The sequence below is a fragment of the Lepidothrix coronata genome, unplaced genomic scaffold, assembly GCF_001604755.1.
Source record: "Lepidothrix coronata isolate B3197 unplaced genomic scaffold, Lepidothrix_coronata-1.0 Scaffold12, whole genome shotgun sequence".
In the NCBI taxonomy this organism is placed as follows: Eukaryota; Metazoa; Chordata; class Aves; order Passeriformes; family Pipridae; genus Lepidothrix; species Lepidothrix coronata.
Genome location: NW_016690192.1, coordinates 6,148,805 through 6,290,768, shown reverse-complemented (window position 1 = coordinate 6,290,768; position 141,964 = coordinate 6,148,805). Strand labels below are relative to the sequence as shown.

General features: G+C 44.9%; 5 protein-coding genes across 18 annotated transcripts; 1 reads left to right on the top strand and 4 right to left on the bottom strand.

Moving 5' to 3' along the window:
• Positions 1-26,038: 26,038 nt before the first annotated feature.
• On the bottom strand, positions 26,039-46,950 carry PGM1 (phosphoglucomutase 1). 2 transcript variants are annotated; one of them, XM_017805351.1, is made up of 11 exons: positions 46,590-46,950; positions 35,783-35,945; positions 35,409-35,555; positions 34,259-34,384; positions 33,288-33,478; positions 32,761-32,915; positions 32,219-32,334; positions 28,843-28,978; positions 27,151-27,334; positions 26,674-26,808; positions 26,039-26,285 (listed from the first exon to the last, which is right to left on the bottom strand). In XM_017805351.1, exons 1-11 carry the CDS (start codon positions 46,833-46,835, stop codon positions 26,196-26,198), a joined length of 1,689 nt encoding a protein of 562 aa, XP_017660840.1. In that variant the 5' UTR covers positions 46,836-46,950; the 3' UTR covers positions 26,039-26,195. The 2 variants fall into 2 exon arrangements, with proteins under 2 accessions (XP_017660840.1, XP_017660841.1); XM_017805352.1 differs by lacking the exon at positions 46,590-46,950 and adding an exon at positions 38,326-38,936.
• Positions 46,951-47,208: 258 nt separating this feature from the next.
• Positions 47,209-67,835, bottom strand: EFCAB7 (EF-hand calcium binding domain 7). Of its 4 annotated transcripts, XM_017805355.1 has the most exons (18): positions 67,797-67,834; positions 67,477-67,551; positions 65,244-65,431; positions 62,607-62,818; positions 62,404-62,490; positions 61,730-61,919; positions 60,954-61,078; positions 57,719-57,860; positions 56,611-56,720; positions 55,757-55,914; positions 55,419-55,552; positions 53,820-53,968; positions 51,870-52,079; positions 50,687-50,794; positions 49,597-49,662; positions 48,802-48,870; positions 47,345-48,168; positions 47,209-47,309 (listed from the first exon to the last, which is right to left on the bottom strand). In XM_017805355.1, the coding sequence occupies exons 3-16, from the start codon at positions 65,428-65,430 to the stop codon at positions 48,862-48,864; spliced, it is 1,887 nt and encodes a 628-aa protein (XP_017660844.1). In that variant the 5' UTR covers position 65,431; positions 67,477-67,551; positions 67,797-67,834; the 3' UTR covers positions 47,209-47,309; positions 47,345-48,168; positions 48,802-48,861. The 4 variants fall into 4 exon arrangements, with proteins under 4 accessions (XP_017660844.1, XP_017660843.1, XP_017660842.1 ...); XM_017805354.1 differs by lacking the exon at positions 47,209-47,309 and having other exon boundaries at positions 47,329-48,168; positions 49,366-49,662; XM_017805353.1 differs by lacking the exons at positions 47,209-47,309; positions 47,345-48,168; positions 48,802-48,870 and having other exon boundaries at positions 48,927-49,662.
• A 52-nt stretch (positions 67,836-67,887) lies between these two features.
• Positions 67,888-91,118, top strand: ITGB3BP (integrin subunit beta 3 binding protein). Of its 4 annotated transcripts, none has more exons than XM_017805365.1 (9): positions 67,888-67,992; positions 71,895-71,937; positions 74,469-74,607; positions 77,301-77,370; positions 78,634-78,712; positions 79,474-79,567; positions 81,151-81,210; positions 87,714-87,849; positions 88,981-91,118. In XM_017805365.1, the coding sequence occupies exons 1-8, from the start codon at positions 67,988-67,990 to the stop codon at positions 87,836-87,838; spliced, it is 615 nt and encodes a 204-aa protein (XP_017660854.1). In that variant the 5' UTR covers positions 67,888-67,987; the 3' UTR covers positions 87,839-87,849; positions 88,981-91,118. The 4 variants fall into 4 exon arrangements, with proteins under 4 accessions (XP_017660854.1, XP_017660853.1, XP_017660855.1 ...); XM_017805364.1 differs by having other exon boundaries at positions 77,298-77,370; XM_017805367.1 differs by lacking the exon at positions 67,888-67,992 and adding an exon at positions 68,884-69,025 and having other exon boundaries at positions 77,298-77,370.
• Positions 91,119-91,285: 167 nt separating this feature from the next.
• On the bottom strand, positions 91,286-109,237 carry ALG6 (ALG6, alpha-1,3-glucosyltransferase). Of its 7 annotated transcripts, none has more exons than XR_001873209.1 (16): positions 109,149-109,237; positions 106,942-107,053; positions 104,671-104,755; positions 102,807-102,896; positions 102,034-102,122; positions 100,183-100,265; positions 99,456-99,520; positions 97,394-97,579; positions 97,021-97,156; positions 94,928-95,013; positions 94,449-94,533; positions 93,294-93,364; positions 92,936-93,004; positions 92,341-92,539; positions 91,785-92,189; positions 91,286-91,442 (listed from the first exon to the last, which is right to left on the bottom strand). XR_001873209.1 is itself a non-coding variant. In XM_017805361.1 (16 exons), the coding sequence occupies exons 3-16, from the start codon at positions 107,021-107,023 to the stop codon at positions 91,992-91,994; spliced, it is 1,524 nt and encodes a 507-aa protein (XP_017660850.1). In that variant the 5' UTR covers positions 107,024-107,053; positions 108,453-108,502; positions 109,149-109,177; the 3' UTR covers positions 91,695-91,991. The 7 variants fall into 7 exon arrangements, 6 of the variants coding, with proteins under 6 accessions (XP_017660850.1, XP_017660846.1, XP_017660852.1 ...); XM_017805361.1 differs by lacking the exon at positions 91,286-91,442 and adding an exon at positions 108,453-108,502 and having other exon boundaries at positions 91,695-92,189; positions 109,149-109,177; XM_017805357.1 differs by lacking the exon at positions 91,286-91,442 and having other exon boundaries at positions 91,695-92,189.
• Positions 109,238-117,127: 7,890 nt separating this feature from the next.
• On the bottom strand, positions 117,128-118,339 carry FOXD3 (forkhead box D3). The gene has a single exon (XM_017805319.1). It carries the CDS (start codon positions 118,337-118,339, stop codon positions 117,128-117,130), a length of 1,212 nt encoding a protein of 403 aa, XP_017660808.1.
• Positions 118,340-141,964: the final 23,625 nt, after the last annotated feature.

Here is a 141,964-nt window from a genome sequence, read left to right as displayed (position 1 = left end):
GTCAAGAAATGTGGACTCTTGCTGAACCAAAGGAACTAGAAGCTTTCAAATCATGGGCTCTCCAACAATTTATTACCAGCATCAGGCACGGGATGCATTTATTCTGCATTTCCATCAGCGTAAGGAAGAACAGGTTTGCTCAAAATATCTGCCTGGGACTTCAAAGCCCCAGTTAAGCAAAGTCCCAAAATTAAAGGGATGTTAACAGAAACCTTCAGAGCAGTTGTTGGCTGACACAAGAATACACTGAAACCCAAACAACCCCTCAGGACTTGGAGCTGCCAATAGGAATGATCCATCAGAGCAGATCCACAGTCCCAAGTGTGCTCTGCAACTCCTGAAAGAATGTGAGTGGAAAAGCAGCTGCACTGTGGGAAGATGCTTTCAAATCTCTCCATATTTCTGATTGTGTAACTCTCAAAGTCCAGTGTAGGTCGTTTGGCCTCCCAGTCTTAAACAATCCCGTTCCACAGAGGGCAAGTTCATCACTAAAACACGAGAAAATAACAAAAATCCACCCTGGCAAGCAGCACTAGCATTGAATTCCCAAATATTTAGCGTTTGTGCTCTGCAGGGGTGACCCTCCTGTATCCTGCATCTTCAGACACACCAGTATCCAGAAATGCCATGGAAACCAAGACATATCTTAGATTAAACTGGCCCAAGACAGAACCTGTTGGTGCAGATCAGAAAAGGGTTGTCAGAGGCTCCCCTGCCAGGTGCACCCCTTTTCCAGCACATTTTCACTGGGCTTATATCCAAAATAAACCATTGAAGTCCCAAATCCCAAACATCAAAGATGAATGAACACAAAGTATCCAAAATGTTTCCCAGTTTGGCTCAAACCAGTAAATTCTGCCGAGCTCAAGCAAGGATCAGACTTTGGGCGAGGGGAAAGAGACACTTGAAGTTGTTTTCCGTTTCGCTTCATCTGAATAAATGTTTGATAGATTCAGGTAAAACAGAAAAATCCTGAAGATTATAAAATCCTTTTCCTACATAGACAAAAATCAGTCACTGCAGAACTCTATACAGTGACAAGAAAACTAATAAAAGCCAAAAAGCCACATAAGAGACTAAACCAGGAGTGGTTTCCCAACCAAGAGAGCTGATTTAAATGCATAGCATTAACCACTTCCTTTTTTTATCTCTTTATATTCCTCCAAAATGTGAAAAGTTCCTGCTCAGAGAACTATTATCTCCTTGAATTGCACATGCAGTTATTAAATATGGGCCTCAGGAACAAATATTGTTTCAAACAGCAACAAGTTTTATCAAATACTGTAAATGTTTTCCTGACGTACAAATGGACTTAAAATTTGGAATTTATTTCAAGTCCCACATTCAGTCTGAGAAATATTTCTCATAGAAACAAGCAGTATCTTTTCATTAGGATTTGACTGAATTCTATACAAAAGGCAGATGAGATGCCTTTTAATTTCCCAGTATAGATTTTTTTTTAGGAAAAAAGAGAGAGATTATGGATTAGGTTGGTGGATGGCACAAGAACAAATATGGAACAACAAGTGCAACCATTTGACTGGTCATTTTAACTCTATTATGGTATGAAAGTCATGCAAATAATATTTTGTTTGGAGAAATCCAATCCCCTCTGAGCAGTTACTTTTCCTGCATGCCAAGCACTGTTTTTCTCCGTGGAAGAACAGCTCGCATGGCCTGTGCTGGAAGTGACACTTGTCTTTCATCCCTGGAAACTGAGCCAGCCACACACCACAGCAGGGATCAAAGCCATCCCTCCTCCCATGGCACCTGAGGCAGGAAGCAAAGGCAACACTAGATCCTGCTTGAAGACAAAATCCCAAGTATTCCAATTTCACACGTTCTGCAGCAGATATTTCCCATCTCTGGGACGTGAACTCCAAGCTGGCCCCATTTGCCAATTTTCCCACATAAAAAACCCATCTCCATGGTACCACCAGACATTTGGAAGGTCTTTAAAGCCCCACGTGTCCTTTGAGTCCCAGCAAAGTCAAAGGGAAGAACTGCACTGCCCTGTTCTGCAGAATAAGATATTCCAGGACACTGCACTGTAAAGGGACTCCCCTGGCTCACTACTGGACAAAGTGTGTCCGGAAACAAAGCAGCAAAAGCAGTTTCTATGGGAAAAGGTGGATTTGGTTTCAAAAATAAGGAGCAAATACCATCATTAGCAGGAATGAGTTCATACTTTGAGTTCTTTTAGAGCAATAATATCCCACACGAGGGGTGGGCACGTCATCACTTTCACGTGGAAAGTGGCTCTGTTTTACCCACAAGTCCTAAGAAAACTTATAGAGTGATTCTACTCAGGCCAAAATTAAGACAGACGAGGCTTTTTTTAAAGGGTAAGTAACTCACCTTTACCTCTTATTTAAATAAAACAGATATGCTGACTAGCTTCAGACACCTGGATTACTTATTATGCTACAGTTTGGAAGAAACAACTTGGAACCCAGGAATACTACAGAACAAATACAAATCCAGTGCTGGTCACACAAAACACTGATCATAAGAAAAAAGATATTTGTAAGGAGAAGATGCCATGAATCCAGCCTGTTATTTCCGACAGGGCAGAGCCTCCCATCCCCAGTCCAGCGGAGCAGGGATCCCTTTACACAGGAAATATTGCAGCTGACTGAAAGCAACTGACCATTACATTTACTAAAAGATTCATTACATGTATTTTCAAAGGACCCAAGCAGAAAATCTGCCAGGTTCTGCTGCTCAGATTATATTAATCAGCATTAGTGAATGACTGAGCCCATAACCACTTGTAGGATCTTCAAGAGAACAAAGCAAGTAGATCAAAAATTAGTATTTCCTTCCTGCACCTCAGTCACTGTAATCCCCAACCATCTCTGGTGGCAGTAATTTACAGTAAGAGCAGAGTTACAAATAGCAGGATAATATCAAGCCTTAATACCTGATGAAATGAAAGCTAAATTAGCACAATAATCCTTCAAGAACATAAGTGCCTTCTCAAGGAGCCTGACACCAGCTTATACAGGCAAGGGGAGAAAAAAGTGTATTAAATCAGCTTCAGTGGGATAATGCAACAAAAGCTGAAGAAAGTTGAGCCTCCTATCACCACATATCTATCCTTTGCAACATTTCAAGTGATTTTACAGTTCTTCTGACAGATGTTACAGAGACACCTCTCACAAATTACACAGAACATATACACACCTAATCCCCTTCTTGCAACACCGAGACAGAATTCTTGCCCTCGGGCCCTTTCAGTTATTACAATTAGTCCATGTGAAGTTACCCTTGATAATCTCGGGAGATAATAACTGGCAGGAGGAATAGGATAACAGAACATCCGACAATTACAGGGTTTGGGGAGGGAATTTCTGTAGAGCTGACAAAAAAATAAACACCACCTAATGCAGGAACCTCTGCAGAACCCTAAACTGGGGTATTCCCAAAGCATTGCTGTCCCTGCTGTGACCCTGCTGAATGGTCTGGGATTCCTGAGGCAACAGCTTCACTCATCTACTGGAAGAACAACTAGTTAAGACTTTGGTGCTGCATTCAGCCAAAATCTTCCTGAAAAAGGGGATTGCTCTTGGAGCTACCTCTGGATTTTTAAAGCTGGATGGGACCATTATACCAGAGGTACTTCATGATAAATATGCCAGAGACCAAAAAATTCACCCAGTGCTTCAGAGTCTTCAGAACGGCCTGGGATGATAGAACTGAACATGCCCCACAAATGACAACAGAGCAGCCTTTGATGTTTGGGTTCCCAAAAATCCTTGTAGAGGTCCCATGTTTACAGAAGCCACTTCCACCATGAGATTCTGTCACCCACCAAGGGCTTATGGCAAGGAAAAGCAGTGAGTTTGCAGGTGGTCTCTGCTCCTTTATCGAGTGAGTTCACTGAAAATTCACTGTACCTGCTGTCGACACTGAGAAGACCATTTCCTCCTCCCCCCAGTACCAGCTATCAACTTTTTAAATTTGCAAGACAGATCAAACAACTAAAATTATTAGGATCTACAGAACCACAGAGACACAAGTGTGATCAGTGATAAATGTGGCTCCCCATTAAAATCAGTTCAGGGAGGAAGGAATGGGCCAGTTGCTTAATGTCCAGCCTAATCTGTCTCACCCTGAATAGCTCAGCCAACAAAATAAACCAAATCAGTCTGACTTTGACATTCCCTGGAGATTTTCAGCCTGAAATGAGAAGGGTTGATCACAGAGCTCCTCGTATCAGGACCACATTTGCTGCTATGAAAGTAAGAGATCACGGATTTTAAGAGAAAAGTCCATATGGAATGTCCAAGTTCGGCACATAAAATACTCCCAAGTTTTGTGAACCTTTTACTGCTGCTCAGGGTTCACTACAGCACCAGTTGTAAGTTAGAAATACTCACTGGAATTTAAAAAAAGACTGTTTGAAAAAAAAATCACAGAGAATGCGAGAACATAAATCACATCCTACAAACAGACTCTCCGAGGAAAAATGGCAAATCAGATATCATTTCTCCCTGTGTAATGCAAGAAAAGCAGGAGAACATCTTCTTTTAGTCCCTGATGAAATAGAATTTTGCTAATTACTAGATTCCTCTATAGTGAGAGGATTCTTTTACAGATTCTTCTCTTGCCTGGGCCTCTTTTTGGAGAATTTACATAGCAGTGAGGACTAAAAGCAGCAAAACCCCTCCAACAGTTTTTAGCTGGGTGTTCAAAGGCCTTCCTAAAGCCTTTTGCTGTTCTAAAAGCCTACTTCATACACATGTAAGATGCTACTGTTCTTACTGGCATGAAGAACACGCGTTTTCAACACAGAGCAACAAATCATACACAGAAAGGGTAACAACAACATCCAACTCATGGCCTGGCAGGGGAATGACCCAGAACCTGGGAGAAAGGAGTGTAGAGCTCCAGTGGTCCTCCACTGCTGCATCCACTAGAATGCAGCCTGTTAGCCCACACCAGGTTTCAATTATTCATCTCTTAATCAACTTCAGACTCACTTATTTAAAAGGATACAATTTTAACAATAAATCTCAAGGACAGTGTTAATTAAAAGCTAAATCTTGCCCTGAGCTGGACTTCCAAGGTCTATGAGAATGTTCACAGCCCATTTATTTATTCCAGCATTGTGTCAGTTATTAAATTACAGTAAATTAAAAACACAGTGACAGAGCAATAGCTAAAATAAGTGAGGCTTGTTGCATCTCACTTACAAAGGTTGCCAGACTTGTGCTCTGACAGGCTGCCAAGAAAAGTGAATGTAAAAGTCAGGGGCCCTCAGTTCAAAAACGTCCCATCGTGAGCGTGAAGTGTTTCAGGCTCAGAGATGCCAGCAAAGATCCACCTACTGATATTCCCTGGCCTCCTGAAAGCATTTAATGATATAAATCCATCTTCCTGACAATCAACTGGGAATTAAATGACCTCTTGTCATTTTAGGTGAAACACACTGAAAGCAGAGCTCAACGTGGTGCTCTCTCCACTCAGCACGTTCTGGAGAAAAAGGGATGTCTCCATCATGCTACAGATTTGCAGGAAATTCACAGAGAGATGATGTGCTTTAGAAAGAAAAATCAAAACATATGGAATGAATAATTAACATATACAAAAAAAATCCTAAAATGAAAATGCATAGAACGCTTGTTACTTATACAGCACATCAACTGCTTCAGAGTAAACAAAACAATTACAAAGACACCTCCTTTTATCTGAAGCCAAGTTAATTTTGGAGAAGAGATGTTCACCCATGATAACTCACCTACTACAGGAAAAACTGGGAGAGGCAACATCCCTTGTAATACAGTGTAGACTCCACAGTGCTCAGATATACATGAACTCTATAGAGGTGTCACAGGTGACTGATATTCCCCGCACAAGGAGGATGATCCCTCTCCATGAAGAGAGGTGAGGTAACAGAAGCTTTGCAGAGAGAACTTCACTTGATTAAAAATGAATCTAGTCTTAGTTCTAATGTTGATTTTAATTTTTTTTTATCATTTGGCCAAACTTCTGTTTTCTCTTAGAGGCTGCTCTGTTCACAGTGACACTTCTCTTGGAAGGCAGAATTACTGAAACCGACTTCAACAGGAAGAAAAAAAATTTCATCTCCAAGTTCCACATTCCACAAACACGGACATAAACATGGTAAGAGCTAAAGGTCCTCATGAGTTTTGAAACTAAGGCCACACAAACCCAAATCCCTCCTTTTCCAGCATGTTTCTCACACTGAGGCAGTTTCCCTGAAGGAGTAGCCCCGGTGGTCTGTACTGACCAGCCACACTGTGGACACTCTCAGACAGCTCATCACACTTACACCATCCGTCCTTTAAAGCTTGGCTTAACATCTTCAGGAGGGACTGGGCCACCTCCTTCAGAGGGGGACACAACAGCTGTCTTTGAAGAGGAATGTTCACACTGTGAATGTGGAAGTGCATATTCCTTCCATAGATAATCTCAAATTCTGAGGGTAAGAAAAGCATATTCCCAGTCTGCGGAGGGAATGTGTGAGGAGGTTATAAAGATGCCGAACGTTTTTCCGTGCTTATCTCCGATCTTCCCATTTCCCATGGCCTGCTGCTGTGCTCTGACAGAGCTCCACCATTCCAGCTCTTCCCGGATCCACAGATGTTCAGAGCTCTGCTGCAGACAGACAGAGCATCTGGGAACGGGACAGAAGGACACACAAGGGACACCCCTTGGAGGAAAGGAGCACAAGGTCACAGGAAGCCCTCGTGCAGTATCGGTTTCAACATGTGACCTGAGCAGATTGAAAAAAAGCTTTTAATAAAATGCAGGCTTCCCCTGGAGCCTCCACTAACTTTTCTCAAAAACTCATCTAGTTATGAAACTTCCCCATTGAATGTTGGGATGGCAAAGCCTGAACATAAAGCTGGGCCCAAATATCTGTTAGTGAGTGAAAGCACAGCTTTGCAAGGCCAGATCAGGGCATCAGCAGAGCTTATAAAAACCATGCAACATCTGCACAAAGTTATCAGCACTTCTGCTCCAGCTCTTTGGGAGTGTGCCTTGCCTCCACATACAAGGACTTGCCTTTTTTTTTGTTTTGTTTTGTTTTTTTAACTTTCCCTGACCAGGCCAGACAGATCTCCTTTGCCTTCAATGTTCCCAAAATACCACAAATATGTTCAGGATCCCTGTCTCCAATGTGACATCACAGGATGATAAAATATCCTGAGTTGGAAGGGGCCCATCAGGATCATCAGTCCAGCTCCTGGCCCTGCACAGACACCCCAGCAATCCCCTCCGCCCCTGAGAGCATTGTCCAAACGCTCCTTGAGCTCTGGTAGCCTTGGTGCTGTGACCAGTGTCCTGGGGAGCCTGTTCAGTGCCCAACCACCATGAGGGGGAAGAATCTTTTCCTGATATCCAACCTAAACCTCTCCCAGCTCAGCTCCATGCCATTCCCTCGAGTCCTGTCACTGGTCACAGGAGTGAAGAGACCAGAAGTCTCAGAAAGGCCCGGCTGGGTTAAGCTGTGCCTGGACCAGCAGCACCAAAGTGGCCTGTCCCAGCCACAGGGCCACACTGCCCAGTCCCTGCTGACAGCAGTGACACAGGACACTGTCTGCAGGAGACCCTGCTTTGCTGTTCTTGCCCTCCTGTGAAGGTGCTCTGTAGCACACTCTGACCACACAGGCACAGCCTCCACACAGCTCTCCAAAGGGCTTTGTTAGAGCAGGATCTCAAACACAATTACTCTGTGAAACTCAAAAGATGTAACAAAGCAGACTTGACCTGAGCTTTCTTCTGCCTCTGCCTTGGGCAGGAACTCCAGGTAATGACTTGTTGAAACACAGTAGAAAGAGCCCAGCTCTGTACACAGCCCTGCTGGAACAGGGCCCTGGCCCCACAGCTCATTTGTACCTGTCAGCTCCTCCCCCAGGGCAGTGCCTGCCTCTCTGTCCCTGTTGGTGACCACTCTGCTTTATTTCTTCAGAAATCCTATCTAATAATGAGCCTCCAAATCTGCCTCCATCCCACCAACACGCGCCACAGGACTCCCTTCACGAGCCACCAGCCATTTCCTTTCATGTAGTGCTGTGCAGATTTACTTGGAAACAGTGGCACTCCAATGTCTCCACTTCAGGAGGAGATCCTGGAAAGCAATCTTCCTCACGACGGGATGCTGGCATGGAAGTATGCTGAGGAGTCTGCCTTATTGCTTTCCCTCACTAAAGGGTTCCTTTCCCAAGCTACTTCTTTTTCCCAAGCTGCCTGACTTTGGCAGAGCATCATTTTCAATATCACATCGCATTAGATTCCAAATATCTGCAAGTTCTTTTATTTTACATTATATTCCCAGGGAGACCTAAAAGAACTTTACTATTGAATACTAGTAATATTTAGAGTTTTATTATTATATAACACACCAGTGGTATCTGTTTAAGCTGAAATTATTCTATTTTTCCACCTTAGCAAACTCCATAGCCCTCCTGTGCATCGTCCTTTCAGGCCAATTAAATGACCTTAAACGTGTCCAAGCCTCTCACATGCCACACTCCTGGCAGGGACAGCAGTAACTCTGCTTGTAAACACATAGAAAAAATGGTAACTTCTCCTACAGCACCTGACCAAATGAAATTTTACACCAAATGTAAAATTTCAGGTATTTTACACCATTTCTTTCACCACAAAGTGTGTAAAACTGCAATCACCAAACCTACAGAAGCATCCTTCAGCTAACACCAGGATTTTGTTATTCTTTCCAAAGAATCACAGACAACTGCTCTCACATTCATTTCACTATTGTTCCATTTAAAAACGGATTGACTCCTTGACTTTCAATATCTCCACAATTAGAATGAAGAAGAAACCAGGATGGAAGAAGCCCTACAAAGTCACTTAACTATTCAACTGTTTGGAGCTGTCCCAGCCCCAAATTAATTTCTTTAAGCTCAGCTTTAGCGAGTTGGTTTAAGACACAGCCCCCACTTTGCTGATTTTTAAGAGCAGAAACTTGGATCAAAATCAGCATCTTAACAATAAAATAACTTCATCTGATATTCATTTAAGTGTTCCAAGGCGTAGGAGTCACTGTCAAAACTCAAGCTGGGTTATCCCTGTCACACCTCCACCTCCACAAGGCTGGGTGTGAGACTCTCCAGCTGTGCCAGGGCTGCCCAAATTCCTTTGGTTCAGGGAGCAATTTCCCCTGTGAAGCACCGGCACAGATTACCTGGATATCCACAGCAAGGTGAGAACATCACTCTGACACAGCAGATAAACCTCAGGGCTTTGCAGCAGAAAATAACTCCAGCTCAAGAGTCAGCCAGAGTCCTAAAAATTGTTCCTTAGGATACAACATTTCAAAACACGCACAACTGTGAACATCAAATTCGCAATTGAGGATGACCGAGGGGGTTTTTTACAGGGCTTGGGGAAGAAAAGGTTTACACTTTTTCTTTTGTGCGAGTTAACTTTCTGCATATTTCTGGCTTGCAAGACAATCGCTGTGTGCAAAGCAGCTGCATTTAGTTAGAGACGTTTTAAAAGAGTTTTCAATTCTGAGGTGCTCTTTTCAGTCTCGGAAGACTTCTGCATTTCTACATCTGTTTCCAAAGAGTGGGATCCAGTGTCACACCTCAGGGAAACTCTTTTTCCCCCCCTCTCTTTGCTTACTTAAATCCAAACACAAGCTTTAAAACACTCCCCTGCCCAGCTCTCATTTGCAGTGCTTTAAATCCCTGTGAGTACATAATTAACACAGCAGTTGCAGTAGATGTTAATTACAGAAACAAAGAAATGGTGTCCTGAAGATAATTTGCTGATACTTCAAGTCACTTTTGTCAAAAAATACCAGACTACAAGCTCAAACAGTGACATCTACTCTCATCCTCTAAGAGGCTTAAGGCAACAAAAGCATTTTGTTTGTTTGTAAACTCGTTCCTGGATTGTGGCTGAACCAGCAGCCTGTGACCCAGGGATGAAACAATTAACCACAGGGACTAATCAAGAGCTGGGGAACTTTATCTCACAAGTTTCAGGGAAATCAGCAGTACTTATAATCTAAAACATGATCTAGAGATCTGTGGGTTTACTACACGCTTTTAAAATGCTTTTATACTATTAATGATTCTTCCATTGTGACTCCTCACAAAGTTACATGATCTGGAATAATAATAATAAAGCTGAACTGGGAATATCCAGAGTCACATACTGCAAAAAACATCCAAGTGGAGAGTTCCTGTTGCTTATATTGACATTACCTTTGTGCTTTAATTCAGAACACTTGGGCCAGCCCATGAGCACCTTGGGAAGAGCATTAAAGACAGTGGGAATGCACAAGGGAAAATGTGCTTTTCGGGTTGTTTTGCTCATGGACAAAAAGGGAGCACCAGCAGACAGTGGTCCACATTCTGTTTTTTTAAATATCAGTCTTAAAAGGCAGGGACTGAAGGGTTCTGTATGTCTGCTGCAGAATCTGTTTACCCAACCATTCTAGTTACCTTAAAGAAATTTGTAAGAAGTTTTATGATAGCTTTCTCTTTCTTTGTTTTTTTAATTAGTGTTAGATGTTCAGCTTCCCTTATTCTTCCACAAAACGCAGATCTTTAACAAGTTTGGGGGAAAACACAGTGTGTGGTTGCAACATGGGATAGATGTCTATCTATAAAAAAAATAAATAAATCACTTGATCTGCCCATGAATCAACACTGTAAGCATTTGCCAGAGATATTACTTAAAATATAGGAAATACTTCAGTGTGGAAAGTAACTGTACATAGTCACAGATCACAGTCCAGGTTGGAAGGGAACTGGAAAGATCACCTTGTCCAACCTCATGTGGGAAAGGGAGCCCAGCTGAGATTATCCAGTCTCATCTTGGAAATCTTTCATATGTTGAGCTGAAACCCCTCTTGGTGCAACTTGTACTATAATGACTATATTAAGTCACACATAAAGATGAATTCATACAGTGAAAGATGTTTCCCAGCAGAATTCACAGTAAGTAAGAAATGGCCAGTTCTGGACCCAATGAGATCAGTTGCTTTATTGTTCATGGGGTTTTTTTCTCTTTCAGACTCTCAGAAACCCACAAAAATTCATATTATGACCCTAAGGTTTTGAAATTATCTGAAAAACGGGGGGGGAAAGGACTTTTTTTTTCCCTTTAAAAAATATAGCTATTTGTTAAGCACACATAGCATTCCCTGGGGACACTAGAAAACAACTTTTGAAAACTTTCCCATTGAGATGCCATGAAGAATTCCTACGCTAAGCCAGAACTCATCCAGCCATTGAATCTGCAGCAGGAGACTGGAATATCGGGAAGTCATTCAAACATCCACTCCTAACACACAGTCCCAGGTAATGGCATCATTAGGGACACCCTGAAACACCGAAATTCAGGCACAGGGATCCGACAAGGGTTGTATCCGTCAGCTACGACCAACTTTTAAAGGCAGTTATCCCACTATATCTGCAATATCCCTTGGCTTAAATTTTGGCTTTTTTCAGTTCTGAACTGAAACTCAATCAGCTTTATCTCTTTAGCATTCACTTTTTCGCCTTCTGAAATACTAAATACAACCATATTATCACCCAGGACTTCTCAGAAGTGGCTCGTGATTTAAGTACCCACCATAAAACACTTTTAAGAAGCCGGAGTTCACGAACATCCAACTCTTACTGAAATTCTCATGCAGGCGTCCAAAAACACTGCTCACTTTTTACTGACTTGGCCCCGAGGACTCAGTCCTTGCCCAATTCCAGCTATCCCAACGCCGAGGTCCCTTCATCCATGTGCTACGCTACCCTCTACACGTAAATCCCTGGCAAAAAAAGGCTGAAACCAGAACCCCGATAAAACAGAGGGATCGCGGGATAAGTATCAGTCGTTAAAACCAAACAGAAGAGGCTGTTGGTAAAAATAAATAAATAGATAAATAAACAGATATACATTTTGGAAGGATACAAGGGGAGCGAGATGGCAAAACATCCCCCCCCGAACTGGATCTAAAGCACAAGTCACAAGTGTGATAACACACCTCGGGCACCATCAATCACGGACCGCAAAGCGGGACCGCCTGGGAATAGTTACGCCGGGAATAGTTACCGGCCCGAACACTTGGAAAGAGCTTTTTTACGAAGCAATTAAATCCAGACCGAGTATAAGCCCCCGAGTTCGTTAACGGGAGGCGGCGGGGCCGCCGGGCTGCGCTGCCCTCGCCCCTCAGCACCGCGGGCTCGGCGCCGCTCGGCACATCCCGCCCCGGGATCCCCGCCGTGCCCCCTTACCTTGCGTGGCGTCCCCGGGCTCGGCGCGGCTGCCCGCGCGCAGCAGCAGGAGCAGCGGGAGCAGCAGCGGGAGGCTCCGGTCCGCGCCGCCCGGCTGCTGCATTCCTGAGCCGGCGCTGCTCCCGCATCCACCGCGGGGCCGCCGCTCCTCCGTCCCGCGCTGTGCCGGCGGGCGGGGAAGGGAGCGCGGGCGGGGAAGGCAGCGCGGAGCCGCCACCTCCGCCTCCCTCAGCCCCTTCCCGCTGTCACCGCCCGCCCGCCCCACGCTGCCCGGGCCCGCAGCGCCCCCTCCTGTCCCGCGCCGCTCGGCCGCCGCCGCCATTTTGTCCCCCCTCAGAGCGGCGGGGCCAGGGCGCCATGCAGGGGCCGCCCGTCCTCGGAGCCGAGCTTGGAAGGCGGCACTTGGGGATATCATCCCTTCCCAAGGGGCTGCTCCGCAGATGGTAACTGCAGTCCGTGAGATTGTTGCACTTGCGGGGGAAACGCTTTTCACAGAATCACGGAATCACTGAGGTTGGAAAAGCCCTCCAGGATCGAGTCCAGCCTGTGCTCGATCCCCACCGTGACGCCCAGCCCAGGGCACTGAGTGCCACGTCCAGTCGTTCCTTGGACACCTCCAGGGATGGGGACCCCACCACCTCCCTGGGCAGCCCCAGGGATACTTAACGACCCTTTCCATGAAGAAATTCTCCTAGTGTCCGACAAATCTAAACTTTTCCAGGCAGACTCCATCCAGTTTTGTTCCATCCTGGAAGGGGCATCACTCACTGCCCAGATACAGCCATGGCTATGGGGAGGGCAGATGATCAGTCTTACATGATATAAGTTTATCCCACTGAGATCCATGGATGTGTTCTACTTTTTAGAGTCTTCCCATTGAAACAGGCAAAGAAACTGAGAGCCAGCAGTACGGAAAAATGATTTCTCCACTGTTCTTCATACATGAGTTGATAGTTAAAAGCTTCTAATTTTCCCCTCGCAACATTTCAGATTTACTGGATATCTCCTATTTTTACAGTCAGTCAGGAACTCATAAGTCTAGGAACACCTTCCACTATCCCAGGTTGCTCCAAGCCCTGCCCAACCTTGCCTTGGATGCTTCCAGGGATGAGGCAGCCACAGCTTCACTGGGCAACCTGTGCTAGGGTCTCACCACCCTCACAGCCAATATCCCACCTAACCCTGCCCTCTGGCAGTGGGAAGCCATTCCCCCTTGTCCTGTCCCTGCAGGCCCTTGTCCAAAGTCCCTCTCCAGCTCTCTTGGAGCCCCTTTAGGCACTGGAAGAGGCTCCAAGGTCTCCCTGGAGCCTTCTCTTCTCCAGGTGAACACCCTCAGCTCTCCCAGGCTGTCTCCAGAGCAGAGGTGGAATTTCGCCTAAGTGAAATCAATATTGAATAGACTGATTTCTCCTAACCCTTCCTGAAAAAGAGACAGGGCACTGCCAAAGCTCATTGAAGCTCCAGGAGTGATAACTACTTTCCATTCAGGAGAATGATCACATTCCCGGGATGCTTAGATTAGGTTTAAGATTTCAAAAGTCAGCAACTGTTTAATAAAAAGCTCATAAGCAGAGTGGAAACAAGGACAAGATTAAAGGAATTTCCTTCTCACTTCCTGCTAGATCAGATCCCTTAGGCTTGCCTTGTGCCATATGAATCTTGTATTTCTTGTCAGACACTTAATAGAGTTTCAAGAGGAGGAAGAAACCCAGATAAGCATCTGGCTGCATGTTGGGGAAGGAGATTGAGGTCTGGAACTACCTTCTCCTCACACATACACATATTCCTCCTCACACCAGGGAGGGTAAGGACAAGAGATTATCCACTTCCTCGTGAAAGCTCACCAATACACAGACATGAACTAAATGGAAGAGGTAAGCCAAACTGGATACTGTTCTAGGATCTGATATGACACCTGGAAGGGACTATCAGCTGCTGGTGCCTGTGTTTCTGCCAATTTAGGTCCTTAAACCACTACTCCTAGCTGAGGGGAACAAGGCAGGCCTGGGTCCAGCCAAGAGTCTGGATCATCAGGCAAGGTCTGACATCACGCTGAGAAGTCAGCTACAGGTCAGGGCCCACTCCTCACAATCCATTCCAGCAGGTCTGCAGGGATAAGGCAGGTCTGAGGTCAAGCAGGGAAGTCCATGCACACCTCAGTATCCAGCCCAGTAGGGTCCATAGCCAGGCACAGGGATGAGGGAGTGACAGACTTCCCCTCCTAGGCAGGAGCTAAGGGGGGTCAGAGCTGAGCTTAAAGAGAGCCTCTGGGCAAGGGTGGGGTTGGAGGCCCCAGCTGAGGGTGGTCAGTCATTAAGAGCAATGAGAGCCCTCAGGGTCCTGACACTTATCATGTAGACAGGGAATACCGGAGCTGGTGCCAGTGGGAAGGTCAGGCTGTGCAGCTGGGGTTGGATTGCTGCAGCACCAGCCCAGGCTTGCCTGCCCTGACCCTCTGAAGTGACATTTCGCGTTACTTCTGACTGATCTAACAGCGAGGAAAAATCTCTTTTGTTTCCTGTATGTTCACCCAGGCAAGGCCATTCAACTAAACCTGTGATGAGAGAAAATAGGAGCGATGTTCCTCCAGATGAGCCAGCTGGGTCAGTTCCCCACAGCTGCTGGAGTGCTGGAGCCAGCAAAGGCAAGTGGGACCCTTCTCCAGGGCCTTCAGTTATCCTTTTGGCAGCAACCTGCTGTTACACTTCTTCAGCTGCAACACAAAAGTGTTTCCTTCACCTCTCTGTTTGTTGTGCAATGAAGTGAAATGTCCATGAGATCCAGATCCCTCTGAGTTGGGCACTCCTGGCCTAATGATACCAAAAAATGCTGTGGCAGATGGAGAAACTAAAAGCAGATTCTCCAAGTTTTCATTTAGCTACATGCAGTGTGAGAGGATAAATCATTTATAATTAAAAAACAAACCACTTATTTTTAGCTGCAAATCTACCAAAGTCCATGCAATTAGCAAATCTAAATCACTTCCTGGCTCAGACTGTTCAGCACAGCACAGAAATGAAAGTTAAACCATACGTTTGGGGAGCGCATGGTACATCTGCTCTCAATCTGCAGCCTTTGGAAATCAATACAAATATTCTCCCTGCTTTAACATGCTGCAGTCTGTCAGCCCACAGTGGAAGGGCTAAAAATATATTGAACAAAGGAGTAGAGTGGACACAGCCTGAACACCAAAAAATGGATAGCACAGAGAATCCTTAGTGATGGCAAAAAGTAGCCAAGGTAAGGACAAGCACTGGCTTGGGAGGACAAATTAGGGTTTCTCCTACGTGGCTTTGGAGATGGAGTGCACAGATAAAGCTCTAGAAGGTGACTCTGGGGAGAAGAATCAACCATTTGGTCCATGTCCACATATTTTAAAACAACGAAAGGCCTGTAGTCAATATCTTTGTGGAATTAGTTCCCGCAGGGAAAATGTATTACACACAAAACTTTTTTATTCTTTTTTTTTTTGTTTAATGAAAAGATAGCAAAGAAGCTGTCTGGGAATGATTTGTAAGTACAATAAACCTCACAAGAGGATGATAAGCAAAGTATTGTAAGAGAATCGTGTCAGAAGTACAGCAAAATAAAAGAGAAACATTTCGCATTTGTAGTTACTGACAATGTGTGTTCTTAAGTATCATGTCACATTATAAAAGAATCCTTGTTTTCCTTTCCGTCTTTCACTAATATTCCTATTAATCTATTCCAGATTTCTTGATTCCAGCATTTGAAGCCGTATCAGTCATCCTTCGCCCACTTGAAATTCAACTGGAATTACACCAGTGTGTCCAGGGTTCCAGAGTGGAACCTGAAGTGAGGTTTGAGCTTCCCATGGATTACTAGAATCTGTGCATCCATGAAAAGACCACGTGTAAATCTGATTTCACTGTAGATATTTAAATTATAAGATGGAGAACAATTGCTGTTACTTTTAAAAGATGGAAGATTTAGACATATCTTACACTCAGTTCTTTAGAAAAGGGATTCTCTCTAACTTAGGTGAGGACTTATCCACTTGATGTGTTTTTCATTTTCTAGTGGAATTAATAACATGTTTCTTTAAAATGAACAGGAGATACGAGCATAAATCTGAATTCCCTAAAAGAAATTAGCCACGGCATAGAGAACAGGCACATACAAGACAGACATGCCTTGTGCTGTGTGATAGGTGTCCTGTAAAAGTCAGCTTAAGAAATACAGATATTGGCCAATGTGCATGTGAAAAATTTTACACTATCCTGTAGCAAAAAAAAAGATAATTTTTCTTTTGTTCACAGGTCCATGAAAAATGGTTGATATGACAGGACACCATGAACAATTAAGGCTGGTTTCAGTGTTTGTGTTTGCAGCAGGACTAAGAAAAGACACCAAGGACAGGGAGATAATGGATGGTGCTCGATGGGATGATTTAGTTGAGTTAAATCCAGTGCTGGTCCGTGGCTTTCCCTGCTGGAATCAGGCAGGTCATTGTGGAGTGGCCCAAGGTATGTCCATAGGTAGTGGGATACACATCCCCTTCCAGGGGCAACAGGTTAGACCAGTGCATTTGTGCCAGTCTTTGCAACAGCTCCGTCTCTTTCTCAGGCTGCATTTTTCCTTTGCCTTAAGAGGAAAGCAAAGGATCAGGGAGCCTTAGGGAACGTGGCAGAGAGCACTGCTGGAGGCAGGAATGACACAGGGAGCACCAGGAGGTGCAGGTCAGCCTTGTTCAGATCATCTACTTCAGTCTGTGGTCTGGGAGTACTTTGAAAATTGGCAGGAGAGTGTGGAAAATATAAAAGGAAAAGCCTTGAAACAGACCACAATTCTTTCATATGTGTATTACACTGGAATTATTTATATATATATATATATATGTATATGTATATGTATAAACACTGGGAGGACTCTGTTCTTTACATCCTTAAATTACAGACCTTCATAACACGTAATGTCACCCTTCTGGAAAAATGAGGGTGATAGAATGGGACACAAACACCAGCAACTACTTAATAGCACATGCAAATATTGGCACGCTTGTTATGCCTTATTTTTGTTGTTGTTATTACTTTATTTTTGGAACTGTGTGTTGGCACTCCAGCATTTCCTTACATTTGAGCTCCACTGTGCACTTTGAAGGCCTTAATTTAACGAGCAGACGTGGTGCAGTCAGAGGGAGAAGTGTGTAAGTCACACAGTGTGGGTATTTACACTTCACATGCTGAGCTTTGTAGTCATCCTTTGGGAGGAAAGAGTTACAGTTATTTTATCTCTGTCTTTCTCATTAGCTCCAGAGGGAAGTCTTGGAAAGAAGGCAATGGATTTACGGCTCAGTTCGGGTTGGTTGTCCTTTTGCAGAACGTCTCAGGTAATTTCAGGTGAAACTCCTCCTTAACTTCAAAGTTCCTCACACAGAGTTTGTTTGCTTTTTCCAAAAGGAATCAACTAACCCAATCCTCACAAAACCTGACTCAGGGAGGAGGCTATTAAGGCAATAGTTTAGAAAACTGAACAATAGTCCACTCAATAATCCATGATCACACCACCTGCAGGTAGCCCCGGCCCAAGTGGGAGTAAATAGTCCTGCAGGGAAGGGCTAAGGCACCGTCAGGATGAACACGGGAGATTTCACCACCCTCCTAAACGTTCTCATCCTTGTGGCCAGGCACGTGAAGCAGTAAAATCCTTCAGTTGTTAGAGGAAGGAGAACATCAAGTTTTGCAGGAGAACAACAGATCCAAGATTGGTGCTTTAACAGGTTCACAAGGTGGGCTCTGCATCTGCCTTTACACTGTATTTACTTACCAGTCTACCCAGGGATTTTGTGAAGGATTTGGCATCTTAAACAGCTTTTTATTCCAACAACATTTCAATTCACCCTTAAGACTCTCAGTTAAGACAAACTGAACCGGGGATCCCTGGGTGGAATTTGCATGGAAGTTATGGGGTTTGGGTATCGGGTTTATAGCCTGATATTGTACTATCTCCCATCTCGTATTTTCCACTCATTTTGCATGTAAAACTTTTACTGCTATCAGCATGAGTTTAGGGGGCCACTAAAACTGAGACTATGCCCCCAGGACCCAACATGATGTAAGGGACCCCCTTTACTTAGAACCATTTGGCTGCACTAAATCTTGATGTTGAATGTTTGGGTTAGTTCCCCCATAAACCTCGTCTGCTGGATTTATATATTTGGCTCCTTTTATTTTGACTCTGGTGGCTAAATTTGCAATGGGCTTTGAATGAATGCAATTCCACTCACACCAGCAGCACAGTGGGTATTTCTGGTTGTGTAAATACAGGGATGTATAAATACAGTCTGGGAGGATGCTGAGGGGACCCACTTGGTGGGGTTTCGGTGAGATCCGAGACTGCTCAGCACCTCCAGGGAGAAATTCCAACCCTTCCAACCTCCCCACAGTGTCTGTGGTCCCTTTCTATAGCCTTTTGTCCCAATCACAGCACACAGTGCATTTGCTTATCACCTTTTTAATCACAAACTCTGAAATATTTATTTTCCTGTGTTCTAAAAGCACACTTCTATATGCAACAAAGAATTATGTCAATTAGGAGGATGATGGAGATGTATTTTTCCCTCTACAGCTCTGTGACATTTAGCTTTTTCTCACATGGGTGTGGGGTTTTTAAATAAAGCAGTATTTCACTAATGGCTTCAGTGGGATTTTTTAATTCTTTTCCTCTATTTAGAGTTGGTGGGTTTTTTTAAATCCATTTCAATTCCAGTGAAAATGCCTCTGATCTGATAAAGGAGATGAAGTCACTGCATAGGCTTACTATTTTATTTCCATAAGGTTTGAAAGTTTTGTTCCCTGCAGTGTTTTGGAGCCCAGGAGTATTCATCTGTTTTGTAAAAGGAAAGTTCTACGGAACAACATTTGGTCACTGTTGTCTGAATTTCATTATTCTGTTCTCCAGACTAGCAGAGGGGAAAAGTGCAAGTTAGCTGGGTCACAGTCTGAAATGTGAGAGCAGTCAACTTTTTCTGAAGTTTATGGGAATGAAAGGAAATTTAATACTGCTCAAAAGCAAGATTTAAAGTTGCATCATGTGAAAACAATTGGAGAAGTTTAATCCCGAGGTCTTGGGTTATTTGGTAACTTACATGACCATTTGTCAGCCTGCAAAAGATGGAGTTGGCTTTGCCTCTGTTAACAGTTGGCCTCTGTTTTGGAGTGGTTAGGGAACAAACACAAGTTATATTGGGTTTATAGACCCTACTAGTTCTATTCTTCTTTGTCCTTTCAGCCCCTGACATGTCTGCTTGTCTCCAGTGTGGATCTCCCACCGATCTGGGCAACACGTGCTGACAAGCCTTTCATGTGAGAGGGGCTGCGGGGCCTGACAGCTTCTCAGCCTTCTGAAAAGCTGAATACATATCCATAATTTAACCTTTACCTCTCAGGCCTCATACATCTCATTGTATGTGGAATAAAAGCCATGGGACCCCGGGATGTAACTGAATACTTCACGTTTTGTAATGTTTCCAGTGCATCGTTTATGCTAAAAGAGGTTGCTGAAACATTCTTTACATTTATAGCAGTTTCTATGGAGTGAATTAAGGTGAAAATCTACAGAGCTTTAAATGCATAAAAATTAGAGATGTCTTCAAGAGTGCTCCAGCAAAAATTCCATCAAATAACTTTTAGCAAAGTCTCTTGCTGTTAGGAAAATTCCCTGGAATTTTCCTGCCTGTGTATTCTCCCGCCACGGATACATCCTCTCTGCTTTTGGCATCAGCACCTTCTGTGTTTGGCCGTCACTCACAGGCTCTCCACAGAGATTTAAAATAATGGTAATCATCATTAAAGTGAAAAAAATGGTGTCAAAACTTGTTTCTGAAGGACATTTCAAACGTTGTTTTGAGGGAGACTAACTTTTCAGAAGGTCTTTGGGGGGTGTGCAGGGTTGTGGCCATGGAGCTGCTGCACAACTGGACAAGTGAGGTTTAATCCATCCAGCTCACGATGGAGCCTCTCCCATTTTTTTTCTCTGTTTGAATCTGTTTGTTTCTCAGATTCATTTATAAGTTGCTTTTACCAGCTCTGAAAATTGGGGTTTATGGAGTTTCTTTTCCACCTGATTGTACAGTAACTCCTCGGACACCCAAACTGGAGCTCCACAAAGGCAATTTAATCAGTGCTGGAAGTAAGGACCAGAGGAGGGTTTGTAGGTGATGTTAAATATTGATCCTGAAGTCTTGAGTTCCCACAGTACTGCAGAAGAGAAAGGAAGTCTAGAGGGGAAACATATTGTGTACAGAGGTGGCAAGTTGGGAAACTGTGAAGGAGGCTGAAAAGGAGGAAAAGCTGGAAACAAAGAAGGGAAAAAGGAGAGAAGAAACTCCAGAAGTTCAGATGAAGGATCCCGTGCGCAAGCTGAGCTACAAACCATTGAGCACAATTGTGCAGGAATTAGTGCACAGTGAGAGGAATCTGTTGCATTTCCCTGCATCTGCAAAACCATTCCTATGAAACACCAAGCAGCAATTTGCTGTAATGGCAGAAGAAATCAGCACTATGTTATTTCTACAGGAGCTGAGCTATTGCTGTACCTTCTTCCACACACAGTAAGTTTCCCAGACATACATGGGGACATTCAGCTACTCTGGCTTTTCAAGGCCTGTACCTAAAATTGAAAAATGCAGCTCAGCTGCTTTTTATAAGATATCTACAAGAGCCAGTTCAAAGCTGAACATCCAAGAGCTGCTTAAAAACTGACTTTGATTCCCCCTGATAGAGAGCTCACCAGTGCAGCTGGGGAGCTGAAACCACTGATGTCTACTTTCACTGCTGCTGCTCTTTAATTTGAACTGATCTATTCCATCTCTTCTTATTTTGAGAAAGCAGAAAAATAAAATGTCTTACATTGCTCATACTGCCATAAATGTTATCAGCAGTAACTGCCTGAAATGCTGCCAGGAGCTGCACTGTCCCACCTGCTGCTGCGAGCGAGACACTGAGGAACAGCCCTGGACGTGGCACACGTTTCTGCTTTGCAATAAAGTAAAAGATAAAGGGCTTCAATTTACACTGAATTTCTCTATTCTCCATAAAACCTAACAATTCACCTTCCACTAAAGCAACAATTTTATCGGGAGGACACTCAAAGCTATAAACCAGTGAGTGTGGGGTGTGCTCTGACCTCTTGGAACTGGTGGGAGCTCAGGTGAAAAAGGCACTTAACTGGGCTATATTCATTTTAGCATTCCAATAAACTCCAATTTAGATATTTAAATAACACCTACATACTAATTAACTTCTTCAGCCTAAGCTGGAGCATATCACTGATGCTTTCATTTTGCTTTGGAGAAGGCTGTGCTTCACCCTGGGTGATGTAGGTACCCGGAACTAGGCAGGACCATCATTTAACTATATGTATATGTATTTCTTTCTCTGTCATTCCAGTGGCCAAACTCTCAAACAGTTGGAATTTCTTGCAAAGGGAGAAACACCTGAGCCAAATTAAACCACAGCATTGTTTAAAAATCACATTCTTTCATGTTGTGCCACGGACTGTAAGAGCTGAGCTGCTGATTCCTGCCCTCATAAAGCTTTTTCTTTGAGGCTGACTGTAATTATAGAGCATTTTAACACTTTTATCTTGGGGCTGCACAGGGACAGGACAGATTTGTAGACCCTGTCTCCAGTTTTCTACCCAGAGAGGCTCTTTGCAGGCAGGTGACCCCAGAGGAGAAGGCAAAGCTCCTCTGGGCAGCCCAGGAGCAACTGTCCAAGTCCTCCCTCATGGACGTGGTGGAGCTGATCATTCCCGAAGATCTCCCCTCCCCACCATGGGGGGTTAATGGCATTGTGAAGGGACACACATGACTGGGAATTTGTGCCAGAAACAACACAAGCACTCTGCTTGTGAACTTCCTAAACTCCTCCGCTTCCCTCCAGCTCCCCTCATCTCCCAGGAGCGCTGGATAAACACGGAGTCAAATGATTCAAAGCTCTGCACACTTGCTCACTGTGACACAGGGCCTTCTTTGCCTCTACAACTTACCTTCTTTCTTTTGTGCTGTGGATGCAAGAGGTTCACCAGGACTGGAAAGAGTGGAGGAGGGACCCTGGGGACAGGAAGGATTTTTTCACCAGCCTCTGCCTTGTAGTAGAAGGGGCCTTAAGACCCATCCAGTCCCACCCTCTGCCATGGGCAGGGACACCTTCCACTAGCCCAGGTTGCTCCAAGCACAGTCCAACCTGGTCTTGGACGCTTCCAGGGATGGGGCAGCCTCAGCTTCTCTGGGCAACCTGTGCCAGGGCCTCACCACCCTCACAGCCAAGAATTCCTTTTCAACATCCCATTTCATCCCAATGCCCTTTTAGGCACTGGAAGGGGCTCTAAGGTCTCCCCAAAGCCTTCTCTTCTCCAGGCTGAACACCCCCAGCTCTCTCATAGCAGAGGTTCTCCAGCCCTTGGAGCATCTCAGCATCATCACTCAGATGCCATATGAACCATCCCAACAGCTGCAGCCTTGGCTCCTCTCACACACAAGCCTGGATGAATTTCAGACCTGGACTGTTGCTCCTTGCTAGGATTCCTCATCCTAATTAACACTTAATTTGTTCCCTGCAATCAAGCTGTGCGTGTGTAGCTGAGTGTTCATCCACAGAGGAGAATGGGAGTTTCCAGAACTGAAGTGCAGGTGGGATGCTGTGAGCAGGTTCCGTGCTGATCTCTAAAGCCATTTCCCAGATTGGGGAATGGGGCTGTTATCCCTGTTAATTCTGGCTCGGAATCACAACCTGTGAAAACAAAGGCAGTAAAACCAAATCCCTCCCTGTTTTGGAGTTTTAATCCCTTTCAGTCTCCATACAGATCCCTCCCACTGCTCCCACCTCCATCCCAGCACCAGCTCCTGATCCCATCCTGTTCTTGCCAGGCTTCCCTAATCTGCTCCTTATCCAGATCCTGCTCCTTGCTGGTCCCACTTCACCATTTCTGGGATTTTTCCAGAGCCTCACAGAGGTGGGGAGTGCAGAGGAACACTAAGGGAAGGGATGAGAGCAGCTCTTCTGATGGTGGAGAAAGTGCAGAGACACTGGGTTGTGCTGATGGTCCCATGTTCCTGGTCAGCATGTGAAAACATGGAGGGAACAAATGAGAATTGGTTGACTGGATTTGGTAATTTGTTTAGCTCACCTGCAGCCACTGTCCCCACCTGAGCCTGGGCACAGCTCTCAGTGCTGTGATGGGAACATACCAAATAACACATTTTTTTCAGTGGAACCTGGAAATTTTGCCCCGAACTCGGCATGCTGCAGATCTGGGGATTAGACTTTGGATTTATGACATGGAATTACCCCACCAATAACAGTACTGTGCAGCATTTCCCTGAACTGTTTTAGCCAGTCTCAAAGTGACCCGTGGTTTACCAGGCTGGGTTTCAGCTTTGTGCTGTGGAGTCCACACTTAGGGCTCAGCTGGGCAGCCGGTGCACTCACCAAGGGCTTCAGAGATGCAGGAATTGTGACTGAATCCCTGGATTACTGGTGAAATCACACTGGAGTGAGGTGTGCCAAGACCCTGGCTCGGTTGGAGACAGCCTGGAGACTCTTTACCAATGCTGCCATCTAGAGAGAGAGAGTCTCTTCCAGGATGGAAGATCCTACAGACAATCAGGATTTAGAGCTTTTCTGCCTGGACCACAAGGTGCGTGTGCAGTAAAACCATCACCCCGTGTGCTGGGACACTCTGGTTCCTGCCAGCTCCACTGCTGGCCATGGCACCTCTGCGTGAACCCCTGGATGGGACAAGGAACCCCTGAGCTCTGCTCCAGGCTCAGCTGTGGCTGCTCTTCCCAGACAGCTCCTGTGATGGCTTTTCCTTTCTGTGTAGTGAAACTGCAGCCATGAGATCCTGCATTACGTAACCACGGGGTAAAGCTTAAAACATAGGCTGGACACACATCTGGATCTAATTGGGCTCCTCCGGGACAGGAGTCCTGTGCTTTGGCCTGGAGAGAAGCAAGGAAAGAGCAGCAGTAATTTTTCATGCAAATTTCCAGCTGCAGAGGGGTCTGTGCAAACCCTCTGTGGCCACAGCTTTGGCAAAGGTGGCCCATTAAGTGCTGCGTGGACTGACGGTGCTCCCGCTCCTGCAGTCACTGACTGGGAAGGGATCTGCTGGAAAAGTGGGTTTCCTGAGAAAATCAGGACTAACTGAAGCTCAGAAGTCTCCTGTACCCAAAGCTGCACTGTTTATCCTGAATCACCAGCCACTGTCCCTTCCTTTCTGTCTGGTCAGGGACTGCTGGCACTGGGGCAGCTGCCAAGAGCTACATCCTGCTCAGTGACCCCACAGGCAAATCCGCCCGGGCTACCCCAGGAGAGATCTCTGGCCTGCAGCCATGGAATCACAGAATCACCGAGGTTAGAAAAGCCCTCTAAGATCATGGGGTCTAACCATTAACCCTGCACTGCCAATGCCACCACTAACCCGTGTCCCCAAGTGCCACATCCACACGGCTTTTAAATCCCTCCAGGGATGGGCACTCCACCACTGCCCTGGACAGCCCCTTCCGGTGCCTGACCTCCCTTTCCATGAAGAAATTCCTCCTGATGTCCAACCTGAACCTCCCCTGGTGCTCTGCCTCTCGTTCTGAAGGTGCTGAAAGAAGTCAGGAGCCCCAGGAGAGGAGAGCTGGTGTCACCAGAGAGCTGTTAGCAGTAGTCAGCCCCAGTATGGGCAGAGAGCAGCTTTTAGCCCAGTTTGACTGAGCAGTGCTCATGGTTCCATTAGGAGGAGCCCAGGACTGACCTGCTTTAACAAGAGGCCAACCATAAACTCTGGGGTCACTTGTTCACCCAATGCTTAAAAGGCAAATTAGAGCAGCCAAATTGTTTCTCCCCCACTAATCCAGCTTTCTGCTTTAGTGCTCTGCACTGGGCTGTAGGGAAACCTCCGGGACACCATCCTGCCAAGGGAAGTGCTAGGCAGGCATGGAAAACACGGCTCTCCCAACCTCAGGCACAGGTTTTTCCCAGGTCCTACCTCAGCTTTTAGCCTTTATTAACACCTCCTTTTTTCTCTTTACCCCTAACCCTGATCTAGATCATTTTATGGAGCAGCTTTAGGGCACTAACAGAATTTACAAACTCCATTATTTGCAATTCCAGTTGTTCTTTATAATCAAATCAAATGCTCATTGGTGCAAATCTAAATTCTCTGGTCCCTCTGAGTGTTTAATAATCGCAGCTTTACATTGTTTTCACACAGCTAACATCAAACAGCTACACCTGTCTCCAAAGTGACCCTCTCTGTGCCCTTGGATAAGACATTGCACATTAATGCCTGCAAATCTGATTATTCCAAGGCTCTTACTGTCCACATTCAACCAAACAAGCTCATCAAAACCATCTATTCGGGAGCTGCGATGTGGGCAAATAAAAGAGCCCTGAGCAGTGACTGTGGCCCATCACTTTAATACCCTGCAATGCTCATTTCTGCATGGAGGGTTTCTCACACAGAAGGCAAATGGAGATTCATTTTCATAACTGGTGTTTAAAAGAGAAAATCCACCTGAGTGAAAAATACTCAGCTTTAATACACAGCCATGGCTGATTAAAAGACTGTGTATTATCAAAAAGTATTTGTGCTTCTTTTCCAGGAAAGTTTTCACTACAGGAAAAAAAACTCTGAATATTGAAAAATGTAGACTTTTTGTTATTCCTAGTGGCTTTTGTTTATGGAAAAGCCAAGAGTCCATGTGCTGACCCAAAGGTTGTCTAATGAGCACCACACACAACCCACAGGGACACAGAGAAGCAGCACAGCAACAGAACAAGGGGTGCTGAGGGCTGGGGTTTATTATTGTCTATCCTTAGCAGCAAAACAGTGTTCTTAATTACAAGAATAAAATGAACATTCCTCTCTCAGTGACAGGTGGGACAAGGGGAGGTGGGCTGACCTCCTTCCCTGCGTGCATCCAGCGGCGGTGCCGCTCTATGTGATGACGGTGGGCCCGGTGCGGCCGGTCCGCTCGTGGAGCTGGGAGAGCTTCAGTGCAATGGAGATGAGAGGGGCCAACATCACCTGCAGAGAGAAGAGAGATGGCTCAGAACTACTGCAGCACCTGGAGCTCTCACATGCCATGTCCAGCCTTCCCTTGTGGGCACCTGGGCTCAGCCCAGGACACCCAAAGCTGAGCTCTGCTGACCAAAGGACTAGTTTGGGCTCTGGCAGCCTTGGTGCTGTGACCACTGCCCTGGGGAGCCTGTTTAGTGCCCAACCACCCTGTGGGGGAAGAACCTTTTCCTGATATCCATCCTCAACCTAAATATAAGAGGAGGATTCTTTTCCTCCCGTGCCTACAAGAGCACAGCAGCGTTTTTAAGCTGCAAAGAACACATACTGAACTCACTACAGAACAGGTCAGTGCCACCTTAAGTACAGCTGCATCCAGCTGGGATTCCACACCCACCTGTGGATCCTGATGGATCTTCTGTGCGTCCTTCTCGTAGCTGTCGATGTAGAGCCGCACGGTGGCTCCCGCGCTGCCGGTGCCGCTCAGCCGGAAGATGATCCGGGAGCCATCGGAGAAGATGAGCCGCAAGCCCTGGGCAGGGAGGAGAGAGGGAAGAGCCTCTCAGCTCTTGGGTATCTGAGGTATTTTCCATGAGAGCCAGTGTGGCTATGCCCAACCTGCACCATCCCTGTGCTCCTCCTCTTCAGGGAGCCACAGAAGGCTCTTTTGTTACTCTCTCCCCATTCCCACAGGGATTACTGTCCCTCCTACCCCACGCTGGAGAACTTGCCAGAGCTCCTGAACACAAAGCATGTTGCTGCTGGGAGGTTCCTACCTCAGCACATGCCTGGAAACAAGAGCCGCCACACACAACATTCCCAACCCATTGCTATTCCATAAAAATAGACACAAAGAAAACACTCCTGTGCCCACCTGGTTTTTGGAGACACTTCCATCCACAGGGTCGTTGTACTCAAAGTTATCAGCCTTCTCCACCGTGTAGGCCTTGTCCCCACACGACAGCTTCTTCCCCACAAAGGAGCGGTCGAACATCACCGCCTCCAAATCCTTCATCATTTTGTTGGCTGCGTCTGCATCCACCTCCTCATAGTCATACCTGCACCAGGCACCAACACAGGTCAGGGAGGGGAGGGTGCAGTGGGCACTGGTGGTTTGGGATGCCCTTTTTGACTTCTGCCTTCTGCCCTGAGGATGTCCTCTGCTCCCACACTGCAGGGGAGCACGGGAAGAAAAGGCACATAAAAAGCACCAGAACAGGTTGCCCAGAGAAGCTGTGGCTGCCCCATCCCTGGAAGTGTCCAAGGCCAGGTTGGACGGGGCTTGGAGCAACCTGGTCTAGTGGAAGGTGTCCCTGCCCATGGCAGGGGGTGGAATGAGATGAGCTTTATGGTCTCTCCCAACCCAAACCAGTCTGGGATTCTATGAAAAGAGAGGAGGGTCTGTGTGCAGCACTACAGCTCCATCCAACACAGACTCCTGGGATACACTGCAGCAGCTGGTGTCAGGAGATGGAAGCACAAAGTGCTGTCTCACACTGGGTGTGTTACAGATCCAGGGCCAGGCTCCAACTCCTGCCAGGAATTTGCTGTAATTCTGCCGACAGCATCTCAGTAGGCCCCTCACGGACACAGCTGAACACCCTCGTCTGCATCTGCAACTGTGATTGCACCAGGACAACATCCCACTGCCAGCTTTGAGAGACAGCAGAGAGTGGCTGGAGCACAGAAGGGATCCTAGACTCTGTATTCCGAGTGCCAGTGGGATTTGTGCCACTTTATTTGCCGGCTGACCCGCCCACCCCTGCACTGAGTGTGCTCTGCAGACACCTCGAGTGCTAAAAGGCTGCCTTTTTATCCCAGACTTTGGCATTTCCCCCCAGGTCTCCATGCCTCAGGTGTGTGCTGCCTTTGTGGTGTGGGGAGAAAAAGAAGGAAGAAGAAAAAAATAAAAAGGCAAATTCTTTCATTTGGCAATTTGAGAGGGAATTTTCATGTAGGTCTTCCAAGCTGAAAGATTTCTGCCTAATGCTTTCACTCCAGGTGATATTCCCACCTCTGCTTGTGTGCAGGCTGGTTCTCACTCCTTCCCTTTCCATCTTCCATGTGTACTGCAGCTTAAATTAGAGTATTTTGGGACTGGACAGAAACTCATCCAGGTAAGTAACAGCCTGGGAGCTGGGCATTCCACAAGATACTGCTGTCACTGAGGGTATCAAAAATTTGCTGCTGATTTGGGCTCTCAAGAGCCCAGCATACTGAACTGATGGCAGAAAAGACTTGAAAGGAAAAAAAAATAATCAAAAAAAAAAGATTCTTTGCATGTATAAAATGTACAGCCTGGGCAGACTTTAATACCAGATTTATGTCTAGAATAACAACCCTAAGCTGGACACGGTGAAGGGTTCTGGTGAATCCCATTCCGTGTAACCCAGGTGTGTTACAAACTGCTCAGGGAGTTTTAAATTACTGTGAGAGAAGCAGTGAGTGCCCCGGGGCAGGAGCAGCCCCACAGTGACACACCAGTGCCATCAGTGCTTTGGCTCTGACCTGGAGGGTTGGACACGGGACAGAAGGAAGTGTGAGGTGTTGGAAGCACTTCTCCCACCTGGTAAAGTAGTTCCTGCCGTACTTCTGCCAGTGGTCCTTCATGATGTCCTCCACGCTCTGCTTGCGGGTGGCCAGGATGGACAGCCAGGCCAGCACAGCCCACAGCCCGTCCTTCTCCCGGATGTGGTCGGAGCCTGTGGAGGGAACAGCACAAACACAGCTCCCACTCCTTTCACCTACCTTGTCTCCTCTCCTGCATCCATCTGGCAGCGCTACAGGCTCCCAAATGGAAGGCATTCCCACAGCTCCATCCAGGCTGCATCATTAGAACGGGGCAGGATATCATCTGCTTTCAGCTACAGCCCAAGTAAAACATTCGGCCCCTTTCAACACACACACTCTCATTGTTCACAGATCCTCAACTCTGTTCCCAAGGAAGGAACGGGGAATGCACAGTAAAAAGGTCATCAAATAAAAAAAAAGGCAAATGCAGAGGAGCAGCTCAGGAAGAACATCAAGCTCCTGAGCAGCTGCCACGTTCTGTCTGCCAAGCAGCACACTGGGATCAGCACAAATCCTGGCCCAGCACCAGGACAAATGTCAGCCCTCCTGGGGAACCAAACCCCAGCAACTCTGGAATTAGCCCAGAATGGAGAGAGGAGCAGCAGGTCAGAGAGCACTGGCCATGGGGCTGGAAAACAGCAGGGCAAGGAGAGACTCCATCCACCTGTGGAGACCAGGAGAGCTCCCACACACCAGGCATGGAGAGGCTGGAAAACCCCTCTTTTGGATAGAGGAGGATTCACAGAACCACAGGACAGTTCAGGTTGGATGGGACCACAGTGGGTCATCTGGTTTGACCTCCCTGCTCCAGCAGGGTCACCCCAGAGCACATGGCACAGGGTTGCATCCAGGTTTTTCCACTGTCTCCAGTAAGGGAGACTGCACCTTCTCTGGACAACCTGTTCAGTGCTTGGTCACTACACAGGGAAGAAGTTCTCCCTCATGTCCAGGTGGAAGGTCCTGTGCCTGTTTGTGCCTGTTGCCTCTCATTCCTGATTCCACCAAAGCTGGCACTGCACAGAGAGCAGGAACCCACCGGAGCCCAGCTCAGCCTTGCCCTGGGAGCACAGCAGGGGGCTGGGAACACACAGGAAATCCGAGAGGGGCTGGACCTTACACAGCACCCTGAGCACCCAAATGAAATGGGATCAAATGGCCCAGAACACCCCCAACCCACCCTCAGGGCTCCTGCCTCGTCAGCTCATGCTATGCTCCACAGCTGCAAAGTTCTCGCCTTTCCACTCTGGAAAACATCCAAACAGGTATTAATGAATCCCAAGGAGCTAATGCAGAGAGCACTCCAGAGCTGCCATGTCACCCTCTCCAGGAGTGCCAGAGTGGGGATCCTCTGGGAAAGGGCTGGGGGCAGGGCACGGGTTAGGTGGAGCTTTGCACAAATCCCACTATTGTGGACGCAGCGATAAATTATCCCCATGGTCCCTGAGGGAGGAGAGAGCTGGGCAGAGGTGATGGAGAGGAATGCTAAATAAACACCAGTCCCATGTGATGTATCAGCTTATGGCTGGAATAAAATACCCAAGGAAGCAAGCAGGAATTCTGTCATGTTGCATTACTCTAATTGCTCCTGGACTCCAGTCCCACCAGGTCACAGTTTGTTTCAATTTTTACTGGATCTCTTTGGCTGCTCCTTCACCTCTCTCCCCTTCAACACTCACATTCTGTCCAGCTCCAAACAACTCCTCATTAACTTCCTATCAGCCAACCTTCCTCACCCCTTTTCATTCCTTTTTCATTCCTAAGTGCATTTGCCAGGTGGACAAACACCCTTTGCACTGTGGGGGGAGCCCAGCACTCTCAGGCCCTTTCTGTCCCCCCAAACTGCTGCAGCCCCCAGCCACTTGGATTTGATGCTGTCTGGCCAAAATCCCAAACCTCTCCCTCAGCCCCTGCTGCAAATGGAATCAGTCACTTTTATTTGGGATGGAGTCACTTCCCTGCTGGGGGATGGAGAGAAACTGGGAGCTTGTTGCTCATACAACAGTTTTAGAGAGCTGCTCATCCCAGACCATATCCCATCAGCAGCTCCAGGAAGGTGGAAAAGCATTTGCTGGTTTCTGGTGTGATTGATTTCCTGAAGCACCAGTACCCTCTCATTAGCCAAGGTCCAGGATATAAACTCAGCACATGCTGAAATCACTCAGGCACTCCAAAATCTTTACTCACAATTTCCTTCAATATTTCTTTACAGAGATACCACGTTTCCTGAAATTCCCCTTTCCTTCCAACCTGAGGCCAAATCCAGTGTATCAGAATAGCATATGATTGCAAAAATATTGCCACTGAGGACTGCTCAGCCCCACAGCCCCCTGTTTTCACCCAAAGCCTGGAATCCCCTTTCTCAGGCACAGGGAAGCTGGGGGAATCCTTTCCTGTCAAGCTGTGCACCCCAGCTCCACAAAGCACTTCACCTCAGGCATTTGGGGATTTAAGGCACCCATGCACAGGTTAAAAGGTGGTGGAATGAAAAACACACAAGGTTTGAGTGTGAAATCATCCACCCTAAATTCCCCCAAGACCCTGTGCCTTGCATATCCCACCAGAGGTCCTTAGAGAACAGGGAAAACAAGATCTCAAGAGAATTCAGACCAGGTAAAACTCAGCCTTTGTGGAGGAATTAGGTGCCTTTTCCACAGACAGGATGTTAACACCATGTGGTAGATGCCATGGGAGAGCTTAGAAACTGCTGAGGTCTCCCAGGAATTCTGAGTGTCCTGCACATGCTGCTCCAATGTGGAGCAAAACCTGCTCCCTTCAACTTCCCTGCACAAATAACAGTTGTGTGTCACGTGCACACCCCTAGAAATTCCTTGTGATGTTCACTTTGTTTCTCAGTAACCCAATAACTTGCTTAGACTGTTCAAAGGCAAGTGTTAATTTAAACTTTATAAATCATACCTTGTTTTCAGAACAGGAAAATGAGGGCCCTATTAAGCTCAGAGATTTAATAGTGACCTGAAACCTTCCCTAATAAAACTCCATGCTCCAAACCATATTTCTTTCCAGAAATGAAAACATTTAGAAGGCTTTCCTGGCCACCAAGAGTTGAAAAATACATTTAACATTGCACTTAATCCCCACAGACTCAATGACCGGACTAGTAAAGAGGCCCTCAAACTTCCTGCATATCTCCACGTGCCTTCCTGAAGGACTGAGGGAGAACTGGCTCCTGCCTCACAAAACCTTCAGCACTGTTTTTTTCCACACTGATTCTTCCAAGCCTTTTTTCATATTTTATTATTTTAGAAGCATTAACAACTACAGATGAAAGAGAAATCCCAAGCTATAAAGAATAAAGAACTAACAGGAGGAACTAACACCATCCTGGGTGATCCCAGGAATTGCTGACTTACCAGTTCCAAAACTTTCCTCTCCACACAGAGACAGTTTGTTTGCATCCATCAGGTTTCCAAAGAACTTCCAGCCTGTTGGAGTCTCATACAGAGCGATCTTTGTAGCCTGGGCCACCCTGCAAAGGTAAGAAGGCCAAGTCACATCCCAGCTGGATTCCTGGTGCTCCCATGTGAGATGCTGCAGTATCAGCCTCTCCCTTGGGGTGACACTGCAGGCAGGGAATGCCACTGCTTTGGGGGTATCCTCTATTTTATCCCAGTGTAACATTTGGAAAATGGGTGGGATGTGCATTTAAAGAACAGATACGAACACACAGCTCTTCTAAAGCAACTTTAAGTTATGAATCTCCAAACATTTAACAAATTAGCACTATAAAATTTAAGGAAAAAAAAAGGGTGGGAGGGTCATTTTTTTTGGACTTATCTGTAGAGAAGAGAAAGAGCCAAGAGCACAACCCAGCTCCGCTCCCCACTACAGAGATGTGTTAAACCCCAAGAAAGGGACAGGGATCCCTCCCCCCTCCCACCTGAACAGCTGGTACCTGTCGAGGGCCCCGCTGGTGGGCATGCTCCGGGCAAATCCACGGACTCCAGTCTGCTGGAAGTACGGGATGCAGAGAATGTTGGCAGCGATGACGGCCACGGAGTCGGAGGGGTTCACGAAGAAGCCGTGTTTTCCCAGGATCATGTTGCGATCCTGAGGAGGACAAGAGGGGAACAGCTCTGCTCCCTGCTCAGCACAAGAGCTGCTCATAAACCCAACAGCTCCCAGGGATTTTCTGACTGCACTGGAATAAAAGCAGAGCTTTGAAACACCTGGATAGTGTTTCACCTTCCTGCTGGTTTTTCACAGCCTTTAAAGTTATTTAAATGCAGTTTGGGTTTCTTTATTGACACAGTAGCCAACTATTGCCCAGGTGACAAAATGCAGCAAGTGGTTCACTTCCATTCAAGACTACAGAGGGAGAGAAAAGAGCTTTGCCTTCGTCCTCTGCTTAAAATCAGCTGAGCATCAGTCTCCCACAGCTGATTAGAAGGCCAAAAAGTGACCAGAGATCAGCTCATTTACCCCATCTCCATCAAAGGCAGCTCCGAAGTCATACTCTCCTGTCTTCATGGTCTGGACCAGGTCGGCAGCGTAGGTTAAGTTGGGGTCAGGGTGGTGGCCCCCAAAGTCCTCCAGTGGGGTGCAGTTCACAGCTGAGTTTGCTGGGGCTCCCAGCTCCTCACACAGGATCTTTTTCACGTAAGGGCCCACAACTGTCACAGCAAAACATGGAGAGAAACAAGTTGTCTCTGCCCTTGGTCAGCTTTGCACCAGCCACGTCACCACCCACCCCTGGGCTGCTCAGGCTGGGTCAGTTTGTGTGGGCTGGGGTCCTAAAGCACAGGAGCTCCCACAGGGTGGTCAGTTCATGTGGTTTATGGTACTGAAGCACAGGAGCTCCATAGATCTCGAGACAAGAGGAACAAGGTGCCAAGAAAGCCAGGGTGCTCCCAATGACATCTGTGAAAGGGACTCACAAGTCTGGTCGATATATTAAATTATATAAATCAGTCTAATGGTCTCATTTTTGTACTCAAACCTCTATGGGAACATCTTTGCCTAATTGCTGTGACCCCCATGGGACACTGACTGATGTGAAGTCAGGGCAGCTTTGATCACAGCTTCGTCCTCTGTCTCTCAAGTGCTGACTGACACATGTGAGCCCTACAGCACTCCCCAAACTCCACCAATACCTCTGCCCCGGGGCAATTCCCAAGGCCAGACATTTCACAGAACCCTAGAATGGTTTGTGTTGGAAGGGATCTCAAAGTTATCATTTCATTCCAACCCCCAAAACACAATATTTGACAAAAGAAAATAACGTAAGGCATAAAAAGTTTGCTTGCAAGAAGAAAAATCCAGGATGCTACAAAACAAAAATCAAACTTACAAGTGATGGATATAAATTCCAGTAAAATCTCTCTCTCTGAAGGAGGTGGGAAAGCCCCTGGGACACCCAGCTCCCTAAAATGCCCCAAGCCCACCCGGGGTACCTCCGTGCATGGCGTCGATGCGGATCTTGAGGTGGTTTTTCCCTGAAAGCAGCTCCTTTAATGCACTGAAGTCAAAGATACTCCTCAGCATGTTGGCATAAGCTTCCACAGAGTCCACAATTTCCACTGGAAAAGAAAAGGGAGCAGAGAGCAACTCTCAGAGTCTGAAATCTTCGTTACAAAGTCCTTGTTGCTGTGCTGAGCATCCTCAGAGCCCGGGCTCAGCACAAAGCCTTCCACATCCCACAGGATCAGCTGATAAAGATGGGAATAATGGTGTCAAATTAAGAATTTAATTACAGGTTCTCACTGCTAATCAGGTCACAGACAAATGGACCAACAAAATCCTTAAGGAAAATTCTGTTCCCAGCTATGACTCCCAAGAGGCTCAGTCCCACTTCTCTTGCCTGGAGAGAGGGATTAAGGGAAAAGGGAAATATATAGATATATATATATATAAAATCAGATCTTTAATTCCACCAAAGTCAATGGGAATTGTGAACTTAATAGTTCAAAAAAGCTGCACCTTTGCAGCCAACAGGCAATATAAAAACCCCATTAACATAAAAATCCCACTACATAAATGGGGACTGGGAGAAATACCAACTTTTATCATCTTTTATTTATTTTTTAATCAGCACAAGTCACCAGGAGATGGTAAAAAAATACTTGCAGTGTTTTTTCGAAAGTCTTTTTTTAATGCATTTTCATTTTTCACTGCTGACTGACAGAAATCACATATGAAATGTAACAGTTTTCCCACTCACGGGGAGAGCTTTTAATTGTGAAATCATGGAAAAAATCAGTTACAAGATTAAACACTATATTTTTAATTGAGAAAATGCACTGTAACTGCAGAGGTGTCTGTTTTCAAGTACAAGTTTGCTCTGCAGACAAAACAGCCTTTGATTTTAGAGAAGTTTGATGGATCGAGATTTTTCCACTGAAGTGGAAACTTTTGTAGGACAGAAACTGATCTACACAAGGTAAGATGCAGGGCAAACCAAAAAAATAAATAAATATCAGGATGCAGGAGCAATGTCTTTCTTGGATTATCCAGTGGATGAGAAGGAGGGATCAGAATGGCCATGTCTGTCCTCAGACAAACCAAATTTCCTCGTCCTTTCCAAAAGGAAGAAGACTTGTTTACCTGTAAAGGGTTTAAATTTGTTCTCCAAGTCAAACTGCTGCTTCCCAATGGTGCTCAAATCCACCTGGAGATCTGGGCAGATGGCATACTCCTCAATTTTCTTGCTGATTTGGAAAATTTTATCCGTGATGGCTTCAGGAGCAGGACCTGGGAGAGAAAATGGCCAAGGGGGAAGATGGTAAAACAGGGATGTACTTCAGGAGTTCAGGAAAGACCCAGGGCTGGGAATCCCAGAGTTTGAGCATCCAGGTTTAGGGAAACTCACTGCTCAGGGCACTGGATCTCTGTGATATTAAAGCAGAAATTGGGTTCCTTGGGGTCAACATGAGAAACAACCAAACAAATTAATCAAATAAGGGGCCAAGGGCCCTCACCTCCATTGGCAATGTTGAATTTGATGCCAAAGTCCCCGCTGGGCCCCCCAGGGTTGTGGCTGGCTGTCAGAATGATGCCCCCAATGGCCTTGATCTTCCGGATGATGCAGGACACGGCCGGGGTGGACAGGATCCCGTTCTGCCCGATGACCAAGCGCCCTATCTGGGGATAGAACAGCAAAACAAACTCCTGTGAGGCCCAAATCCCAAATGCCAAATCCACCAAACCCCAAATGCCAGCAACAGGTAAACCAGAGCCCTGAGGTGCATGGATGGCAGAGGCGCCCTTGTTCCTGGGAGGCCTCCAAGCTCTCCCTGGTGCATTCAACCCCACGCTGTTGTGCTTTTGGAGCGCTTTCCTTCAGGAATGCTGCAGCTCAGCTGGACATGGTGCACTGGAGGGCTGAGCTCTCCAGTTGTCCCTGTTTTTATGTTGTTTAGTTGTCTCTAAACAACACCAAAAACCAACCAACCCCTCTGGCCGTGGCCTCGAACTTTGGTTTCCAAACACACAATGGGACGGAGAGAAGCCAAAACAGCACAAAAATTGGACATCATGGCTGCTCCCATGGGACCAGCTGCAGGTTCTTCCAGTGAGTAACACACCTCCTTCCCATAAATTCAGTAACCTCACTGAGATTGCATCCAGAGCAATGTGCTGAGCAATACAATCAGAATCCAGTTGCTGGAGTCCACGCAATAAAGCAGAGGATGAACACACTCCTCAACACAGCCCCCAAATGAGGTGACAGAGATTTAAAAACACACCAGACTCTGCATCAGCTGAGATCAGAGAGAGAACAGAAAGAGAAAAGAGGAGGGATTCCATTCAAACACAAGATAAAGCAGGGATCAGGAGGAGTGTTCCCGACTGCAGGCCTGCGGTGGGAGCTGGGCCAAGGGCACGGGATGAGTGTGATTCCGGGCCCCTGGCACTGTCAGGTGCTAAGCCCCAGCCTCCTGCCCATCAGTTAGTGCATAGTACAGCTGTCAGAGACCAGCTGCTCAAAGATCTGCACCTCCAGCAAATAATGAGCACAAATATGAAACAGCAGTTTAGGACCCCAAGGTGAAGCCCTGCTCGTGGGGGGAGCTCATGGGACAGCAGCTCATGGTGGAGCCCTCCTGGGTTTTCATCTGAAGTGGCCCAACCTACACAGGGTTTGCTTTTCCCCATTCTCAGCCAAAGCCAGCGCTGCTTGATCTGTGCTTTAGTCACCAGCACACCTTGTCCTGTGCTTTATTCCAGCCTCCAAATTTTGCTCCTCCAGTTTCCCCAAAAATTCATGGGACCTCCAGGAAGCTCCTCTGCAAAACTTCACCTCTTGTTCCCCAGTTTCCCTTTGAGGGTCACATTCTGCAGCACCCCTGTGCTCTGCAGCAGCTCAAGGGATGCTGCAGAGGACTGGCAAAACAAGGGATTTTCCCTCCCACACCAGACAGGAGAGCTCCTGGTCCTCCCCATACACCTGAATTGCAGCTTTTCCTCCCCACAGTGAGGAAGAAAAGGAAGAAACACTTGTCTCCATATGAGCTGCTCTCTGATTTAGGGCCCCCCTTGGCTTCCAGAGGTTTTCAGCTGTCATTCCCCACCCATCCAATGCTCAATCCCTCATGGTAACCACTGGAAAAGGTTGCTCATGGCAACAATGTGCTGAAAAATTTATACTTAATCCTTTTGGATTCTCTGGAATTTCTTCTGAGAAAAACCTAAGACTGGAGAAACACCTTTCATGGAATTCTCAAAACAGACCCACTTGATGCAGCAATTTTGGGTTACAGCCCCTCAGAGCAATCCAGGCAACATTTCCACCCTGGTTTTACTGAGAGCCCACTAAGATGCACACAGGAAATAATGAACACCTAAAATTCCCAAGATCCAGGTCTCTCTGAATAACAAGAGATCCAGGACAGACAGCAGAGCCTTTTCTTCTTAAAAAGCATAAGAAAACAGATGCAAAACCCCAAAGCCCAAGAGCCTTGCAGTGCATAAATCATGATCCACCACAAACAGACAAGCCTGTCCTGCTTTCAAAACACAGAATTCCAGCACAACTGAGATCCACATAAAGGTTGCCACTCACTTCCTCACCCTCATCTCAATTTTCAAAGGCTCCTGGAGTATTTATCACAACTTATATATGGTGAGAAAGAAACAACCATGTTTTACCTTTTCCTTTGCCACTCTGGTGGCTCTCCTTGTAACTTCATTTCTGAACAATATCAGGGGTTTATATTCTCATGGAAAGGCTACAAAATCCAAGTGCCAGCAGCCTGGGGCTGTCAAACCCCAAACCAAGAACACACAAACACCAAGCAGTATTTATTTTCCATTCTCCAGGTGTATTCTCTACCCAACTGCATCTCTTAGAGTGAAGTCAGTCATTTCTGTACTACCAAACTGGTTTTCCATTAAAAACTTAACTCCTACAGTTGAATAAAGCCTTTGGGGAAATTAAATCTCAGAGTGACTAATTTATTAAGGCTTCCTGCATTTATCAGCCACACACCGACAGGAATTTAGGGATTTAACATTTACCAACCCCATTGGCAGCAGCCATTTGGACAATCAGTTCCACTGCAGACTTATTGAGGTACCTCCCATCACCTCCAACGACCAGAGAAGATCCCTGGCGGTCTCTCAGGTCTATGGAAAAAAAGATACTCTGGAAGAAGTTCTGCAAATAGTTCGTCTTGGATTCAAAATAAAAGGTCTTCTTCCGTAATCCGCTGGTTCCCGGTTTCTGGTCATTGTAAGGGGCTGTTGGCACAGTTAGCACGGGCAGAGGAGCGTCTTCCATGTTCTTTTTTCATACAAATGCATTTAAAAAGCAAAATATGCCAAAATTAGTCCCCAGCCTTGGCCCACCTATTAGACAGGAGTTCAGGGAAGCCGCTGGACACCCAAAAATAGCCCCTTGAACCTTGAGCTGCCGCTGGTTTCTGTAACTGAAGACGCTTTCCCGCACTTGCTGGGGTGGATCAATGTCCCAGAGAACACACAATTCTACGCTGCTGGGAAAGGGTTTCTGTCTTCTTTACCATCTGCTGGTTCCCACAGGCACAGCTCCTGGCCATTCCCGAGCCCAGCAGTGTCAATCCATGTGGTTCTCCCTCAGGGAAGGGACAACAGGGAGGCGGGAGCAGCTCAGCTCCCGCTCGGGTGTTTTTGCCAGCCCAGCAGATCCACAGGGCAGTGCCAGGCCAGGCCAGCAGGCTGGGTCCCTGGGAGGCAACGTTCCAGAGGGATCCTGCTGGAGTTATTTAGCAAAGTCTGGTGAGTTAAAGGTCACTCTTAAAATGGAAGGGAGCGGATCCGTTACCTCCCGTTTGCTCACGCAGCTCCTGCCCTGACAACCCAACTTCTCCCTCCTCAAACATAGAGATGTTATCCACCAGGAACAGTGGGAAAAACCTAGAGAAGCTGAAAAGCTACAGGAGCAATAGGTTCAGTTGAACACCCCCAGCAAATGTCAGCGAGATTAAAACCACAAAAAACCATCAAATGTTTTGGAAAACTGCATCCAGCAAAGATACTCATTTGGGAGCAGCTTAAACATGTCCAGGAGAGACTCAGACACCAAGAAACTTCTAAACTCCTCACCCCTGGAAGTGTCCAAGGCCAGGCTGGATGGGAAAGGAGCACCTTGGTCTAGTGGGAGGTGTCCCTGCCCATGGCAGGGGTGGGATAAGGTGGGCTTTAAGGTCCCTCCCAACCCGAACTACGCTATGATTCTAAATCAGACTTTCCTCCAAACCGCTTTAGTAACACTCAGAGGCCTCTGTCTGAGCTGCTGGAAACAATGTATGGATGTTACTGGAGCAGTTAAAGCACAGACACTTTGTAACAACTCCATCTGTCCCTTATGACTGCAGGGGACAGGAGGTGTGTACTCAGCTGAACAGGGAGAATTCACAAAGGTGCTCGGAGACTCTTTCCTGAGGTGCCGAGTCTGTCATTGCTCCAGCCATTGATATATTTTCTTCCAACGGGTAAAGGGATCATAGAATCATAGAGGTTGGAAAAGCCCTCTGAGATCACTGAGTCCAACCAGTCACCCAGCACTGCCACGGCCACCACTAACCCATGGCCCCCAGATCCTGTTTTATGCATCAGTACATTAAAATCCAGTTGCATAATTTGTATGAGCTGACACATCTTTTACACCCACAACGAGATTTCCTGGGATACAGAAACAACTGGGTTGTGTTTTATCCATCCTGAGACTCCCTTAATTCCTAGGCACAGGTTTCCCTCTAGTGGCACAGAAACCACAGTCCAGCTCCCAAAATTACACCTGGCAGCAAAAGGCCTAAGTGAGCTCTTTCCCTTCTTATTCTCAAGATAAACTTGGTGCCCTGTGAAATGTCGTGGCATTAAGTGACAGGAGGAGGCACGGGCCACCTCCCAGCTCCTGTGACTGCACTTGGAATTACTGGCAGGGAAAAGGCCTATGAAAGGTTGGAATTTGTGTGTGCAATAAAGTACATGTGGACTGGACAGAGGAATCAAATTAGATTAAGCTGGAGAGGAGGGTGTTGGCCATTAGTGAAATGTTTGTGTACATAAAGTAAAACACATTCTGTCAAATGAAATATAAAATAGTGCATAGAAAGCTTAGGGACAAGAACAGCATAACAACAACCCTGGTTTTGGGGCGCTCACTTGCTCCCAGGGCTTTCCTGAAACATCTGCATCACTGCTGGGATAATCTAAATCACCACTAACAGGCCAAGCAGGACTGGTCAGGGGTTGGGCATCATAGGCTGCCACAGGATTCAGAGGTGGAAAAGGTCACCAAAGGTTGATGCTGAGCACCTTTGGACTGAGGCAGGGTCATTAAATCCATGATCTGGGAGGCTTTGCTGGGATGACTGTGATCATTACAGATCACTCACAGCTGGAAAGGAATTCAGGAATTCAGCAGGTCATCAGCTCTCTCCCCAGAACTGGATCAAATACACCCCAAAAGTTGATATAACTTGTTCTTGAAATCTTTTTATCCAGGTAATGCCAGTGCATCACCAGCCTTGCAGCTGGAATTGTTTCCCTACAATCTGCTGGACATCTTCCTTGCAGTGGTTTAAGTCCTCCTGAGCTGACACAGCAAACAAATCATAATCCTCTTCCTGACAACTCCTCACACACTTGAAATCCTTTGGCTATAGACTCTGAGTGTCCTCTCTGCTACAGCAAACAACCCCAATCCCCTGGGCTTTTCCTTGTGGGCATGTTTCCTGGGTCTCTTGTTCCTGATGGAATTCAGAGGTTGGTGAGGGCATCTCCCCTTCCCACTGCAGGCCAGGACATTTGTTAGCTTGGGTCCTTTTCCTGACCTGCACTTCAGACACACAAGAACTGAGTGAAAATAAATAATTAACTGCCCCACTCAGAGGGCAGATAAAGCCCAGGTACCCTCTCTGGGGCTGTGTTCAGCTGCAATCCTTCTTTCCCAGCTTTGCAGGAATTTCTGACAACAACCAGCTGCTGACAGGCATCATCTCCTTACACCCTTTTTCTGTGCTTAGTCCAAAAGACACAGAGCACAAAATCCCAGGCAGCAAACGGAGTAAAATCACTTCACACTTATTTGGTGACTTTCCTTTAGGACAGAATCCCATTCCCCTGACTCCTGCCCTCTGAAAAGCACAGTTCCCTGCACTGTCCATGCACTTTGGCCATAAGAGGGTGCCAAGAGCCCTGAAAAACCCCATTGACCAGCTGCCAAAACCTGGCACTCTGTGCCCAAGGACAACTCTGGTCCAGGCAGCCACTGCTTTGACATTTGGCAATGCCAGGACAACTGGAGCCCAAGTCAAATAAACAGACTGCAAGCCTGTTAATCATACAAGGAGTGCTGCTCCAACCGCACTGCACTTTGTCTCTATCAAGAGTTAATTAAAAAGCCAGGTTTGGAAGTTGCTGCAGAGGTTATGGAGAGGCAAAAAACTATCTGGCACCATCTCCACAGCACATCCACATGATTCACTCCAGAATTAAGAGACACCGTTCTGTTCCTGCACTGCCTCCCAGTTAAAATGAGCAGACAAACTGGGTGGCACAGAAAGGGCCCAGCAGGGCTGGGAATGAAACCCCCATGTCAGTGTTTGTCCCAGGGAAGTCCACAGTAGTGACCAGGACTGAGAAACTTTGTGTTCAAAGGTCAGCCCTTCAAAGCACACCCAAAGCTGCATATTATCTCCAGTGTCCTGCCCCTGCACCAGGGAAAGGGCAGGGATTCCAGCTGGTTTGCCTCAAGTAGACCCAGGAATGCTCCAGGATTTCTGTCTCCAGCCTGCTGATTGACAGCACCTATCCCCGAATCCTCTTAAAAACCTGAACCCCAAAAAAATCCCCTTGGGCAGGGATGATCCTACACAAACCATTCTCCTTAAAGGTTTTCCCAGGCAGGGATTATTTGACCTTCCCAAGGCAACACACTCCTTTCCTTAGCCTTAAGCTTCCAAAATGCCTCTCAACATTTGACCTTATAATTCTTGCCCTGTCCCCACCAGGCCAGAAAATGATGTCACTTTGTTCCCTGCAGCCTCTCTGTGCTTCCCCATCCTTTGGCTCAGGTCATTCCCTCCTCACTGGCCCCACCTGTCCCTCCTCATAGAATCCCAGAATGGTTTGGGTTGGAAGGGACATTAAAGCTCATCTCGTTCCACCCCCTGCAATGGACAGGGACACTATCCCAGGTTGCATCCAACCTGGCTTTGGACACTTCCAGGGATGGGGCAGCCACAGCTTCTCTGGGCAACCTGTGCCAGGGCCTCACCACCCTCACAGGGAGAAACTCCTTCTCCCCAGAATGACCTCAGGCCATTCCTGTTGGTGTCTCCCCCAACCACACTGGATCCTCTCTGAGGGTGGTGCCCCAGGTCAGGACTTAAGTTCCTGCTGAGACTGTATTTCCTGGGTTTCACTTACGCAGCCTGACTTTAAAATCTAGAAATTATGTTTTTCTGGATAACTGGATGATCCTGCCACCAGTCTTTGTCCTCTGCTCATCAGATCTGCTGCTTAGTGTGTTACTCTGCATCTTGTGCTATGAATATATAGTATGTACATATTACATTTCTTAGGACTTCTGCCTTCTTCACACTTTTTACTGATATTTATGTTATTTATGTTTATTCTTAAAATATGTTCCAGCTCATCATTTGAAACATTAATCCATATATTGGCTAACTCAGACCCATGACAGGGTGGGCAGGACCCCCCACAGTGCATTCCTAGATCCCGATGAGCTTGGCCTTGGCATCACACACATGGAGAGCAGCTCTCCAGCTCAATTCCTATCCCAAACTTTGCCTTGACCAAGAGAAGGCTTTAGGCTCCATCCTGCTGCCCTGCCAGCCCAGCCACAGCTGAGGTGTCTGGTTATACAGAGTCGTTGTCCCAGAGATTACAGTTAAATCCCTGTAGGATGAATTTCAACTCTGCCTGCTGGATTTGCAGAGATTAACTGCAAAGCACCTTAGCTCTGTCTCTGAGCTGGAGTTTCATTAGTGTAGAGTTTAAAATTCCAAAGAGGCACTGAAACTGGACAACCTGACACTGCCTTAATCACCTTCCACTATAAACTGGCATAAGCCAATTAACTTTACAGGCAGAAAGAGGCTAAGCTGGTGTAACAGCAGCCTGCAACCTGTAAGAGCTGCTGCAGCATTGGCTGCCTCCTAAAATCCACCATCATCTGCAGCCAGGAAATATCTGCAGTTCATATTTATTTCCTTACTTCACATATCACACCTCAGTTTCCCCTTCTGCTTCTGAGAAAAACAGGAACATTAGAAAGCCCAGAAATTGAGGCTTTTCTTACCGGCTTGTAGGGTCCAGCATCACTGCATCTAGTTCTGGTACACAGGGATTGCTTTTTGGAATAACTTTCTGTATGATCACTTTATTTTGATATTTTTAACACCAGGAGCTGTAACTTGAAGGAAAGATCTCAATGGGAACTGATCTGCAGGCTATGGCAGAACAACACAAAGGGAGCTCCAAAAGTAGAGCAGTGGCAAGTAAAGAGCGTTTAAACACTTGGTTTCCCTGGATAACTGAGTGGGGGAAAAGGTAAAGAGCAGCCAAGCCAGGAAACCAAACTTCTTAGGGTAGAGAGCAGCATTTCTAATAAAATCCCTGTGTCCTGCAGCTGTAAAACAAAGCCAGGCAGTATTTAGCATGCAAAGCACTGCCTGGCATTCAAAACACCTTCCAGCTACTTTGCAGCACTTGGAAAACTGTTTAGTTAAGAAGGAACCAAGGGCAGAGTAAATTTGTGGAATAGCAGGTGACAATGTCAGTGAATCAGCCTGGTGCTGGTTATATGATCAGATCTGGATTTACAGCTTCAGTTCTGTCATTTTTGGTTGGTTTTGAAATAAAGCTGTTGCACTGCCATCATTCTACTGACATGTAATGCTCCAACAGGAGTTTTCAAGCTTTTATTCGTGTAATTAAGAGTCAGACTCACTATGTGGGAATCACATCCAGGGAACCTGGCACACAGACCAAAACAAAGCAGGGAGGCAACACTGGATGCCAAACCCAACAACCTCTGTTGCAGTTTATTTATATAAATGCAAACTTAAAAACAAGATAAACATTACTTAATTTTACAACTCCAAACTGAGTTGCCAGTAAAAAATAAGTACTTAGTTACATATTAACCACTCCAGTCAGAGACAAAACTAAAACTCAGTTTAGCATCCTTTCTTTTTACTTGTAAAACTAACAATCATCAACTGTGGCCCTCAGGTCTGTCCTGTGTTTCCAGAGGATCATTCAGCCAGGTCTTAAGACCACATGGTTTTAAAGTATCTGTCCAATCACCTCTTAATCCCTAGGACCAGAAATGTAGTTTTCCAGCACTCGTTTCCTCTGTATTTCTCAGCATTTCTCACACTGAGTCCTTCCCTGAGTCCTGGCCGCTGGAATCAGGAGATCTCCAAGAGCCCCAGCACTTGGACAAAACCAAAGGCTCCAGAAATGAGTCTCCCTGTTCTGTTGGACACTTTCTTACCATTTAACAGCAGTTGTCCAACCTTCTCTTTGAAGGGCTGGCAACTTCCAGTTACTTCACATTTACTATGAAGAAACAGGATTTTCATAGATTCTTCCTTAACTACACTGTGGTAACCACTAGGAACTAATATTTGCAATTACAGGGAAAAACCACAAAGCAACCATCCCTTAACCATTCCAAAACAGGAGGGCAAGCACAAAAAAGACGTATTAAAATTTTATTAAAAACTATTATTTTCAGTCACCTCATTTCCTGAGGTTTTGCCCTTCTTAAATTTGGCAATACTTGCACTGCCTTATACCAAATGTAGCCAATAACTGTACATCAAGTTTTCAGTAGCTCTTTACTCTGTAGATCACCCCTCTGGTTACTTATTCAGGCTTTACCTGCTGTCCCTTTATTAACCCACATATTTTTCCACACGTGTTCTTCCTCCACCTCCCATTTTCCCTGCCTTTTGAGCAAATTCTCTCCCAGCACTTTGAATTCATGTGGACAAAATGCTCCAAGGCAAACTGCTGTTGGCAAGGGCACCCCTTGGGACCCGCTGCAGCTCTGGCAGCAAGCTCAGCTCTGCACGTACGTGAGTGTCTGCACACCCTCCCAGAACACCTCCTCACAGCCCAGCATGGCTCTACCTCCAGGCCTTTCCTTACTCCTGGGATGGAGCTGAGGTGCAGATGATGGAGAACTCGGTGCTTGGAAAGCTGCCACATCCCGCCAGGCCCCGGGTGCACATCCAGAAACCTGCACAAACACTTCATCCCAGGGAACAAGTTTCCCATTCTGCTTATTCACAGTGATCCATAGGGATCCTGTCTGTGTGTGCTGTCGGGCATGAAAGCTGCATGTTCCAACTCCAACCCCTTCCTAGAACAGATAAATACACCAGTGTCTGCTGCTTTTCCACCAGGGAAGGCTGCACTATCCATCACTTCCAGAGGTGCACAGAGCAAGGCTGGTGCTGCTCAGGGATGCTGGAATAGGGAACCACACATCACAAAAAAGCAGATTTCTACATAGCTTAAAACCCTTCCAAATAAACCAGTTATTTGCTTTTTTTGTGCCCTAAGAAGGCAGAGATCTCAAATTGCTAATTCTTTTCGTAAGTAGTCAGATCTTTAAGGTCATTGAGGCACTGGGAAGCTGAAATAGGGAACTCTAAGGTTTTACCCTGTGTCCAACCCAGAGCACCAAACATCCTTAGCCCGCTCCCTCCTTTGTGGTCCATGAGGAAGAATGTTTGCTGCTGATGTTGGTGTCCCAAGAGAAGGGGATATTTTTCATTTGGAAAACACAAAATGTAGGAAAAAGCCTCTCTTTACAAACTCCAGTGCAGCTCTCCCTGCCAACATCCCGGTGCCCGCTGGGCTTCCCTCGGGCTGCCCAAGTGACAGGACCAAGATGAAGCAACAGGGATGAAACCCCAGCACGGAGACACATCCCAGTGTCGTGGAAGGGAACGCCGCTCCCCTCCCAAACCTCACCACCTGCACGCTGTGCACTGGTTTGTGTTTCAGCTGGAAAACCCCCCGACGGCCCGAAGGAAGAAAGAATATGAGGAAAGTGGTGTCTGCCTCCTCCCTGGCCAATGTCCGCTCGCTCCCGCACGTCCCGCAAGGGGGGAAAGGCTGCCGGGGGGGGTTCTCCTGCCTGCACCGCGAGCTGTGCCCACGGCAGCCTCGTCAGCTCATCTGTCACTCACCGAGTTACTTCCACGCCGCGGACACGCAAAGCGCCAGCGATTTCCGGGATCCCGGATCCCGGATCCTTACCCCGTTGGCGGCGGCGATGCGGACGATGAGCTGGATGGCGTCCCTCATGTAGAAGCGGCCGTCGCCCCCCACCACGAGCGTGGCTTCCTGGCGCTCTGCGGGCGGCACCGTGGCCAGGATGCTCTGGATGAAGTTCTCGGTGTAGTGGGCATTGCTCTGGAACACCGTGACCCGCTTGCGCAGCCCGCTGGTGCCCGGCTTCTGGTCGCCGTAGGGCTTGGTCTTCACGGTCTCGATCCGCACCATGGCCGGCGCCGGGAGAGTTCCGGGAGCCGGGGGGGCACCGGGCCGGACCGGCCCCGCCGCCAGCACCGCCCCGAGACCGCCCCTTAAAGGCACCACCCGCGCGGCCGCCTGGGCACCCAGCAGAGAGAAGACACAGCATCCTGCCCTGCCCTGCCCTGCTGTGTCCTGTCCTGCTCCCAGAGGGTGCGGGTGCCGCGCTGCCGAGCTCTGGGGGTGCAGAGAGGAGCACTGAGCTCCCCTGTCCTGCCACAGCACTGAGCACCTCCGTGGGCGGGTGCTCTGCTTGGGCCAGGTGTCATGAATCATGGAATGGTTTAGGTTGGAAAAGATCTCTAAGGTGATGGAGTTCAACTGTTCCCCCAGCACTGCCAAGGCCACCACTAACCCATGTCCCCAAGTGCCACATCCACAGGGTTTTTAAATCCCTCCAGGGATGGGCATTCCACCACGGCCCCAGGCAGCCCCTTCCAAAACCTGATCATCCTTTCCCAGGCAGCCCCTTCCAAAACCTGATCATCCTTTCCGTGAAGAAATTCTTCCTGATGTCCCACCTAACCCCCCCCAGCACAACTTGAGATCATTTCCTCTTGTCCTGTCCCTTGTTCCCTTAGAGCAGAGCCTGACTCTCACCTTGCTCCACCCTCCTCTCAGGGAGTTGCAGAGAGTGAGAAGGTCCCCCCTGAGCCTCCTTTTCTCCTGGCTGAGCCCCCCCAGCTGCTCCTGGTGCTCCAGACCCTCCATGTCCCTACAGCTACCAGCAGGATGTCACCACAGGCCCTACAGGCAGGCCCTGGCCTCAAGTGACCACCCCACGCAACCAGGGCCCCCCAAATACCCCCAGAAGGTTGGTCAGGGAAGGTCAGTGCTAGCAAACCCACGAAGAAGCTGAATTTTGTTATTATAGCACCAGTTCTCAAAAGTAAGGTAATTCCAGAAATTAAAATTACAGGTGTTACAGACACTTTTTCTCTCAAATGTCTCCCCTTGAAGAAAATAAGTTGGTACCTATGTTCAGCCTTGAAAAGAGAAGCTGGAATGTTTTTCTGTCTTAGTGGCACCTGGACTTGAAGCAAACTGGAAAATAATCTGTAGATTCTGAGATCTCTATTCTCATCTCCTCCAGGGCAGGAAAGGCAGAGCCTGCCATGGAGAGCTTGCTCATGTTCCCCCTTTAAAATCTGGGTAATTAAACCCTTCCTAGCAGCAAGAGGATCAGAACATAAATGAGGTTCCCCTGTTGCTGTGCCATGTTTTTTACCTGCAGCAAAACCAAGTCTTTCCTGGGCAGTGATTTCTCCACTAAGCTCTTCCTTCAGCCTTAACCATTCCTTTCCTAAAATGCAGAGAGAGTTGCATATGAATTCCTACCACATCTAAAAAGACTGATTTGACAAACAAGAGAAATGCAAATAATGGGCTGCTCACCTTCTAGTGTCTGTTCTACAGAAAATGTGTCTCATTATTTCCTAACTCCTCCTTAGACAGGTAGCTGGGAACTTCTGATTTACCCACACCTTGCCTGAGGCAGCATTTCAAGAGCTCAGGCAAAGCTAGAAATCACCAAATATTTGTGTGGCCTCAACTTCTACTTCTTTTAGACAGTTCTGAAAATGAAAACCACATCTACTGTACTCGCTATGGGGAAAAAATGGAAAACTAAAGGATTACCAGGAAACCTGCCCTAGCACCAAGTGTGTAAATCAGAGCCCAGCTCTCCTTTTGGCACTGACATTTACTTGCCCAGTGTAAGATTACAGCAGAGGAACAGCAGAGTGCAGGAGTTATGGCAGATAAAAATAGCTTTGCAACGCTCCTCGCTGCCCTTACACATGAGGTCACGTACATTTAATAGCTATTTTAAACTCAGACACTTTTTAAGCATCCAGTGGGCAGGGTCATCCTTTTTTTTCCCCACATTAACAGACATCTAGAGGAACCAGAAAAGTAAGATGAATATTTTTAGTACCTCAAAGGTGGTTTTCTTTGCTGTTGCAGCCTAAACTTGGTGCGCTTCAGTCTCCTTATTTCAGCTTCCCTGGAAATAATTAATTGTTGTTAACAGTCAAGAGCCCAAGACAAACCTTCATTTTCCTCAAATGCTAATATTTCTTTACTACATACAAAAAGGCAGACTTTATTTTACATAAAAGAGTATAAAATTAGGCAGTCATTACAGAAAAAGTGCAAGATGAGTATTATCAATGAGGGGAAAAAAGGAGAAAGAGGCAAAATAAAATCTTGAGCCTCATCCCTTTATCCTTCTCACACCAAAACCACATCAGTGTTTAATTAGGAACCCACCAGACTCATTCACCAAAGTCAGTTTTTCCTCAGTGAAGCAGTTCCAGCCTGTGATGGGACTACAGTACATGTTATAGAAAACTAGAGCATATTTAGGGAAACCAGCCTTTATAAAACACTATTACATTACAGCTGTCAGTTGTATTTCTACTGAACAGCACTAATTTTTATTGTGCCTCAGTGTTTTCATACCAATAATTTATTCTGTCAAAGGATTTTACATACTTACACTTATTCCATCCTAATCTATCACTGTACGTGTTTCTTCACAGCCTTTAGCAGAAATAAGTGATATCAGAAATATGTGATTCATTGGCTTTAACAAATCAAACTCTGCAGAGCACAAATGTATGGCAGCTTTTTGAGAAGGACAAGATTATAAATTGTCTGGAAGCTGCCAAAACCCACTCCTGGTTTGGTGTGAATGTTCCCAACTCTGTAACCAGAAGGTTTAACGTACAAGGGAGTGCACACAGCTATAAATCCACTCCTCCTGCTCGTTCAGGGGCACCACGTGCTGACAGACCTGGACAGGAGAGAGAAAACAGGTGAAACAGCTGGGTTTGGAGAACTGTCACCTCACGTGCTCTGTAAGCAAAATGAACTGTTTCAGCACTTGCACCACTAAATGATGAACATTCCTCATCCATATTGATGGCTGATAGGCAAAAATTACCACGGAATTTAATTACACAACAGCAAAACAGTCACAGGGGCACTGAACCCAGAACTGAATGAAGCCTAAATTACAACTAAAAAACACCTTAGAGGACCAACCTATGGATATCTAAAGTGTCAGCAGCAGTATTAGAATAGGCCCCAGCCCTGCCTGTGTCACGGGACCGTGCTGTTTACAATGGGTTTGAATCCACAGGGGAAAGCTGGGAAATATAAAATAGCTTGGAAGCCTCTTCTTTTAAACAGAGAGACTGTACTTTTAGAATAATAAACCCAGGATTTTATTCATAAATAAATGAAGAAAAACATCATCTGCATTTGTAATGCATTTTCACGTTCTATCCCTTAGAACTCTCATTTAGAATTTTCACTACAGCCTGCCCAGCTCTGCAACAAGGATCAGGAGATCAAAATGCCTCGTGGCTAAACATCCTTAAGCCAAGTTTAACAGAAGCAGCTGTCTGCAAATCACACTGTGCAGAAGGACTGCGATGCATTTATTGCTCTTTCTGGTTAGTGCATGCTTGGTCTGTCCCTCACAGGTATCAATGTGTCTGATTAAAATTTGCTAAAGTGAAAAATAAAAAGAAAATACAGCCTTAGAAAGGGATTATTAAAACTATTAGTAAATGGTAATGTATTGGATGGACAACTGAGATAGGCCCAAGTATGAAAAACTGAACTGTTATGGACTTTTATAACAAAACATCAAGAACTGCATCTGATCTGTACTGGTCACGAAGATGTCACTCTCCACATGCTCCTTCTCATGATAAAAGATCTACAAAAGAAAACTATAAAGATGTCATATGATTTTCTTATTGCTTAGATTTTAAGTTGGCTGAGCAATAAAAATTAAAAAAACCCCTTACCATCATGGATTTTGGTGCCACTTCTACAGCAAAAACTGTAAGTCCCCTGTTATTTAGGCAGTTCTTACTCTGCTCATTGTTGACATGAATAATCACTTTGTTTTCAGACTGTAAGTGAAAAAACATGAGGGAACCCATTAGTTTTTTGGTTAACTGTCTGTTCTTCCTGTAAGGACTACACATCCCTCTGGCCTCCTCTGACTTTGCTATTTTACAGGACAGAAATGCTTTAATGATACTCTTTGAAGAGTAACAGTTTCAAATGTAGCTTTGCACCAACAGAGCCCAGATCTACTGTCAGGAATTGAAGACTCACTGAAATACCAGAGAGCATCCAGCTGTCTGAGTGCAGACCTCACCTCCTTCTCTGACATATTCCCAAACATATAAATAACTCTGGAACAGCCACCCTAAAGGGCACATCTAAACCCAGAGTTCAGGGAGCCTAATATTAGTCCTCTAAGCCATTCCCTTTTGCATGTCTCTCCTTTTAAAAATATACTTCTTGCTGTGATCTTTTCAGATTTAAAGCATCTTAAGTTCAGCATCTTACTGAGCTGTGTTTATTGACTCACAGTTCCTGGTACAAATGAGACTGAGAAGGAACAGCAGGTTCATTATGTTCTATGCAGAAAGGTTTAAAATCTCTGCTTCTCACCAACCACTTCTGCTTGCATTTACAATTCTTAGCTTGGATTAGTAATAATCCTGTCGGACTAACCAATTAATAATTCATCCATAACACAATCAATACAAATCACTGCTCTTTGACTTTCTTGTGGACACTGAAAATGCTAAATAGTGTAAATGCTGTATTCTTTGAACTTTCTGTAATTTTATTTCCTGTTCTTAGTGTTTGTTTTCTCATATTATGATGATATTGTGTCGCCAATTATTATCAAAATACTGAAAAATTGGAATGTGAACACAAAAATATTCAGATTCTATATGATATTTAGAACTGGTTGCCTCATTTTAATAAACTGTCCTTTCTGACACTGATGTTTAGAAGTCCAAGTCATACGTCAAAAGGAACACATCAGGCACTGGGGTGTTTTTTTTATGAAATAGATACAAAAATGTGATATCAGAAAATATTTCTCAAATATGACAAACAGGAGGGAGGAAGAACTGTAGTAACAGACATTCCCACAAAGCACCCTACAGAGGTCTCATGCCATACCTTATTTTCAATAACAGAAGTGATTCTCCTGCCTGATTTGTAGGTGTGGACCACGATGTTCTCAGAGCCATCCAGTACTTTGGGCTCTCCTTTATTCACCACGGCCCTGCAAACAGCCCTGCTGAGCTGGGAGCCCCCTGCCTCCAGATACATGGCTTTAATTCGGGGTTTGCATCTCTCTGCATAGATGTCAATGACAAAGGGACAGGCCTGCAATGGAAAATATAGGGTTTATCATCACCTGAGCTGTAGCTTTTCCCCTCAGATTTTCATCCACAGCTCCTCAGTATTTTCATATCTGCTCTGAAGTACAATTACCCAAATACACCTATGTCCCTGAATATCAAATATGCCAAACCTGAGAGCCATGGCAATATTTTAGAGGACAAATGCCATTTTTCATGCCAGCCACAGTACACTCAATATCTAGTTTGGTGCATTCAGCTCCAACACAGGAAACCCTTCCTTGGACAGCAAAATGCACAGGAACTCGGATGAAGTACAAATGTATTCCAGTGTCTGAAATAACCCTGACTCCTTTCCCTGTCACACTGTTGCTATTTGTGCCACTTCCCACAGATTTAATACACCTGCCCTGTTGCATCAAGCAATGTTACTCCTGGTGTAACAACCAGGAGTTTGCATTTTTTCAGATACAGTAACAGCACCTCAGTTCCTTTCAAATGCCTCCTGGAATCCACCAGGATTTCTCAAGTTCTGCCTTTAATTTGTTAGAGGCTCAGTGCTCCCAAAACACCACTCTTGAATTGTTTGAAATCAAGGAATTAAAGTGTTAAGTGATAGACACAAGTTAACAGATGGAGATATTTAGATTAATGTTGTCCTTTGGAAAGCAAAGGCTGGAGCCATAAACCACAGCTGGTGTAAGGCACAAAACACCTGCCTGAAATTCCCAACTGGATAAAAACCTCCCCAAAATCCTCTTTCTTGGAGGACTGCTCCCTCTCGCGGCTGAAATGCAGAAAAACAGCTTTGCAGGGGCTCTGCCAACCACAACTTGGAGGAAAAGGAGAAACTGCTCATTGTGAAATCACTCACCAGGACGCCAAGATTTTCACTGAGAGCTGGTATCTCTCATACTGACTGTTTTGGGGTCTGCATATATTTATTTCACAGATATTTTATACAGTGACTACACTAACCTGTTTTACTTTAATAAGGTTAAAGGACATTATCAGACTATGATCCTAGAAGTCTTTTCTTGGGAATGAAACTTAAATATTTAATTATCTGTATATTTAATGTTTTCTTTAAGTTTTCATAAATTTTTTCCTCTTCATTAAAAAGATCCTCTTTCTTGAGCGAGAACTATTAACACCAAAATTATCTCTGTAAAAATAAATTTAAAAAACGAAATTAAATAATAAAATATCTAAGTGTATATACACGTTATAAAAAAATCCCTGGACCTGTAAGTAAACAGTGTGTCACTCAAAGCCTCTTCATTAAAATTTTATGTTGAACACATTCAACATATTGAACACGTTGTGAAAGGCAACAATAACAGAAATAGTCATGTCTGAAAATTGGGAATTCTGAATCATGTGGAAAAAAACGATCCATTTTTGTTGTGGTTTGGGCCAGGAAAGTGCTTTTTTAAGGAGAGCAAGTGCTGCATTTTCTGAGTTTGCTGAGTGGTCACAGTTTACCACCACTGTCTTATAACATCTCACCAGCAAGGGCAATGAACTCTTTCAATGGGTATAATCCAAAATTTCTTCCTCTACAACCCACAAAATCCTGTCTTTCTCTAAAGCAAAAAGAAAACTTCCTCTTTCAGCAATCCAAGTGCTCTCCTAGGAAACAGTGTAAATCCTGAATTCACCATGTTTGGAGTGGATCCCTGAGCTGCTGGAATCAGTTCACGGCAGACACAAACAGTGCTGCAGTTAAACATGAGCAGTTGGTTTTGCTTTGTGTCCCTCATACCTCGGTCATTTCTAAGGCCTTGTTGTAGCCCAGGGACAACAGAGTGACCCAGAGGTCACTGGGATCCCCTTCCCGGTCCATGGCTTCCATGAGATTCAAATCCAGAAATCCTTGTCTCGTGAGTTCATTCTTCTTCATCTCAAAATTCTCTGTTTAAAGGAAATAGAAAGTGGCCCTCAAAAGTCTGTTCTCTCTGCAAACACCCTTTATCCTTCCAAAGCCAGAGTTTAAAAGATGGAGCCATTTTGCAGCCTCGGGCTCTCCAATATTATTTGGGAAGGACTGTCCTTGACCAGGCACGTGCTCTTTGCAGAGCTTCCCTGTGGATTTTGGATAATACCTAGAAACAGCTGGTCCCTTGGATAACCCGAAAGAGGGTGAGATTTCAAAACACAAACAGTTCACATTGATTTTTTTTCTTTATGCTAAAACTTTGTGGTTGAGTTTTGCAGAAAGGGGTATTTTAGGAACGGGAAATGAAAGTCAGCTGGAACCAGCACCCTTAGTGATTGAGGTCCTTGATATAGAAATGATTTACTTAGTTCCTAAAAAGCAATAAAATTCCAGTAATCCTAACACCCCTCTCTAGGGAGAATATCATAGATATCACTCTAATGTCAGCAAACACATAATGGAAATGTCCTTGTGTCAGAGAGTTTTAAAAATGGTTTTCTCATCTTCATAACAATGCTAAATCTTTACTATATATTATTAAAAAGGGATTACCAATTTAATAAATCTATCCAAGGGTACAGCTGCTGTAATAAATGGCTTGAACTTTGGTATCAAGATTTATGATATTTGTCTGAACCCTTTCAACTGATTAATGACCTGGTAAAACATTCACCAGATTCTCCTCTTTCCTCCCTTATTTATTGACACATATTTACCCCTCCTACTTGTGTGGTGATAAGTGCAGAGGTATCACCTGACAGAGTCCAAGTGTGGAAAAGTACAGGGATGAAACAGAGGAGAAAGTTAGAGAAAAGGATTTTATATGAGTTTTCCATCAATTAGGAAAAAATCCAATACCTTGGAGTGTTTTGGGGAGAAATGATTAGAAGGATTTGCCAGATCTAAAGTATCTCAGCCAGCATGTCACAGCCTACAAAGGAATTATGTCAAACATGACGTGGGCTGATACACAGTGAGACACTGGCAATCCACAGCAACTCTGGATGCCATTTTATAGCACCACAGACACTACTGAAATGAACCTCTCAACCCTTTGTGAGATAGGAAAGCAGCCCCAGACTAATCTGCACAAAGGACAGGGATTAAACGAATACCTGTTACAGTTTCATTCCCCACGGGATCCAGGATTAGAAAACCTGTAGTTTTTGGCAGCTACAAAACAATTAGGAATGGGAAGAACTTTCTCAGCAGAAGGTCAGTGGCACACACACCAGAATGAAGCAAAACAAAGGACAGGAGACTGGAAAAGGAAAAAAAAAAGAAAACAAAAGGAGAAGAGAACAACATCCACATGTGTTCTTGGAAAAGGCTACAAAATACTCAGTTCTTCTATACTATACACGTACAACTTGGAAGTAGATCGATGGCCCTAATTAGTTTAATTAAGTACAGCAATGAACTTACCTTTACACACAGCCCATGCTTCCTCATCACACTTCTCTCCACTAGTTCTCAGCTCAAAGAAGTTGTATTCCTCCAGACTCAGGAGGCCATTCCCATCCAAATCTATTGTTTCAAATATATCCAATAAAGTAGCTCTGAAAGATTAAAAAAGGCAAAACTATTTCCAAAGGCTTCTGTTTGCTTTACTGGCTCATAATATTGTCAGGAACTGTTCAGTCCATTTGAGAATATCCTGTATAAAGAGTACTTTAGAAGATACAGCTTTCAAAAAGCTGCACTTTAGCTGGAGCACACCCTCTTACAAAGTTTGGGAATTCCTGTTTGGGAATATGGCTCACCTGAAGTCTTTGGTGAGGGCCAGCTCTCCATCTTCATCCTTATACACCAATTTTGCTTCTCCAGTAACTTGTGTTCTCCCCTTCCTCAGCCTGCAGCCTGTTGTGAACGGGAGCAGCCAGTAATTCCCAGATCCAAGCTCCCCTTTCCAGCCAAACATCTGCTCTTGGAGGAACACAGGCAAGTTTGTCACTCACTTCTCAAATTATGCCTTTCTTTATTACCAGTAATATCCAGACAAAAGTGATTAATCACAAGAAAACACTGGTAATGCTGGGTGCTTTCCTTAGAGATGCCATTTTAAAGATAAAAACACCTAGTGAATCTCTTACAATAAGATTTAAAGAAAACATACAGGACCAGAGATGAGGGGAGAAGGCAGAACTAAGTTAATGCTGCCATTTCTCCCTCCCTTATTTCTGTCAGAGGATAAGAATATCCTGTGCTCTGTGAAGTTCAAAATTACATGTGGAAGGAGAAAGAAAATTAGAGGAAATTTTAGCACATTTTGCCTTTGAAATTTTGGGTTTGAAGGCGCAGGAATAAAGTGAGTTTCTGAGAGTATCTGGAAATGCAACCAGCAACTCAGCAATACTTGCCAACATGTCCCACAATAACGTGGTTCTCACAAGAATTCCATTAAACTTCCATACATGTGGAATTGTGATTCTGTTACATCTTACTTTGCACAAGTGCTGTCAGTTTTGAAAGGGAACATGCATGGAAAATGTGCTGCTTCTCTCTAATCTGACTAGCACAGCTTGAATTCCTTCCAATCACATGGGACTCACCCATATAATATCAACATACACACTAAATAACAAACAATCAGAACTGGAACACAACAATATCTGACCTCTTTGTTTTGTACTTCAGTAAAGCTCACAAGCTGTAGATTCTCTTGGGTTTCATTCTCCTTCAGAATAAATAAAGCTGTATCCACTGACAACCAGTGACAAGATCTTCCTAAAAAGAAAAATATCCCACACATAAATGCTAAATGATGGCACAAAAGTGGTTTTCCCTGGACCTCAAAATAGATACATTCATGGTATTTATAATATTGATCCCTGTTAGTGTAAAATGGAAATTAAGAATCCATTATATGATATTGGGATTTCCTTCCTATTTAGGCCAATCAGAGAAATTGTTCCAAGCCTTGTGATTGTCTTACAGATAATTATTCCTATTAATAGTTCTATCATTAGGAAGTATTGACAGAATAGCTCTATCATTAAGAGTCAAGAATACCAAAGAGTGGTAACACACCACATAAATTTGTTCAAAATGTGAAGACATTTTTCTCCTAAAAAGGTCACTGCTCTGCTAACATGGATCCTTTCCTTACACACCAGCATTGTGCCTTCCTCTCCACAAGAAAACATGGAGATAGTTCTATACGCAGGACAATAATATTGGGCAACAGTAGAATGTTTTTATACAAAAGATGAGGGTTTTTTTGGTTACAGACAATGTCTGGACAATCCTGCAGCAGAACCATCTAAGGTACAGGTACAAAGGGTGCCATAAAAAACCCCAAAGTTCTGAGCAGAGCACCGAGACATCCTCAAATCTGTTAAATTACTCCAATCTGTCAGATTCAGATCCCTTTTTCTCACTGAAGTCTGTTGATCAGCTTCCCATTTCAGCCAGGCAGGAATTGGAAAACGACTATTTTCCATCAATTATTTGCAGTGAAGTTTTTATTACCAGCTTCAGTCAGAATCAATCACCAACCTGTAGCACAACAGATGAGTCTAAACCAACTTTGGAATCTCATGGCTCCTGTTTTACAGGATCAGAAAAGAAATAATCTTCTTGGAGAGAAAATAATTCCAATCCAGCAACAAGATGAAGCCCCTTAGTAAACCACAAAGTGTTTGGAAAGCACTGACTGATCCCAGGTGGATCTAATGGTGGGTTTCACTCTTTTGAAGAGGAAAATGAAATAAAAATACACTCACCTTCTACCTGGGGAACATTTAAAGGCTTGATGGTGACACAAACTGAGGACCTCTGAGGGAAGTGCACCCTGTACTTGTGACTGATGATTTCACCATCTTCTTCCAAGTAGAAGCAGCCTTTGGATTGTGCACACTGCCATTCCTGGGAACCGAGCGAGTATTAGATTTTATCTCTGATCAAGATAAAAGCACCTTCTCTGAAATATTGATTTGATTATTTAATAAATCCTGCACAAAATACACAAGATACAGCACTGATACCCTATTTTAAAAACAAGAATTATCTCAAATAGTCCTTTTTGTAGTCAATTTTTATTGCTTCGCTTGTGAAAATGCCTCAAAAGCAGATTCCCCCAATGCTCAAACAGACAAAATCAAATTTGAATTGCCAGTGAATTCATGAAATTCTCTGAACTGTGTGATTTACCACCAAAAGGCTGGAATTTTGCTACATCCCTCAGGCCAACCAAGCAAGGAACACAACTGATTAGCTGAGCAATGAGGGATTATTTGCTCAGACAAATCACAAACACAAGTACTGGTCAAATAATGTGAATTTTCTTGACTTCTGTCAAAGCTGTTGGAAAGGCAAACTGAAAAGTGCTGTGTTTGTGAATAATGTTTCAAGGGATACCATGATTTTGCTGAAACAGCCCTGTGCTTCAATTATTTATTTTTTCTGAACAGCAGCTCCCAATTTGCAATTTCAAATATCGTTAGAGTGATACTTCATTGGCAAAAAAAAGAAAAAAAAAGAGATAAAATAAATACAGACACACTGTATGCCTTGAGGAATGTGAGACATCCTTGATTTGCCTTCCCTGGTTTGGATTAATGGGTACTCAGGGACTCATGGATCTAAGAGCCTTAAGTTTTGCCACTGACTATGGTGGGAACAGGATCAGCTCCTCTATTCTAAACACTTGTCATTCAAACATTCATTTCACATAGCTGGAAACTATCTTAATCTCAAACTATTTATTGTTATGTTCCTCCAAGATGTTGATCTAAAGGCAACAATTATTTCATCCTTAAAACATGACACAGCTGAGATAAGTGGGTGTTTGCTCATTTAGTCTCCCAGTTTAATACCTGACAGAACTGCTGGACAAAAAGTTGATCAAAGCTTTAGGAAATCAAATCCTGAACTGTTATTCTTGCAGAGAGCATAAGGTGGTGCTAAGTGCCCTAAATTATCCATGTCAAATCACAAATAGGCAAATTTGGGAAGATAAAAGATGATTTTCTGGTTTGATTTTACTATGTCACTTCAAAGCATAACAGAAGTTGTCAAATAACAGCCAAAGTGGGAAATGTTTGTGTTAGAAATGTTTGATTGTACAGAAATTTAGGCACTACCTGCTGCTGGTCACTGCTACTGCAATTTAAGTTACTACTGAAATTGTCCACACACCGGTGCAGAATTCCAAATAAAAAACTGTGACAGGAATTGTTCCTGCAATTAAAGCAAAGAGCTCCATTTTTAGGACATGATCCACTTTCTTTTTTTCCTGATGTCTTTCAATCTTGACTAAAACCAACACCAAGAACACTCTGCAGAAATTTAACATCTCCATCAGTCTTTTCATGAACTGGGATTCAGCTGCAGTTGAAGCCCAACAGGTCAACACGATGTTTATGCACATCTGTAACTGGCTGGTTTTTTTCTCCCAAAATTTATTGATATGGCTTTGAACACATCCCAAAACTCCACTGAGAAAAAGAAAACACATGGAAGAATGCACTAGGAACACATTCCATGGTTTTTTAATTCAGCCATTTACCGTATTTTGACTTCCAGTGTTCTCTTCTATCAGAAATGTTACACTGGCTTTGGTCCAACTTCCTCATGGTAATATTTTCTTACTGCCCCAAACCCACAGGTGAAGAGCAGAGAAAAATAAATACATATTTCTGAATAGAAGATGACTAAGAAAAATTTTTGGGTGCTACATTCTGATCCACAGCACAAATGAATCCCTGGGTATTTATTTATTCACTGATTCTGACAGAGTTTGCATTGTGCAAACTAGAGTTTATAAAAATTAACAGTTCTAGTTCTACCTTTTCATGTTTATTGATTGACTGCAGGGTTTGTATGATGCTAATCAATACTAACTGATATCTGCAGCTGCTTTGGTTTTTTCAGTCAGTTCTTACTGGCTTGTGCAAAGAAAGCAGAATCCAATCTCAGCTAAGTGTGTGCTGCTTTTGTACACCACACATCAGGCTTGAACAAGGTGAAATTGCAGGTTAAATTGCATGGAGGTCCAGATACCAAAACAGACTGCAAAAAATTCCTCTGAGATGATGTTTTTAAATTTTCATATAGAACAAATGTCACTGTATAGCAATGTGGAAGATATAAAGGACTTCAGAGTTCAATAACAAATCCAGAGTTGTTATTTGAAACAAAAATGTAGCTCCTGAGAACAATCAGTTCAGTTTTCCAGCAGCAGTTACACTATGTGGTCATAACCATTTTTTCCCTTTTACACAGGAGTCTCAAGGTGCACATTTTTAATGTATCTGAGCAGTTTCCAGTTAATGCTTTATATTTCTGCAGCTATTATTTTCTGGTGAAAGAAAACTAGTAAAGGTTCAGTCAGGAAAGGGAAAACAAAGGAAAAAGATCAATATTAACACTCTACAAATATTGACTTAGCAAAGTGACTTTGTTGTCTCTCTCCCACAGGAATTTATATTGAATGAGTGATTTATTCAAAAGAAAATACTGATAGAACATATTAGTTTAACTAAAAATCAATATTTTCAGGCTATAGCATATATTTAGAAAGTAATGCCCAACAAACTGAATATGCTCCCAGATCTGTTATTTATTTCCAATTACCTTTCATGTAAAGGTTTATGATACACAATCTTTCAGACTACTTAAGCATTTAAAGTTCTCACCAACCTAATAAATTATTAAACTTTAAATTTCTCAAGAAGTCATTAAAACGTTTTCTCCAACAGTGGTTTCATTTATAAAAAAACACACTTGGTTCTATTAAACCTTCACACCTGAAAAATTATTTTCAATAACTAGATGTCAGCAAAACCAACAGTATATAAAAATGTTAATAATAACACATATCAAACTCTCAGTAGTTTATAGCTGCCCTTGACAAACTATTAATAAAACATAAGAAGCCATTTTTCTCTGATTTTTAGCTTATTTAAAATGCAATAACATGTGTGCCTAGAGGAAAACAGCATAATTTCAGTGTGATACCTTCATCGTGTCGGGCTCAATTAGCTTTGTGCTCCTGTTGCTGCTGGAACCCACACTGACAGCGGGGCAAGTGGAAGCTCTGCCACTTTGGGCTGATGAGGGCCTTGAAGGAGCTCTGCTGTCAGCTACAAACACAGATATTTCGTTACAATTACATTATTTCAACCCCCTCCTAGTGCTATTTATCATAAACCTTGTGTTTGTAAGCACACAGACAAACTGAGTCCCTTCATCACTGTTTTGTCAGAATGGTTTTTTGCCCAGAATTGATGCAACTGCAACCAGCACAAATTCCATGCAATATTCCACACACTGCACCTCTGCAGTCTGTGGTCTTTTTCCAGTTTGGGAAGGTTTTAAAGTATCTTTGTAACTCCAGGAAGAACATTAAACTCCCCTATTGATTGTGCTGGAAGAGCAGCCTCGATAATTGAAACAAACACACATTTTATTGATAAATGTTTAAGGTTTCATCTCTGATCTGGGAAGGAAATAAATAACTTGTCTATGTTGCAACATCCGAGCATTCATTTTCTCTCTTCCCTCTGGGCTGTGTCACATGACAGCCAACAGAATTCACTCAGGAATCTGAGAGCTTATTCTTAGCAATTTGAAAACATATTCTGCTGAGATATTTATGTGATTGTCACTGTTGAAATTACACTAATCAATAACATCCTCACTAATCTGAGAAAAATTCAACAAAAACTCAACTGCTCATTGACCCAGAGCTTCACCTCCAACAGAAGAAAACTCCCAGTGTGAAATACAAACACCTTTTGGTAGTTTGGGATCAGTTTTCTTGGAGATTCTGGGCGATGGTTTTGGCACTGGCAGTGGGATCCCTTCAGAGGAAGTTTCAGGTTGATTCCCAAACTGCTGCTGCCTCAACCTACTGTCAACTTCCAGCCTCTCCCGGGCAGTCCTGCAGCTCTGCTCCCTGGTGGTCAGGTACAACTCACAAAACTGCACGGAAAGAAAGGGAATCTGGTCAGTGAAACATTCTTTCTCATGGTTTCAAGGAGTAAAATTAACATCAATAAGGAAAGGACAGGTCAGCAGATGTGACGCATTTTCTATTCAAGCACAATTTTAATTTTCCTGAATCAGAACAACCACTCCAGTAACACAGTAAAGTGGAGCCATTCGACAAGGAGGTCCAAATATTGAATAAAAATTAAGTTTGACTTTCAACCCAACAGATGATTTATATTTCTTTCTAGAAATTTGAAGACAGAATCCTTTGTTAAAAATCATTTAGTTTTCCTCCTATGAAACTATACTTATGCACAAATCTTTGCGAGCTGTTTATCCAGTTCACAATTTAGTCACAGGCAGTTTGGGATCCTGGGTAAGATCTACCACACACATGGAGGTGGTAATATTGTGTTTGATCGAGTCAATAACACCAAGTCAGTAACACAAAACCAACTATCTCTGTTTGCCATACCTTGCTGTAATCAAGTTTGCCACTGCAGTTAAAATCAGCCTGTTTAGTAATTGCATTCACTTCATCCCAAGTCATTTTATCACCTCTCTGCAATAAAAAAACCAAACCAATCATTCTTATACTGTAGCATAGTTTTACCATCTCATTTCCAAAATCTCTACTAATGGTTAAAGATGGATAATTGAGTTTTCACTGCTACTTACTGTTGTAAGGATTTTATAGAGTTCATCATGTAAAATATATCCAGTTTTATCTGTGTCTATTTTTCCAAATGCTTCGAGCAGCTCAGTTTTTGTAACTGGCTTTTCTTGTTTTAAAATAGCACAAAAATCATCAAAATTCAGTGCAGTTGTTTGTGAAGTCCAATATTTATTAATGGTCTTCTGAGATGGATTTCTTCCAGCCTGTTGAAGTACTGAACAATATAACACAATATTAACTACATATTTCAGCTGTCAGTAAAGGAGTTTTCTCAAAACATTCTTGAATCATTTTCCATGTTCAGACTTTTTTTTTAAGCCAAATCACTCCAAGGGAAAAGTGGGTCTAAAGGACAGTCTTGGGTATAGTCTCAATCAAAATATCCACAAATTCAAAGACAAGTCTTCCCAAGTGACAAGTGTAAAATTCAGCCTATATCCTGTGCCTTAATATCAATAGCACATTATTTGTAAACCTGCACATTATTAGATCCTGTTTCTACTCAAATCTGTCTTTCCAACTTAGTTTGCCAAAAACTGAGATCTAGTGTAGAATTTATCTTAAACAATATTTTCTGTCACATCTACATATTCGAGCTTATCAATTCAAATGACACAACATGAAAGGAAAAATGATACCAACAGATACACATTAAAGCCAACAGCCAATCCCACACATGCAACCAGTGCCTTGGATCTCACACCTGGCATTCCTCAACATTAATTTCCCGGATCTAGTTTGCCTCTTCCAAGTCTTCACTGCAAACATCCTTTCATCAGTTCTCAGTGTGATGAAGGTATGATGTTAAATTGAAATTAAACTCAAATGAACAGTCTGTGTGAATCCAGAGGGATGCCCCTGTACCTTGCCATATAATCAAGTCTTTTAGGGAAGCACAAGAGATCCTTCATCTCCACCTGGGCTGACATTTGATTTTGAGCCAGCTGAGCACTGACCAGGCCTGTGCTGAGAACTGCCCAGGACCATCTGTGAAATGAGGTGGTGGCATCGTTACAATGCTCGGTGGGCAACTGTGTCACCATCAAAACAAACAAACAAAACCAGACACCTTTGTTGCTAATCTGCAGCTGAATGCCAAGGCCTAAATAAAGATTTCTGCCCTGTCACCTCTGCAGGCAGCGCCAGGAGGACACAGCACAGTTTATGTCTTCATCTGTGCCACGCTTGGGCACAAAGCAATTGTTTGGAGATTGCAGTGTCAAGGTCAGCCAAGGAAGGGCAGTTACTCTGTGTGGTTGTTTCTGTGGATAGCAGAGTTCCCTGGAATGTCAGCACAGCACAGTATTTACTTACATTTAACAGATTATCCTTCTAATGTACAACTCTGTGTTTCTATATATCCAGGGAGATCAGCACTTGCCATACCCTACCTGCCTCCCAAGTCTGCATTTGTGAAAATTCAATTAGCCTGCACCTTTTATTTATATTTCTTTATGGACTGATTCTGCTAAATAACCTCAGTACTATTACAATGCACAGGAAATGAAGCTACCATTTGTGAAGAAGCAAAACTCCTAGCAATAAAATGTCACAGGGCCAATCTCTAAGTTCAATACTTTACAGTTTAGAATATCAGTCAAACATCCTGTAGGCAAGAGATGTCTAAACATTAGCACATTTGAGAAATGCCAGAATTAAGATGCAATATAATTCTATAATTCTCAATGCTTACAAATTCTCACACAAGTTCTTAAATATTTCTGAAAAGACTGGGGGCCTGAGCGACTAATTGCCCTCTCAAAGTTAACCTTGAAACCAAAATGCCCAAACACTTGCTATGGAGCCGAGCAGCACGTGAATAGAGATGAAAGCCAAAGCATATATTAAAGAGATGACACTTGTTCACACCACCCCTATCTTAAAATCCAGATTATCCTAAACTATCATTAGGATGTTATAAAGGCACTTTTATTACAGCTGAGGAAGCCTGGAGAGCACTAAGTCACATGCTGTAAGAATGTGCCTGCTGATGGGTAGGATTTCATGTACTGCTGTAGGGAAAGAAGCTCCAACCAGTGTAACACAGAAGTACAGTCAGATTCTACCAACAGCTTTATTTAGTGCAGCTGAAGCAGCCAGAGAGATTTCTTTCCTGTTGTACTGCTGACAGAAACTACTTTGACACAAATACAGTTTGGATTAAAAAATGAAAACCTTTTATTTCATTCTGTGGAAGCATCCTAACTCAGTAGGAGTGGAAATACAGAGTAAGAATTCCTGTGGAATATCAGTTATGGTGATTTTCTGTGCCAGGGCAATTGCCCAACCCAAACTGAACTGAGAGCACTCACACTGGTGATTTACAGAGAAAAAGCTCTGATATTCCCACTTCCATGAGTCATCCAACACCCAGCAACAAAGATTAAGGATTTGAGGAAAATGAAAAACTTTGAGGAACGGCAGTTCCTATAAACTTCGAAAAATCACTATGTGATATTTTACAACAGGAAAATGTCTTCAAAGATATTAAAATCTGAACCTTATCCAAAACTACTGTGAATTCCTTAAAACTATTACTGAGCCTATGCACTGGGATACTCTCAGTGCTGAACTGCTTGTACACCACCCACTGTCCCCATCCCACACAACAGGTACAGGGAAAAGGATCAAATCATTACCTAGGCTGAGCTGTTCTCTGGATCTGATATTTTCCAAGCTGCTTTTCAGAACAGTCAGATAAGCTGCTCTGCAGTTCATGTAGAAGTTTGCTTCTTCTGTATGCTGGGACTTCTTCCCTTGGGAATATTCCGCCTGTGTGGCTTTCTGAACGGAGAGGGAAGCGTTATTCCTGGGACTGCTGGCCATCCTGTGAAGGGTACAATTACAGTTCGAATTTGTTACCATTTCCCTGCTTAATAATGGCTCTGTTTGTCCTGTGAAACACAGACTGGCACCAGTTATCCTAGCATTTAGATGATATCCTTCCCATTGCCTAATCTGGGATGGGAATAACTGTCTACACTTGTAGGTACCACCATGAGATCCACAAAAAAAAAAACAACCTTGAGCTCTACTTATTAACTCACAATTTATTCTTCACTGGTAGTAAAAAAGTTTAATTTTATGGTATTTTATTTTAATTTCAGACATTTGACATTACAATTATTATCTAATATATGTTAGATAATACAAATATTATATAATCATGTTTTTGAAAGCATAAAAACACCTTTTCATGTTATCTGTGAAACAAGCCATTGCTATCCATGCTTTCTCTTTTTGCAGTTGTAACTCAATAAAACATATGGATAAAAGCAAAACTGGCCAAAACCATCACCCTTAGTCTTTCAAATATGCCAAGCCAAGCACACAACTCTACTTCTAAGAGTTATCTAAATACAAATAATAAAAACAGATGTGCATAAAACTTTAAGAATATGCATAAAACTTCGAGCAACTTAGACTATATAATTGTTAATAAATTGAAAAAACCATGAAACTCGCTTTTTTCCTCAATTATTAAAACAGTTCCAAGCAGTAACTGATGCTGTTTGCTCACCAATGGCCAGTAAATGGTAACAGCAGCTTTCTGCTTTTTCCAAGGGTGATTAAGGTTTTTAGAAGGCCACCACAGAGGGCCACTAAATCCTGTTTTGCTGTTGCTCTAACAGCCTCTCGTATTATTTTACCCAATGTTGACTTCAGAAAATATATTCCAGTATAATAAATGGAATATCTCAAGTTCAGCAACAAGACAACGACATCAGAGGGTCCCCTTCAGGACTCATTGGATCTTGACTCGGGAGGCCTAAATCACTTGCACCTTGGTGAGTTATACAGGTCTTTTACACTTGGGAAAGGAAGATAATAATCTCTTCTCATGGATGAAGTACCCTATTTGTAATACCCAGCCTGCCTGCCTGACACTTTAATATTACACAGGCACTAGAAAGACCCCACAGGGACCCCCTGCCACAGTCTGGCTCCTGCAAACGGGTATCACTATAATAAAGCACCAGTGTTACACACACAAAATGGAACTGGGGGGAAAGTCAAGGAGGAAAAGAAGAATAAATGTTAATTTTCCAGTAACTAGTTTGTAAAATGTGAACTCCCGTTTGTGCTCCTTGGACTTCCCACTGCTGAGATATTTCCTGTGTGGGCCACAGTTCTGCCAAGAAGTGCTACCAATCCACTGAGGGAAATCCAGGGAGCAATGGCTCAGTGACAGCACTGCCAGCAGCCCCATGGCTTGCGCTGGGACATTTTTACTGGATAAATGACACTTTAGACAAAATAGGTGGAGGGGAGCATTCCAGGCCAGGCTTTTAAACTGGGAGAGAGTAGGTTTAGATGGGATATTGGGATGAAATTGTTCCCTGTGAGGGTAGTGAGGCCCTGGCACAGGTTGCCCAGAGAAGCTGTGGCTGCCCCATCCCTGGAAGTGTTCCAGGCCAGGTTGGATGGGGCTTGGAGCAACCTGGGGTAGTGGAAGGTGTCCCTGCCCATGGCAGGAGGTGGAATGGGATGGGTTTTAAGGTCCCTCCCAACCCAAACCAGTCTGTGATTCTATAGAGCAGGAAGATGACACAAGAACTACTACTTTTGATTTTTGGTCGTATGATTCTAACAGATAAAAAACATCTTCCAAACAGGAATTTAGTCACTGAATCACAGAATCCCAGAATCACTGAGATTCTTAAAGCTCTCCCAGCCGATCGAGTCCAACCTGTGCCCAATCCCCACCTTGTCACCCAGCCCAGAGCACTGAGTGCCACGTCCAGTCGTTCCTTGGACACCTCCAGGGATGGGGACTCCACCACCTCCCGGGGCAGCCCCTTCCAATGCCTGAACACCCTTTATGTGAAGAAATTATTTATACAAAGTCAGACCCCTCACGACAACACTGACCTTCAGGACCGAGGCTCATCCGTAGAGCATGCACGCCTGCACAGGGAAGCTTCGCCCTGCTCCGGCCTCGCCCACCTGAAACGAGGAAACTTTTACCTCATGGATCTCGTCACCTCCCTCACGGGTGGGCGCAGCCCCTTTCAAGGACTAAATTTACCCCCCACTGTAGAAAACATTACAGTCCCCTTCCCCCAGCGCATCTGAGGGGAACCAACAACCCTCCTTCCCTCCGCCCCCCCCAGGCAGCCTCTGAGGGGACCCCTGAGGTGCGTTTGGCCGCCCCGAACCTCCCGCCCGAAGCTCCCCGGCCCGGCTCGTACCGCGCACGGCGGGGCCCGACGAGCCCAACTCGGCCCCGGCCTGGGCCCCGCAGCCCTGAGGGGCTCCCCCGCCCTGCTCCGGCCCGGCCCGCCCTCGGCGTCGTTTCCAGCCGGCGGCGTTTGGCGGGAGCACGGCGGGAGCTGCGAGAAGGCGGCGGGAGCTGCGAGAAGGCGGCGGGAGCGGCGGCGGGATGTCGTGGGTATCGAGGGGCGAGCAGAGCCTTTCTGCTCCCCCTTCCGCTCCGCTTTCCTCCCTTTTCCCTCTGCTCTCCTTTTCTCCCCTCTTCCTCTTCTTCCCTCTCCCCTTTCCCTCCGCTCCCCTCACGGCGGCGGGGCGGCTCCCGAGGGCGGGAAGCCGTGAGGGGAGCGCGGCTCCCGCCGAGCGGCGGCTCCCGAGCCCCTTCCCAGAGGGGAAAAGTGCGCCGAGGGTCGTCTGGGAGAGGGGAGGAGCGGCGGGGAGAGGGCGGGATTTGTTTCCAGAGGAAAACAGGGAGCGGGGAATGCTTTCGATGGCGGTTCCCCTGGCGGGGTTGGGTGGGTGATGTTGCTGTGGGTGATACTCTCTGTGTTCTCTATTTCCGAAGGGGGCCGGGGTGACTCCTTTCAATGGTGCCCAGCGGCAGGACAAGGAGCAATGGTCTTAGACGAAAACACAGAGAGTTTCACCTCAACACGAGGAAGAACAACTTCGCACTGAGGGTGGCAGAGCACAGGAACAGCTGCCCAGGCAGGGCATTGGAATCTCCCTTTCTGGTGACATTCCAAACCCACCTGGACTCGTTCCTGTGTCACCTGCTCCAATTCTGGAATATCCCCAGTGAGGGAGACTCCACACCTTCTCTGGGCAATCCCAGTGCTCGGTTGCTGCACAAGAAAGAGTTTCTTCCACATTTTCAGGTGGAATTTCCTGGGCAGCAGTTTCTGCCCGTTGCCTCTTGTCCCATTGCTGGGCACCCCCGAACAGAGCCTGGTCCATCCTCTGACCCCTCCCTTGAAGGGATTGGCAAAAAGCAGGTTTTAATATGGATTTATGAAAGTGTGACTTTAACAGAGTTCAGCAGCAAGGTTCACTCTATTACTACATTGATGAAACGTCCACAAGAAGGTAGGATCAGAATCCCTTTAGGATGATTTACATGGAGACGGGATGCAGAAGGGTCAGGTGTGCAAAGGATTTGGATACAAAAGATACGGGTGCAGAAGGTGTTACCAACTCCAACAGCAGGAAGGTGAGGCCATAAGATCCGTGATGCCTCTATGTAGGCTTGGGATATTATCCCAGTTTATAACTCCTTATGGATTTCAAAGGTAAATGTTAGAGCTACCAGAGGTTCCAACCTCTGCCAGTCCTGACCATGGAATTTGTAGTAGTCATGGCAGGATACAAAGGAAATACAAAGGAAACTTAACAATACACAAATTTTGATTTTTGTTTGTTTGTTTGTTTAAGTCAGCTTCCCACTTGTCATACACCGAGTTTCACCACCATTTAAGCTGAACACAGGAAATTATAGGATTTTTTTCTGCTTTTCCAATTGAAAAGACATTTTCACTGGCACTTTTGAAGGTGGAGCAATATGTCAATAGCAGAGAGGTGCTTTGTTTTTTTCTCCAGTAAAAGTAGAACCTAAAGAGGAAACAAACTGAAGTGGCCTCAAAATGCACTACAATAACCTCTAGGGCATTTTTAATGAAATAATGTGATCAAATCCCTGATTCTCTATGTTTTTTTTGTGCATTAACCTTGGACATGGCTGTCGCTGTTGCATTCATTCATAAATTATAAAGGAGAGGAAGTGAAGTTCTTTAACCTGATAAATATTATGGGCAAAATAATCATTTCAGGTTGGACAGCTGGCTGGAAACACGTGCTATCATACTCTGCATGGTCAAGAAAATAAATTAAGTCTAGTCAGGCTACAATTCAAGGGTAGAAAACTCAGACTGATTTGTTAAATACTGTCACCTCATGTACCTCATCTTTCCATCTCCTTTTCTTGTTCACAGAAGAAATATTTGGTTCTACACTGGAGCCAAAGTGAGGCTTTTCCAGCCATATAAAAAAGATAACCCAAACTAGAACTGCTGCTCTTCGTGTTGTTCCCTAAAATACTTCAGCAATTTTGTTTGCATGTATTGGTTTCTCACCATTTGGAAGATCAGAGGGAAGACACTTTGGCCAACAGGGTTTTTGTTTTGGGTGTGGGGATGAATTTTGTTTCGGAGTCCAAGGCAGGGAGCACAAATTTTAAATGATTTTGATGTAACTTCACACATTATGGCATTGAAAAGACAAACATTAAAAACACAGCCACAAGCAAACGAGGCTGCTGTGTAGGATGGATTGGGAAACACAAGGAAAGGTTGTCTAAAGCTAAAATTGTGTCTTCCAATGTAATATTCCAGCCCTTTCCAATGTTTAAGTGCTTAGAATGAGGCTCCAGCTTTGCCCCCATAACCTGGGGAGTTTGCAGGGGTTTTGGAGAGAAATTTGGGCTTCTCTGTTCCTGTCCACAATATTTGACAGACTCCAAAGAACATACCGTTGATCAGTCCACAACTTTCCCCCTAAGAAATTTTTCTCAGTGTTTGTAATTTAATGGGATTTTCATTTAGTTTCTCATTTCTCTTCATCCTACAGCTGTGCTGAATCCAGATCCTGCTTTTTACTTTGCCTTTCAGTCATAAAATCTTCCATCATCACATGCCTTGATACAACATGCAAATGCACTGGCCCCCAGAGCATCCTCTCCATTAATAAATAGGATATTTCCCTGCTGCCATGGGCTGGAAGATGGAATGGAGTCAGGATTCCTTCAATATGGCTTTCTCTTTAAAAAAGAAATACACTGTAAAGAATTCCATCAAACTGTTACAGCTTTCACTGCCCCTTGGCCAGAATTTCATAGGCTTTTTTAATTTTAATGTTACCTGTTCCTTTGGCATTTTTAAGACAGAACATTCTCTTCCCCTTTTTGAAATGGAGGTGGTTGTAAAACAGTTTTCATATAAGACCCTTACCTGAGTTACATATCAAAGATGTGCTTCCATTCCTATTGTCTTTAATTTACAGCAGCATAAATTTAAAAAGGGTATGTTTGGAATGAGGTCATCTTAATTCCTTACAAGGCAAAATGTTCTTTTCCAAGATGAAAACTGAACCAAGTTCTTGAAATATGATGTGTATTGCAAAGCCTGTTTAATTCAATATAATATATACATTTCTTGGGGACTGTTCTTACACAGATTTTTTTGTTTCTTGTTGTTTTATATCGTGGTTTAGACCAAGATTTAGGAACGTGCTTAAAAACTTTCAGTTGTCTGTGGGAAAAATAGTCTTAATTTATGTTGACCTTTCTTTCCTTGGAGCATTTAGCCTGCATTCAATAAAATTTTGATGACTGCTCTTTAGCAGACAGCTGTACCATATAAAGTATTATAAATATTCAGCTTTCCCCTTCCAGTGTTGCCATTAACAGCTGGGCATCCAGTTCAGCAGAGCAGATTTTGCAGAGAGAGCTTGGCATGTTCCTGAATCAGGAGAAGGAAGAAGGGAAGCAAATAGTTTCTTATGGTTTGGGGACCTGTAAAGACATAGAGCATCTGTTCCCCTGTTAAGTCATAGTCTGGCAGCACTGAATCATGTTAAGAGCTAAAATGATGGGAAAAACTACTTTTTTCTCCTTGGCTGTACCTGTATTTTAAATGGCTTTATGCATTATTTCAACTAATGGCAAAATCCTTTCAACCCTTGCTCACAAGGTATGTAAAAGAATGGTTTTTTTGGTGTTTATATCTTGGGGAAAAAGCAAATATTCAGTGTGATTCCGCTTCAATGTCTTGATTTTTATCTCTATTATAAAATGGAGAATCAGGTTTTCTTATGCAAACACTTTATCCTTCTAAACAAGCAATGTTCTTGGTACACAGTATTTTAATCAGTTAATAGATTTGCTTTGGATGGATGACATTTGTTTTCCTGTGTAAATGTGAAACACAACAAAGGAAACTGTCTTTAAAAATATCAATTATAGATGTTTCTAAAAGAAATCTTTGTGTCTAGATACCATAAAACTTGTCCATATTTTTCTCTTGCAGAGTTAAGAGAGCATTAAAGTTGGACACTGTCAAAAAAGATAATGTAAGTATTTTTTGGTGTATGGAACCATCTGTTTATATGTATATATATATATATATTTATATTTATATATGTGTGTTTCTATAGGTGTGTATATATATTTATATGTGTATGTATCTGTGTGCAAAAATTATGTGTGTATAAATGTGCTATTTCATTAGAGCTGCATTTATATTGTTACAGATTGGCTGTTGTCTGGGAGAATCCTAAGGCACAAAATTACTGCTGACAAATATTACAGTATAAAACTGATAGTATTTCATTTGTCACAGAACTGCCTGGTGTTAAGTAATGTACCTCTGCATGAATCACTTGAAAAATATGCACATTGTTATTGCCATCACTATTTACCCAAGAGCTGAATGAGTTAAGATCCTTGGTGAAATAATTTATTAAAAATTAGCTCCATTATCCTGAGGAGCAAATGCTCTGCCCTGTAATTGTACATGGAACAATATGGAATTATGGCAATGCTGGAATCTGCATATTACAAACTGCAAAATTGAAATGAAAACATCAAAGGCATTTTCATGTCAGAGCTGTAATTACCTCCCTCAGCTAATCTGGCAGAATGAAACAATAAAGTACAAACAGTGCCATAAATTTCCCCACAGTTATCACAATGAAAATAAAATTGTACTGGTGCTATTATTTTTTGTAAATGCAGCTCCAGCGTCCTCCCAGTCCCAGCATGGTGGGACATATGTCGGTTTATTATCTCTCCTACCACGGTGGGTGTTGCTGCAGAGGATTTTGGGAGGATGGCAGGCTTTAAAGGAAGGAAAATTTGGGAAAAGTACAGGGGGAAATAACTGATCAGCAAACGAGCTCCCGGGAAATCTCCATCTCTGTGCCACTGTGAAGAGATTTGCTCCTATGCAGCACATCTTTGGAGGCCTCACTGCTGTTTAGCAAGGTAGAAATTCACAATTTTAAAAAATTCTTCTAGATTTTTTTTATAAATTTAAACAAAGGTGGCAAAATACCGCAGTGGCACTAAAAAAAAATCATTAGCAATTTAATTAGCAGCTTAGTGTACCATTACCCAACTTGTTCTGCTCACAGTGCAGCTGTGAGTGTCATTTTGCATCTGTTTCTTAGGCTCTGGTAACATTTTTGTAGGTGAGTGGTCCAGCTGAAATTCCATGGAATTCTTTTTCTGCCTTAAAGCAGATGAGCTAAAAGGAGTTATTTGATGGTTGCCTGCATTCAGGTTTTGTGTAGCAAAAAGCTTCACAAAAGCCCATCTGAGTGATCAAAACTTTCAGTGGGAGCTCAGTGATGTGGGTTTACACTGATTTTTAGTTCATACGGCGCCTCTAATGACATGTCAGAGATTTAAAGTGTGCCATAATTAAATAACTTCTTAGAAGGTAGGAAGGAACACAAAGTAGTAAACACACATTATTTGACTGAAGTATCTGTTTCATCTTTGCTGTTTCTACAGTTCATTCCCCATTTTTCAGGAGTCCGTCATTCCACCTCCTGGTCAAAATACCTATGAACTAAAGATCAAAAATCGGTAGTTTTAGATTTTGGAATGTTTGCATGATATCATTAAAAAATTGCATAACTGGAGGAGAAATTCTTACTGCCAAAGAAATACTGTCCTTGTAAGTACAACAGTAACTTCCTCCAGGTAGTTGCTCAGATGTGGATATGCTTATCCATATCCAGAGGTGGCTGCTGTTCAAGCAGGAAAAATATCCTGAAACCGTGAGCAGATTGGAGATTTGCTGACATGTAAGTGCCTAAATTGGCATTGATATTTAAATTAATATTTCATTTAAAGATCATTTGAAACATTTCTTTAACCTGCTTGGGTGTGGCAAAACAGTGGCAACAGACTGAGCGTTTCCATCAGGTGTTGTGTCAGTACTGACAGACAAGAGCATAGATGGCTGAGGTGAAATTATTTAGACTATTTGAGACTAAAACAAGACAGAGGTGAGTGGGCAGCAAACTAAACATTTCAAAATGTGGTGTAAGTCATATTACTAATGACTAATACCAGCACTGCTGGTATGATTTCACATATTGAAATCCTAAGCCAGACACAAAATTTGGGGTTTAAGGAACTTACTTGGGATTTTTTTAAATTAACATTTGTGTAGATAATCATTAGAAATAACTATCTTTTGATGCAATTAAAATCTAAAAATAGTTGCTTATAGTTCTTATGTGTCTTAAATTCTTAATACTGTAGGAAAAATAATATCAGGTTTAGGCTGCTTTAGAAAACCCCAACCAGCCAACCAGGTGATACCTAAATCTCTGGAAAACACAGACTTTTTCTTTGTGGAAAAAGGAGCTTTTATTTTTTTAGAGTAAAACTAATATTAATGAGGAGGGGGAGTGATAGAGCAGCTTGGTGGGCACAAGGTCAACCCACCACAACATACAACGTGGGCTTCCAGTTTATGGGAGCACATAAAGTTAGGAATTACTGAGGAGAACCTCTTACCAGATGGTAAATGTTCAGAGAGATTTTATCAATGTTAATCTAGATATTTTTGTATTTTGCTACATTTCAGCCATCTGATGCAACACCTCAGAAGGTCAGAAAGAAAAATCTGAGTTCTTACTCCCCAACAACAGGAACACGCCAGATGAGTCCCTTTTCATCCCCTGTGAGCCTCAAGGAACAAAATCCCAGGAACACCCCAGCAAAAGGTTAGTTGAACATTCCCTCTTTCTAAATATAATATTTTCCTGATTATTGGCTTGACCTAGTAACTTGTCTCTCGTGTGCTATGTTTGTTTCCTTTTTCACCTTAAAAATTATTAATGTCTTTTGGAAAAGCTGATGTTGACTTTTAAAGCTTGAATCTTTTCAGTCTAAATCTTGGGAGTGTTTATGAAACAACTTGTTTATGAGGCAAGTTTTGCTTTCTGTTGCTCAGTATTAAAAATGTTTGGCTTTGACTCAGTAAAAAGCTTCCACACTGGCATTTTTGTCAATAATTCCATTAATTCCCCTGCTTTGGCATGTTAGCAAAGTCCTTTTTTATTTTGTGTATTTTTTGACAATTATTTTTCATGGTAAGGCACTTCAAGGCAATTTTTAATGAACATAATACTGAATGTCATTAGCTTTCAGAAAATATATAATTTTTTTTTATAATTGTATTATTTCCAGTTCCCTTTAGGATTTACACCCCCTTAGTTCCACGGTCACAGTTTCTGGTGCAAGCTCCAAGTGCTCAAGAAGTGGATTTTCAGTGGCCTGACGTGCTTTTATGGCTCTGTAGGTTGTGGGGGTGATCTCTTTAAGTGTCAGGGAGCCACAGGGAAGAAGTGATTGTGTGTCTCAACCAGTCATGGAAACCTCATTTATTGAGAGGACAGTCTTGCTTCCACAAAACTGAAGATTTATCAGCTGATATGTGTTTTATTTTTGTGGCCTTTTAGGAACTGTGTTGGGATTTGCAGTGCAAGGCCTGCATTATGTACTTCCAGGTCTGGGATGGAGGCAGTAATCCTCTGTCTTTGTCACAGGGAGCAATTCCTCCTCTCAGACTAAGTGGCTTCTTCTTGATTCCTGAAAAGATGGTTATTTGGCATGGAGGGCATATCCATGCTCCCACTTCCTTCACATCCCAAAATCTTCAAGAGACATTTAATCAGCCCTTTAGGTACTGACCCCTGCCATCTTAAAAGACTCTAAGCAGTTTCTCTTTGGGATTATTTTCCTCTTCAACAAAGTTGCATTAAAGCTGTGTCTTAAATGTTTCCACAAATACTCCTGGTTATGTGTTGCATTTTTTTCTTGGAATCCAAACCCACTGGTTTCCAACTTTCTTCTTACTGTGAAAAGTAACTGTTCCAGTGAGCAGCTTCCTGACTCTGTTTATTAGGGAACTTATGTCCTTGGCATCTAAATTTATCTACTCTGTTTTCCTACAGAGAGAAAGGTGTTTTCAGATATTTCCCAGGTCAGATTTCTCTGTCAGTCCCTGCTTTTATCAGCAGAAGGGAAATTTTGTGTTTGAATGCTTTAACTTCTATATCAAGATTTGGTAGTACTTGGTGGTAAATATGAATCTCTTCACCCTGTACAAAGAAACCTTTCCACGAGAGGAGTTGCCAGTAGTTGTTCTCCTTACCTTTGCAAAAGCTTTTAAAATTGTATATAATGATAGCAGTTAAAATTAAAAATCTGTGGCTCTCTAGATATGTTCTCTTGACTATCCTTATTACCTGCTTTAATGAACTGTTAATTTTCATGAGGACACACAAATGTTTAAATTACTACAACTTTTCAAACTTTCCCAGCCTCTCTGCACTTGAATTAGCTAATGCCTTATCTCTCAGGTGAAAGTAGGACGGGGGCAAAATGTCTTGAATTAAAATGTATATTAGGATGTCAGTGGGAAAGGTGAACCTGCATTTCCATCCTGATATTAAGGATGGACATAGGGGAACATTCCTGTTGCCTATAAAAAGCCTGATCACATGAGCAGAGCTGACATTTAGATGGATAATTACTCAGTAATGTAGCACTAACCAGCTCTTTTTTTCCTGTGTTCATATAGGTACAAAATGGTGTTATACAATTATTAAATCACAGGTTTCAGGGTGTCCTTTTAAACCCACAATCTCTGTTCTCCTTCTGAAAAAACACTTTTATTTTAAGAGCTGCAGTGCTTTAATAGGTTCTGGATATCACCTTTGAGGTGTTACACTTTAATCAATATTCTGTTTTTCTGTGACCAGTATGTAAGAAAACAACAGAACAAAAATTACTACAAAATTAAGTTCAAGTTCTATTGACTACTTAGATTTCAAATTGAATCTTTGAGGGTCTTAACCTTCAGCTGCTGTATTGGAACAGCTTAAACTTGTATAGCACTTTGTCATTCTGAGATATTTCTAAGTGTTTTACAAAATAAAAATTAAGAGTTGATTCATCCTTGAGTGCTGATACTTGTGTGTAATAATTCAAATTTTATAAGAAACCAAAGTGTTTAATGCTTAGTGTGGCCTCCCTTTTTAAGTCTGATGTCAGGAGGATTTATTACAGAGAGATGTGAAAAGCACCTCCTTCCACAGGGTGGGATCTGGGATTGCCAGAATTATCCCAACTTCCAGTTATTAATACTCTAATCCCAAGGTTCCCAGGAATATAAATTTAAAGTGAGTTGAAGAGAGCTCAAATTACAAAAGTGTAAATTGTAGTGAATTTAGTGTGGTTCATTCCAGGGGATCTGTCCTGCTTTCCAAGTGAGTTTGGGGGTTTTTTTCCTCTTCCTAAAAGATCATTCTAAAATCAAGATTCACAGTAACACCTACTTCACGTGCTTCAAATAGAAAATACCTTATTTTTATCTTTATTGTTTCTTTTCTTCCTTGTGAACTCCGAGGAGGTGAGAGAGAGCAGAGCAATTCCCACACTGGATTATCCAGGAGAGGGCAGCCTCCAACAGAGCAGGATGGGTGAGTGCATCAAATGCGTTCACTTTGTCATGGGGGCAGTGATTTTTATTTCATATTTCACACAGAATTCAATTAATAGCCATTATTTTTAGTGCTTCTGGTTGCACAGGATTAGATATTCAAAGGCACTGAATGGTTGTAGGTGTAAATTAATGCAAAATCTTTTACAATTCTCGTCTTTTCTGCCACAATCTAATTTTAAGGTATAAATTTCCTGACATTAATGAACTTGGGGCAATCCCCAGTTAGTAAAGCACTTAAATAAATGTTTCAGGTGAGGTGTCTGATGGGCTGTTTTCCTAGATAGGCATTATTGAACTAAATGTCGTGTTTGAAGTTGTAGCTCTTCCTTTTGAGCTCTCAATTTGTCTGTTGGGCTTTTTCCTTGTCATGGATGTTTCCCCCACCATGAGCTTGAAATTCCTTCATTGTAGGACGGTGTTTTCTGAGTGATGGAGTTCGGCAGAATTGTTTGGGTGACGTGTTACATAGTGAAAAGTAAAATATTAAAATTATACCAGTGGCAAACTAAACTGACTAAAGGGCTTTTTTGGTGGTTCAGCAATTCCCCTGGGCAACTCATTTCTTGGTGACAGAACCCTGAACTACAGAACAATTGGAGTAATCAGAGCCTTCATTGACATGTAAATGTTTGCCTTCAGTAGTTCAGTATATTTTTAAAAGCTTTACAGAAGACCAGCAGTTACTGACCTGCCACTAAAAACATTTATAAACCAACACCTACACTTGATATTTATGTGAACTTCCAGACACTTGATTTTTACAGGTGGAAAATATATAGTCCAATACACTGCTATTATTGTTTTCTTTTCCCATATGGAAATGTAGTTTTCTACATTTCCATACTGTAGCTCTGTTCCTAAATTTGAGGGTTTTTATGAGGATAATTCTCCCTTCTGTGAGAGGAAACAGTAAATAGATTATTTGATTTGCATCTTTAAATGGTTCAAAGAGAAAATACCCTAAACTATCATGGCAGGAATTTTTTTAATGTGCAAATCCTGAAGAAAATCCTCTGATACTGCTGAACCTGAGTTCCTATCCTTAAAATTAGGATATAGGGGTTTTTTGCGGTTGGGATATGAATCCCAACCAAAGGCAGGTTGGTTTTGGTGTTACAGGTCACTGAGCTGCATCCAACCTGATTACATTGGGAAGAAACTCTGGGAAACATTGCAAACATGGAATTTCAGTGAGTGGTGATTAGAGTAATTGGAATTGTTTTACTTTTTCTGGACCCAGGTTCCTGAAACTGCAGTCCCAAGTGAGAAGTTCATTGGCCAGAATTCTGAAAATAAGAGCAAATCTCACGAGCCTCCAGGTCTGCTTTACACTGATTTATCTTTTATCTGCTTTTAATACAGGATTTGAAATCAAAATTAAAATTTTATATGCAGCATTTAAATTTTAGGGAAGAAAATAAAAGACTTGAAGCCAGGCAGGTTTGACTTGGAAATCCAGAAAATGCAAAAAACCTCAGAACTTAGAAAAGTTTTTTAAACTAGAAGAATTGCTTTTCCAAGTCCACCATTTTTAATTTGTATCACTCCTCCTTTCGTTCACAAATAAAAACATAGGTAGTTCTCAACTGTTATTTAGAACTTGAAATATGAATTATTACTACATAGATTTTTGTGTCCTTAAAAATGAAATATCCCTTTTTGATGAAGTGATGGTACTATTTAATTTACCACTAATATGCCATCATTTAATAGTTTGTTTAATGCATGTTAAAGTGCAAATCACTCTTCTGTTTTATTCCCATTTTGTTTCATTTTTAATAAATGTAGCAGAAGGTTCACTGCTCTATATCAATAGCTGGGAAATAATTCAGTGTACTCAGAGAACTGTAGTGATTTATTTTATATGATCTGACAAGGTTTTATTTACTAAAAAAAAGGTTTACATTAATTTAAAATATTAATTTATTTGTTAGAATTTATTTGAAATATTTTAATTGAAATGTTTATTTGTTAGCAATTTCCAAAAGTTCGTTCTTTCAGGTGTTTTTGATAAGTTGTAGACAACTAGTAGATAGTTTGGGAATGGGATTTACCAGTGTCTTTAATTGTTGTTTTCCAGGCTTTGGAGGGCAGCAGAGAGCTGGAAAATATCCTGGGTGTCTCAGACTCCTCTCGTGCCCTGAGTGCTGAAGTGCAGAAAACCCAAACACTGCGTAAGGGCGGTTTCCAATCTGTTTATCCCCTTTCTAACCACTGAACAAGGGTCGCTCCAGATGGTTCCCGGTGTTATAATGGAGTGTCACAGCCCAGGATTCTGTTTTGGTCAAGAAAAATGCTTTAAATCTCCTCGTGCATCCAACAGGGACATAAAAGACAGGCAGCCCCGTGTCCTGCTTTTCCAACTGAATGGGGAGGGAAAACTTGGAAAAGCAACACCTTTTCTCATGTAAATAGTTAGATACTTAGTGGGTACTTAGCTGGGAATTAGGATAAACGTTTGCACTTGGATTGCTTTGCTTGTGTTCTCTTCTTCCGAGGAAATTGGTTTGTTTGTTTGCCTGGCAGGAGGGATTAGCCTGATTGTAGATTTCCAGGCTTTAAAAATCGCTATTCATGTGTCTTTAAATGATGGACATTCCAAATGCTTATTGTGTTGGGATAAGGGCACTTCCCAGATGGCACATCTGTAATACTTTGCCAAAGGAACCCCAAAAGCTGAAGTTTTTTCGCTTATATGTGTCCATTTTTAGGAAACTCTTTATCCTTCCTCCAAGTCAGAGGTTCTGAAGTTCATTCCTCCTGCTCTTCCCAACCAGAAGGGGAGGATGTGATGGGGAAATAGTCTAATGAAAAAAAAAAAACAGTGTGGATATTTACAGGAGAAGACCAGAGATATTGGCTTCCAGGGATAAGAAATCAAGGTCACCTTTTCCAGGTCATTTACATTGTTCTTGGAGACTTTTCATGCCAGCCTCCAGCTGAGCAGGGAATATGAGCAATACCTGGATACAGCCAGTCCCTGTGTCCACTCTCCAGACAAACATGCAAAGGTGATAAAATAGTTTCTTAACGTGCACCAGAAATGCCAACAGACATCATTCTATAACCTGCCTCGTTGCTCTGTTTTCTGCCAAGTGTAAAAACACTGGAACCAGCTATAGGGAAGCAAAACCTGGAACTGCTCTGTTTGCAGTTGGAAGCAGGTGGACAGTAAAGCCGACAGGTGCTAGTGAATTCTTCTTCCCAGAGCATTGGAATTTATGCACGCAATTCCAGCAGCTGCTGTTGTTTAAATTACCATTTCTTTCCTGAGGTTTAAATTACCATTTCTTTCCTGAATACACCTCAGGAAAGAAATACACATCCTTTTGCATGTGTATACACTGCACTGTTCCCTCTGTAATGGCAGAGCCTTTCTTATACAGAAGGAAAATTCCTGGAAACAGTCTGTGTTCCCTTCCCTGCTCTGGATAGGACAGTCCAGCAGCCCAGAGGAGAGCTCAGAACTACTGCTGATAGTCTCTGTCTCTTCCACTCTTTCTGTCAGCTCCTTGGGAAGGAATCCTCTTTTCCCCAGCTCTCAATTAGGAACAAAGCACAGGAAACAATGGCAACAAAATGAGGCTGAAAGCACCACTTGTCAAAATTATCTGAATTTTGAAAACTTTTTGTTAATTTTTTAAAGCACAATTACATAGGTAAGGGCTTTTTTCCTTGAAATGCATTGAAAGTGAAGAAGGCAGGAGAGGGATCATTTCCTTTGAAATCTCTGATTTGGGATTTATTTCTTCACTAGTGAGTCAAGCAGAAGAGCTGCAGCTGTTGAAAGCAAACCACAGAAAACTCCCTGCCCCAGGTGAGAAACTGTGTAACTCCCATGTAACTCGTGTTTTGATTCCTTTTGGTTGATTCCTTCTTAGTTCTTTCCACTTGCAATAAGTTGGGTAACATGGAGTTATAAAAAATTATGAGAATCGAATGTGTTTCCTCTGAAAACTTCCACTACACAAATTTAGTATTTTCTGCTCTTTTCATTGTATTGGGTGTTTCTCCATGAAGTTGGTGGCATTTAATACCAGGTGGCCACTTTGGAGCCTTGGCAGGAAGGAGGGGACACACACAGGATTGGGGTTTTCTTTCACACACGGTAAAATCAACAACTTCCCCACTGATATTCTGATATTTCTGTTCTCTTCACACATTCTGTCTGAAAATACAGCAAAACCAGAATTAAAAGCAGTGGTGGCATCTCTGCTGCTTCTTTTGTTTGGATCTGCTCAGGCCTAAATTCCCTCTGCTGTGGGGAATTCTCTTAAAGGAAAGAAAACTGCTTAAACTTAGGTTTCCTGGGCTCCAGCAGATTATCTCCAAATGTAAAGGAGTGACAACCCTTTGGAAGGAATTTGGCTCATTTGTGCAGTCTGCTCTTTCTGATTTACAGCTCCCTGTGTCCTCCTGTTCCAATGATCCCAGTGATGGGAATGCCATGGGCCAGTGCAGATTTAAACACTCACTGCCTCCTTTGTGCCCTGCTCTTTAATACACATTTTTAGTTCCATCTTTGCTCTAAAAACCAGCCTCTAACGCCAAACACATACCCAGTCTTGTTAGAGGAGAAATACTTTATGAAAGTGGGGTGGAAAATAGAATTCTGACTTTAAGTTGACCAATTTTGATGTAGTTTCACTGTCAGTTTTGTTTTAACAAAGAATAAATTCAATTTTGCAATCTTGCAAATGCAGTTGTAGGAGAGGCAGAGAAGTGTGTGATCAAAGGAAAGCATTTGGATATGTTTTCCTTTGCCTTTTAGTTTTGGATGTGGTTTTTTCAGAATTATTTTTAATTAGTTATGGCAAGGCTGAGAACTTATGACTGTTCAGTGGGTTGGTACCCAGGGAATGTCACATTATCATCACATGGTGAGGCATGAAATTTATTTACTTTACATAAACAACCTCCTCTTAAAACAACTCCATCCAGAACATTCCTGGCTCAATGGGCAGCCTTGTGTGGAGCTCAGTTTATCATTTTGGGTGACCAGCAGGAAAAAAGGGCAGCATTGTCTGGCCATGACTGGAATTTACAGTAAACAAAATGTTTTGGAATAGAAAGTAAGCAAATGGTAAAACAACTGCCAAGAGATGAAATGGAGTTGGTGTGTCCCAGTCCCAACCACACCCTGTGTATGCTGGGAATGGCTGTGTAGGTTGGGCTGTGCATATTTTAAAGGAAAGTTTAATAAACTGGGAGATTCCAAGAGTGAAGATAAGATTCCAAACAGGAAAGCTCTTTGGTTGGTTGTTACAAACTACACTAATACTTTGCTTCCCAAAACCAGTGACATAAATCATATCCGTGACTCCATCTGCTGTCCACGTGGGAAACAAGGGAGTGTTAGAGCAGAGCAGATCTTGCAGTGTTGGGGAAAACTGTTTTCAGGCCACAATGAAATCCAAAATACTTTCTTTCCATGGTGTTGTTCATCCTGCCCAGCTCAGGGGGAAATACAGTCACCCCCCGAGTTTAGTTCTAAACATTCCCAACTTCCATCTTGGTTTTAGTACAAGGGACTGACTTTTGCACTCTTGGATCAGTAGTGGTGGCTTTCCAAGAGACTGGGTCAGGATCAACTGGATGGGTTTTCGTTTAATGCCACTTGGAGTCACTAATGAAAGCAAAGCTGGAGAGATCAGGGATGAAGTAAAGCTGAGTTCCCGTTCACCAATCCAGTTTTTTGAAGACTGGATAAATGGCAAAACATAAATTCCATAGCAGAACTGCAATATACAGAAGCCTCCTTAATAAGCAGAGTTCCTTCTCCAGCCAGATAAAAAGGTAAAAATACAATATTCCACTATTTGTCCCAATTCATGTCAGTTTGAGTTTGGGTATCCTAGGACTAAACCCCTTGGGTCTGCTCTGCTGGTGGGTTGAAGGCAGTGAGGGTAAGTCACATTTACAATTTATTTTTTACATCATTCTCACATAAAGTAAAACAAATTTGTTGCTCTTCAGACATACTTGGGGGTCTGTCCCACCTATCCTTCCTCCTCCTCCTCCTCCTCCTTTGGGATCTCCTGGGGAAAAGGGGAATACATCAGACTGCAGAGGTGAATTTTTCTGACTGTGAAACATTAACTTAAAAAACATGGTTATTTTTCTCAGCCCAACTTTGGACTCAATTGCAGGGAAGAAATGTCATTATCCCTTTGCTGGGAAAAGTAAGTCTTGGGAACTTAAGTGAACTGAGTAGATTCACAACTAAATTGATTCAGAAACTTGAGCTGCTTTCCAGTGTTCAAATTGTGATTCAGATGCACAACAGCTCTAAAAGGAACAAAAATGATGCTGAAGGACTTGTTTTCAAACAGATTATTAGATGGAGACTTAGAGCTGTGTTTGCAAACATTGTTCCTCAGTGCTTAGGCCAGGTTTGGTGTTTTGCCTCTCATCCCAAATGTCTGCCCTGAGTTCACGTCCCTGATGGTGCCATCGGTTCTCCTGACTTGTAATCCAGCCAGGAGATGAGTTGTCCTCTTGGCCTGGTCAGAAAGGTTCTGAAACTAAAATAGGAATTGAATTAAAAAGCAATATTTTCTGAAAAAACACACTCTAAAGCTTGATGTTCAGCTGAGTTCAGCGAGCCCAGCCCCAGCCAGGCTGTGTAGGCAGAGATTAGGGAGAGGCTCAGCACACATTCCAACTGGGAGATGATTCCTTGGAGCTGAAACCCTGTGAGTGTTGTGTCCTGTGTCTCTGGGACTCACCTCCAAGAAATCAGAGCTTTGTAGTGCTGGAGGGACGTGGCCTCATTCAGCTGCTCTTCCCTGGGGAAGGATATCCGAGTTTGTGCTCCTGAGGCTTTTCCACCATCAACACAGGGAGAAGTTCTCTCGGTTCCTCACAAGTGTGGGACTGCCCCCAGAGGAGTGGGCTGCTTTGTATCCTGGGGATGAGAAACTGGTGTTGCTCAGGCTGAATTTGGCTGCACCCGTGCCTTGGTCTGTGCAGGTGGGTCTGGTTTAGTCTGGGACCAAGCAAGTCCCTCCCAGTCTAGAAAGGTAACAAAACCCACTCACCCAGTACCCAAAATCTGCAGTGGCAGCGCTTTTCCTAAGACAAGGAGGAGTCTTGTCCTGACAGAGGAGCTGGGGTGAGGTTTCCACTGCTCCTTCCCAGCAGGATTGGGAGCTGTTGGGTGCCCCCACTCCATAACAGTCCATATTTTAGAGTTCAGCCCGAGGTTTGAGGAGTCTCTCTGGGTGTGAGGAGGAGCTTTGGGCTGGAAGGAAGGAGCGGGTTCCGAAGCTGCAGTGATGGAACACCCTGTACTATGCAGATAAAATATTAAGCCATTACCTGCTGTGGCAGATCCAGAAATGCACGTGAGACATATGAGTGTGGGCACATCCAGAACTGTCGCCCTGCATTTCAGATTTGGGTGGCAGCCCCATTTATTCAGAGATTTCCACTCATATTTACTCTCTATTTTCCTATTTGCCTTCTTAGAGACACAACAGCTATTAATTTTTAATTCTAGTGGATCTAGTTGAGAATATTAAGCTTAATGAAAAATTCAGAAGAATTGTAGTTCTTCCAACAGCTACATGTAGCAACTCCTACACGACAATAAATACTGCTTTGTCCCATGAATATAATTATTTTAAATAAAAAAGAAAAGAAACATTAGTTTGGACTCACTTAGTAGCAATTATATGTTTAAGAGGTGTAAATAACTTGCCATCCAGACATTACAAATATCCAGGTGCTCTGTATGTGCTGATGACAACAAAATTGAAAAGAAAGACTGTAATAATTCTGACTGGTTTTCTCTGCAGAAGATATTGATTATTTGTGTGTGGTGAGAGATTTGGAAAATTCAATTAAAGGAGTTGTGCAAAGGTTTCATAAATTTCCCGGGTACAGCGTGTACACAGACATTGCTGCCTATTAAATCAATGCAGCACTTCACAATATATTTTCTTTGAAACATAAAAATAAATAACATTTAAACAGTTCTGCTTACTACAGAAACAAATTTTATTTTCTGTGAAGCATTTAGTCATGTGCTATCACTGACTCATACACATTTGCCAGCTGTAACAAATTTTATAGACGTTTTCTCCAGAGACAGAGCTCATATACTATGAATTTTTAAATGAGCAAATGGTGAAGAAGGGATGTCAGCAATATAAAAATTGATCAGTTAAAAGATAAAAGCATAAGTAAAGAGATTTGTATGGTAGTCTTAATAGGTTTTATTAAATAAAAATACTATAAAAAGACAGTAATGAATAGACTGAAGGTTTTAACTGTGGTTGAGGTGGAGAAAAATTATTCTGGCACATTTAGTAGAAGATTGGTTTTATATCACCCGACAGGTGAACATTTTTTTTCTCTCTGCTTTTTAGATCTGTAAATGTTTTAGAGCAGTCAAACTTGGGGAAGAGTGGCAGGGGAACTAGGAGGGGGAAGGAAACTTGGGAAGATCCAGCCCTTTTAATGCTCTTGTGGGCCAGGAGGTGCCGTGTCCAAGGGCAGTGAGGGCTCTGCCAACCCTCCAGGAGCAGGGGTGGGGTGATTCCAGCTCCTGCCTTACCCTGGGAACCCTAAAATTGGAGCTGAGGAGAGGAACAAGCTGGGCCTGCACCAGCCACCTCTTCTGCTGCAGCCCAGGTGCCTTCTGGCCCCTTCCACACGTCCCTTTCCCAGCTGCTCTGCTCACATCCATCCTCATCCAGGAGTTTTGTGAGTGTTCTCTTTGGTTTTATGTAGTTTGACTTATTTAGAAGCTCTGCATAGAAAGATATCAAGAGAGAGGAGGGGTTGGGGGGGTTGTCTGTGTTGTTGGGGTTTTTAAGAACAGCTCACTCTGAGGTGAGGCAGAGTTAGATGGGATTTTGGGAAGGAATTCTTCCCTGTGAGAGTGGGGAGGCCCTGGCACAGGTTGCCCAGAGAAGCTGTGGCTGCCCCATCCCTGGAAGTGTTCCAGGCCAGGTTGGATGGGGCTTGGAGCAACCTGGTCTAGTGGAAGGTGTCCCTGTCCATGGCAGGGGGTGGAACTGGATGGCCTTTGAGGTCCCTTCCAACCCAACCCATTCTGGGATTCTGTGTTTGAAAAAAAGCTGAGTTCATGATGTTTTATGTGAATCTGGGCAGCTTGTATTTTTTAGGACAGCTCAGTGTGGTGGCTGTGGCATGTTTGGGTTCTCCACGTGCTGCACAGTCCAAATGCTGCAATCCATGGTTGAAGGGAAATCAGTTCCATAAAGACTGAGTTAGGAATTGCATTTAGTACAAGTAAACCAGCTCATAATTCAATCTGTTATTTTTTTCTGTTCCTTGTCATACAAGACTGGATAGTTTCCTGCTGGAAGCAATTGTGGTGTGTTTTTGTTGATAATTTGTGTGAACAAGTGGTGGTTATCAGGAATAATGCTGGAAGTGGGACCTGACGCCGAGTTGGATTGGATGCCTTTTTATGGAGTGTGAGACCTGGCTTAGGACAGAGCCTGGGCTTGGTCTGGGTCAGCTGCTGGTGACGTTGCCAGCACCTCAAATCTGATCCATGGGCAGGTCTTGGTGTTACATCAGGTCCTGGAACTGTGTGGGGAGAACTGAGGAGAACCTTCCCCAGCACCCCGTGGCTGGGGGGGTTTGGTGCCCCTCCCCAGCTGGGTTTCTGTTCACTGTAAGCTGCTCTGAACACCTGTCTGTTCTTCTTGGTGTGTTTATTACAGTTCTGAATTCTCTCCTCACCCTCGGTGGTGGTGGTGGAATCAAAGCTCCTCGTGACACTCGGGGTCCTGGGGGCAGAGCTGCTCATCTGCTGCAGGACCATTTGGCAGCCTTGGCACTCAGATGCACCTGCTTCCAGACCCTTTCCACGCATGTTCTCATTCCCTGAGTTCCTTTCTGCCCTTGCACTCTTCTCCTCTCCTTCTCCCAGCCACCTGCTCTGCCCTCATCCTGCCCTGCCCTCCTTGGCTGGGGGGCTCAGGTGCAGGGGCCTCCAGGGATGGTTGTTCCTCTCATGGAGTCCTTGGTTGGGTTCTGCTGAATATGGTCTTGATACATTTTTATTTATTCTTTTATTATTAATAGCAAAAAAGAAGCACCAGCTTCTAACACTTGTAGCACTGTTCTGCTTTGGTAATGTAACACTTGCACATCCACTCACAAGGGCAAGCTCTGAAATTACTGCTGAGACCCCATAACTGAGACTCCAAGGAAAAGGGCTCCTGGGTTTTAACCACTGCAGCAACTTATTTAACTTGTACTGGGGAGGGATTGTCACACATTCTGCCATAACACCCCTGTTTATCACACATCATGTTTGTATTTGTTTCTCCTCCTCAGGGTACATCCAGACTGTTGGGAGCACCGAGTTCCTGAACTCACTCCTGGAACAAAGCAAGGAGCCCCTGGGCCTGCTCCCTGCCCTCCCCAGTACCCAGGCACTGGCCCAGAGACCAGGAATGTGACCAGGATACAGGTACTTGTTGTAAAGCATTTCCAGAGGGCTCTGGGATGTCCTGCAGGCACAGCTCAAGAGCCCAAGGGGATCAGTTTGTTCCTCCTTTGGCTCCTTGTCCTCGTGAGGGAGGAAAAGCCCAGGTAGTGACAGACCTTGTCTGTCATCGTGTGTTACCTGAGCAGGAGAAAACTGGTTTCATGAAGTCTAAAGATGAGAATACCCACAGATGATCTCAATTCCTGAACAGTGTGAGAACATTTCTCTTTGGGAAGCTGAAGTCTAATTCCCATAACTGAGGAGCACGGAAGCGCTGTATGGCCATAGGGCAGGGCTGAGCTCACACACCTGCATCTGGCTCCTCAATGAAGGTTCCATTTTACTTTGTAATCAGCCGTAAGTAACTGAGTAGCAAAAAGCCTTCTAAACCCTGCTTGACCACAATCTACCATTACACTACTGCTTCCTGGCTGCTTATGCCAGACTTTTCTACTCCTTCCGAGCCAGTTCCCACTCCCAAGGCAGAGTCCTTGAGGGATGGCATCCCCAGCCCAGGAGAGCAGAGCCAGCATCCTCCTTTTTTCCAGTCAGCATAATTCCTGAGTCCTGCAGATGCAGAGTGGCCTTTCCATGGTACAGTAACACATTAAGTCTTACACTGGGTTATCAGCTTGTATTAAAGTCATGCTGGCAACTCCAAGGTTTCAGTTCACAGCTGGCTCAAAGTACTCAGGTCTACTGTGAGTTTATGTCCATGGACAGCAGTGTAGTCAGTGAGTATTTGCATAAGGCTTTGCACCTCGTGCCCAAAAAGTGACAATTTCCTGGTAGTTTTTATCCCTTCCATGAGTGACCAGCACTGTAAGGTCGTTTCTTATTGCTTAAAAAAAACACAGTTGTGGTGGCTAAATGATCTTTTAGCAATTATTCCTCAACTTTTTCTACAGAATGTCCTTAAACCATCCTAAAATGTTCCTGCAGTCCAGGGCAGACCAGCTGCTGCTCTGCATTGCATGGGGTTGTGTGTGTGTTTCTCACACAGTGAGGTTTGTCCTGGACATCAGACAGCCCTGAGCCTCCAAACACATCCCCTGAGTGATGATGCTGTTGTCTAATTGCTATTTATTTTAGCCATTCCTCATCTCCCCACAGGCATTATGTGAAAAATGCATTCCACATCACCCCAAACTTCTACATCTGCTGGACTGGACTTAAAAGGAGCGAAGAACTGAGTGTAAACCAATCTCCCCCAGTCCCGGTGCGGGAGCGTCGCTGGCCAGGCAGGTGCAGTCACATAACATTCCTGGCGTCCATTTAAACTGAACAATGTGCACAACCACATCATCCCAATGGAAATAATCCACCATGCTGGGAGCTGGGGCTGCTGCTGCCGCCTGGGAAATAAAACTGTAGGTTCTGCAGGTTCTTTTCTAACACGGGGTGGGCTCTAAAGCCAGAGGAAGCTTTGCAGTGCAAGGAATTGTTCCGTGTTTCAGCTGTTGAGAAACACTTTCCCTGTTGGTGCTGCCATACTTGGGGACGTTTGTCATCCACAACCAGGTTTCCTCTAAACTCAACCCAAGCCAAGGCCTCAGCTTCAAACCCAGCATTAACACACATGCTCTGGGAACATTTGCTTTTTAGGTCAACATTTTAGTTTAGTTTTGGTATTTAATGATATAAGAGCACAGTTGCTTTATATAAACCAGCTGCTTCTCTTTTTTCCACCCCTCCAGCCTAGGGAATCCCCAATATCCCAAATCCTTTCATTAGGTTGGAAGAGTGCAGTACAATGATCTATACTTTCTTAAGTTCAACATAAACACCCACTTGAATGTCCTTTTTACTCCTGCAAAGTCCAGCTCCTCAAATAAACTGATTTTTATGACTAAAACTCTGAGCACTAAAATGATGAACATGTTCCACACGCTCAAGCTTTGGGAGTTTTTAGTTAATAAAAATGGTTTTGCACCTCACTACCTGTGCAGTCCAACTGGGAAAAACATTAGTAAGTGGTGGAAGGGAACTGGGACAGTTTTTCTCCCTTCCACACCAGTCTCTGTCAGGCTCTCAGAGCTGTGGGTTGTTCTGTGTGTAAGGGGCACCAGCCCGTTGCTCTGTAGCAGGAGGGGAGGATACTGAACCAGCGAGAGTTTATGTAACCTGACTGTAACCTCTGGAGCTGGAAATTAAATAATTATTGATCTGAGAAGAGCCTGGAACTGACTGTGCTGGTCTAAATCAAGCTGTTATGGGCAGTCTTGGGAGAACATAAAACTTGTACAGGAAATACCAGAGAAGGTGGTGATGGGCAATGAGTTACAGCATAACTTACACCATGGCAATTACTAAATCTGGTATTTAGTCATTTTTTAGGGAAATAAAGCTGTACATGAAGACTGTGCTGCACATGCCCCGCTCACATGCCTCAGCTATTTAGGCAGTTACTGTGGCTCTGACCTCCTGCTGTACCAGCTCTTGCCTCTGAAACAGCTGGGGCTGTTAAGAACCATTTCCAGTTCCACACAAGGTGGATCGGGTGACTCTCACTTTATCACCCCCCGAGGCCACCTCAAGGACAAAGAAAAGGGATACACTCAAAACTAATGTTTGGCTATGGGGGGAAGGACAGGCCTGGGCTCCTGCTGGACACACAGACCAGGCTCATTAAACCCTGAACTGCTTCTGCTTCCCTCCACCTTCATTTTCCTTGTCACCTTAGAGACCTCCAAGGCTGACAAACTTCAGGCAGCCTTTCCCCCAGCCCTGCTGGGGGGGAGCATGGTGGGTTTGGGATTTCACAGCCTCTGGAGACAAAGATTCCTATTTTTGTGCCCTGATACGCATCAATGCCACCCGGCCTACACTTCCAAAAAGAAAGGCTGTGCTGTGAGTTGCAGTCACCCCCACAGAAAATTCTGAATACTTGTGAAAATATTGAAGTTTGTTGGTTTGTAAGAATTTGTTGAACTGTGCTCACCCCCCATATCATCAGAGTTACTACTCCAGAGCACCGTTTCCACTCTGTTGGAGCTGCCAGGAGCACAGTGTTGGCTCTGGGTACTTTTTCCACAACAAATAAGGCTGGAAAAACTGCATAAATACACTCAGCTCGGAGCCACTCCATTGACAGGGCTCATAACTGACACAGTTGGAAGTTCCCAGAACAGCTGATTCACACACTGACACTAATGGCAGTGACAGGCTGGAATGTGACAGCACAGCCAGGGCAGGGGGAAGCCTCTCAACAAGGATGGGGGGGCTTATTTTTAATATATATACATGCACAGATACAGAAGAAAAACATAGACTGATTTCTAATTAAACCATACAACCCTAAATTGCTTTATGATTTATTTTCTTCCTCCATGCTTTGTTATGTTTATAATTACTCAATCAATATGCATTCTCTGAATTATTGGCAGTGGAGGCCGTGCTGCACCCAGGGAGAAATTGCAGAGTTGAGTTCAGTTTACGTCTGCAAATTGCTGTGCAAGGAGGGGGGTTGTTGTGGGTTTGGGGTTTTTTTTTCCCCCCTCATACCTGGTTTCCAACTGCACTGCAGCACCTCAGCTTTTACTGCAGGAGAAGCAAGAGGGTTTGGCTTTTCAGTCCTGTTGAAGAGAGAGCAGTTGAGTCCTAAGACTGCAGAGGTGTTAAAACCACTTAAAGCAGAGCTGCTGACCAACAGTGAAGGAAGAAATGTCACAGTGGAGGAAAGTTTGCGTCACAAAACAATTCAGCAACACCAATTCAGAGCTGCCAGTCCAGTGTTTTGACTTTACCTGCATGACTTCCTTATGCTTTTTATGCTGGGAAAGGAACAAACTCAATGCTACTTTTGCTAATACAGCAAATACAGGGTATTTTAGCATTAATTCAAAATTTGGTCCTTTATTAGGCATTTTAGGTTTACAAATGGTAACAAAAGTATGACACCTCTGAAGAAAACTCACCAAATCATATTTCCAATGCTCTTCAACAGACTTCTCCTTTGAAACAGTCTTTGATTGTTTTGTGTTTGAATAGGCCAAACGTGTTTCCTGACTTTCCCTGGGTTCCAGTAGTCGTGTCCATCCCAAACAGGTTCCCCTGCAGCGCTGACAGCACTCACCAAACACACTCTGTCCTGCACAGTTCAGTCCTGGAGCTCCACAGGTAGATTAACTGATTTTCTTCTGGCTTTTGCTATTCTTGGAGTCCCAGAGTATCACAACATTAAAATACACCAGAAATAATAAGAAGTGTAAGCAGGAAACAATGGACACGGATATGGGGAATAAATCCGGGAGGCTCTGGGGAGGAGGCACTGCGGCACTCAGGAGAGACAGCACACCCATCAGGGACAGGGAAAGGAGGAACTGGAAGATAAGGAATGATGGATTAGGTGTTGGTGATGTAACACCTCAAACAGGTGAGCTGTTACTGCATTGTTTAGGTGCTCTGTTACAGCCCCCCCTCCACTGACACTTCTGTGCTGCAACTCAAAGTTACAGCAATTAAATCGCTTACCAGAATCCTGACAATCCTGGGAAAGGACTTAAACCAAGACACATAACCCTTCAGGGAAAGGGAGAATGCTTTGAGCTGCAGGTCCTCTGCTGAGGTCTTGTCCAGGATGGAGAAGGAGGCCAGGCAGGTGGCCAGGAATGCCGGTGTGGTCACGGCATAGGGCAGGAGCAGCCCGTCCCTCAGCAGGAGAGGCAACATGCTGGGAGCAGGATCATCCCAGCGTGAGGGCACGGATCCAGAGGTGTTCCAAAGAATGAGAAGAGGAAAACCAGTAAATACATTTACCCTTACAGGACTTGGGGAAGAACATGGTGTTCAGAGAATCATAGAATGGTTTAGGTTGGGAGGGACCTTAAAGCTCATCTTGTTCCACCCGCCTGCCACGGGCAGGGACACCTTCCACTATCCCAAGCTGCTTCAACCTGGCCTTGGACACTTCTCTGGGCAACCCATGCCAGGGCCTAACCACCCTCATAGGGAAGAATTTCTCCCCAGTATCCCATCTAACCCAAGTGGGAAGCCATTCCCCCTTGTCCTGTCCCTCCATCCCTTGTCCAAACTCCCTCTCCAACCATGTTAATAGTTTCCAACTCACCTGAAAGTTGATACGAGTAAAAACCACGTGGCCATAAAGGGGATTTCATTTATGATTAAGCAAACTGGGCTAGAACGAAAAGAGGAAAAACAGGGATCAGATCTTCCCTTGTCAAACACCCCTTCCAGGTCCATGTGGGACATGCACATGGAACAGCAGCACCGGTGACTGTCCCCTCAGCCAGAGTGACACAGGACAGACCAGCCAGGCTGTACTTCAAACCTTCATTTCCAGGTTATTCAGAAAAGCAGATGTGCAGAGTGTTTAAAATTCAACATATTTGTAGGTTAAAGAGCAGCATGCAATAAGAGCTCAAGGAAAAGATCAAAATATATCCCCAGGAATATAATTTACTTACACTGCCACCAGAAGAATGGATTTTTCGTGGACTTGAAAGGAGAACAGGAAAAATGACAGGGCACAACTAACCTTAGGAAAGGAGATCAGAGCTGGATTAGTGTGTGTGACTGCAATGCAAAGCTCTGCTTTAGTGTCTCTGGCACAGACTCCACATGGAGGCAGGAGCTCAATGATCTGAGTTTTCTAATTAACTGCTTTATTTCCTCCAGTGCCATTTACAGGCACCAGAGCAGCTCCTGGAACCACCCACACGTGGGTGAAAACACTTGGTTTGAAAGTTGACCAGGATTAGTCAGAAAGCACTTCCTGCAGAGCCCTCACTCCTGCTCAGCTTCACCAAGAACATCTCCACCAAGGAAACACAATGTTCACCCACACAGGCACTGGAAAACCTCAGTCATGGTAAGAATTACCCACCCTTTTGACATAAAATTTTGCTCCTCATCATGAACAGTTAATACACCGGAGGTAAATAAACTGGTTTGGATTTGTTTTTGCTCCCACCAAATAAAAAACACACTGCAAAACATCAACTAAATCTTAGAAAGTGTGACTTCTAGGCAGTGTTGTGATATACTCTCAAACATCGCTCACATAAATCAAAAACAGAAATTATCTTGTAACTCTCAAAACTTTAGCACCAGCTCCATATAATTTTTGATTTTTGCATAAGTCATGGCAATGTGCTTCAATTCAATGGTATGACTAAGGAAAGGCAAACATTTGGGATAATAGGATCATTTTATTTTCAAACCACTAATGAGCTCACAGTGTCCATTTGGGAACTTTTTAATTGAATTTTGCAGCTGATGCAATATGAAAAACTAACACTTTGGTAGCTAAACAAAAAGAGGAGAAATCCCAACTCTGTATGAGGCTTTAATGTGTATGGAATCTTCTGAAGGCTCTTCGGAGGAAGATGATAAAATACAACATTAAACAAAGAAAATTGAGGCTAAAGTAAAAAGTCTGGGTTTAAAAGACAGGTCAGACCCCCTGGACACATGAAAGTAAAGCCCTTTTTAAGCAATTCCTTCAGCATTTCATGGCACACACCCCTCTGTGCTCTGCAGCAACTGCTGTTGGAGTGCTGGTCACACCCCAGTGCTGAGGGGTGGATGAAAACAAGGAGCAATTACAAACAAACACTTACCAAAGCAAATTTAAACCCTCTGAGGGAAGGCTGGACAGTGAGTTTGATACAGGCAGGAAGCAGGCTCAGGAATGTCACAGCAAAACTGGAGAGTTTTGTAAGAAAAACAGTTTAAATACATGAGCAACTACATCCATTAGTACTTCACTCTGCAGGCCTAGACCTGAATTCTTCACTTAGTTGAGAAACAGACCTGTGAGCTCTGACTTCTAAGAGCACTAAAAGGGGTAATTCTTTGAATTTGCAAATTTTAACTGTTTTAACCAGGCAGCTTAAATCAGTATATGGACAAGCAGGGAATTTTTCAGTTCCTAACAGCACTTGGGGAAACCCTCATCACTTGGGAGAAAAGTACAGCATAGGAAAGAAAATGTATTTTCAATATTTTAAACACAACTTCTCATAGTTGAGAAAATTCACTCCTTTTGCAAAAAATAACGCAGATAAAAACTACCTAAAGCACTTAAGTTATGTCTTACCTGAGTTTGAGCTGAGTTTGAGGTGATACTACATTCTTTATCTTTATAAGGACACTTAGACTGCACCAAATATTGGCTACTTTATCCTGGAAGAAAATAAAAAGGTAATTAGTGATAATTATATTCATTTAAACTTATGTTTGTGACAACAGTGGGGCTTGGGAGGTGGGGATTGTTGGGTTTCTACTATGAGAGTGCAAAAAACACTTGCAGATGTACATCATATTCTTTCTTAGATGTACTTGAGCCTATTCTGAATGGAAGTTTCAAGAGACTCAATTAAAACATGCTCTAAAACAACTGAGAAATTGTTCTCCAGCACACGGGACAACTACTTAACTCATGAGGCCACATATTCTGTGAGAATATGGCTCTGACACCGTGTCCCTGAGCAAACAAACACTGGCACATGAGAGTCCCTTTCCAGGAGGACGCCGTGCTGGCCCATCTCATTCATGCCTGGCTGTGGCTGTGCTCAGTGCCCGCCAGCACTGACAGAGTTAACCCCTAATAAATCAAGGAGTCTAAAGACATTAGCAGTTGTGCTAGGATCACTTTCCAAATTAAATCTGTAAGCACAGCTCGTGAAACTCATCCCCAAGCAGCTGCTGGAGGCACAGCTGTGTGGACAGAACACCACGGAGGCACCAGCACCAACAACTGAGCCACCTCCCTCACGTGCTCGCCAGCAACACGGGATATGCCCAGGATTCCGAGGGGACACGGGTTTGGCAGCACCAGCAAACACCACTTCACAGCCAGCACCATTCTACAGCCTCAGCAAGTGTTACTGGGCTGCAAAGGGACACAAGTCAAAGAACCTGTCACACACGCCCCGGGCTGAGTTACTGGGCAGTGCTTACGTGGACAATTTCTCATTTTATCCGCATTAGCATCCAGCAAGTCACTGCCCTGAGCAGCCCAGGAAATATCTGGGCTAATATTAGACTAAAATCCTTCAGCTCTTTCGGACTCATTGGTTATTGTCATTTACAGGTTGTATTTTTAAACTTGGTACTGAATAAAAAGTGTGGTGACCCAAACTATTTCTTCATAAATTCCAAATACTCTCCAAGAAAAAGGGTCATTTTTTTGGGGGGAGGGGGGTGTCTGTGTGAGGAGGGGTCTTTTTTGGAGAGGTTGTTTGGTGTTTGTTTGTTGGGATTTTTAAATAAACTAGCAGAGAGCACATGAAGAACACTTCTGTACTGCTGCCTTTGGTACATCAACATTAACTTCTGAAGAAAAACATGCCAGCTGTGATATTATCTACATCTGAGAAAGACTGGAAGAATAATAAACATTAATTAAACTACATAAGTATTTGCTTTAATCCCTGTGACAACACAACCTGAAATTCAAAGCTTCATTTTATTGGTTAAGCTTGAAGGTGAGAATCTGCTGTATAAGAGTGTAATACTGACTCGTGCCCTAATTAAGCAAAAGAGCAGCAACAACTCCCTGTGAGTTGGGAAATGGGAACCCTTTCTTTCATCCCAAAACTCCTGTGGCATTGCCACTAGATAAGGGAGGAATTGCTTTACTGGATTAAGGCTGCAGTAGTACTCAGCACTTGCCAGCACGCAACTGTCCATAGCCTTAGGAAAAGCAGAACTGGCCTAAAACTTTTGGAAAACATTGTGGAAATTGGCACAAGGTGGGTCAAAAAGGAAGTTCTGGGCTGTACCCACAAAATTGTTTTAAATCCTTTTTTTTAAATAGTTAATCCCACTGAAAAGAGCTGAGAAGAACGAAAGACAGGCTGAAGCTGTTCACTTTCAAGGTTACATCTTCTGACACTGTCAATTACTATGGAATCTATTTCAATGGAAAAATGTATGGATTGAAGTATGGGTCTGATGATGGGATAAGTGTTGTCTACTGGTATAATATCCTGGAAGATGCCAGCTGAGCTGGGGTTAAACACTGGATTAAATAACTGGCAAGGACTGCCTGCTGAAGAAGCCTCTCGAATTACCCGTCCCGTGGTGTGTCTCCCCCATGAAATCCCTAAAGGTCACACTGAAGGTTTCTCAAGGGATCTAAGAATACAGGGCAGGGGCAGTGGGGTGGGGAGAAGAAAACATGCATGCCTCAAACAAGCCTCTGTCAATGGGAAAGAGTCTTCTGAGTACTTGCATGATTTGTTCCACGTCGGTGCCGAACGGGAGCCAGCAGGCAGCGAAGGACAGCACCACTGTCCCTGCCAGTTTGGTCAACAGCACCAACCTGGGCCCAAGAGAAGAAAAAAAGCTCTCACTTCAGGAAAAGCAACCCAGCAGAAATACCTGCCTTAGATCTCAGCAGCAAATACTCATTTTGCAGGAGAGGAAGACGTTACAAAAGTAATCTTCCCCTACAGCTGAATTGAGAAATGCCCACATGCAGATTAGGAGAATCCCACTCTCCATGCCAGGCTGCCCAGGCGTACTCCTGAGAAAGACAGAACAGTTTAAAGCCACTTACCCCTTTCCTTTCAGTCCCTTCTTGAAGCACTTCCCCAGTAAATAGCAAAAAAAGGGCAGGGAATGGTAGAGCTCCATTTGCTTGTAGTTTAAGGCCAAGCAAAAGGCCACCGAGCCCAGGAGGTCCCAGTCATGGGACAAACAAAGGACACCCCACAAGGCAAAGCCGAGGCTCACTGAGTTGTATATGGTTTTTTATGTCAAGGACAAGACACACATCTCAGTTCTGCAAGTCAGTAATTAATGCCCTGAGGGACAGGCATAAATAGTTTGGAAAATTAGTTTTTCCAAGTTAGTTTTAAAAACACATTACCAGTTGTGACTATTTCGTTCACAGAGAGAAATAATTTTACTTCCGTTTAAAATGTAATTTTTGTATTTCTAAGGCTTGATTCAGAGCTTGCACAGGCAAATATGAGGACAAATTATGTGTGTGTTAATTACATATATAAAGTACATTCAGTCAACCAAGCTTTTGGTGACAGTACTGTACAACATGCATCAGGGAAAACTTTCTTTCTGTATTTAGATAATTAAGGAAAACGCTTTCACAAGGTTCTCCTCCCAGCTTACAAAAGATATGTGCAGAATATTCAAATATATCAGGGTTTAAATTATATGTAATTTAGTTCAAGGACTTCTGAGGTTCTTGTGATTCTATTACACTCACAGTGCACCCTCATCCATGACCAGTTCCCTTAACTGCTAATACTGCACAAACAATGAATAATAGTTACTAAAAGCAATGTTGCTGCCTTATGACTTTGAAAACAGGTTCACAAGATCAGTAAATTTGGAAGAGACTAAGCTATGCTTACTATTAAATTGCAACAAAATATTAGCTTTGTCTTTTACTTGGTGTTCTTAAAAAAATGAGATAAACCAATAGGGCACAGAATCCCAGAATGGTTTGCTTTGGGGGGGACTTTGAAGCTCATCTTGTTTCACCCCTTGCCATGGGCAGGGACATCTTCCACTAGCCCAGGTTGCTCCAAGCCCCATCCAACCTGGCCTTGGACACTTCCAGGGATGGGGCAGCCACAGCTTCTCTGGGCAACCTGTGCCAGGGCCTCAGCACCCTCACAGGGAAGGATTTATCCCTGATATCTAATGTAACCCTGCCCTCTGGCAGTGGGAAGTCATTCCCCTTGTCCTGTCACTCCAGGCCTTTGTAAACAGTCCCTTGCATTTCTTGTATTGCCAGAAATGTCACAATACTTGGTTTCCCTCTGTCAGTGTAGGTATCTGTAGGACACATCCACATGGCCCATGTTGCTTTCAGCCCACTCCCACTTCCCACTCCCAGTCCTCAGGTGTATTTGACAGCTCATTGATTTCCCATCAGCAAACTCCCACCAAAAGGCCCTGATCTTGCAGCAGTTTAGATTAAGCAAATCTTTGCCTTCCTGGGAGGAGGGCACAGGGAGTGATGCTGTTCATGTAAGAGTGGCAGGGCTGGACCAGCCCACAGAGGCTCTGCAGGACATCTCTGCTTCCTCTGCATCCCCCCAACATGAGGTCAGCTGACAGCATTTGCTTGTTCATGTACAAACCCAGTACAAAACCAGAATTCTTATTAAAACAGATCCCCTGTGAAGGTGTCTGCACCAACAGGGACCAGTCAGCCCTGGATTCACTTCCCTGTGAAGCCAGGACAGAACAGCCCATTTTATAGAACTGAACATTTCCCACAGCTACTCCTGACACTCCTCAGCCACCCAAGCAGATCTGAGGTGATTCCCTCTCCAAACACAAATCACAGGAGCACAAGCCATCATTCTCTTCCCTGTCACAGCACCACTGGTGTTGTCTGCAATCAAGTGACTGACAGAAATACGAGCTGGAGGCACAGAAAGAATTATATTCATGTTTGGATTGATTTGTCCCAATATCAATAATTTTTATCTCAAATATGTCTCAGACTTACAGTTTCTTTGATATCTCTGCTTTGGGGTGGCAGAAGCCCCTCAGATGACTTTGTATGCAAGACCAGCCAAAAATAAAGTGCTAAAAACAGTGTTACTCCATAAACACAAATTCATCTCAGTGCAGAACAAGGATACTGGAAGTGTCCATGGTCAATAAGAATGAGGCCTGGATAAAGTAGGATACAGAGAGCACTGGAAACCTGGAAAGAAGGATCAAAAACGAGAGGGGACAAATGATTATTCCCAAATTAGACATCAGACAGAGGAACTTACACCTCTGCAGTACAAAAATATGTCCCTCCTTGGTGCACCCTATACGTAGGAATCTTATTCTCCACAAGTAATCATCTGTCAGTGACAATGTGAGGAATAAAAAAGGATAAAAATTTTCCATAAATGAGAAAATATTGAATATTGCCTGTCCTTTGCAAACAGCTCAAAGATCACCCACACCCATCTTAAACCTTAAACCACTCCAAAAACCAGGAGATTTATTATTCCAAAATGTATTGAATCTACTGTGAGGAGTGTTCAAGAAAAAGCAGTTCTCAGATGCCCCTGTGCCACACCATAATCTTGCTTTTACTGCTCAAGTAACAAATTCAGAAAGAAATATAATTCAGGAGTTCATGGCTACTAAACTTCAGAGCACCTTGTTATTGAAAGCATTAAAATAATTGCTGTAAGATAAAATAATGGCTTTTTTAATCTTTTTAACTGAAAAGCCTTTAATATGAGCTACACTGATTGTCAGCTTTACATGGGTTTTGGATGTTAATTAACTCAGTGTTACAGTCCTACCCTGTTGTAACAGTGTTTTCTTTGTTTAATTTACACATACACACACACACCAGGTACTTGCCTTCTTTTTAGCAGATGTTTCTTTCAAGGAAGAACAATATAAAATAACTGCAGGAATATAAACCAGCAAATCAGCAACAAACACTGCAAAATAAAGATTAACTTTACATTAGAATCCTCCTAGGAGAAGACAAGGACAACATACAGGCAAGTGAGCATTAAAATATCAGAAAGTTCTTCATCAGAATAAACTGGGCAGTTCCACTTCAAAGGACAAAAAGAAACAGGTCCACAGAATTTGATCTTGTTAATGTGTGTAAGGCTCATTTCTGATGTCCCAAAGCTGCTGCTTCCACGTGTTCAGCTGTCCTGGCTCCTGGCACAGCCTCAGTCACACAGGGAGCACACTCTAGTTCCTCACATGCCAAAACCAGGGAGGCATTTGGGAATGCCCCAAAGAAATCGGCTCTGACTGGATCCAGACAGGTTCTTTGATGGGACAGATACTCTGGGGGCACAACTAAGAAGCTCCAGATTGTAACAATCTCTGTGTGAATTAGTGATGTGGGTAAAGAGACTAAAACTAGTGATTTGGCTTTGATAACCTGCCTACAGCAAGTATTTGTAAGAGAGTTGACAAGAAAACAGAACCAGCAGGTTCCCCTGCCTGGGATTATGCCAAGCAGGTGAATTCTCCTTGAGCCTGAGAAAAACCTCAGATTATTTTTAAAAACCAGTTTCATAAAACGTGCAATGGTTCCAAAAGGGAAAGTGTACTTTGCCTCTTTTTAGCCAAGGTCTTTGGAAGAAAACGTTTCAATATCTCAGTTACCCAGTGATGAATTGTTTTGCCAGCTTAAGCCACAACTAAACAAATATACCCAAGGTGTTAGCAAAACAAATACACTGATGCTTCAAATAAAGCTGACATTGACCACTCTGAATTATTTTAATGCATTCTTCTAATGGCTACTGTTAAAGTGTTTATCAGCTCTCTAGATCCATCAGTGGTTTGTCAAGTCAGTTGATTTCAAAATTAATAAAGACCATTTCAAGGGTAATTAAGTTCTAGTGATTTTTATTTTTTTTTCAATTCGATCAATTACCAGAGACCAGACTGAGAGGTTTGTGAAGTACAGAAAAGCTATTGATGAACAACAAATTCTGCTGTTGCAATCAGAAAGCATTTTGTGGAACTTGAGTGTTAGAGAAAGCAACACAGACTTAAAATGAAGGAAAATAGAAACAGGATTAGAAGAGTTCATTGGAGACATTGTTTGCTGTTTTCCTGATACAGTTACCAAATCAAGTTATCGACACATTTTCTCTCTACTTGTTTCATCATTTTCTTTGTAGTGGCAGTTCAACACAACCAAAGAGTTAGGAGAGTGACTGCAGGAAAATGAAATTCAGAATAGATGTGGTAAAATAAATTTTTACTTTTTTGTTAACAGTAATAATACCAAATCTCTTTCCCTTTGAGATCAAGTATCTGCTCATAATAAAGATCTCTGAGACCTCAACTGGCTGTAAAGCCAGTGAATGCCAGTCTACATGTAATTTTAATATAAAAACCAAATTTGGCTAAAAATGAAAAGACTATTTATCAGAATGGAAGGGAAAATAAGAATATTATTTTCAAAATTAAAAAATTAGTCTATGCTACAAAAAGTAGCTTTGTTTCAGAGTTTTTAATGAATCAGTTGGGTTGGAAACTTGTTTTTGTATTTTATATTTATCACTATGGCAGAAGAGGAAAGAACACAGGACTTTGGTTCATAAATGGACCTGCAAAACCACCTCAGTTAAAGAACTGAGAATAAACCAGAAAAAACAGAGAAGCTGCATATCAAAGATGTTAAATGAGTGAGCCAAAGGTGCAGGACCATCCTAAGGAATGTGATTTCCCTACCTGTTGTCCGCATAAACAGCTTGTGTGGCTGACTCTCGTAGCCCCGGGAGCTGTGCAGGGCAACCCAGTCAGGATTTATTAACTTGGCACTGGAAAACAAAGTACAGACACATCAAAATGCAGACAGTTCTCATTTCCCTTTACACTCCTCTCAGCCAAAAAGATGACATGCACAGGAGCATATTCCAAGAGTCAAGATGAATGAGAAGAAATATTTCAAAGAGCAATAGTGATCAATGAGAGATCTTCCTCACCCCCAGATCAGTTTACACTATAAACTATTTCACAATTCAAAAAACCCAATCTTTGGAAAAAGTAAAAAGGGAGTACAATATTTATTAGAACAAGATAACCACCTTCAGTCTGGTTCCACTGACTTTTAAAAAAACAATTGTAAATACCTTTCATACTTAAGTATTAAATATAAACCATTTACAGTTCACATAGATGCCCCACATAACTCTGCCTGTGCACTTTAACCTACATTCTTATTCCATAAGTCTCATTCCAACGAGAGTAAAGCCCCTGTGGAAAAAGTATTCCAATAACAGAATTCTATTTACATGATATCCAGTCATCAAATGACACTGGGGCTCTCCACACATGAGAGCTTTCCCGAGCAATGCACCCAGTTCCTACAGCACTTTTTCCCTGGGCATCACTGATCCAGCAGTGGAAAGCTGGATATCCAAGCCACATCTAAAGCTGCTAAAATTTACAGACCTGGCAAAAAGGAGAATGTAACACAGAAGTATTTGAAATCCTGAACTTACATGTAAGCACACACAAAACTGTGATAGGCTGTGAGAGGTGGATAATCAAGGCCCCAGTACAGGAGGTTGTTATCGCTTGTGTTGAAGTACCTAGAAAAAATAAAATTAAATTTAAATAAGTATCTACATTTCCAGCTTGGTTTTGGCCCAAGGAAAAGGCTGAATGCTAAATGTATTCAAAATCTAAAACAGAAGCTAGCAACTTGTGTATCTGTTTAATTTTACTGCAAATAAAGAAAATCTCGAGCAACAAAGTAACAGTAACAGTGACTCAGAGTTCACATATTTGTGGCTGCAGAACAGGTTTAGAAAAGCTGCTAAAGTTCATTTATCTGGAGCAGGAAAATCCTAGTTCTCCCTCAGAACTCAGGTGGACCACGTGCAAGAAAGGAAAAGGATTTTCCCATTTGTGATCCCATTGTGTCAGTATTTCTATGGAAGGCTGGCAGCAGTTCAAATTGTCACCTCTTCCAAGTGAGAAACAGAGGGTTTTGTCCAAGGAAAAGTTACAACAGTAAGGCATCAGATCCTTTTTATCTCCCGGTGAAACACTGATTACTCTACTCCAGCTGCCACAGGGCAAGCTCTTGGCTTTTCCAGTTTCTCTCTTCAAATGCAGCCAATTTTTGACATTTATTATAGTAAATGATATTTCTTGAATTCTTTATGAGCTGCCTGAAGTGTCTTATGAGCTGATGATAAATCACATTTCTTTGAGTTGCATCTCTGCTTCTCATCCTACAATTCAAGACCGCTCACGCCAAGGCGGTGCAGATCCTTCGACAGAATGTAACAGTTTGCAACTTTTAGTGAACTTTACATTTTGGGGAGTTTATTTTTTTAATTTTACCTTACATAAACTCATAGTTTCAATAAAAAACCCCAACCCCATATCCAGTAATATTTATCAAGAAAGCCTTCAGAGTTTTAATTAGCAGTAGGATAAGAACGTTCTTAAAGCAGCCTTTAATAAATAATGTCAAGACTCTAAAGAACAACATAAATAAGAATTATTTAAGTTCTAGAATGTAATCCCTCGCATAGATGTGTTTTTCCCAATGCCCAAGATTGAATACGACTTTGCTATATTAGAGATTGAATTCCCAGACCAGAACCAATCAAAAAAACCCTCAAACTTCCATTAAAAATATAAAATTACATAAATGATAAAAACAGAGAGCAAATACACCAGGACCAAGATGCCCACCTGGCAGCCCATCAGCTAAACCCAGCCTGCAACAGTTTCACCTGGCCCCTGGGAACGCCTGGAAATAATGGCTGCTATAACTCCTAATTTTAAGTGGATATAGTTCAGTGTAGCAGAGTGGATCAAAGCTACCAACTCTATTATTATGGAATATCCCTTATCCCAGGTTTGGAGATGATAATACAGATACAACAGGATGATCTGAGGTCACTACACAGAGCCACCTGCAGATATTTACAGAAATACAATTGAATTAATATCCTATTCTGTCACATCAGTGTGTTCCCCAACAGCTGAGGAAAAATTACACCAGACAAACACCACCACTGTCCCTGCTGGAAGATGACCTGGAATTCCAATATATTCCAGTTTGTGTTGTATCATACACATGGACTAAATAATTTTTACTGTTCCATGCATGATCTAAGGAATAATAGCAATAATGTAAAAAGAAATAAAATATTTGGAATAATTTTCCTTCTGTTTTAAGTGGTCTGTACAAATTAAGGTCGCTATCCTTACATCTACATTCCAGGCACTCACATCTAAAAAATCTAACAGGAAATGGGTGGGAACAAAGGACTCAGAGGTGTAAAACACAACCAAAATTTCAGTACATTCACCCTTTGTAAGCTGAGCTCCACCAGCACCACCTACCACTGCCTGATGGGTAAATTGTAAGTAATTTCTTGCCAGTGCCTCTGAGCTTCATAGTCTCCATACATAGGTGGTTTTCCTGCACCTACAAAAATAGGATAAAGCAGTTAGGAATTATTTGGTTTATACAGATTGCTTTCCCCCAGTTATGTATTGCATATTAATATACTACTGATTTTATTCTCCATTGTATTGTAGAGCAAACAGACACTGCTATGCAGTCTCACAGGGAGGACAAAAAAGGTATGTGTTCTTTTGGCTTTCTGGATATTTCTGCAATAAGCATTTATCAAGGCACTGTGCGGTGAAGAACTGCTTCCTCATCTGACAAAAAAAATCATTTCCAAGTGTAGATGAAAAATGGGGCACTTTCACTGATTTTGTGTGAACTACTGCACTTCCTTAGACCATGTTCTCACCTGTGTTCCAGCCACGTTGTGGCACCTTACTATTAAAATCAACAACCAGCCTTTTTTCATGAGAAAAAAAGCTTTATCAATGCAAACACTTCAGTGTCTACTCAAATAGTTCCCTCAATGGAAGGTTAACTCTGATACTGGCAGCACGTTAAGCACCTTCACACAGTTTATTTACTTCTATTAACCTGCTTATTGAGAACAGAGACTGGCCTGATTGTACTCCCAGTGAAATACTGACATGAGCCAGACAGAGATTTAAGGGTTTCTTTAAAATATAGGAAAGCCATCTATATTTCTTCACATGATCTATGTTTGTGGGAGTCCCACAAGCTCAGATATGTAGTATTTATTCCCAGAAAGTGGAAAGGACATATTATCTCTGCTAATTTATTCCTGGATGGTAGAGAGAATAGATTATCTCCACTATATGACACATTCAACCTAAAGTTTCCTAAATAAGTGAGGTCACCGAGCAACAGGAGTTTTATCAGTGTCAGTTCTGGAGCTATAAATCTAGTGGAACATAGAATCTGCCATAGGATTTCTGAAATTCAAGATTTTAATCCAAAGTTTCATTATAAAAAGCCAAATACAGACTGGTCAGTTAATTTAAGAACACATATTTACCTTCCATCTACAGCAAGCACGGAGTATACAGACACACTGGGTTAAAAATTAATAAAAATAAAATATTTTATTTTAAAAGGGTTGTTCCTTTTCCTATTCCAAAAGGAGTTACATGATCATTGCGTAGGAAATCAGATTAAAAAAAATGTTCTAGTTTAGGTGTTATTTTAGACTATCTTTCAAAGTCTTGATAGATTTGAAATTAAATCAAGTTTTAAAAATCCTGTTAGCAGTGGAATTGTAAATACTTGAAGTGCAAGAGAAATTCAGTGTTGTGTGGCAAAAGATAGGGTGTTTTCTGCCTAGAGATGGGTAACAGAGCCTCAGTTACCTACAGATCTCTCAGAATGGCATTTTCAGAAAGCAAACTCAAACCAAAACAACTGGGCATGCAACTCAGGTTCAAGCAAATTCCCTCACTTGAATGAAGCCCAGCAGTTACCAGTTCAATCACCAGAACACTCCTGAACAGCTCCAACCACTCAGGGGACGAGGCTCCAACTGACTCAACAGAAAACCAGAGCTGGACTAAACTGAGCTTGTGATACTTTTAACTGATGAAGGTTGAAAATAATGGTTCGGTTTTTATTTTTTTCCTCAGTTTGCAGAGAGCAAGCTCAGAGCAAACTTATGCTAAATGGGAATGGCACTGAGAGGCTTGGAAAGAAACTTGCTAATTCTTTGCAAGTGTTCTGACATGGGGAGGAGAAAAACTCATCCATTAACAGGATACAGCTGCAGCTCAGGCTGTAAACAAGCTCAAGGAAGCACAGCTCCAAGGCAGAGTAATCCCTCACTCCACGTCACTTTTACACTGTCTTCATTAGCACTACTGTAGTTTTAAAACCATAATTCATATTTAGCTGTCTGATATCGAATTTAAAGGACAATAGTAAACAAATCTACAGTTGGACTGCAATATTCTGCACATAAAGGCACAGGGGAGAACAGCCAGATGTTCGACCTAAAACACTGCTGACCACCACCACCCCTCAAAAAAAAAGTTTTGGTGTTTTTTCCCCAGTGTTTTGTTCCAAGCAGCTGTGATGTTAATCACTGCACTCTTCAAAAAACAAGAACAAGGAATTCTGAGGGAAATCGAGACACACTAAAATACGATGATGCTTGAAATAACACATTGTTTCCTATTTATGATTTCACATAAATAAAAAGTTTATTTTCATTTACCCCGGGGTCCACAATTCAGCCTGTGAAGGTGCATTACCTGAGTAGGAGCCCAGTGACACAGCCCAGCGCACAGTAAGTGCCAGTAACACAGTAATTGTCATTAAGCTCCACTTCTCCATGGCTGGCCTTTGTAACAAGCCAAAAGGGACCTGAAAAAAGACCACAAACATTGCTACAATACCATCCATGGGGTTGTTCCTTGGGGATTACTGCTAGTCCTGGTTGAGGCCACTTAGTTTCTCAGTTAAGAGCACCACTGCCAAATTAGGCAGAGTGTAGATCTGGGATAGGCAGCACTGCTGGTTTGAAGGTATTACAGGTTATTTAAATGAGGGCTGATCTCCCAGCAAACTTACTTGACCACACTAAGGACCCAGTAACAATAAGAAACTGCCAAATCAGTAAAAATTAAAGGCCACATGCATCAAACTCAGAAAGCAAAAAACAGGAAAATAATTATGTTGCCCTATGTAAAAAGAAAAAAAAAACAAAACAAAACAAGCCACTAACTAACTATAGAATATGCAAACTTTGACCCAAAGAAACAAAAATATTTTAGTCTGAATTAGAAGAAAAGTGAGGAAGAAACTAGTCCAGCCTTGATAGTGAGAGATGGGATGAGCCTGGGTACAACTGGCACAGATTTTCCTTGCAGGAAAGGCATCATTTGGCTTAAGAGAGTTTAATATACTTGTTCATGAGCACAAAAAAAAAAGGCAACAACAACAACAAAACCACACAAAAAAAAACCAAAACAAAAAACCAACCTCCTCACAGCAGCAGTACTAAGCTGCTGTTTTAGTAACAGACAAGCAACATCCAAGGCATATTTAGGTGATTCTGCTCAAACTACATCCATATTTATTTCCAATTCACAGAAAGCTGTGACCCAGCACCACCAAGGGAAAAGTTAATTAATAATATAAATCTGTGGCAGCAGTAGATCACCATCTATCCATAGAAAGGTGAACACTGACATTTGCATGTTTTCAATGTGCCTAAACCACAGGGGAGGCACTTTTATCTAAATAAAAGATAATGGGGTCGACTTCATAGATCCTTTCACTCTAAGTGGACTCTTGTGCTTCCTAAATTTGGGTCTAATAGACCCAGGGTCCTATAAGAATTCCAAAATCAAGCATCACAAGCCCAGCCCTTCCCTTCTATAAAATACATCTGCCCTTCCCTTCCAGCTCATCAAAACATTTATTAATTAATTACACCTTTTTAATTTCCACATAACATCTACACACTCCCCATCTCTGTTCCTCTCATTTACTTCTGCCATTCCCTACTTTTGGAATAACTTGTTTTTCTGAGATACTGAATTTCTTTCTCTCCCCTCAAAAGTGGTTCTTGAAATAATTCTTTCCTACTTATTTTTCAGCTTTAGTAATTATCTCATACCTCCTGAAACAAAAAGCCACGCTTTTATTAGAATCTAGAGCACAAATCTCTAGTTTCTGCTATCCTGTGAGTAACAATATTAAACAAGGAAGAGGTTTCAGGGGATGATAAAGCTGGTTTGGTCAGTCCCAAACTTTTCACCTTCTGCCTCTGCACGTGTGACACTGACGGTCTCTATAGTGAGATGCCACCTGGAAGCATATGGTGAAAATCACTCAAAAATCCCACTATCCTTCCACACTGCCCACGACGAAGATAAATAACACCAACACAGACCACCCACTCCTGGCCACAGGGACGCTGACAGAACTCAGCCGGCGATGCACAGCCCTTAATACAATCTGCTTTTAAATCAGCACACGTCTCAACAGCGCCTTTCCCCTCCTCAGAAACGCGAACGCTGAATGAAGAACTTAATCTGTTGCAGCAATACCCGTCTGTGATCCTGCTGTTCCCCTCACCCTGGTCAGGAGGTGCTTTTACTCCTCCCAGTCCTTCATCCCCCTCATGACTCACTCACCCCGCTCTCAGATCCCACTCACACACCTCGCACCCCCTGGCCTCCTCAGAGACCCCCAGGATAAGCTGTCGCTGAGGGACTCACGGCCAGGGCTCCCTGCGAGTCCGCCCGCAGGGCGCTCCCACCCACCAGCGGACCCTGCTCCCCTCAGCCTCCAGCCCCCTTCACCCCTCAGCCTCCAGCCCCCTTCACCCCTCAGCCCCCGCAGTCCCTTCACCCCTCAGCCCCCCTCGCCTCCCTCAGCGCCCTCATGCCCCTCAGCCACCTCAGCCGTCCCAGCCGTGTCAGCCGCCCTGGCCTCCCTCAGCCCCGCTCACCGCCCAGCTCAGCCGGTCCCGTCCCGTCCGTTCCCGCCCTCGCTCCCTCACCGGCTCGGCCGCCACGCGCGCTTCCGCCTGTGAGGCGCCTTCCGGGCGGGCTGTGCGCATGCGCGGGGCGGAAGCCTGGGAATCCTTCATGGATCCGCGGGGGGATGGAGAACTTCAACTCTGGGAGAGCTGGGGGTGTTCCCCTGGAGAGGAGAAGGCTCCGGGGAGACCTTAGAGCCCCTTCCAGTGCCTAAAGGGGCTCCAGGAGAGCTGGAGAGGGACTTTGGACAAGGGGCTGGAGGGACAGGACAAGGGGGAATGGTTTCCCACTGCCAGAGGGTAGGGTTAGGTGGGATATTTGGGAAGGTATTCTTGGCTGTGAGAGTGGTGAGGAGCTGGGATGGAATTCCCAGAGAAGCTGTGGCTGCCCCATTCCTGGAAGTGTTCCAGGCCAGGTTGGATGGGACTTGGAGCAACCTGGTCTAGAGGAAGGTGTCCCTGCCCATGATGGGGGTGGGACTGGATAAGCTTTAAGGTCCCTTCTAACCCAAACCATTTCATGGCACATGTAGTGCTCACATCTCCACGGCAGCAGCTCAGGGAAGTGGGGGATGCGCTACTGGGCATTGCTGATGAAAAGCACAGTCCTGGCACATGGGAGGACCAGCTTTTTGTTGAGGCAATGAATCTCAGTGTGGGTTCATTTTCACAGAAGGAAGGGAGCGGCTGGAAGGCTTGTTCTTCAACACACCAGGTCACTGTGAAGAAGCTCCTCATCTCATCCCACCCCCTGCCTTGGGCAGGGACACCTTCCTCTAGACCAGGTTGCTCCAAGCCCGGTCCAACCTGGCCTTTCCTTCTGGCTGTGTGTCTGACTGAAACTGAATAGAAAACTGATTCTTTTTAAAACTAGCACCACATACTGAGGTTTTCGTGTCCAGACCTTCCACACGGGCTGCCAGCAGTGCTCTCCTTGAACTGGAATCCCAGGACTGAAAGTTGTGATGGGTTTAAATACAACTGCTACTGAATGAAAGTGTGGTGAAGAAGTGTCTGATTACTTGTAAATGAAATGTTAAGGTAACTAGAGATAGGAAACAAATGATTTTTTTTTTTTTAGAAGCACATGTTATTTTTTAAAAAAATAAGCACTATGAATATAGTATTCCATAACACCAGAGATGGGTTTTCTTTCTTTATGTTCTTCCACTGCAACAACATCTAGAATACTAATTTCCACTATCACAACCATTTTTGAGTGTAAATTGCTTGGACATCCTGGTCCCTCCGACACCTGCCATAATTTCTGTAACTTGTGGTGTTACCTCAGGTGAGACAGCATGAAGAGACTGAAAGTCTGAGGTCTTAAACTGATAAAGGCAAAAATCACACCTCTTTGCTGTTTTACCGTGGTGTTTAGAGCCATAATCCTGTGGAAAATGGCAGATTATGCCCATCAAATTTTACACAGTTTATCTAATCTGTTGTACTCCATCACTTATACTGCTGCTAAGTAAAATGCTTCTATTGCAGGACATTGGTAGGATTTTAAGGGTTGTCTGGAGATCACAACTCTGTAAAAGAAGCATAATCCTAAAAACTCATCAACCACAAAGTAACTTGGAATACAGAGTTACACGTCCTGAACCCACTGTGGCTGGAGCTGGTTTATGACACTGAAAACACGCGATGCAAAGTGAATTCCCAGCCTAAACCCGGTGAAGAATCACCAGGGCATATTCCTATTTCAGTCCTCCTCTCTTCTCTTTCTTTTCCTCTCCATTCCTTCTCTTCCCTCCAGGATTTTCCATGCCCGGAATTCCCCAAACGGCGAGGCCGGGGAGCACAGCAGCGCTCAGCCACCCCCAGTCCGTGATCGTTGCCTATGGGCTCCTACAGCAAAAAAAGGAAGAAGTTTTTCTGTTTTGTCTTGCAGGTTATTCCTAATTAGTTTCTGGAGCTGGAATAGGCGAGCAGGAGCCCATGGCCGCACATTCAAGTGCATTATTTCAATTAGCTGAGCGCTCTTTGTTGCAAGGTGAAATCATTCACTCCCCGGGAAAGCTTTTTTATTGAATGCTTTCTAAATACTTGCATTGGGCACGTCGCCTGGAATTGAGTCTCTGTCACTAGTGTTTCTGCGGTGACTTTGACCAGATCAATGACTGGAAAAGGCGTTAAGGACACATTGATACCGCGGGGTAGGAGACGAGCGGGATTTGGTGCTCAGGAGTAAAGAGAAACCGATAATGAGGAGATAAACGGCTTTTCTTAACCCTTGGCGTTCTCGGGAGGCTTCGGCAGCTGCGCTGCTATTTCTCCTCCACCCTAGCTCTCAGGCTTTATGTAAAGCCCAGCGGTGGCAAGGCAAATATCTCCCGGGTATTTCATAAATTTGGAGTGAAATGCGGTCAGGATAATAAGAAAGTCTTTCCTGGGGCAGACTGGGGGAAAAGCCTGCGGCCATAAAAAGTTCCAGCTCGTCAAGGATTTCGTTTCTGAGCGGAGCCGTGATGCAGGAGCGAGCGGGGAAACAAACTCTGGAGACGTTTTCAATTGCAGATTCACAATCTGACCTTTTATGCCGACACCAGAACATCGGCCGTGATTTAGCGGGCACAGAGCTGGGCGCTGGGAGCCACGCACCGACAGCCCGCTGGAGCCTCGGCTCTTTCCTATCCTTTTCCGAGCAAAAACAGGAATAAACATTTTTGAAACCACTGCCGGGGAGATGGATTTATTTTATTTTATTCCCCTGAAATACTAGGACTTAATAAAGTAACTAGAAATTATTGAGGGTTTGGGTGGTCTTCTTGAGTCCCTGCGATTCTCTGGGCGTTGGGGGACACGGAGCTTCCCCCGCCCGACCCGGGGACTCCCAGCCCGGGGGATGCTCCGAGCCCTCGGTAAAGCAGAGCAAGACTTTCCATCCCTTCATGGAGAGGAGAGATTGGGCCGTTTTCCTGTGTCCCGGCTTTTCCCATTTTGCTGAACCTCGAGAAACCCGGGGTTTTATTGCACCTGGAGTTCAAGGACGCTCCCTCTCACACTTCGCCGTCTTAATAAAGTCGCGCAGTGCCTGCTTCCTCAGCTTGCTTACCAAATCCTGGATTAATAAAGTTTACTTAGTTATTTAAATAGATTAAATGTCACATTTTAAATGGAAGGGGAAGGTTCTACCTTCCTGACCTATTTTTCATTTCTGATTTAGAAAAAGGCAAGATTAGCATGGATATTGCATTTTCAAGGACCTCGCCACTATTAAATAGACTGTTAAGTGCATTTTATGGCTGAAGAGTCTGTTCCCAGTTCAGTCTGGAAGACGTGCTAAGTTCATCTCTACCTGCTACATTGAACATTCACTGACTAAAATACTTCCTGTGGATGTAATACCTATGCTCTGCATCTTTTAAGTACATAACGCTTTATGTTTTAGCACTGGTAACACGTAATTCAATAAAAGCCCCCGAAATAGAAGTGTTGTCTCCCAAGAAAACTGCATGAGGGTGTTTGGCCAGTTGCAGCAGTTCCCGGCTCGTGGAAAAGGCACGGCGGTGGGAAGGGAGACTTCGAGGAGGGATGACAGGGATGCTCGCGGCTCCGGGCGGGGGTTTAAGCGGGAGCGCATCAGTCTCCGCCCCGGGGAATGCCCGTTCCCGTGCCCAGATCCGCGGGGATGGGCAGCGCAACTTGCGCGTGGAGCTCGCTGTGATTTGTCACCGGCTGCCTTCTAATACCAATAAAGTCCCCCTCGGAATGGCGAGGCTGTTTTTCCGCCTCCCGGGCCGAGTTGACCCCGCGGGGTCGGACCCCCGTGCGCCTCGGACGCGAGGAAGTGTCCACAAAACTGCCCGAGCTGCCCCAGGAGGCAAAATCCCATCGAATTCCCTCGGGAACTGCCCCCCTGCCCCGCACCCGCAGGCGGGAGAAAAAATCTTCACCCCCGCAAAAGCAAGTCCTTGTGTCTTTTCCGGAGCAGGAGACTCCCGAGAGCCCAAAGAAGGACGAGGAATGGCGCTTCCCAAAGCGAAATGTTGGCCCCCCTTCCTTTATTTCTGGCCCAGGAGAGCCCCATCCCCAGAGTCGGAGGGAGCGCTGGGAGTCTGCCAGCGCTGCGATATGCGGGGGGTGGGCGGTTAAATGCCCCCGGTACAGCCGGCGCGGACCCAAACCAGTAACCCTCGAGGAACAGGGAAGCGTATCCCAAAGGGGCTCGATGTCCCCAGTGGATGATTTTCTCCGGCCACCTCCCTGTGGGACAGACCGAGAAGGAAGGTGTCCGATGGGCATCCCTCCCTTGGTGCCCCCGGAGCGCTCCCGACGGTGTTTCCTCCGGGAAACCGGGCCTCAGTTCTGCCGTCCCGTAGCTCCGGAGAGGGGTCTCCGACCGCTACCCCGCCGGGAACACGGCTGTGCCGAGCCAGGGGACTGGGGGCGGAGGGGGCTTCTTACAGAGGAACAACGTCCACGCGCGATAAATACACAGTGTCCGCATAATATCTTTCCTTGCCTTTTCCAACGCTCGCCGCAGCCTCTCAACACCCATTAGCCCCGTCAACCCGTAACTTTGAGCCCCGCGCTCTGCCCGGGAACAGACCGTGGTGCTATAAATAGACGGTGCTGGGAGACGGCAGAGCGGAGTGGGGGGGAAAAGGGGGCGCAACTCCCGCGGCCGCCCAGGGAAAGGCGAGAGTTCCTCGGGAGCCTAGGAAATGGCCCTGATGAGCCCATCTCGTCCCTTTTGCAACCAACGTGATGGTTTAGAGGATTAGGGCCAGATCCTATCGTACATTCCTTCCCCGGACGGAGGGAGCGGCGGGGTCGTAATTGCAATAAACAAGGGGGGAAGTGTCAGCGGAGTGGCGGTGGCTCTGGGTAAACTCTCTGGGCTGCGAGGAGGGTCATTTTCGCGGTGTTTCGGATCTAGTTACTTCCAACACACCCCAGGGACCGACGTGACACGACTTACACTAATGGGCATCTGTCACCGGCCGTGTCAAGTTGTGCCATATGCATCGGACAAGTTCGTGGAAGGGAAAAGCAGAGAAAGAACAAGGAAAAGAGTTTCTGTGGTCTGGCTGAGGCCCGTGGCTGAGGACAGTTCGCCAGGACATGATGCTCCCGTTTGCCCCCGGCCCGCCGCTCCCGGTCCGGCTGTGGAGGCTGCACCCACTCCTCTGGGCAGCACCGTGCGGGAAAGCCGCTCCCGTCCCGGCTGCAAACCCTCCCCTATATGGGGACCGATTTCTGGCACCCCCGGGACCGCCGAGCCCCGCCGGTAGCTTTGTGCCCATTCGGTGCCGTCCCGGGGGCGGCTGCAGACACCGGGAGTGCTCCCATACCCCTGAAGTGCTCCCGGTTCCCCGGGGTGCTCCCGGCCCCGGGGGCTGTGGGGGTGATCCCAACCCCGAATGATGCTCCGGGCTCCGGGGGATGCGGGATGCTCCCGGTCCCGGGGGGTGCGTCCATTCCCGCGGGTGCAGCGGGACCTGCCGCGCCCCCCGCAGGCCCCGGTGCGCCACTGCAGCCCCGCGGCCACCGGGAGCCTCCCCCGCCCGCACGGACCCGCTGCCTCTCTCGGCCCCGCGGCTGCGGGACCCGGTGGCTCCCGCGGGGAGGGGGCGGCTGGGCGGGGGTCTCACCGGGGTCCTTCCCCAGCCCCGCGCCCTCCCGGTGCTGCCCGGCCCCGGGGGCCGCCGCCGCCGTCGCCCCTTCCCGGGGAAAGGCTTCTCCTGGCAGCCGCTGTCCTCGACGATCGAGGGAAGACTGGGGGAGAGAAAGAGAGGACTGAGGGAACGGAGCTAGAAGCGGTTCCCGATGGGAGGCAGCGGGAGGAAAGTTGCCGATGCCGCCGCCGCCGCCGCGCAGATGCCGAGCCGAGGTATTGCTGCTATGTGGGGAAATATGAGCGAGTAATTTTATAAGTAACAAAGGCTGGGGAATGGAATGAGCCCCTGTTATCCGGTGTCCTCTGGAAGCCCTGGATCAGCAGCTTCTTGAGCCTTACAGTGACTCCGGGCAGAGGCTCCTTCCTTTTTTCCCAGGGGATCCGCTAAATATAGAAACCCCCTCAATCGCACAGATCACCCACCATTTGCTGTTTGTGTAAAACCGATTACCCAGACACAACTGTGAAACAACCCGCTTCTCTGACACCGCCACGCACCGCCACATTCCGCTCCGCGGGGTTCCGCGGGGCCGTGGGTGCCCGTGCAGGGCCTCGCGTGTCCCCGCTCTCTCCAGGTTCTCCCTGTCCCTGGCAGATGATTAGCGAGTCCTTATTTATAAAGTTCAAACGATCTCATCACCGGGGCTGCTCGGTTTATTTTAGTCTATGTATGCGGAGGTATAAATATTTACTTAGGAAGAAATAATATTTACTGCTTACCAGGAAAGCAAGGACACTTTTATTTATATATTTATTTTAAATTCGCGGCTGCCAGCGGGTTTTTGGAAGGGAAATAAGAGCCTGGTCCAGCTTCTCCCGCAGCCGAGCCTGCCGCATCCCGCATCCCGCCTTCATTTCACGCCGCCGATTTTCCTAACAAAGACAACGAATTATTTGGGCGGAAAAGCAAAATCCACGAAGGTTTTCAAAGGTGACAAAAAATGTCACGTTGTAAGAAGAAGATAATGAAGTATCAAACACTGTCAGTGCACAGGAGAGACCGAGATCTCTCCAGGCTCAACACCACAAAGCGCTGCTTTAAATATTATGACGCTACATATTAATTCTCTCTCTTTCTTTTTTTCCTCTTGGCCGGTTCTTTACTTTAGCCCCGAAAATATACTTGAATCTATTTTTTTTTAAATTTTTGCAGCTGTCGTTAAAGCAGAGTTTTTAGGAATTAGCTGGGAAAGGCCAGTTCCTTCCCGCGGGAAGAGCCGCTGCATTAACAGCGATAATTTTCCTGATCGAAACGAAAAATCCGCGCTCGGACACCGCACGGGCACGACTTGATTATATATAATTTTTTTTTCATATAAAATAAATAATAAACATTGCTTAAACTGACCCAACGTGTTTTATGCAAAATAATTTCCCTTATAATTAGCCCCGAACGCCGACCCAAAGCGTACCAATTCCGGCCGGGAATCCCGCAGCGTCGAGATGCGGAGCCGAAGTCAGGCCGAGAAAAATGTATATATTTAGGGAAACATCACGGCGCGGTTGAGGGAGCCTCGGATCTGCAGGGGAAGGTTTGATTTTGGAAGAATCGGTGTGATGTTGGCCCCGCCGCGGCGGCTGCTCCGGTAACAAGCAGGGCCGGTGGCTTTCGCTGCGCGGCCGCGCAAAGCACATCCCGAGCGGCGGGAGATTCCTTGGGAAACCCGCCCGCACCGCCCCACGCCGCGACCTGCGGAACCCAAACCTCCGCGGGGATGGAGAACCGGAGCTCCGCGGCCGCGCCCCGCGCTGTTCTTCCCCCTCCGCGATTCTCCGCGGCCGCGCATCCCGTCCTGCGAGCGGGGGGTCACAGAGGAGCCGCTCACACAGAGACGGGCAGAGCATTTTAAAAATTTATTTACAAAGTTGTGTACAACACGAAGGGATAACATTTAGAATACATATATTCATTCATATATAAACAGACTTCTATAATAGAATGACAGCGTTTTTCCTCCTTTTTTTTTCCTCCAAAATTCTCTCTCTTTTTTTTTTTTGTTCGTTCGTTTAATACTTAAAATTTCCCCCGCTTATTTTTTTGTACAATTTCGTTTTCTCGTTTGTTCGTTTATTTCGGATAAAACCGCTCGGAGCGCCGGAACCTTCAAAAAAAGTGAAAGTTCGCAGCTCCTTAATCGCGACCGTCATTTCACCTCTTTAGAAAAATAAAAACCCCGAAAGCAACGTCAGTGATTTTTGATACAAATATGTACAAGCGGCGGTGGCCGGTGCCCGCTGCCGCCCCGAGCCCCAGCGGCCGCGGAGCCCCGAGGGGGCGGCCGGAGCCCTCCGGGGCGATGCCCGGGGCTACCGCCCGGGGCTACTGCGCCGGCCACTTGGCCTGCACGGCGGCGGCGGGGGCTGCGGGCTGCAGGAACTGCCCCGCGATGATGTTGGTAGGCACGCTGAGGATGGGGGCGATGGCCGCGGTGGTCCTGGCCAGCGCCAGCGGCTGGTGGGCCATCAGGGCCGACTGCACGGTGACGGGCGGCCGCAGGAAAGTCTGTGCGCTGGCGGCCGAGCTGGCGGCCGGGACGCCGATGATGTTCTCGATGCTGAAGGACGGGCGGCTGCTGGGCTCCGACTTGACGATGGAGCCGGCGGCGCCCAGGCTGTTGAGCTGCAGCTGGAGGCTGGGGCTGAGCTGGGAGTTGAAGGCTTTGCGGCTGAGCTCGCTGGACGGCAGCAGCGGCACGGCGGGCGGCAGCATGGGCCCCACCGGAGGGATGTAGGGGTACTGCAGCGCGGCCGCGGCCGCCGCGGGGTGCGTGTAGGCGCCGGGGTGCAGCCCGTAGGGGCGGCCGTAGGGGCCGGCCAGGCCGTAGGCACCGAAGCCCTGCATCATGAGAGCCGTCTGGTCCCGCAGGTGTTCCTGCTGGTGCCTCTTGAAGCGCTTCCTGCGGCGGAGGAAGCTGCCGTTGTCGAACATGTCCTCGGACTGCGGGTCCAGCGTCCAGTAGTTGCCCTTGCCCGGGTTGCCGGGCTCCCGGGGGATCTTGACGAAGCAGTCGTTGAGTGAGAGGTTGTGGCGGATGCTGTTCTGCCAGGCGGGGAACTTCTCCCGGTAGTAGGGGAAGCGATTGCTGATGAACTCGCAGATGCCGCTGAGCGTCAGCTTCTTCTGCGGGCTCTGTAGGATGGCCATGGTGATGAGGGCGATGTACGAGTAGGGCGGCTTCACCAGGCTGCTCTTGGGCTTGCTCTGCCCCGCCGCCCCGCCGCCGCCGCCGCTCGCCCCCTCCTCGCCGCCCCCCTTGCCGCCCTCGGCCGCGCCGCCGGGGGCCGCCCCGGCCGGGCTCCCGCTGCCGCTGCTGCCGCTCTCCGCGCCCGCGCCCGGCTCCGCGGGCAGCGCCAGCTCCGCCGCTTCGTCCAGCGGCAGGCGCGGCAGGGCGGCGGGGCTGCCGGCCTCGCCCTCGCTGTCCTTGCCCGGCCCGTCGTCGCCCTCGCCCACCACGTCGATATCCACATCCTCGGCCGCCGGGACGGCGGGGCCGGACATGTCGCTGGCGCTGCCGCCGCCCGACAGGGTCATCCCCGCTCGGCGGGGCGGCGGCGGCGGGGCCTCCCGACCGCACCGGGGTCCCCCCGCGCCCCGCTCCCGCCGCGGCTTCGACCGGCCCCGGGGGCTACACCCGAGCGGGCATGGGGCCGTCCCCGCGGGGCATGGGGCGGCCGCGCCCGCCGCTCTCCCGTGCGCGGGGCTGCGCTGGCCGCCGGGTCACCTCCCGCCGCCGGGCATCGGGGCTCAGGCGGCCGCTCCGCTGGGTCCCGCCCGCCGCGCTGCGCGCCCGCCGCGCATGGGGCCGCTCCGCGGGCCGCCGCCGCTCCACCGCTCCGCTCCGCGGCCGCGCCGCGCACCGCTCCGCCGCCCTCCGCGCTGGATGGATGGGGGGTTTTTTTCCTTCCCTCTTTCCTCCTCTCCTCTGGGTTGTTTTTTTTTTGCCGGTTGTTTTTTTTTTCCCCCCCTCGGCGGAGGGAGGGGACGGAGCTCCCGGCGGCCGGGCGGGGCGGGGGCAGGAGGCCGGGGGTCGCGGGGCCTCGCTCGCCACTTTGGCAGCGCGGCGGTCCCGACTGCCTGATAGATTACTTTCCCGTTAAAGATATACTCGGAGGCGGCTCCACGTGACCGCCTGACGTCAGGCGCCCCGCTGTGAAGTCATGCAAAACTCGAGTTGTTTCATGGACTGTCAACAAAGACCAGCGGCGGCTCCGCTCCGCCCGCCCCGACGGCCCCCGACGGCCCCGGGACCCTCCGGCCCCCGCGGACGAGTTGCCTCACCGGGGGCTCTTCGCCGCCTCCGCCGCTCTCGGTGCGCCGGCCCCGGAACCGCCGCTCTCGGTGCGCTCGGCAGCGCAGGCTCGGCGGATGCGCCGCAGTCATAGCGCTTAAAAGCACCAAGTTTGGGCTCCGAAACCACTTTTCTGTGGTTTTCTAATTTTTTTTAATTTTTTTTTTTTTCTAGCAGCACACCACCAGCTGGGAACGGAAGATCAGAGAATGGCTATTGATTAATCTATTAGCTTAGTTGCAGAGAGAAATAAAAAAGACGTAAAATAACAAAGGGAAACTATAAATAAAGACCCTTTTAGCCGGTTTCTTTTTTTTTTTAATTTTTATTTTCCTTTTTTTTTCCTTTCTTTTTTCTTTTTTTTTTTTTTTTCCAGAGGTATTAACGACTTAATCTTTGCGGGCCTTAGCGTAAGAAAAAGTAGGAAATGAGGGAGTGTGTGTGAATGTGAGGACCGTATTGCCGCGGCCCCAGGTAAGCCCCGGCCCGGGGAGAGGCGCCCGGCGGGGCGGGAGGGGGCTCGGCCGCCCACCCCTGCCCCGGTGCGGGACCCCCCGCCCGGGCCCTCGGCCACGGGTGGCTCACGGTGTTTGGCTTTTTAATCCGTCCCGCCGAGCCTTTTGCTCTTGTAGTTCTCCCACGTGCTGTCCGATTTCGGTGAATGCAATTAAATTAGAAAAATGTCCCAGGAGCGAACGATTTCCTACGAGCGGTGCTGGCTTAGGGAAGGCAATTCCCTCCCTTCCCCCAAAATCCATCGGAGTCTCGCTAAGGTCGACGTCCCGGCCTCTCCCAGAGCCTCGACGGATCGCTGCGGGCGGGCCCGACCCCGCAGAAGGGGCCGCGGGGAGGATGGGGGGGACTTTCAGACTGGTTTCCCCCTGCGCTCCGTTTTTCCGCGTTTCCCAGTGGATCTCCGCGCCCCGTGGACCATGACCCTGGGCTCCGCACCCGCGCACCGCCCTCTCACACACACAGACTCACATACCCACGGCAGCACTCGCACACTCCCGTTACGTGTCCCCCCCGTCTCACCGCAAAGGCTCTCCCAGGGAAAAAGGAGAAAAACCCCCAACTCCGCAGCCCCCCGTTCCATTTGTTGCGCTGTTCTTCGACACAATAAAAGTCAAATTAATTGATTCATACCATTAATTACGGTGCTTAGCGTGAAAAGAAACGTTTCCCCTCGATTAGGGCTCTATTGTGCTAATCCCGTGTTCAATCACGGCTGCCGGCTGAGCGGGGCCGCCCCGCTCCGCGCCTTTCCGCGCCCCTCCGCGGGCGCTGTTGCGGCTCCAGGCCTTCATCTGGTGAAGTTTAGGGCAGTATTTTGGAGCCCACCTCGTTAGAAAGTATTTAGGAGCCCATCCAGCAGGAGTGGGGAGGGAGAAAATCTTTTCTAAAAATCGGGAAAGTTTTCCCCAAATATCTCGGGAGCGCCCGAACTCATCGAAGTTCAAGCGCTGAAGGGGAGCGGGAGCAGGAACTGCGTCCTGCAAAGCGATAAAATAATTAAAGCAGCTTCTGTGGAGGTGGAAACCCACAATAATGACACGGCCAGAAATAGAAAGTGGGCGCCCATATAGACAGATAGATTTAGCAACAGGAGAAAAACAAACTGTATCGTCTGGATCGATACGGAGTCAAATAGAGACACGGCAGAGCAGCGTGGAAAGGGAGGATGGAATAAGTTATGATAGAGACGGAGAAATTAATTACAACTCAATTTGATTCTAATATGGCAAAGCAAGATACTGGCTGCGAAGCGAGTTAAAAATAAATCCAGAGGCTGAGCCTCGGGGGTGGGGGGGATTGAGGAGGAAAGGCAAGGCTGGGGCAATTTCTGCTTCTGTAATCGTTTTAAAGGAAGGAGAAACCAAAGGTGTCCCCTTTCAGCTCCTTAAGCCTATTACTTTCACTAATGAGTTATATAAATCGTTGACCTGACCTGGATTAAACCAGCATTGTCGTTCGGTACAAACGTGCGGGGGTAAAGGGGCTCGCAGGAGAGGGGCCGCGGGTGAGAAATCCCTGTAAAATAAACATATCCAAGGGGAGGGACACGACAGGGACACACAGACATCCCCCGACCGGGGCTGGGACCGGGGACGGGGTCGGTGCTGGTCGAGTGGCGGCGCCTGGACCCCCCCTCCAGCCAGCCTTTTCGCTAAAGATGCAGATTATCATATATATATCTTCTTCTCCCCTATTTTTTTAGGCCTCTATCTGGACAGGTTTGATTTCCTTTTTTCTTTTCTTTTTTTCTTCTTCTTCTTTTTTTTTTTTTAAATTGTAATAAATCGCCCGCAAACCCGGCAGATCTCAGTGTAAAACGAAATTGGTCATGTTTCCAAAACTGCTTCGGATTTATTTGTATTGAAAATGTATAAACATTCATTCCGTAAAAGGCAACACGTTTAATTAACGATGAGAGAGCAGTTAGGGGCAGAAAGCTAGTAAAATTGTGTGATAAATTTATGGCATTGTTAGCGTGCTTTTAATTATGGCTATTATGTTAATTATTTCACATTAGCATGGAGTTATCAGCAGCATGTCAGATTTAATCAAAACGAGCCTTTCTCTCGAAAATTGTGCTTTTCATTCGCCGCGAGGAGAACGGGGGGTCCCGAGACGAAGTCGCTCCCCCCCCCTTCTTTATTTATTTAAAAATAAATAAATGAAGGCTTTTAAAAAGAGACTTCCCATTGAAAAGAGTGGCTGGACGTGATCCGGGCTGGTGCAGGCGGCAGATCCCTTTAGGCTACAGCGAGCAGCGCAGGGAGACTGAGGAGAGAAGCGACGCTCTTGTTTTTTAGGAATTCACCATTTTCACCCCCTCCGGAGAAGGCATTTTATCATTTTGGATCATTCTGTCAAACAATATGATGTTGCTCATTTTTATCTGTCCCGTTTTACAAAGCCCCCGTTCACACTGCTGGCCAGGACAACGCGCCTCAGTACAAAAGAATAAAAGAGACAAGCCGGGAGGATATGGGATCGCTGCATGGATCAAAAAGGAGGGAAGAGGAGGAGGTGTGTGAGTGTGTGTGCGTGTGTGTGCGCGGAGGGGCTCGCAGCGGGCCGGGACCCTCTCCCTGCTCGGCGCTGCGGGGCTGCTCCCGCACACGCTCCGCAGCCCCCGCGACCGCCCCCCGGCCGGGCCGGTGATGCCGGGGGAGGCGACCCGCCGCTCCCCCAGGCGCTTCCGAGCACAAATAAAAATAATTAAAAATATATAAATGCAAAGGAAAATTAAAATCGCCGGTTTGACAGCGGCGGAGTTTTGGGGGGCTCCGTCCGCGCCGAGGTGCGGAGCTGCCCCCGCCGCGCCGGCAGCCCCGCGCCCGCGGAGATCTGCGGGGATCGCTCCGCACCGCCCCGCGCAGCCCGCCCGGCCCTGCCCGCGCCCCCTCCTCCGGCCGGCCCCACTCCCCCTTCCCCACGGGAGCGGGGGGCTGCGACCACGGCAGCTGCTGGCTTATTTTTAGAGCATTTCCATTCCTCCGGTTAATTTTAGATCGATCCATTATTTAGCCCCAGTTCGCCTTTAGGGAAACCCAAGCTGGGGGCGGCCGGCGCTCCGCGGCCGCGGGACTTTCCGCCGTGCGGAGGAAAGACAACTTCGGGGACCCCCCCGAGCCCTCTGGGCTGCCGCAGGGACGAGGCGCCGTTCCCCGCGGAACCCGCGCTGCCCCCCATCCCCGCGGCCCCCCGCGCTGCTTGCGCGCTGCCCTTCCCGCTGAGCTCGCATTTCATCCAGGCGCAGATTTTCCACGTTCCGAGGCCTTTCCTCCTGGGAGAGACACCCCCAAATACACACACGCCCCCCTCCCTCCGCGCCCCTCCGAGCCAGGCGGAGACGCCGGAGCTGCCCCGCGGCCCCGGTCCCGCTCCCCGCCCGGCCCCAGGGGACCGCGGGCGGGCGCAGGGAGGCACAAACCACCTCCCCTGGGCCCCCCCGCAGGGATGCGGTTGTCTACGCGGGTATATGTACCCGCACACTCTCCCTCTGGGCAACCCTCGCCGTCGGGGCCGGACAGCGCTGCAGCCCCGCACCGTGTCCGTCCTCCCACCGCCCCTACGGTTTCACCCCGAGCTTCTCCCCCCTCCGGATTTAGACACCAGCCAAACACCGTGTTTATGGAAAAACACGAATCGCCTCGAATTTGGAGTTAATTTTGCTGTAGGTGCGTCTCGGCCCTGGTCATTGTCTCCTCGCTCCTGCCTCTCCCCTGGGAGCCGGGAGGGTGCAGGTGGAGAGGCACAGCGGTGCTGGCTCCGCTCGGCTCGCAGGGAAACATCCCTGTGTTGGACACAGGTAGGAAAACATCCCGGGGAGCTGGCAAAAGCAGGTGACAGCGCTCAGGTGTCCCCATGAGGAATTCTCTTGGGACTTACAAAACAAAATCAAAATGGTCAGAAGAGTGGAGCCTGGTACAGCTCAGAGATTCGGGTCCTTTACAAAGCAGGGAGAGAGCAAAATTAACCAAATAAGGTAAAATACAGAATTACTATTGGGCAAATTGGGGTGTGTGAGCAAAGGAGTTCTGCTGCCTTTTGGGCAAGACGGCTGCAAAGTTAGCTGAGACCTGATTTGAAAAAAAAAACCAACCCAAAGCATATGGCAACTGTTCAATCAAAATTCGTTTATTCTTCAGATTTTCATTTTGCAAATCCCCACTCTAAATAAATGGATATTTATCCCCAGTTTTGCCTGCAAGCACCTGCACCCACTCTGCAGTCCCATGCAGCCCTGGCATCCAACAGTGTTGATGCCTGGAAAGGCCCTGCTCATGTCCCCAGTCATCCCATAAAAATGGCTAAAACTCATCCTCTAAACACCCTGCCACATCCCTGTCCCTCCTATATCGTGAGGCGTAATAAATACATAGGAACAAAAAGTAGATGCAAAAAATCCTTTAAATTTGATTTATTTGAATTCCTGGAGGAATGGGATGGGCGCAAAAGGGTGACCCTGGCCCAGGTTCTGGGGTGATCCGGTGAGAGGCACATGGATGTGATATGGACACCCTCCAGCTCACACTCCAGGGAATGGCTGGTCAGGGAAGGGATGTGCTTGGACCATCTTGCTTCTTCAAAACCTGCAGATTCCTCCATGTATGGATGGAGAGGGGACACTCAGTGGGTTCCGGAAGGAATATTCATTTTATATGAAAAGGCCTTTAATTGTCTGAATAAATCAGCATGATGTAGTTTTTTTCCCTCCATCTATGCATGGCTCAAAGGGATGGTGCAAGTGGTGCTATGGGCCAAACATGGGGACATGCCTCAAAAAGGGGGAATGCAACCCAAAAAGAAGGGACACGACTGAAGATGAGGATCCACTGAGAGGCAGCAGTGGCATCTCGTTTCAAATCGCTGCCCTGTGTGTTTTTACACCGACTTCGCAGGTAGGGAGAAGGTGTGAGGAAGGCACAGCAGGTTTTTTTTTCTCAGTTATTCCCCTTGCCATTGAGATGCAAATGAAGAAGCTAAGAGGATTTCCAGGGATGTGAGGGAAATCCCTTTGCAGAAAGCAGCACGGTTGGGAGCCCTCAGTGTGCTGGGCCAGTCCCCTTCCCAGTGTGGAGCAAACATAGTTCTTAACTCACAGACACTCCTGTGAGATTTCCCACATCGTGGGATCCTCGAGCTGATCCAGAATTTAATTTTATTAATCAGCACAGCCAGGGTGTTGGTGGGAGCCGGCTCCCCCTCCACAGGCTCTTCTGCTTCCCAAGGCTTCATTTGTTTGTTTTTTCCAGGATAGTTTTGTGAGCCTTTCCTCCGGCTCGTGTACAACACCCTGGATTCCCTTTACTGAGCAGGGAAAGACAAGCACTGAGTTATCGCTGTTGTTAATAAAACTACTCTGCTAATATTTTTCCCCAACACATGGAATATTATTGATGGCTCAGGGCTGGAGCCCCTCCAGAGGCACAGGGCCCATGTATCACCCCAGCTCCACGTGCACCCTCCAAATGGGGCCTTGGTGGGGCGTAAGTGGTGCACAGGCCTTTTATGGGCCTTCTGCAGAACGGTGAATTTTACCCAAAATGCAGGTTAAAACCCATGTTAGGTATTAATGTAATCAGGTCCATAATCTCTCTATCAAAAACTCCCCAAGCACCTCTTCACCTCCTAAACCAGGTAGCTCCTTGACTGGAGAGTGCTGTAACATATTTTAGGGGACTCCTTGCTTATTTTTGGTAAAGAAATTATGCATTGCTGAGCATCTTCAAGTCCTGGTTTAGGGCAGAGCAAGGGGAGTCACCAAAAGGCCATCCTGACCTGCCACATATCTGTGCTAGTCCAACATTTTCTCCTTCCAACATTCTAAACACAGAATTGTGTTATCACAATTTTCCTATGAAAGGTGGGTGATTCCACAGACTTCTTAGAAGCAGAACTGCCAGCATCAGTATGCTTTTTTTTTTTAACCTCCAAAATCTATTTTTTTCAGACCAAAATATAGATATATATTTAATTTTTTTGGGCAACACTGACCCCTTCCATCAGAGCTGCTGCTGTTCCCCACAAAGCTCTGTCAGTTTGCCCATTAGGGTATTTCTGTGAATTCCATTTAGATACTTCACCTTATTAGAGGCATTTTATTAAACGTTTTATTAAAGTCTTTTAATGCCTTCCAGGGCATGTTGTAAAACCCTACTGATTTCAGAAGCTTCTTTGAGGGATCACAGGCAGCACAGAGCCCAGCTCATGTCTAGGACAGAATGGATAAAATCAGGGAGAGTTTTCATTTTGACAAAAATCTTTAAAGGATGGTATTTCCTATTGAAAGGGGAGGATGTGAAAAGCAGTATTTATTCCTTAAACCACATCAGTATTATTTTTTTGTTGTATTTCATGCTTTTGACCAGATAAGAGAGATTTCCAAGAGGAGTTCCAGCTAAGGAGGCAATGAAACAGTGTATTGAGCTGGTCAGGCAGTATTTACAGACTGTAAATAAAGCTTATTTAGGGGCTCTTGTTAAAATATTCCATGATAGATGAGTTCACAGGCATTTTAAACTGGATTCTAAGCAACTGGGCAGAGAGAAAATATGTCTGTGGGACTGTGAAACATTTATCTGTGCAGAAGGAGAGGGGGAAAAAAACCCCAGGAATGATCTATCATAAGGGAGGAAAGCTGCACCTCAGCATTTGCCAAAATGTCTTAATTGCTTTGTAAACTCATCTAAATAAATAAAATGTGGAAGGCTGTCGTAGCTCTCTGCTAAGGCACGGAGATAAAAATTCTATTCCTGCCCAGGGCTGGGCTTATTCCCGTTTTGGGACTGTCTACTGCTAGTGCAGTAGTTTAGGAAGTTGTCACAGGGCTTGGAGCAGGTCATGGCGGTGTGGAGTGATCCCTGCACCAGCCCTTGGCCATAGACAGGAGCCACTTGGGCATCTTTTGGCTCCACTGGAAACTCACACCCCCTGTGGCTCCTCTTTACTCAGTTTTTTTACTGCTGCCTGCATGTTCTACTGGTGAAAATGGCTCTGTGATACTTGTAGATCCTTCCCTTTGAGGACTTGCACAGCACAGGTGTGAGAGGGCTCCTTCTGGTTCCTTAGGTTTATTTAAATTTTCCAGTTTGTGGCTTTCCTCCTCAGAATCCAAATGAGATCATCGCTCAGGGCACATGGACATTCTCATCAATCTCATGATTCTTGTGATAGAAATGATCCTCCCCCTCTGCCCCCTCAGGTGAGACCCCACCTGCAGAGCTGCCTCAGCTCTGGGGAACAACATCAGAAGGACATGGATGAGTCTGGAGGAGGCCATGGAGATGCTCTGAGGGCTGGAGTCCCTCTGCTCTGGAGACAGGCTGGGAGAGCTGGGGGTGTTCACCTGGAGATGAGAAGGATCCAGGGAGACCTTAGAGCCCCTTCCAGTGCCTAAAGGCTCATAGCATTTAAATCATATAAATTAATGGGACTTAAATATGTGCTTCAGGTTAACAATATCCTAATGCTGAACTAGAGTTTTATTTTCCAGATAAGTCTTGTTGAAATTTGTAAGGTAAATATTCGTCTTCATATATATGAAATATCTTCCTTCCTTCCTTTCTCCTGATAGATTTTACCATTTTATTTTTGTTTCTAGTGAACCTCGACGTGGAGCAATGGTCATTCCTGCTCTGGAGCCTCAGCACAGGCAGCTCCTGAGTGACTCCAGTGGCTGTTGAGGTGCTGGTTGGTGTTAACACACTCTGCTCACGGAGAGGAGGAGGCTCATGGCTGAGACAGTCGTACTATCCTGCTGCTTTGGCTTTTATTAACTAATTAATTTGGCTCCTAATAACTAATGGCCCAGTTCTGCACTCCTCATGCATGCAGAAAAGGACATTTTCTCATAAAGCTGTGCTGGATCTCAAACAATTTTACTCCTATCTTGCTTCCACTGCAGTAATTATTTGCATGAGTTTTTCCACAAGTTGGGAAGTATTTTTCAGACTGTAGCTGTGGGCAGGACATATGTCCAGCATAGCTATAGCAAACATGTCTTGCATGATTTACATGTTTCTTATGTGTGTGAAATGTAATATACTTGTATGTTTTGGAGCCATGTATTTAGATATGATCTCAGATAAATATGTTCATATCATATAGCACTGAGATACTTATTTTCACTTAGGACTGCTTGCATCAAGGACTTCTTTCTGTGCTTGGTAGGGTCAGTAGCAGCCTTGTTATTGGATTCACTGGATCATTATTAGGTCCAAATTTTCCCTTCAAATTCAGTCGTCTGTTTGAAATAAAAACATGTAAACAACGCAACCATTATATTTAAGGCAAATATTAGCGTTAAATATGGATCCAATGGCAAAAAGATTTATGCCTGCCTGTACCAGACCCGATAATCCCTTGAAAGAGGAACAATGTTATATTTTCTATCTCCCTCTGACACTTCAGTGGCCAGTCACCAGGGTCTTATTCCTTCGGAGAATGACGTGGAACAGGTTGAGCTGCAGCTCTTGCCCGGGTGAATCATGCTTCTCGTCGTAAAAAACTTCATGCAACTCTCTGGCAGAATTACCTGGACAGAAATCTCTCCTTTAATTTACGTTTCTCTCACGTTGCTTCCCTGAATTCCTGAAGCTGAGAAGGAGGAAGAGGCAGGAAGAGGAACGTCCTGATTCCGAGCAAGGTATGAATCTGAAAACGGACAAGTTAATTCTTCTTAAGTTTCCTAATTCAGGAAGATAAATTAAATAAATAAACGCTAATATAGAAGTAAAAAACACACAGTGCCTGACAGGAGAGCAGCATTTTAATGGCATAACTCGTGAACAATCTTGCTGAAAGGTCTCTGTGCTTGCTGCCTGTTAGTGCCTGAGTGTGCTTCTGTGCTCCAGCGTTTGCTCCTGTTTTCTTCTGCTGAAGTTTATAGATCCAACTTTAAAAAAAGGGGGAGTGTTTCCATAACTGCAGTAAATTCCACTCCAGCCCCGTGCCTTGCTGTTTAACAGGAATCAGATGAGAGCTTCATATTTAGTTTAATAAACCGTAATTTCTGCCAAAGGTAACTGTCACCTTCTGTTTCATTCTGCACGTTTATTTTTCAAGCACCAGAGCTGACCTCCGAACTCAATCTGCACTTGCCTATTGATGCATAAATATCTGTAATATCACAGTAAATTAAATTCAGTTTTAAAGGGTTTCTATTTAACAATCTGTCAGAACTTTCACAGCGTTTGATTTCTAGTTTCCTCTGTCCACTGACAGGTTTATCTCAGTATGGCTTGATTAATGAAACCTTTTATTTGGAGTAAGCACACCTATTATTACCATAATCTCTTAATGCTTGCTTAGGCAACATTGTACTCTGACAGCAGGGCTCCAAAAACTTCCAGCCCCTTCACTCCTGGCAGCAGGATTTGGGGGCTGGAGAAGGGACACCAGTGTCTTGCCCTACACTCTTGAGGGTGCTTCAAAATCAAGCAGTTTCCCAGTTTAGCAGGTTTGGAAATGTATTTTCACATAAACTGGTGTTAAACATGCCTTATTACAAAGTATTTTCACCTAAGATTAACAACTGTACATTTAATTTGTGGTTAGTCTTTCCTAAGGAGGAAATGGGTGTTCTCAAAATGAGTTCTTAAGGAGGATTTGTTGAATTTGGGGGAAAAAAATATAGCATAGCCTAGAAAAGTTCATATAGATTTGGATATCAGAGCTGTTGTATTCTATTGCCTGGTTTTCCTACCATAGGCCCTGAGAAAATCACTTGATGCCTCTGTGCTCTAATCCCACCCGTCTGTGCTGTAATCCCATCTCACTGATGGTGCAACAGAGCAAACAGAGTTACACCACACAAGTGGCAGAGTGAAACCGCTCCAGATGAGAGACAGACAGGGCAAAATATTCCAAACTTTCTCTGTTGAGTGGGAATAATGCTCATTTACTGCACAGGAGGAAATTGAATTCCTGATTCCCCCACATTGCTGCTGTGTCTGTGGATGGCTCTGCAGCAGCGACTGGGATGAAAAATGAGGTGCCTTGATGCCCTTACTTGATGCAGGACAGAAGCAAGGAAATAACCAGCAAGTTGCATCCCTGGATTAGGAAAAGATGTGATTTTCATCCCTGAGAGAGCTTTACTTTTAGACAAGTTAAGGAGAACTGCAACTTTCCCAGGGTTTCCTGAGGATTTTGCTCCTTCCCAGCTTGTACAGGTGGAGGGTGAACTTCCAGCCCCATGGAGAGCAAGGGGAGCTCTGACACTGACTTGGGAGTTTGATTCCATTCTTATTCTTGTTTACAGCTGGGGTTGGGGCTTTTTCCGAGTTACTCCTCGCTGGAAGTTCTTAGTTATAACCTGGTTGTCAGACTCTGTCAGGTTCTGAAAGTGAAGACCCCACCTCCCAGCCTGAGCACCTAAAGAGATTGAATAACTGGGGTGGGCTCTGATGTTTGGGTTGTCTCCAACTTTCCAGGAACAGTTTGCTTTTAGCTCTTCAGGACTTCCAAGAGACTGTCTAATTGAAATCCACACCCCACTGAATTTTGGGACAAAGTTCCCACCAGCATCAGTAAAATTGAGATTGCTGAGCATGCCAACACAAGGTCACACGTGGAAAATGTCTCATGTGATATGTCACTTCAAATGATCACAAATACCTTTTATGCAGATATATCAAGAACTTGCATGCCAGCATCATTGAAGATCAGAATGATTTTTAAGGTGATTTGTGCACTTGTTTCTTCAGGAAGAAAATATTCCAAGAATTTTATTGCATTAAGACATTAATCAGCATCGTGGAATATATATTCTCAGTTCTGCATTAAGACCCAGAGAGGCCCTGTCATTCCTCAAAAAACAATTTACAAATGAGGATTATATCTGTCAGTGTGCACAATACAGAGAGAACACACAAAAGCACATACAGCCCTTTGCACGTATATACTCAATCACAGAATATTTTCGCGGTATAAAAAAGTGGAGAAATTCATTAGAAGCAAATTGTGTATTTTCCATCAATAAATGCAATATGGTTTGGTGGCCCTGCACACAGTGAGTGTTTCTGCAGCAGCAGGAGCTACACTTTCAATAGACAAATGCTTCAGATTGTCATAAAAGTGTTTATTTGCTCCAAAGTACAGACTCTGCTCATGCAATCCTCCTTGTGGAATTATTATAATTCTCTGACACCTCGCAGACTTTTTTGGGTTGTTTCGCACTCTGCTTTTTAACCTTCAACAACAAATATTGTTGTATCATGAAGACAGCAAATCCAAACAATTACATATGTAGTCCAAAGGCATACACAAGAAAATCAATATTTGACATCTTTGCAACTCCCTCCTTGGAGCAGCGCTCAATAGCTCTTATTCATTATACACTTATATCTCTTTCACATTCGCCTTTGTCACCAGAAACCCATTTTTTTTTCTCCTTTGACTTCCACATAACTTCTTTGCCCTGTACTTTTACAGATGCCTTCTGGCTATAAATACTAATGAAATCTCTTTGCTTAATTCAATTTTGCTGGTACACTTACAGTTATGACCTAACTTTCCCACGAGAGAGACTGATTGAACATTCCAATACCTTATGGATGGGAGCAAACACTCCACAGAACTGGACTGACAATTTCCATAATTATAGAATTCACAGCCTAATGACCTTAAAAAACAATAAAAAGATCTCTTGTTAATTCCATTTCTGTTACTGACATTCAAGATATTTCATTTTTCACAGGACAACAAATTTACTTTTTATTTTCAAAAGAGCAGTCTATCCTTTTACCCTAGATTAAATTTTCTGAATATTGAAGGATTTCATTGAATATTTAGCATTTCTTTGTCTTTTAAAAGTTAGAATATTTATGATCCTTAGAATGCTCCTGACTGATTTATAGCAATCAATTATAAGAGTGCGTTTTCAAATAGCCCTTTTAAAAATGAAGAATAGAATAATTAAAAAGATCAGAAGTCCTCCCTTGCATATAATTATTTCATTATTTCATTACAGTGCAGAAATTGTTTTTGCTGACTGCGAACAATTTTAATTGAGCCAAAGCTGTATTAATATACGATAGCAAGCAGTTCTTCCTAAGAAATAAGATCACTAATTGCCTAAATTTTTATTCAGCACAGTGAGCCTTAAAAGCCACATTGTAATATAACCCTAATCAGTAGGTACAGAGGATCCTTTTTGCCATGGTGGAGACATTCCCAAAGCATAACCTTGCAGCTCATTTATTCCTTCAACAGGCTTACTGCTGCATGAAACATTTGTTTGGGTGCTGATTTGTGGCAGGCTGAGAGCAGAGGGCTTTGTGCCAGCCTGGCCCTGGTCCAACAAGGCTGACTGTGCCATCTATGGCCACCTTGTCCCCGTGTTTTGGTGGGAACACCACCATGGGTACCCACACAACTTCCCTACGCTGCTTTTGTTCCTCACATTCCATTGCCTGGCTCTCTCCAGCTGCTCCAGGGTTTCTATCAATGCAATGGTGAGAAAGAGAAAACACCTGTGAGAATTTAAAAGCAGGAGCCTGATTTTGGCACCTTAATCACCATGTGGGTGAAGTCTTTCCTTACTATAAGGATTTGGAGAGCTTTCGCTGTTGCTGAAAGGTCTAAACTGTACATACCCCACCCCGGGTCTGCATCCCCAGCTTTCCAAGGATGTTTGCTACAGGCTGGGTTTTGGGTGGGCTTGCTTTGACCAGGAGACCTGTTCTCAGTCTGCCCATGCTGCTGTTTGACCTCTGTGCTGGATGGACACCCCCAGGTTGGTGTCTAACAAACCTAACAAACCCGGGGCAGCTCCAGGCACTTGGAGGAAGCTCAGATGGAGTGCTGTGCACTTCAACTGGGATGTAAATATATTTCCCTGCCACTGGTGCCACCTCTCTGCACAGAAGGATTTGGCTTGCCCTGAGGACTTTCTCTATCACCTGCCAAAAACTACCCCTGTGCTAGTTGGACTGAAACCCCTTTGGCCCTGTGGGATGTGCCAAATTATTGTCAGCTTTGCAAACACACACTGGTCCCTTGGCCATGACGGTCCTTCCTGGTGCTTCCTACAAGGACTTGCAGGAAGGGGGTTTGGGTTGTTCCTGGCAGCGGCTCTATAGGAGGCTGTAGGTGCATGGCTATAGGGGCAAGGCTACAGGGGCAAGAGCTGTTCCTTTTTCCCAAGCCCTCCCCATCCTCTGAGGTGTAATATTCCAGTGTGCCAGGTAATCCATTGTTGTGTTCAGCTCCTAAGCTGAGCTCAACATCCCAGTTGATATAGACCAAGAAACACTTGGTGAGGTTGGCTCAGAGTCCTTTAACTTCACCTGAGACAGTTTTTTGGAAGGAAGCAAAGTCTTTTTAATAAATAATAACACCTTAGCCAGTGGTGTGGGCAGATGGCTCGTGACAGCTCCTGCCTGAGGTCTCCGAGCTCCACAAGAGGAGCAAGCCCATGCCAGAGGCAGAGCAGTGCCTGGAAGTGCAGATGTGTTTTTATCAGGGAATGGTTGCTGCAGGGGAAGTCTGGAGTTTGTCTGATGTCCACGTCCCTCCTGTCACAGCACAGTCCCTTCTGAGGTGCTGGGGGAAGTTGCAAATGGGGTTTGTGAATAAGGCTCTTTGTCAGTGCTCAGCTCTGACCCCCCTCCTCTCAAAGTCTGGATGAAGCCCATCCAAACAAGAAAAGTGGAAATTAAAGATAAAATCCTGGTCCAATGCATCAGCCTTAATACAGTGTCTGAATGGGTGAGGAAAGACTTATAATTACCTCCAAGTGAGGCTGGAATTTTCCTCCTGAGTTTGCAACTTTTCAGTCCCACTGTGAAGCCTTAAACTCAGTTTTAGCGCCAAATTAACATTGTTGCATTAAAGTAAGAACAGAGGAAGTCCCAGTACCAATAACAGCAGGCAGCACTCAGGCACAGCCGCAGTAAGGATTGCCTGGCAGCAGATGTGATGTATCCCTCTGGTATTCCATAGTGGCAGCCCTCAGGTACATGGTTATAATTCCTGTGAGAGGCAGGCTCTGGAGATGACAGACTGAATAGTTACAATCTATCATGAAAAATTTTCAAGGATGAGTTAATGATTTTGTGCAATTTCCAGACCAGTTAGCAGAAGCCTGGGAGCCTGGAAGCTGATGTTTCCCTGGGCTGCAGCTCACCAGGAACAAGTAACTGTTTTCTCCTCATGCCTCAGTTTCCATATTATAAAATAAGTAAAGATCCTGCCTTTCCTGTGAAATGATTTAAATCTATTTCAGAAAAGTGCTGTATAGGAAATACTTCAGAGCAGGAAAGGGGAGTTATAATCAACCCAACTTTTCTTGCAGTAAAACCAGTGCTAAAATTAGTCCTGAGTTAACCCTTTTGTTTTTATTGAACAGATGCATCCTATGTTTGACTTGAAGGAGGTGGATGGTGTAAGACAGGGAATTTGCCTTTCTTTCTCAGTGACTTTGGTGTCTGATATCTGTGCCCAAGTGGATACACAGGTATTTACATTTGAAGCATCCCATTACAGATCCTATAACTCAGCACTGTTCCCTGTAGTGCAGGATGCAGCTAAAATTTGATTTTGGCACCCAAATGAGATATACACAGTGATCCAAGCTATTGATGCTGTAAAACAGGCCACTTTGTGTCCTCTGGCACAGTTTGTGCACAGGACATGGTCACGCAGACTGTCCCAGGGGACACTGATTAATGTAGGATTGAACTGGGACTATCCTCTTCTGCAGGTGGAGGTGGGAAATATTGGAAACTCCTTCTGCTTGTTCTGCTGTTGTGTGCATGGTTTTTGAGCATGTGAAAAGGTCTTGCACCTTCTCAGGTGAACTCTGCCCTGCCGTGGGTTCCCTGGGGAAAGCCATTACAAACAACAACTCCACCAAGTTGGTTTCATTGAATCATGGAATGGTTTGGTTTGGAAGGGACCTTAAACCTCATCTCATTCAACAGCCTGCCATGGGCAGGGACACCGTCCACTAGACCAGGTTGCTCCAAGCCCCATCCAGCCTGGCCTTGAACACTTCCAGGGATGGGGCATCCTCCTCTGCAGAGGTCTGAAGCTTAGTTTCCCAGCCCATAAGAAACTGCTCACAGTCTGCTCTTCCAGATGTCAGCTGAAAAGCTAAAAAATTGAGAAAGATCCTAAGTTATTCCACAGTCCTTCTCACTGGAGCCGCTGGCACCCTGTTCCCTGGGCACAGCCCTGCAAGGCTGGTCCTCACAGTGCTCCAGGACTCTGACAAGGAGAGGAGGTTCCAGCTGTGCCCAGACACATTTCTGCAGCACTGACCTTTGACTCACAGCTCTGTTCTTTGAAAACTTTGGCACTTTTACTATAGTGAGTCCTCTTGGTGCTTCCTTAGTGCCCAGGGTAATCCTTAAGGGGTTTGTTCCCTTGCAGCCCCAGGACAGCTGTACTGGCAGCATGTGCTACAAAGGATTTTTGCTGCCATCTGTGTCCTTTGTGCCTGCTCATGGTTTGTCCCCCTGTGCCCAGCAAGATGGAAAAGGTTATTTGTCTTAAGAACATTTTCTCCTTCTCTCTCTTTGTTGTGCACCAGCATCAACAAGCAATTTGCTCTTTCTGGCATAATTCATTCATATTTGGGCCCTAATTGTCCCTCCCTATGCTGGCTGCTGCTTGCCTGGCTATTCCCAGCCTTTCCCCGGGGTGTTCCATCGAAGCAGGGTCAGCCTGTGGCTGCCAAGTGGTAGCTGTTGTGCTGCTCATGTCCTCCATGAGAACAGGGACTGCTCCCAGGATGGTGCTCGGTGTGAGCTGGGATGGGGGAGCTCCAAGCAAATGCTTTGGGGCAGTTTCAGATGTTCCTGCCTCCAAGACAGCTGTGGTGCTGGGAGGCTGCCCAATGCCCAGCGCTCCAGTGGAGCCCTGTTCAGGATAGAGGAGGTCTGACAAGACACGTGGGACTTGGCTGAGCTAAGAAGTGGAGACCATCCTCTGTGCTGCTCCAGCTAGGCTGCCATCAGTACCCAAAAAAGCACAGTTAAGGCTAAACTCATAAACTTATACAAGACACAGCACAATCACTAATAAAACACCCAACCCAAGCCCTTCCCCCTTTCACCAGGGTGACATGAGGCTTAATTAGTTAGCACTTTAGGGTGCTTAGATAGTCCATTGACGGGAAGTCATAACTTATCTCCATTGCATCCAAAATTTTGCAAGGGAGAGAAGACCTAGCAGGGGGGGGTCTCAATTCCTGGAAGTGATTCTGATAGCAGTTCTCCCTGGCTTTATATTGCAGAGGGACCATATTCCCGGTCCTGCCTTCACCTCCATCCCTGCAGTGGAGCCATTAGGAAGGGACTATATCCCTCAACACTGCCAAATATGCAGAGTTGCCTGACCTGGGTGCCTCTGGGAGGATTTTGGGCATCTGGGTGGTGCAGAGTGAGGCAGGGCTGGCACAGAGATGCACCATGTCTTGCTCTGTGATCTTCTTCTCTCTGATATCCAAGAAATTGTAGGAGGATTTAAATCTCAGGAGTTCCCAGAGGAATTTGGTGATTCACCCTGAACTCCCTGTGCAGCTGGTCTGTGCTGCAAAGTCATTTCTACACCCACCACCTTGCCAGCACCACACACACACACACACACACACACACTCACTGCACCTCTGATGGCAAAAGCCAGAACATATCGCTTAGAAAGGCTCCAAAAAACCCACTTTTCTTTTATAATAATATTTCCACAGGCCAAGCAATTGATGGCTGGAGTAGAGGAAAACATACATCTTTGCTTCCAAGTAATAGGCTGCAGATTTGCAAGACTAAATCCTTTTAAAAACCGAGAATCACATCCATTCAGTCCGTAAAAGAAAAAGAAGTCTAATTTGATAACATTATACATAAAGCGTTTTCTTGACTTAGATATATTTTAGGCATGCTGGTTATATAATACAGAACAAGCAGGGGGAAAGGACTTGATCACATTCAGATGATACTAAATTATCTTATGACACAGGCTGTATCTTTTTTACAACAGAAAATGGAAACAACTGTGTCCTTGACCTTCAAAAAGGAATTGACTTCCCTAGCTTAACTATTCAAACAAACAACTGTGTACTCTCTTCAATTCCTGTGATAATTTTGATTTACTGTAAATGACTGAATTTAATGAACTAAATTATGCTATTTAAATGCATTTTGTGAATGGTATTGTAGTTTGTTACTAAGCATTATGTCTATGCTAAAGTGTGCTGTAAATGATATGATATGGAACATATGTGCTGTATTCATAATTTAACTGTTGCTATGGAGTGCCTTCTTCAATAGGCTCCTTTGAAAAACGAGTTCTTTATTTACCTGGTGAAATGAAGGTGATTTCTCAGCAAACCTCTAGGTCTCACTGACCTTGACAGAATTACAGTGCTAATATTTTCACATGGATGAACCGTTCTCCAATAATTTTTCCAAAATAGATGGCACAAATAGGTTTTCTGTTAATGCTGGGACATATTGCATGTTTTCTAATCTCACTTTTCTTTTTGTTTGAACAAATGTTTATTACAGCTATTGCAGAATGACTCCCATCCTCGTTAGTGATAACAGGTTTCTGAGTTCAGAGCTGGATCTCAGGGTCTTGGACAGGATTCCCAGCAATGCCTGGAGCCTGATGTTGCAGGAACAGCCAGTATCCACCTCCTGTGTCCAGTCATGCGATGCAATGTGTGTTATGCTCCTGTTGCTGAAAGCCTTTGTATATTTGAATTTCTCTGTTTGCGCTGATTTTTCGTATTGGACTCAACCACTAAAATCCATGGGGATTTTTTGTGGGTTTTCTTTTGTTGGTTTGTTGGTTTGGGGTTTGGTTTTTGTTTGTTTGTTTGCTTGGGTTTTTTGTTTGTTTGTTTTTAAATGCTGCTGCTGGCCCTGCAATTTTTGTTACTGTAATGGTTGTGTTGTGGGGAACAGGGATGTGAGTTTGCCTGTTTCTCACCTCCTGAGCAACCTGTCCATGGTAGGGTGGAGCAAGATGAGCTTTAAGGTCCCTCCCGACTCAAACCAGTCTGTGATTCCATGGTTCTGTGATGTCCCTCTCAGTGCCTCCAAGAGCAATAACCATTTTCCCTCGCAGGGGCATCAGGACCATGCTCAGGTCTGCACAGACACAGCCTGACCCTTCTGCAGATCCAACCTGATATTCTGCAGAGGCTCTGAAATGTGAGCTCTTCTCACTAGTGAGGCACTTCTCACTAGTGAGTCCTGCCCCTTTTGCAGCTTTGTTATGAGATGACAAAATCACCCCACTACTGGGGAAAGCACCCTATCAACTATGAATCAGCTGCAAAACCCCAAGTTGTTGCTCCAGAAATTCAACAGGTACTTTGGCAAGTTGGTGCTAAATACACCAGAAATGTTCCATATGATAATGTAACTTATTTAAAGGGAAAAGTTACCTAAGTAAATGCCTGGGATAGTTAAGGCCACATATTTGACTCTATTTTGAGTCAAAATAAGGCCACATATTTGACTGATATGTTTGTTTTTTTTTTTTCACTTAAAGCCAGATTCATCAGAACTAAAACTGCAAATTCCCTTTAGCCTCACACATTTTTACCTTTGACACCTCTGTGCTAGTCAGGGTCACAAATTAAGGATGTTCTATGTAAAATAATATGTAAGAATAATTCTAGTGCTTTCAGAAAATGATATGAAACTGAGTAAAGCCTCTAGAATTCATTGGCTACTTTTAAATTTGGAGACTCACTTCACATTTTTCTTATTGTCTTCTTCTTTCCAAAGAGAAAATGTTAATACTTTCTGAGGCTAAATAACAATGCAAGAAAATTCTGGCAACAACAGGGAAGGATTTTTATAACATCTTGCAGCATATCAGTCGTCATACAATGTGCATTTAATGGGTCAAATAAGGACACTCTTGATGAAACATTGAGCCATATATAATACCACCTTTTAACTAATTTGAAAGTTCACAATAAATTATGGCTGCATTTCATAACTGTTCATCAACCAGCAGTTCCCAAGGAGAACAGCTGAATTTTCTGAACATTGATTCTTTTGGAAAACCTGGATGGTACTGACTGTAGGATGTGTGTTATCATTGCAAACAAATGTAGCAAATACTGTAAGAGTTTTTTTTAATAGCCATATTTTCAACAGCACATATCACTGGTGGCATTTTTATATGTACAAAGGCTCCTCCTGGAGGTCAGTTGTGTTTTCAGATGCCCTGCTCCACACTCAGGTGGGGTTTTGCAGACCAGCCTGGGTTCCTGCCTGTGCCAGAAAATGTACTTGAAAACCAAACTGCCAAAAATATAAAATCAAAGAGATGTGGTGTGTGTGGTTAAAAAAGCCTCTTGCTAAAAAGTCTGTTCCAAAATGTTTCCTAACCATGTGGAAATGGGTCTGTTGGTTTGGATGTGTCTATAGAGGGAGAAAAACTTGAGGATGATTTCATATTTTTACTTTCTCTTGAAAAAATAAACAGACATCTGCTGAAGGAAGATCAAACAGCAAAGGTCCCCTCAAAAAAGAGATAACACTTCCCGAGGCCTGCCTAAAGTGGGTACCCCTGGCATCTCCTGCTGTGGGGAGTTTGAGCACATGGCCAGTGTGTCCAGGAGCTTGAGCTTCAGCTCAGGACATCATCACCTTCCTGAGAGGCTTCAGCAAAGGCAGCGCTGAGGGCAGATGGGACCCCTGCCCACCTTCCCTGCCATGAGAGGAATTCCTTCTCTAGCACTTTGTTGGCTTTTTTTATTTTGGGTGAATCAACTGCAATCCAAAACAATGTGCAGGCAGTGGATAACACCTCATGAGCCAGGAATTGGCATGGCATGAGCAGCCTGCCCCGGGTACCTGCTCTGCATTGTGCACTGTAATTGTGGGAGAGAGAAAGAGCTATTTTTCAGCAAGTGGCTATTGGATACTCCCCGTGCTGCATATCAACAACCAGATCTTGACCCAGAAATGTCAGTCCCTGCTCAGAGCAGACAAGGAAGCATAATTAGAGATGCTCTGGCAACGTATTTTAGCACTGACGGTGACAATGTTTAAATTTTTAATCAGGCATGTAACATAAAAAGCACATAACATGAAATGTGAAAAGAAAATTGGCAAATACCAACGTGCTGTTTGACACTTTATTTCACTGAAGGAAGTGAACATCAATAAACATTATTTATCATAAATGACAGAGAGGAAGGCGTGTTTCTAATAAAAACCTTCCCATTGCAAGGGGTGAATCTCATAAAAGCACCCTGATAGTACTGTAAAAACCATGCTGGGCCAGACCACAAAAGGAAACACAGGGACCTTTATTGGGAATCTGTGATGTGCACCCAAATGTGTTCTCTCATGACAACTGGCTTTGGGGGGCAGAGTGATCCCCTCAGGGTGCAAGGACCCTCCTTCTTCATCTGCTACATCCAGATGTGGCACAGCTCTGAGCCCTATGGAGGATGACACAAATGTACCTGTATGTGTGATACAGCAAAAATCCTCCCAGGTTGGAGGTTCAACCCTTCAAGAACTGCATCCCACGGCAAGTTTTTCTCAGTGCTGGGAAACACTGAGCTCACTAGTCAGATATTTCCAGCTGAAATATTAGAGATAAGCTGAAGAGATGAGGTGGGGTGCAGATGAGTCCCATGTACTGAACCAAGGTGCGAACGGGGAGCTGTTGTGTGACCCCCTCTCTCCAAAGCTCTTACAGTCTTTTCCTGTTTTAGCAGAGCCTTTCAACGTCAATGTCTCCATAAACTGCACTTTCTCCTGCCTAAACCCTTTCCCTCCCACCATGCCCAGTGGATGTGGGCTCTGCTGGGTGAGGCCCTGTGGTGTTCGGAGCCTGGAGAAGCACTGAGCTGGCTTTACAGGGCTAGATGAATGCACTCAAAATTCCTGGAGGGGAGTATGCCAAAGTTAGAAAAAGTCTGATTTAGGGCTATTCTGGTCACTTCCATTTGTCTCTGTCTGTGCCTGAATAGAGAGTCAGTCTCCAGCTGCATGATTCCAGCTTCTGCAACAAGAAAGTACAAACTTAGAGACAACAACTCCTTCATGCAGTTCGTGCTGTGGCAAACACTATGATTGCTTCTGAAGCCCAGGTGAACATGTGTGCACACTCTGCTCACTTCTGAGTGTCTGGAGCTCCTCTCTGCCTTCTCCAGCTGCAGCGCTCCCTTTCCTGCCGCTTGAAAATCCCCTTCTCTTCCAGCCCTGGTCCTTGACATCTGCATCCCTGATGCACATTCCTGTGTTTGACACCTCACTGCCAGGTCTGACTCTGCATTAGGGTTACGTTTCCTTCATCTGTGCTGCTGGGATGTTGTGAGGAAGAGCTGAGAACACAGGGAGGAGAGTGGTCTGAGGCAGGAGGGAGCCTGAGAAGTCCTGCTCAATGCCAAAGCTGCGGGCTGCTCTTCCCTTCCTTGCTCCGATGGGATCATGGTTGCCTGGTTGATGGGAGCTGTGAGGAGATTTCCATGTGCAGAAGACAGAGTCTTTGGAGGATGTAGTTGACAAACTCTAAGACATCTGAGTAAGTTTTTTATGGACTTCACCAAATCCAGATAGAGTCAGTGGTTCATTCCCAAAAGCAACGGAAGCCTCCCAGCCAAATTTTAAGTACAAACCATACTGGAGTGACATCTCCTCAATGAGATGGTCGTGAGATTCCTTTTAATGTGGGCAAAAGAAAATATTTTGCCTTTTCCTTGTTTTAAGGAAGATGTGAATCTTTTTTTTCCCTTCATTTCCCTCCCCCCTCAGTTTGAGTCAATCATCATGGGACGTTTCATCTCATATGGGTGAAGGCTGGCAAAGATAGGGGCAACTGAGAGCAGATTTATAGAATGGGAAGTGTCAGACAAGCTGAACCATAGGCACTGATCTTCCCCACTTTTCATGGAATTAATAATAAAGCTTTTCATGAGAGCCTGCCTGGGTTAACTCCTGGATGATCACAAGCCTCCACGTTACTAATAATAGCATCATGGCTAAAATATCTCCATGTTTACTGAGTTTCATATTCTAATATTGTGGCTCTGTTTTGCCCTGCTTTTTCTCTTTTGTTTTCCATTCCCGTCATGCTGTTACACTAATATTTTCCATCTTGGTTCCAAGGGCTGCCATCATTAGCTGCTGCACCACGTGAACATTTGTGTCTCTCCATCAGATTTGTGAGGAGGCTGCTATGGCATGGCCAACTCTCGTGGCAGTGTTTCCAGAGAGCAGATGGTGACAGCTCAGCGCTGTCACCCGAGGCAGCTGGGGTGAGTTCCCTCTCTTGGAAGCATGGACTGTGACCATGGCATGACTAGAACTGGTTAGAATTTGGGCAAAGAATATTTTTTTCTAAAGATAAGTAGTTCTGCATTTATTTTAAATTGA

Coding starts and splice junctions, on each gene's coding strand:
- PGM1 (XM_017805352.1), bottom strand. CDS start 38,583: ATGGAAGACGCTCCTCTGCCCGTGCTAACTGTGCCAACAGCCCCTTAC. Junction 34,385..35,408: donor CAAATTTAAACCCTTTACAG/GTAAACAAGTCT, acceptor TTTCTTTTCCAG/TGGAAATTGTGGACTCTGTG. Junction 33,479..34,258: donor CATCGACGCCATGCACGGAG/GTACCCCGGGTG, acceptor TTGCTGTGACAG/TTGTGGGCCCTTACGTGAAA.
- EFCAB7 (XM_017805355.1), bottom strand. CDS start 65,430: ATGGCCAGCAGTCCCAGGAATAACGCTTCCCTCTCCGTTCAGAAAGCC. Junction 62,819..65,243: donor CAGAGAACAGCTCAGCCTAG/GTAATGATTTGA, acceptor TATATTGTTCAG/TACTTCAACAGGCTGGAAGA. Junction 49,663..50,686: donor TGGCACCAAAATCCATGATG/GTAAGGGGTTTT, acceptor TCTCCTGTCCAG/GTCTGTCAGCACGTGGTGCC.
- ITGB3BP (XM_017805364.1), top strand. Junction 74,608..77,297: donor CAGGAACACCCCAGCAAAAG/GTTAGTTGAACA, acceptor GTGAACTCCGAG/GAGGTGAGAGAGAGCAGAGC. Junction 77,371..78,633: donor CCTCCAACAGAGCAGGATGG/GTGAGTGCATCA, acceptor TTCTGGACCCAG/GTTCCTGAAACTGCAGTCCC.
- ALG6 (XM_017805357.1), bottom strand. CDS start 107,023: ATGGAGAAGTGGAGCTTAATGACAATTACTGTGTTACTGGCACTTACT. Junction 99,521..100,182: donor AAACATCTGCTAAAAAGAAG/GCAAGTACCTGG, acceptor CCTTCTTTCCAG/GTTTCCAGTGCTCTCTGTAT. Junction 92,190..92,340: donor CCAGGATTGTCAGGATTCTG/GTAAGCGATTTA, acceptor CTTATCTTCCAG/TTCCTCCTTTCCCTGTCCCT.
- FOXD3 (XM_017805319.1), bottom strand. CDS start 118,339: ATGACCCTGTCGGGCGGCGGCAGCGCCAGCGACATGTCCGGCCCCGCC.